This window comes from Podarcis melisellensis, assembly GCF_964234715.1.
Source record: "Podarcis melisellensis genome assembly, chromosome: 1".
NCBI lineage: Eukaryota > Metazoa > Chordata > Lepidosauria > Squamata > Lacertidae > Podarcis > Podarcis melisellensis.
In genome coordinates this window covers 107,384,987-107,506,882 of record NC_138528.1, presented here as the reverse complement: position 1 = coordinate 107,506,882, position 121,896 = coordinate 107,384,987, and the positions used below count along the sequence as shown (strand labels likewise).

The window sequence follows — 121,896 nt, the reverse complement described above, 5'->3', positions numbered from 1 at the left end:
TGGTAATTCAGATTTACTGAGATCGTGAATTGCTTTCTTCCTTTAAAAAAAAATATATAGCTTCTGTTCAGGAACATACTCTGGCACAACATGCAGATGTTTTGAATCAGGTTGATTATCAATAAAAATTGTGAATGAAATTGAAAAATAGCAAGCCACCGAATACTATAGAATTGCACAACAACAGCAGAATATTCTCATGGATACAGCTGGCAGATGGATAGCTGCAGCAGTGCCAACTTTAATAAAATATTGGGGGGCGAGTAAGTATTTTTTATTCCTTTTTAAAAAAATGTACTCCTTTAATATTTTTATCTTTCCTTTTCTGCTTTGTACTCGCTTTTGTTTTGCTTTGCTTTTTGTGTTTTTTAATCCTCTACACTGGGTTAAGGAGGGGTTTGCATACATATGAAGGTGACGGGATGGTTGGTGAAGGACCCTCTGCAAGAGGAGGGGAAGGGGAGATCTCTCAGGGTGGGGGGTGAGAAAAGGAAGGGAAGGGAAGCTCCCAGATGAGAGCTGGTATAGTTTATTTCTTTCTGTGTGGGGCAAATTAAGATCTACCTATGAGAGGACTTTGCATACTTCTCTCTCTGTGTGTTTAGATTAGTTTGTTTTTTAATTGTATCAAACTATGCAAGGTCTAGAAGGGACGCGGGTGGCGCTGTGGGTTAAACCACAGAGCCCAGGACTTGTCAATCAGAAGGTCGGCGGTTCGAATCCCCGCAACGGGGTGAGCTCCCGGTTCCTGCTCCTGCCAACCTAGCAGTTTGAAAGCACGTCAAAGTGCAAGTAGATAAATAGGTACCGCTCCGGCGGGAAGGTAAACGGCGTTTCTGTGTGCTGCTCTGGTTTGCCAGAAGTGGCTTAGTCATGCTGGCCACATGACGCGGAAGCTGTACGCCGGCTCCCTCGCCAATAAAGTGAGATGAGCGCCGCAACCCCAGAGTCGGTCACGACTGGACCGAATGGTCAAGGGTCCCTTTACCTTTACCTTTTATGTAAGGTCTTGATAAAATCTTTATTTAAAGATAGAGAATTGCACAACATGGCTGTGTAACAGGCTCTGCGCTGCATGGTAACACCCAATACAGTACATCCTCCAAAGGTGTCTTGCGAGGGAAGTAGCTGGGGGGGGGGGTGAGAGACTCTTGCATGAATGGATTGCTGCTCATCCTTCTCTGGATCCAGACATAATTCTCCCCCCCTCCCCACTATCTAGGAAGAGATACTTCTGTGCAGAAGCAGATGGTTGTGGTGGTCTTCTCACAAGCATCTGGTGGAACAGAGTGCTGGACCAGATGAGCCTTTGGCCGGATCCAGCAGTGCTCTTCTTATGGCTGTGCTCATATCCAGTGAGAGCAGAGATGCTCATGGGCCTCAACACTGCAATGCTCATTGGAGCCCTGCTGACCGGGCTGGATTCATGGCACAGAGACCTCCTGTGGGGCCACCACTTGCTACTCATTTACCTACAGCAGGCTTCCTCAACCTCGGCCCTCCAGATGTTTTGAGATTACAATTGCCATCATCCAACTACTGGTCCTGCTAGCTAGGGATCATGGGAGTTGTAGGCCAAAAACACCTGGAGGGCTGGGTTTGAGGAAGCCTGACCTACAGGATGACCAGGGATAGTCCTTTCAACATAATTGGGACTTCTGAGTAAGTATGGAGAGGCTGAGGCTCCATGAGCCAGACCCACCAATTTTCCAGTGACAGACCCAAATTTAAGGAAGCTGTCCCAGTTTCTGATTTGATCCAGGAATGTCCTGCTTTTCCTTAGAACATCCCTATTCTCATCAAAGAAATGTTGGAGAGTATGGAATTATGTGACCCCGGATCCAAGGAGATAACCTTTAGAAGACATCCATCTGAAGACAGCCCTGTATAGTTTTATTGTGTTTTTGCAGGTTTTGGTGTCCTCGGGTGTCTTCCCGTGTAAAAGTTGGGGTGTCTAGGCGACGTTTCGACGAGGTCTCACTCGTCATCTTCAGGCTGGTGCTTTCGGCTTCTTGTTACTGGAACAATATATATATTGGAAGCTGCCCATAGTGGCTGGGGCAACCCAGTCAGATAGACGGGATATAAATAATAAAATTTATTATTACTATTATTGAATAGCATGTCCCTATTTTCATTGGAGAAATGTCGGAAGGTATGCATGAGCAAAATTATATGCACCCTTATTTATGTAATTCATTACATGCCATCCTCTGGCACCCCCCCCCCAAAAAAAAAACAGATTATGGGCTGGCTTGCAGGATAAAAAAAATTAAATTAAAATGACAATGCGGTATTGTGCAACTGTACAAAATTGTGCAGCGTTAGATAAAAGATGAGGACAGATTATTAAAGGAACTAGTAAGCTTCACTGGAATCAATGGGATTCACTTCTCCGTAATAATTGGCAGCACAGGAGAGCAATTATGGGGTGAGGGGGGCGCATCCACCCTCATAGCATGTTTACTCGGAAGTAAGTCCTATTGTGGTCGGCGGCGTTACTCCCAGGTAAGTGTGCACTGGCTCTCTCAGCCTCCGCGATCTGGTTTCAAGTGCCAGTTAGAGAGGCGGTGAGTGGGAGAGGTCGCCTCCCGTGCCCCTCCGGCCCGCGGCAGCCCCTCCGGCCCCCCGATCTCTGGCTTTCCCCCCCCGCAGCCCCGCCCCGGACTTCCTCGCGGGGAATCACCTCTTCGCTGGCTTCTCGGGCGGCTCCTCCCCTTCTCGCTGAACGCCGCACGTGGGGCTTGGCCGAGAGCCGGGCGAAGGAAGGGAAGGTGTGCGCTGCTGCCGGGGCCGGTCTCTCCCGCGCTCGAGCAGCCGCCAGCGGGCACCTCCGGCCCCGGGATCCCGACCGGTCCAGGAGGGATGCTGATGTGCCTTTAGGAGCTGCAGCAGCGAAAGAGGCGGCGGCGGCAGCAGCAGCAGCAACCGGCGTGGGGGGGGGGGGTGATGGCCACCCCTGTGGCGGCAGGTTTGCGGAGCAGCGCGGGGAGGGTTGCGGTGGAGCGCCGCGGAGGGCTTTCCCCGAAGGGTGGCGGGGGTCGCCGCCTCGGAGAGCTCGCCTTCTCGCCTTGGCTCACGCCAGCGCCGCCCCTCCTCTCGGCTCGACTCAGGGAAGACAGGTAAACCTGGCCGCTTTGGGTGCGGGGGGGGAAGGGGGGAGGGGGGGTTCAAGTACAAAGGAGGGGCACCCTTTCAAGTTAAGGGATCCTAGGTAGGGAGCAAAGAGGACGGCTCAGAGACCCGGGAGAGCTACTGGAAGAAGCCTCCATGTGCAGGGGGAGTGTATCTTAATGATGGCAAGAGGGGAAGAGGACAGTTGCCGAGATGTCTGCTGGTTAACACTGGAGGCGTCGTGGATGGATGTCATGGATGCTTCAGTTGAGATTCCTGCATTGCAGGGGGGTTAGACTGGATGACCCTCGGGGTTCCTTCCTGCTCCACAATTCTATGATTCTATGCTGGGTCATAGGGACGGTGTGGGTTAAACCACAGAGCCTAGGACTTGCCGATCACAAGGTCGGCGGTTTGAATCCCCGCGATGGGTCCTGTTGCTCGGTCCCTGCTCCTGCCAACCTAGCAGTTTGAAAGCACGTCAAAGTGCAAGTAGATAAATAGGTACCGCTCCAGCGGGAAGGTAAACTGTGTTTCTGTGCGCTGCTCTGGTTCGCCAGAAGGGGCTTAGTCATGCTGGCCACATGACCCGGAAGCTGTACGCCGGCTCCCTCGGCCAGTAAACCGAGATGAGCTCCGCAATCCCAGAGTCGGCCATGACTGGACCTAATGGTCAGGGTCCCTTTACCTTTTATGCTGGGTTATTAGATGAGCAGGTAGATTCTCAAGAGAAGACTCTCTCTGGCGACCAGGGGGAAAGTTCATTTGTTTTAGAGCAGGGGTGGACAACATGGTGGACAACTTCCAGTTTGGGCTACAGCTCTCCTAATCTCTGGCTATTGGCCATCCTGGCTGGATCTGCTGGTAGTCATTCCGGCACCATCTGCAAGGCCACAGCCCCCCTCACCTTTTTTTTTAGGGCCTCCCTCATCCTTATTCACCCCCCCCCCCACGCCCAGCAAGAATCAGAGCTTGCAAGCCTTCCCTTCTGAACAGGTGATCTCCCCTTGGGCTTCTGTGGGCCAAAGAATCTCTGGCAGGGGCCCTGTCTGAACTAGGTGAAACTCAAGGCAAAGAACTTGGGTGCCTTTGAACAACTGGGGGAAGGTTGACATCAGCACAGAACTGCTAGAAATTTTTCAGAGGCTTGTGTAATTATATATTGGATTCGATTTTGGAAGTAAAATTGGGTTGAAGGTATGTGGTAGAAAATCCCATCAAACTGTCACTTTGCATGGATTTTTAAAAGTTACTATTTCAGTGGGTTTTGTGATTGGCATTCTTTTATGTTAATAACATTTTCCACACTCAAGGGTGGGGCACTCTATTGCTAAATCTTACCTGGGGAATAGAGAGTACTGGGTTCTGTTTACCATGACAAAAGAGCTTTCTGACAAGGAGCCAAGTGACAAGGATAATTTTCTGAAAGTGAATTGAGGCATCATTGTTTCATGTTCACTTTTGTCATGCTTAATGAGACTGGGGCTGCTTCCAGACCACCTGATTTGTTTGCACTGAACTTCTTGGGGAGATCAGGTGATAATTGCTACCTATGGAGCATTCATTCTGATATGTGTGTGGGGAGATTAGACGATATTCCATCAAGCAGCTTGTGTTATTCCACTTTACAGGGCTTTTCCCATATTGCAAAATAAGGCATTAGGCATTTCCTTATTGCAAAAAGTCTGACTTGTGTGTTGTGGAGGGAGAATGGTTGTGCGTGTTGTGCTGGTTCAGGGAGAAAACAATACTGTATATACCCCAGGCCTTCAAGCAAAACCTTGCTTTATTATAACATAACTAGACTGAGGGAAAAGCTCCACCCAGCAGCTAGAATGGGGCAAAAACTACAGGAGGCCAACTGGCCCCAAAAGACCAACCGAACCCATCAGTATACACAACAGTAGATGAGTTTCAAATTAATTTTAACTTTGCAACCTGAATTTATTGGTATGTGATTGGATCCCCCCTGAAAAAGTGGCAGTCTGAAAACACCCAGGTTCTTGAGATTTCTCGCAATCAAGCAGTATATAAATTCTATGTTTTTTTATTTATTGAGGCTGTATTGTAGTAAAGTAGTCAGATGGATTTATAATTGCGTACATGTAAAAAGGCAGAATAAATTATTCTGTTGAATTTTCACTGCCTGCTTATTTATGAAATTAATAAATGCAGAAACTTTCCTTATGGGCCATAAATCTTCCAGATGCCTAGCAGGTAAAGAGCAGCAGGAAAGTTAAAGAGTAACTTTAAAGCAGAATCGTCAGTATTTATGGTGCTGATGGTAATGGGTAATCAGCACAACTGCGTGTTTTTATTGTTCTAAAAGCTTTAATGGAAAAAGATCTTAAACAATGCATTTGAGATTACCTGAAATGTCACTCCTGATCCCTGCCAGGGACAGTTCAAGACATTTTGTGATGGGAAACATAACATTTGAATGGTGCCAAAATTTGCTGACCATCAATGGGAGTCCCTTGTATTATTTGCCTCCTGAACTAGCTCTCTTATACTGGTTCATACTAGGGCTAGCCCTGGATTGTGTTCATATTAATTTGAATTTAAATGGGATTTACCCAAAGTAAGTATGCAAGCCTAAAGTTGCCCTTTTATGCAGTCATATTTTGAGCCCCATTGAACATGGTGGATCTCACTTCAAGAGATCAAGCAGAATGTTTGTGATCCTCATAAGTTAACGATTAACTATGGTTGGTTTCACTTGAACTTTTTACAATATAATTCCTTGTAAGGATTAAGACTGTAACTTCAAGCTTAACCAAACCAGAAGACATCACTGGAAATTGTTCTGTGGTGCTTAAGATTTTTGTCTCACCCTTGAACCTGCATTATTTTGACTTTGAATTGGCTAAGTCATTAATGAGAAATGGTGGCCAACGATAGCCAATATTCTAGCACTGTTCTTGTCACAGAAGCAATTACTGTTTCCTTTATAGAAAGTTCTTTCCCAGAATCTATGAGATATTTTAGCGGATCAGGTTTTGGGAGTGACTGTGCAAGCTTGGAAAGTGCACAGAACTCTTCATCGGGCAGAACTGAGCAGCAACTGCCTAGTTAGGTTATTTGCTTACTTATTTAATTTCATTCCATTTATGAATAACTTCCCATGAAACATCTCAAAGTAATTAATAATTTAAAAATCATAAAATCATCAGCAGTAAAAACATGTAAAAACAAGTTTATATCCAATCTAGGATACACTTAAGATAGACTTAAAAGGATTGCTGGAAGAGAAAGGGTGTTCAGTAGCCCCTGAAAAGACAATAGAACTGGTGCTTATTGAATTCATAGATTCATAGAACTGTAGATTTGGAAGGGACCACGAGGGTCATCTAGTCCATCCCCCTGCAGTTCAGGAATCTTTTGTGCAACATGGGGCTCAGACCCATGACCTTGAGATTCAGAGTCTTGCTACCTTTAAAGTCTGCCTAATGAAATCTCTGCGTCTTTCAGCTTTACATTTTTCCCTTCACAAACATTTTTCATTTCTTGTATTTTTTGCATTTTAGCTTGGAATTAGAGAATTGTTTTGTATGAACTATATATTATTATCTCTCAACGTAGGGGGAAAAAGACAGAACTTGATGTACTAGAAATCCCATCCATACCAAATCCCTTCCCAGAGCTTTGCTGCTCTCCGTTTACTTCTGTTTTGTCAGCCAGCCTGTTGCCCAAGGCAAATCCCAGGATAAAACAGGTAAGCCTTACTCAATTCTGACAGTTAAAGTGCGAAAGAAAATGATGTTTCCCCCCTCAAATTGTTGAGAAAACTACTCCAGTACATAAAACTGAACACATTCAAAATATTGAATGATTTTGTTTTGCTTTTGCAGTTAGCACAGTAAATGTTTTCTTGTTTGTTCACTGCCGCAAGCTTCCAGTGTAGTAGTAGTACAGTGGTACCTTGGGTTTAGTACTTAATTTGTTCCGGAGGTCCGTACTTAACCTGAAACTGTTCTTAACCTGAAGCACCACTTTAGCTAATGGGGCCTCCTGCTGCCGCCGCGACGCTGGAGCACGATTTCTGTTCTCATCCTGAAGCAAAGTTCTTAACCTGAAGCACTATTTCTGGGTTAGTGGAGTCTGTAACCTGAAGCGTATTTAACCCGAGGTACCACTGTAGTAGTAATAATAATATCTATTCTGTTTGAATGGTGAGTTTCACTGAATTTGATGTTACTCATTTGCTTCCTTCTGCCTATACAAATCTCCCATGTCGTAGGCCAGGGTTGGGACTCTGTTATCTCTCCAGATGTTGTTGACTCCAGCTCCCATCAGCACAGCCAATGGCCATGGATGATGGGAGTTGTAGTCTGTAGCAACATGTAGAGGCCTGCTGGTTCCCCATCCCAAATATAGACTGTTAGATTCTGACACCTTCAACACTCTTCTTAATCATATCTTTATTCAGTAAAGCTTTGTGATCGCCCAGGGAAATGAGGAGGTGAGAAATAAGCTTGGGTGAACTGGGCTACTTTTATTAATTTAATGATAGCAGGAGATCTGAAGTAGGGAACCACCATCTGGGATACTGATTAGGGCTGTGCAATGCCTGGTTTTCAACATCACGCTATACCAATATATCATGATGTCTGAAATAAGGATGGAACTATGTACAGTGACACCTCAGGTTAAGTACTTAATTCGTTCCGTAGGTCCGTACCTAACCTGAAACTGTTCTTAACCTGAAGCACCACTTTAGCTAATGGGGCCTCCTGCTGCCGCTGTGCCGCCGGAGCATGATTTTTGTTCTTATCCTGAAGCAATGTTCTTAACCTGAAGCACTATTTCTGGGTTAGTGGAGTCTGTAACCTGAAGCGTATGTAACCTGAAGCGTACGTAACCTGAGGTACCACTGTAGAGGCGAACAGGGTGATGTCCTGGCGAGTGCCACTACTTAGGGGTAAAAAACACAAAAAAACACGGATCCATTTTCACTTACTTTTACCCTATTGTTACAACTGTTGTAACAGAGCAACAGGGGCAGCAGGAATCATGAGAGAAGCAATGACCAGTTTTTCCCACATCATGGTTTTGTACATAGCACACCCACACATTGTGATCTGCGATATATTTCCATGCTGAATATTATGAAACTGTTACCACGATGTCCTGCCCAGAGGCCAGGGAATCCAGGTGATCACAGAGCCAAGGGAGAGCAGGAAGCAGCAAGACGAGGCCAAGAACTACAGGCATTGTTATCAGCATCTGACTGCTGCTTGAAGCTCTGCTTCAGAAGACTGAAGCCAGCTGGTTCTCATCAGCACCTCCTCCACTGTGTCCTTAATGGCTGATCAGCTGCAGGTGGAGTCATTCTGCCTTCTCCCCCTTCAGGCTGCTGTTCAGCAGGCGAAGCTGACTCCTGACCCATGACAGGGAAGAACTATTGCCATAATTCAGGTTTAGGCAAACTCGACCCTCTAGAAGTTTTGGGACTACAACTCCTATCACTCCTAGCTAACAGGACCAGTGGTCAGGGATGATGGGAGTTGTAGTCCCAAAACATCTGGAGGGCTGAGTTTGCCTGTGCCTGACATAATTGTTGCTGTCACGGTAACAATGTAAGTTAGCCCTCAGTTCTGATTTTATTATAACTAAACAATTCTTAGGGGAAACTGGTATTTGAAACCCTATTGCAACAGCATGGCTCTTTCTTATTTGTCATCCTTTTTGTAAATTGATTTACCTTTTCCTCATAAGGAAGTTATCATAGCCCCTCAGTTATTTTAGTTTCCCCTTTTCCAACTTTTGGGGACAGGACAAGCAGAACTGTAAAGGAGATTCCAAATGTGGCTACATCATAGGTTTGTTTAACAAAAATATTATCTGCTATCTGGTTTACTGTCTCTCCACTAATAATCCTTAGCATGGAATTTGCTATTTTTGCAGCTGCTGCACATGGAATTACTTCTTTCCTGACTTAGCTACCACAGCCCCTTTCTGATTGCCTCAATTTGCATCCCTTTATACTTAATTAAACTGAACCTCATTTGCTATTTAATTGGCCATTCACCCATTTTGGAGAGAAGCTTTTGAATCTCTTTGCAACCCCCTTTTGCTTTTACCGCCCTGAGTTATTTGGTGTTACCAGCAAACGGCTCGCTCCTTCCAGGTCAATTAAGAACAAGTTAAAATGCACGGGTCCCAATGCAAAACCTTGGATCTGCTTCCCAAAGTTGGTTCTACTCTTTGCTTCCTGATCTTAAACCAGCAACTAGCCTACAGAAGACCTGTCCTCTTGTCCCATGACTGATAAAGTTAATTCAAGTTAATTGTGAAAAAACCATTGGAAGCCCAGGTATATAATGTTTACATCCACATGCTTGCTGACACTGCTGAGATAGAATGTGCTTTCAGCTACCCTCTCATTGACTTGGTAAGTACAGTTTTGTTTACAACAAAAAAGAACATACCACACATGCTTTGAAACAGTGGGTTGTGGAAACAGCCAGAGGGGACCCTGTCGCAAGCTGTGCCCTGGATCAGATTCGAGCTAGAAGTTCTGTTGAACTCACTGGGAACAGTGATGACTGTGAGATCAAATTCAATGTATACAAGTGGAAAGTTGCCTAGAAAGTCCAGCTTGGTTACATTTGATTGCGAAAGCAAAAACTTCTCAAAAATGAAGGGATTCGTTAAAAGCAGGTCAAATGCTTCCAGAGTCCTTGAAGGTGTAAAGTGTGACTTGGTGAGAGTTGGGAAAGTTTTCTTAAAACAAAATATCATACTGTTGGAAGGTATACAAAATGTGAAGGCTAGTGCACAGTTGTTGATGAAGTCTTTTGTGAGGGATCCCCATCTATCTTGCCTTTCTGTGGATTGTTTCTCAGTCTCTTCACTGAGGCTTACTCTCAGGTAAGGGAGGATTCTTTGCACATTTATTTAGAAGTAAATCCCATGGAATGAAGTAGAACTTCTTAGTAAGCGTGCCTAGAATTGCAGTACATAGGAATTAGTGAGTCTACATTAGAGTCTTAAGGGAGGATTGGCGGCGGGGGGGAGCGGGGAAGTGGAGAAGCGGGGAGAACATTCTCTTGAGCAAGCAGAAATCCTTTTCCTGACGGAACATTCCCGCGTTGGATAAAACTCTGTGGGCGAAGTCCAGACTTCTGGCAGGCAGCAGGAAGGCTTAAAAGAGCAGTGAAGCGACCACCATATTTAATAGCCTTAGGCCTGGGTAAAGAGAAATGTTTTTGCTTGGCGCCTAAAGACATGTAGTGATGGCACCAGGCAAGCCCCTCTGGGGAGAGCATTCCACAATCGGCATGGAGGACATAGAGAAGGTTCTCGGATGACAAGCGCAGGGTCCGGGTCAGTTTTAATGGGGAGAGGTGATTCTTAAGGTATTGTTGTGAGTTGGGCGGGGGGAGTTAAGTCTAGATATCATCTTTGGGATCTTGCCCATGATTTTATAACTCCAGGATCATATTCCCTCGGAAAAAAAGCTGCCAAAATGCTCAGACCTGTCAGCCAAGTATGCTGTGTTTGTTATGTTGAGTCAGAAACTTATGGAGATTTGGGGGACGGGACATGATGTCATAGGAGACTTTAATAACAATAGGGCTGGCGGTCAGTGTGGTATCTGGGATCTGGAAGAGATACAGACCCCTGGCTTGCTCTTTGTGCAGAAACCAAATCTATGGCTTGGAAAGGGGCTCTGAGGGAACAAGATCTGTGGGGAGTGTTAATGCTGTGAGCTGTTTATCACAAAGGCACCGCAGCCATGACCTTCCTTCCAGGGAGACCCAGCCCAAGGCCTGTGCCGAGACCCTTGGGAACTCTCACCGCTCGGGGATTGGGGCCTGCACAGCTGTATTTCAATATGCCTCTATTTTCAGCGGCACGTCGGTTGCTTTGGGACACAATGAATTAAAATAAATCAGCGGGCGTGGTGGTGGTGGTGAATAGAAGGTAAATGTGCAGCTGAAGGATGAATCCTGCTTTGGTCAAAGATAAGTTAGCTGTGACTTCCCCACAATAAACAGTTCAAGGCAAAGTGGGCTACCTTGGAACACGATTGCAAGTGCCAAAACAAAACTCAAGGGTATTTAAAGCCAGGAACATTTTCTTCTGCGGAAACATTTCTCTGCATGTTTATCTCACTCTTAGTTGTTCATAATTTGTAGATAATTTCATCGCAATAGACCAAATAAACCCCATGGTTTATTTTAGAAAAACTGTTGACTGAACCTCGGTGCTGACTAATGCTAGAATGTAGCCAAATACTGGGAACTTTGAAAGAATGTATGGTACAGGACATTTTTTTTATATACAGATTGTTGCTTTCTGCCCTCACCCACCCCAACCTTTCAGTGTGAAGTCTGGAACTCATGGCAAGTACAGTGGTACCTCAGGTTAAGTACTTAATTCGTTCCGGAGGTCCGTTCTTAACCTGAAATTGTTCTTAACCTGAAGCACCACTATAGCTAATGGGGCCTCCTGCTGCTGCCGCGCCGCTGGAGCACGATTTCTGTTCTCATCCTGAAGCAAAGTTCTTAACCCGGAGTACTATTTCTGGGTTAGCGGAGTCTGTAACCTGAAGCGTATGTAACCTGAAGCGTATGTAACCTGAGGCTCCACTGTATATTTGACTTGAGGTAAGAAGAACAGAAGGGATGCGGGTGGCGCTGTGGGTAAAACCTCAGTGCCTAGGACTTGCGTATGGTCGGTGGTTCGAATCCCCGCGGTGGGGTGAGCTCCCGTCATTCCGTCCCAGCTCCTGCCCACCTAGCAGTTCGAAAGCACTCTTAAGTGCAAGTAGATAAATAGGTACCGCTTTATAGCGGGAAGGTAAACAGTGTTTCCGTGTGCTGCACTGGTGCTGGCTCGCCAGCTGCAGCTTCGTCACGTTGGCCACGTGACCCGGAAGTGTCTTTGGACGGCGCCGGCCGATGGCCTCTAGAGCGAGATGAGCACGCAACCCCAGAGTTGGACACGACTGGCCCGTACGGGCAGGGGTATCTTTACCTTTACCTTTTTTAAAGAAGAACAGAATTGTCTCATGATTATCTTAGTCCTGGGTTGACAATGCTACCCATGTTTCTTTTGCATAATGGCAGGCAAGCCTCAAGAAGGATTTAAAACAACAACATGGGGGCAGGGACATGTAGGAGAGGGTTGCAACTCAACTGCGTTGCATGAAGTTTCTAAGTTTAATTTCCAGGTAGGACTAGCTCTGCTGTACATCGGGAAGGGCTGTGTGGAGAGAGTCTCTTCCTTTAAATTCCTAGGAGTTTATCTCAGTGAAGACCTTACTTGGAAAATCAATACAACCCAGGTGGTTAAGAAAGCCCAACAGAGACTCCATCTCCTCAGAGTATTGCAAAAGAACGATGTCAATCAACATTTGATGATCTCCTTCTACTGGTCCACAATAGAAAGTGTCCTTTCATACTGCATCACGGTGTGGTACGCTGGTTTGACATCAACTGATAGGAAGTGCCTACAGAGGGTGGTGAATACAGCACAAGATATTATGGGCTGTCCCGTGAATCCACTGGATGACATTGCGGAAGAACATTGCCCCAGCAGAGTGAGGAAAATTCTCAGGGATGATTCATACACTGGCAGGCACTTTCTTGATCTCCTGCCCTCAGGCAGAAGATATAGAAGCATGATTAGTTGCACCAACAGGGTAAAGAACAGCTTCTATCCGTGGGCTGTTAGGCTACTGAATGAAAAGATAACAACAGGGCAAGTGACTTTCAGGTTTGGTGTGTGTGTGTCAGTAAACGAGGGGAATTAAGACTAAGAGAGCTGAGTGGGGGGTGCTCGTGTAATCTCACTGTATACAAGTTGTACAAGTGACAATAAAGTATAAAAGACGGGGGGGGGGGGGAATCCTGCCTGAAACCCCCGGGAGCTGCTGCCAATCACTGTAGACAATACTAAGCTAGAAGAATCAATGGCATGGATCTGTAAAAGGTTCCTATGTGGGATTTTGGATCAGGTCATCTTTATGTGGGAACCACTATGGCATAGCTAGAATAGGTGGGTCCTGCAATAAAATGTTGCAGTGTGGAATGCTCCTGTTCAGGGTTCCGGCCATTCAGCCATGTGATCTCACTCAGCATTCTGAGCATGCTCAGTCCCCCATTGGGCTGTTCTTGGGTTCTTCCCCCCTTAGGTTTTCATAAAGTAGGGTGAGCAGGAATCACAAGTTAGGCTCATCGCATAGAGCTGCTGTTGTAAGGACAAGTTCCAAGGGACCTTGCATGCATTGGGTTGATTACAAAGATTGGCTGGAACTTCTGTGTAGCCTGCCATTATGTTTTGTATTTGCATGGGAATTGATAAAACTATAAGGGATGGTGGCTTGCAAAACTTAAATAGTCATAGAAGAGCATTGCTGCCTAATGTCTCTGCAAAAAACAACACAACAGATTTTTCTGAAAGGTTCCAGATCCTCTGGAGGTTTCTCATATTGATACATACATAGTCTCTCATTTCTCTCTCTCTCTTTTAATTGGAAAGCAAACATAACAAGATCCCAGAGTTCATTGTCCTAGCTAAACGGCTACTTTTCTAGTGAATATTTAAAAAAATATAAATGGCCTATGAACTTCAGATTTCTAGCAATTGCTCCTTACGTTAAGGGAGTTTGCCTTTCACACCTGATTCCCTCTCTTCACTGTTGCCTGAATAGGCTGTGACCATGAAGTGCATGAATATTTTCACATTCTTATAATGGAGAAAGTGCTTTGCTTAATTGTTCAGTCTTGCAAATACATTTGGTGAGCTTGAGCAGTTTAGATGATGAGAAATAAAAATAGAAAATGTGCCGAGAACTTATTGAAGTGTAGGTATGGTGCTGACAAAATTACTTGTTGGTTTTTATTTTTAAAATGGCGTACCGTGTAAGGAGCAGCAGGGGTGGGTAGCTTTTACCCGGCAGCAAGTTGGTAGCTTTGGGCAGCTGATTTTGGGCATCTTGACCCTTAGAGTCCTTTCCAACTCTATGATTCTATGAAAGGAAGGTGTCATGTTTCAGGTGCCAAAATAACTTGGCTGGTCTTGGATTCTTTACTCCTTGATCTGAGAGGGTGTTTTTACCTTTTGATTGGTTGGCATCCATCTGTCTCAAAAGACAATGGAATGCGCCTCCAGGGGTCAAGTCAAACTTCTGCATTAGCAGCACTGAAGTGACCAAGCCTGGGCAGTGTGTATGGAGGCCTTGGGCTGCCCAGATGACATGACCTCCCTCTTGGCCTTGCTGATGTGGTCCAAAGGAAAGCACTGGCTTGACTGCAGGAGTTGTGGGAAGGAGGCATTCAAGGTGCCAACCTCAGGGACTCCACTCTGGATTTGTGTAGGGTTTGCTCCTGAGCCTTTTCTTCTCCCAAAGATGTCCCACAAAGCCATTTATGTGCCATTCATTTACTTACTAAAGGTATTTATAACCTGCCCTTCTCCTAAATGTCACCGGGTGGAAATCTTCACAGTTCAAACAAAAAAATTAAACAATAAGATTAAACAACTGTGGAGCAAAATACAGACTTCAGCTACAAATATAATCATCAGCAGCAAAAAATTCAAATGCCCAATGCCCCTTGCTCCTCCCTGGAGGCCTAGGCAAGGAGTGCATCTTCTCTTGCCAGTGAAAAGACATGAATGTTGTAGTGAGGCACACCTCAGAAGAGAGATTGTTCAAAAGGCAAGGGAGGCACTTCAGAAAGAGCCTGGCTCTGCCTCACATATTGCATTAGGCATGGGGACCACCAGTAGATCTTAAACTTCACCTGCAGATCTTAAAACTCAGGCAGGTCACCTTAAATTTTAACATGTTAAATTAGGCCTGGAAGACAATAGGCAGCCAATGCAGTTGTTGGCACCAGGCAAATTTTTTGGGGGAGTGCATTGCGTATTTAGGGCACCCACTGTGATATTAGCTTTGTGGTGTGAGCTTCTATATTGTACCATTCTCTGCTATTTCTCATTGTTAAAACTGTTTGCTTTGGGTTTTTTTTAAAAAAAAACCTTCAGCATTGCTCCATTCCTGCTATACTCAAACCTCTGCCATTATTTAAAGCCACTGTTTTTGTCTCGGTGTTCTTCCATCCCCGTTTACTCAAACTTCTGCCGTTGTTTTGAGTATAGCAAGAAGGTAACTGAAATAAAGACACTGAAATAAATTTTAAAAATGGCTGTTTTAAACTTCTCCCACTTCCATTCCTCACCTCTCTTATGCGAAAAAGATAAAGGATACAGAACCCTCAACTATTCCATAGTACCGTCCCACAAAGCATTTCACTCATGGTACCATATGTGATGTCTTCAACATGAAGTTCCAGATTTAATGTAGTAATTTAGAAGAGATTCTTTTAATTAAGAAGCAAATAGCCATATACGTACAACATCCATCAACTGAACTTGTCACTGATATGTTGGTGTCAAGGTCTAGCGATAGAAAGTCAGCTACCATCTTAAAAAAAGAAAAAGAAAAATCTTGCAAGCCAAGGTGTATGGTGATCCCATGAGCTACAAATAGCCTGTTAAGATGCTGTGTTTATGAGAGCTCAGAGCTGTGAATAGCTGCAAGCCCGTGATAATGAGGATATAGAAATTCTAGCAAACATTAGAGAGACATTCCTAAAAACAACAACCCATGCCTCACTTTTCATATTTGCAAGCGCTTAAAGCAGGAAAGCCTTGAAGACGATTTGTTGTCTTAACAAAATGATGGGAAACCCGTGACTGTTAAGATATTATTGGACTACAAATTCCATTATTTCTGAGCTTAGCTTATGTTGTCTGGAGCTGATGCGAGTCCAGCAATGTCTGATGAGTCACTGGTTCACCCAGACACTGCAGTTCGACACATCTGGGAATTGTAGCTCCGCATGGAGAATAAGTGTCTCCCAAGAATTCTCAATACCCTTAAACTACAGTTCCCAGGATTCTTTAGGGGAAGCCAGGTCTGTTAACTTGAGCCTGGATAGCTCAGTTGGTTAGATTGTAGTGCTGATAATGCCAAGGTTGCAGGTTTGATCCTCATATGGGACAGCTGCATATTCCTGCATTGCAGGGGGTTGGACTGGATCAGTGTTTCCCAAACTTGTGTCTCTAGCTGTTTTTGGACTACAGTTTCCATCATCCCTGACTACTGCTCCTGCTAGCTAAGGATGATGGGAGTTGTAGTCCAAAAACAGCTGGAGACCCAAGTTTGGGAAACACTGAACTAGATGATCCTCAGGGTCCCTTCCAACTCTACAATTCTATGGTTCTATGATAATAATGCTGTAATTTTATGGTGGAGGTGGGACCCCAGTGTCAGCAGCTCGTCCTACACTCAAGTAGGTCCCTGGCAGAGACACATGCCCGACTGGCATGTTCCCTCCCTCCTGGTCAATCGTTTGGGAGCTTCAAAAGCTTTCTTCTGCCCGAACATCACAGCGACCGATGCCAACAGACACTGGCACACTTAGGGATCTGCAGAGTCTTCACAGTTCGCATGACAGACCTCAGCAACTCAGCATTTTGGCTAATCTACTTTATTTACATATAAACACACTCGGAGCACTGCAACACGACTGCCTCTCTCTCTAGCATCAGACAAGAAAGAATAAGGACAACAGACAATAGTCCCACTTCACGGAACACAGTAACACAAACATCATGTCTCCGTCACTTCCCACTGTGGAGATAGACAATGTGATAGACAAAAATCCCATGACTGCAATAATGGAGCAGGAATTCTAACACCCAGATCCACCTGCCCATCACAAGAGGTCTAGGGCAGCCATTAAGGAAGCAGCTTCCCGAGAGCACTGGGCTTGTTGCGTATTATATTATACAGAGCTGTATTCATCTGACAGTTCAGTGAGATGCTGAGCTCAGTTGGACTGAGCCCACAGAGAGCACTGGGACTTTCTTCTGACTCAGTTCCGTTAGCAATGATAGCTGAAATGATCCAATACTAAAGGCACTGGATTTCTAGTGTAGGGGAAGGGAACTTCATTCCACGAGCTGCAGCAGAGCAGAGGTTGTATTGTGGAAATTTCCAAAACAAAGCAGCCCCAGATTCTGTGCCTAAGCCTCAAGATAATAAAGCAAATGGGTATTTAGTCTAATGCTGAAAGTGATTATATTGTTACTATGGATTTGCTGCTGCTTGACTGTAGTGATATGAGCCAAGGTTGGAGCTGAGCATCTCTTTACTTTGGCAACAAACTGAGAATTGCTGTGCTGTATTTGGCTTTATGGCTTCTGATGTAAAGGTAATTTGACAAGGAGCAAATGTTTGACCCTCCAAGCCAGATTTTTTTTTTAATGACTTTGGCTGGGTCTGCAAGCAGTTCCCCATCTTTCACAATCAACGATGCTGTTGCATATAGACTATTTGCTCGAACATGCATGCTTTTTGAGGAACATTGATTTTCTTCCCTAGTTGCAATAAACCAGGGAAAGCTTTGAGAGAGCAGCACCCAGGGTCCTATATCTGACTATCCTTCTAAATTTTGGTCCCATTAAAAGCAGTACAGAACAATCATTAAACTGACTGGCTACTCAATAAACGTCTGAACAACCACTTAGTCCTATTGGAATAAAACAATGTCTTCAAGAGACACTTGAAAGTCTGAAGCAAGGATGCCTGCTGAATCTTTGCTGGAAGAGCATTCCACAGCGCGTAACCAGTGACACTAAACACCTGGTTGAGGCTAGACAAGCCTTTGTGACTTGGGGAGGAAACCAACAGTGGTTGTCTACATGAGCTTAGTGATCCAGTTGGGATTAGGACTCAGATGGTGCTGAAGGTATCCTGGACCCAAGTTGTTCAGGCTATTGTATAGCAACACAAGAGCATTGAACCTGGACAGGTAATATATGAGTAGCCAGTGCAAACATGTTACATGCTATCGGCCATCTGCATCCATTAGTAGCTTAGCCGCTGCATTTTGGACTAGTTGGGGCTTCCAGAAGCATCAAACTACCACAACAAGTATGTGGATTTGCTAGTATATTGATTTCCCGCAGGATCTTAAAGAGCAACTTCTAAAGTGTATGTGCTGTGTATTAACTACAAGTGAATGACTTCTCATTAGTCATTGGTTGAGCTGATGGGATGTCACAGAAGCCTGGAGACTAGAGTTGTCATAGCTCTGGTTTCAGTTTATTGATCTGACACATGGATGAGGCTGAGCCCAGGAGCTCCATACGCACTGTACAGGCTTGTGCACTGGGGAGGTCACTTCGGTGCTGCTAAGATAGCTGTTTGACTCCCCCCTGCAGAGGTGAACTCCATTGTCTCTCAAGACAGATGGAGGCCAACAACATGTAATGCCATAGAGTGTTCACAACGGGAAAAACAAACATTAACCAAAAAGTTCAACACAAGGGGCTTTTGATAATAAAGTCAGAAGAAAAATTAAATATCAGGAGTGAATGAAATGGATAAAATTATAAAGGGGGTATCAAAGCACAGCTTGAATTGTATAATGAAGGAAATAGGAAAAGAAGAAGGTCTTGCCTGTTTATAGATGCTGTCAAATAAGAACATATTTTAAAGATGTTTGCCACCCCCTGTGTGACTGCAGTGTCCTATTTTTTTAAATAAATAACCTCTAAATAGAGGTGAAATTGGAAGACTCAGTATCACTCCTAGCTGCTTGATTATTACATGTCAATTCTCCTAGATAGCTAATGAACATAACTTTTTAGAATCTGTTACCTAGCATATAGCATGAAAGGGACGCGGGTGGCGCTGTAGTCTAAACTCGGCTTGCCGATCAGAAGGTCGGCGGTTCGTCCGTTACTCGGTCCCAGCTCCTGCCAACCTAGCAGTTCGAAAGCACGTCAAAGTGCAAGTAGATAAATAGGTACCTCTCCGGTGGGAAGGAAAACGGCGTTTCCGTGCACTGCTCTGGTTTGCCAGAAGCGACTTAGTGATTCTGGCCACATGACCCGTAAGCTGTCTGCAGACAAACACCGGCTCCCTCGGCCAGTAAAGCGAGATGAGCGCCGCAACCCCAGAGTGGTCCATGACTGGACATAACGGTCAGGGGTCCCATGAAGCGTATTTCTAGCCCTGAGTGATTACTAGCTGAGCAGCTAGCAGAAGACATGCAATTCACATTATAAGATCACAAACATTTTAAATGCTTAAAATAAAAAATTCTCTTGCGGAGAATGTAAGAGACTGTGCTTGCGGTGGGAAATAATGTAGAAAGCTGAGAAGTGCTGAATCTCCAAATTTTCCTGTGCATTTGCCCAGCCTTCTGTTGACTGGCATTATGGAGCAAAAAATGATTCTATCACATTGCACCTTTCTTTGTTGCACAAGGCAAATCACTAGGGAATTAAGGCTATGGGGAAGGACTATAGTTCATTGGTAGAGCCTCTGTTATCCATGCTGCTGCTGCTGCTTTGGCGATCACTCGTAGCTGAGTAAGATTATCTTCCATGGTCTTAGAGGTGTGTCCGTAGGTGACTGTGGAGGCCAATTCTGGATCCAGACGTCCTTCCACAGTGGGGAGATGCAGGAGGTCCTGAGTTCAAGCCCTGGTGTGTCCAGGTAATGCTGTGAAAAGATACTATCTGAAACCTTGATTAGTTGCTTCAGGTCAGAGGAGGTAAGACTGAGCTTGATGCACCAATGGTCTGACTCAATAAAATGGAGCTGCCTGGTGATATAGATTTAGGGTAAAACCTAGAAATTAATAAATGCTAGGATTTTGGTTATTTGTGATATGAAGGGAGAATGCAACCTGCAAAGGAATTCCTGGGCTCGCTTATGCAAAGCAACCTGGCTGGGCTAGAACAGCTGAGGGACATTAACAATACAAGAAAACTCCTTTCCCCCTTGCCCCAGGTGTGAACAGAGATGGGAGATTTGGAAGGTTGCCAGGGTAACTGCCTGGGGGGGTGGGGCAAGGGTTGCTGGGAGGAAGAAGAGCTGAAACCCATCTTGGACAGGAAAAGGAGCTGAGATCCATCTTGGACAGGAAAAGGAGCTGAGATCCATCTTGGACAGGCTTGAGGCTGCCTGCGCTGCTGCCATGAAATGACCACATCTGGACTCCCTCCATGCAGACTGAAGGTGTAAATAAACCATATTTCTTAAAGCCACGACAGTCTCCGACGTGTCTTTAATTCTCCAAAGAAGCACGGATCCTGTGTGAGTGCCTAAGACCCCGTGGGCTCTTGCCGTCGCTTGGCAGAGAGAGGGGGAGACACCCAAGTTTTGTAACACTGTGTTCCTGTGTTGTGGTTTAAGGACTGCCAGATCATGATCACAGGTTACTGCTTTTGTCTGGTCCCCATCAAAATTTATAAACCTAATTCTGTGAATGGCTTACCGAGATAAAAAAAGGATAAGCTTCATAACGTTAGCTAGACATGCTCCAGCATGTTTGTGCGCCTGTATTTAAGAAATGAGTTATTGGATATATTGGCATGGTCTTTCCTCCCTTGTAACTGATTAAGACTTAATTCTTTAAAATTTCTAACTAATGAGACCTGGAGGTTGTTTTTTTGGTGTGTTTTTTAACCCTCTTGTCTATTGTCTGTCATTGGCTACATTCCAGCTATTTCAAGAAAACCCGACAAACCCGACAGCAGTTTTGGCAGGGATTACTAGTCCTGAGCGCTGAAGGAGCTATGAGCTATTTGGGGATGTGCTATAAAAATATGCTTGTATATTTTCCTGTAGTGTGCAATAGACGCTCCTCTTTTTAAGCAAAGGCCAGAGAAATATCCCATTGTCAAAGCTACTGCTTCAATTTAACTGTCTGCCCTTATTGGCACAAAAAGAAATTACCCTGGCTTGGCCATAAATGGGAGGTGGGGAATTTTGGGGCCTATTTTTGTGACCAGCTCAGTAAGTAAGTTAGTTAGCAACTGAGACACAGGAAGATAATTGACTCTCCTGGACCAAATCTATTACCAGTTTAGCAGTACAGTATGTAACTCCCTCCCTTTGTTGTTGGAATATATCCTTGTCTGATAAAAAAGCAGGTCCGGAATGTGCATGTTGCATATATTTTCAGCTCCAATCCATGCCATTTCTAAGGGTTGCATAACAGTTTGGAGGTAAGGAGTGTGTGTCTTTCATTTCAAACTGAAACAATTAATCTATCTGGGAGAGGAGTAAGATGCAACTCCCCGCTGCAGCGGCGAAGGCACTGTAGGCAGATGAGATTTTGAGTGATTTAAATGCTTGTTCAATCTGGGTCTCTAAACTTAAAAAGCAGAAGTATCGCAATGTGTTTCCAAGGACAGAGGAGGAGTCCTGCCCATGTATCCCGATTGGCCTACCATTGGCTAGTTCTGTCTGGGAGTCATCCTTAATTGGCTTTCCGAAGGAGTGGATTCACTGAAACAGCATGCCTTTTATTGCTTTGCTAGTCGTCTCTATGCACCGACTCTCATTAAGGTGTGGATGACTGGGAGCGGATCCACAGAGGGTTTTTTTTTTGGTCTTCTTAATTTTGCAAGTGGTCTGGACAAGAGTTTCTAAGCTAAATTACCTGTGACCGACAGAAATGAGCTTGTACGGAAGAAGGGCAACCTTTCCTGTGGTTACTCCAATAGTTCTGCAAAAACGGGTAGGTGACTTCGGAGGCTGAGGGGCAGGGGGAGGCATGTCTCTGTTTTGGAAGCAGAGGTTACCCAAAAGTAGAATATAAGTATTGCATCCAGTGTGAAAGGCATGCTGTGCATAAATTGCTGCCTTTCCTCTTAATTTAAATGTGGGATCTCCAGCCTTACTGAGGATTTAGCATGTGTGCTCCCTTGCAAAATTATGCAGTTCATCAGTTGCCCTGGGAACTTGGGCAGCAGGATGGAAATGACTGAAATAAATGGATAACTTAAAAAAACCCCGAACACATCTCTGAGCCTTTTTCTTGCTGCTGTTTCTGTTTTGATATGTAGATAAAGCTGCTTCTGTTGTTTTAAATGTACAGGTACTGACATTCTATAATATGGTCACTGTAAATGAAGTAGTGTGTAAGACCCAACAGAGTATTAGGTGGTGATGTTTTTTTTTAAAAAAAGAGGCCTGGCTTGTGGCAATCCCTTGTCTACGAAGTAGTTAGCAATCAGTCAGATGAGTGGCATATGAATAATAAAATTATTATTATTATGGGGCTTTAGTATTTTGATTAAGATTATGTAAGCAATGTTAGATTCTTTCCTCCCCTGTCTGTAAGTGTGGTGATTTCTGTTCTTGTAGCCACTCCAGTGAAATATATTGCTGCTATAATTCATTTCACAGTGAAAACTCAAGGCGTTTTAGATACATAAAAAATTTAAAAAGCCCTGTTTTATGTTTTGGTTGGTTTATTTCTGCACAACCTGGGGATCAAGTCATATTTTCCCCAAGCTGAACAGAAATAACCAGCCAAAACATTCAACAGGGCTTTTAAACGTTTTAAAGTGGCATGTGCTGAATTTCTGCCCGTCATTAACCTGTTACAGGCCAAGAGTTTATTTCAGGAGAAGGAAAAGCCCCAGAAGTTCAAAAACTCTTCATTCTACCTTTACTGAACTTGAAATCATGAATGTTCACAAAAGCTGAAGAGGGGTGGGGAATATCTGTAACGTGGGAATCAGTTTTCATTCATGATGAGATCTCTCAAATAAAAGTCGCACGAAATAACCCCGCTCCCAAAACATGATTCAAGTGCTTGTTAACCGATTCGAGGACATGTCTGGATACTTCACTTCCTATGCTGTGTTCCGCTGAAACGTCAAAACATGAATGATGGTAACAAGGTTGGCTCCAGAGGGTGGTGAGATGAGGTGAGACGTTTGCCAGACCCTGCAAACCAGCAGAAGGCTCTCCACCTGAACAGGCTTGCCCTTTCCACTTAGTACGCAGGTGGTGCTGTGGGTTAAACCACAGAGCCTAGGACTTGCCGATCAGAAGGTCGGTGGTTCGAATCCCAACAACGGGGTGAGCTCCCGTTTTTCGGTTCCTGCTCCTGCCAACCTAGCAGTTTGAAAGCACATCAAGTGCGGGAAGGTAAACTGCGTTTCCGTGCGCTGCTGTGGTTTGCCAGAAGCAGCCTTAGTCATGCTGGCCACATGACACGGAAGCTGTATGCCGGCTCCCTCAGCCAGTAAAGCGAGAGTAGTGCCGCAACCCCAGAGTCGGTCACAACTGGACCTAATGGTCAGGGGTCCCTTTACCTTTACGGGATATGCAAGATCAGATACAGCCTAAGACAATTCTCTGTTTCCATGGCTCACCTCTTAGAAGGCAAGGGAAGCTCACTGGGGATTGCTGTTATTGAGGGCCCCCAGAATCTTGGAGCTAGCACTGACTCGCACCATTGCACTTTGTTACACAAATTTATTAGCACCGATGTCTTTTCAAATAGTGTCTGGCTTGCAGTTGTACTAATGTGCCATTGTACAAATGCATCATGTTGCCCGACACTTTTCACAACTTAGAGTAGACTTGCCTACAACTCCCATTATCCTCTCTGTTAGCCCTGCTAGCTGGGGCTGGTGGGAGTTGCAGTCCTGCCATTTCTGGAAGGGACACATGCCCCCCATCCTTGCAATACTTTTACTGTGTTATGACTATTTACTAAAGCCCTCTTGAGTTTAATGGGGTTTTACTCCCAAGTAAGTGTGTACTGTGTAGGATTTCAGTTTTAATCTCCACAGGCCGTAGAACAATCCTGCAAGGTTGGTCGGTATATTTTGTAAGCTGTGCAAAATGTTGTAGGCGATCCAGTGCTTTGCCTGAGGCCTCCTAGTAGAATTGCTAGCTGACCGTAAAAAATAGTGTAGATTACTCCTGTGCCTTTAACATCCCTTTGATCTACAGAAACCAGCAGGCGAAGCTTCCCACCAGGTGGAGATCAATATTGCTTGCCAGCTGCTGCAAATTGGATCACAGTTAAAGGCACAGGGCTTGGTTCAAAAGTTGACAACCCTGCCAGCCAGAGTGGTTATGGGCAGTGGTGAGGTTTAGATCAGGGACTTGCTCATTCTGAACTCTGTTCCAGCCAGGATCAGCTATGTTTAAAACTTTGAAGATAAAAACTAGAATGTGTGTCACTGGAAATTGGAATAACACACCATTTTCTGTTTAAATGGGTTGTGGGTGCTGCCAATGTGTACTGTTATCCAGGGAGCTGTACTGAAACTAAAGCCATAGTTGGAAAGACCTCAAAGAGAGGCAGAATCCTGAAAAGAGAAATGAATGTGATGACAGCCTTTCCTAGTGAACTTCTGCTAGACCTAAACCACTGTTAAAATTAGGAAGATAGTATTTTAAGCAGTGGATTCGGACCTTTTAATATGCTTCTTGGGTGGCGGTGGTATTTGGTTCTCATGTTCTGGATTATGCTTCTGCAAATAACATGTAGCAGTTCATTCTGCTGTAGAGTCGGGGTTTGATTTACTCCTGACCTCCGTCCTCTCAAGTCTATAATACCTCACTCCTTTACTTCATTACACTTAGTGGCAGTGGTTTGCTCTGAGTATTTGTGTGTATATGCCCAAACTGAAAGCAATTTCAGACAGGATCCTTAGTTATTTGTCTCAGATTCCTATGCTGAGCTCAAATTAACCTCTTATACATTTGCATGATAGTTTGTAATATTGGACGTACCATGTTGTTTGATTTGTGAATGGAGGCCCTTCTTGTTATACCATCACCAAGAAAAGCCTTTCAGTTTAGGACTTGGGGAAAGGCCTTCTCTGTAGTGGCACCCCAGTTTTGGATCACCCTTTTTTCTTAGGTCAATCTGGTGCCAACACTGGGCCATCTTTCATTTCTAGCTGAAAACCCCTGTCTTAATTCAGGCCTTTTGTCTTAGGTCATTGGACCATGGAGTGGGGATAGAATAATTTATGTACTAAGTTGCTGTTGTTTGAAAAAAAGATTTTTTAATTTAAAAACATTGGTTTGAAGTGTTTTTTATTGTTGTGACGTCATTTTAATGATGAAGGATAGGATATAAATGCTGGAAATGAAACTTTTTAAATACTTTGTAAACCACTTAGAAGCCTGTTTTGGCATTAAGCAGGGTGCAAATAAACAAGAAGGAACACTGCACCCTTTTGCTGAAGTGCACACATTTTTTTATCCAAAGGTCAGCAGCGTGTGCTTTGATTCCTTTCCTTTTTCTTTTCTGATATCTTTCAGTGACCTTCATGGAGCTTTATGAGGTTTCGTTTTTTTAAAAGGAAAGCTGAGCTAACAGCTATATTGTATGGGAGCAATTGCACGGAAAAAGGCACAATCAGTGAAAATGTTTTAGATGCCCTTGAACAAGAACATGGTAATGAGCCAATGCCTAGCGCCTTCCTTGGCTTGATGAGCTTTCTACCTCTCCCTGTCGTCGTCCCCTCCTCCCCCACTTAGATTTTTTATTTCTCTTCCAACCCCTCTGCTCATTTCTTCCAAATACTTGAATATTCTTCATATAGTAACCAAGGAAATTGGCAAGGCTAGCAGCATCCAGCGCTCATAATCCTCTTTCCTTGGCAGAACTCCCTGCCTTGGAAAGGGGGAGAGGGAACAGATTTCTTGCTATTGAGGAAACCGGCGCTCCATGTCTTTGTCCTAGTCTTCTCTCAAATAAATTAGGCTTCCAGAAGGTCAGAATCTAACCTTCAGACTGTTAACTTGCCTTGGAAGTATATTGGGCGGCCTACCTAACAGTTATTTCTGCCAGCAGTAAATCTTGACTGAGTGGACATTTGGATTCTTTTGTGGATGCAGATTGAAGAGTATTGTAGCCTAGAAACTGCACATAAGGAATTGCTTACAGACCTTTGGTAGTAAAGACTTTTTTTTTTTTAACGCAGCACTGAAGCGACTTTGATGAATTATGTGTAAATGTGGGTTCTGAGTTTTTCTGTAATATCCCACAAACTAAACTTGATACACAGATGCCTGAGGTCTAGACAGCTTTTCTTCCTGCAAGTTGTGCCCTGCATTTGAATCTCCTCTACCATTTTGTGTGTGTGTGTGAGTGTTGTTAGATGCATGAGTTTTTAAAATTGCTTTAAAGATAGGATGGAACATGCTTGGGCTGCTGCTTTGAAGTGTTTTAAAGAGGTACACATGATGTGGCGTTCCTCAACGGAGGCAACACTTCTGTGTTTGCAAATGTTACATCGCATGGTGTCCTATCAGTGTGCTGAATCAGAGGGCAATGGGTGGAAACATGCATCATCATATCCCTTTGGAGGGCCCTTGCAGCAAAGGGCAGTGATCGACAACAAAAGTGTGAGCAGAACAACTTCCCCTCCTTCACCCTGCATGTGCTCTGTGCTATCCTCAAATGTGCTCCAAAGAGTTGGCAGGGGAACACCCAGTACAGATTTGGGGGACAGAGCGGGAGGAGAAATCCCCTTCTGCATCAGAGTTGTTCTGCTTTCACAAAGTCATGCATTGAATGCAATACCTTGTGTTCTCTTCTCGTACGCACCCTTTCGTAATAACAGGCATTTTTTGCTAATATAAAAACAAATCTCTTTCAAATCAGAACCGGTGAAGGCGGTGAAGGTCCTGTGTAAGTGCCTGGAGGCGGTTGGAGGATGGATGGCGGCTAACAGATTGAGGTTGAACCCTAACAAGGCAGAAGTACTGTTTTGGGGGGACAGGAGGCGGGCAGGTGTGGAGGATTCCCTGCTCCTGAATGGGGTAACTGTGCCCCTGAAGGACCAGGTGCGCAGCCTGGGAGTCATTTTGGACTCACAGCTGTCCATGGAGGCGCAGGTCAATTCTGTGTCCAGGGCAGCTGCTTACCAGCTCCATCTGGTATGCAGGCTGAGACCCTATCTGCCTGCGGACTGTCCTGCCAGAGTGGTGCGTGCTCTGGTTATCTCTCGCTTTGACTACTGCAATGCGCTCTACGTGGGGCTACCTTTGAAGGTGACCCAGAAACTACAACTAATCCAGAATGCGGCAGCCAGACTGGTGAATGGGAGTGGCTGCTGAGACCACATAACACCAGTCTTGAAAGACCTGCATTGGCTCCCAGTACGTTTCTGAGCACAATTGAAAGTGTTGGTGCTGACCTTTAAAGCCCTAAACAACCTCGGACCTACGGGACCGCCTCTCCTGGTATGCCCCACAGAGAAACTTACGGTCTTCAAATAAAAACATCTTGAAGGTCCCAGGCCACAGAGAAGTTAGGCTGGCCTCAACTAGAGCCAGGTCTTTTTCGGCTGTGGCTCCGATCTGGTGGAACGCTCTGTCACTAGAGACTAGGGCCCTGCGGGACTTGACATCTTTCCGCAGGGCCTGCAAGACAGAGCTGTTCCACCAGGCCTTTGGCCAGGGCACAGCCTGACTCCCTCCCTCGGCAATCTTCGTGGAGCTCTGGCACAATGGTTGCCAGTGGCTTGATTTGAATCAATTTTATAATGAATGATTTTAGAGTGTTGTTTGTACTGTGCTTTTGTACTGTTTTATTTTTGTTAGCCGCCCTGAGCCCGGCTTTGGCTGGGGAGGGCGGGATATAAATAAAATTTATTATTATTATTATTATTATTATTATACCTGAAGGAGCGTCACCACCCCTATCATTCTGCCCGGTCACTGAGGTCCAGTACCAAGGGCCTTCTGGCGGTTCCCTCCCTGCGAGATGCCAAGTTACAGAGAATCAGGCAGAGGGCCTTCTTGGTAGTGGCACATCTCAGGTGGGTGCTGATGCCATTACAAGCGAACAAGGGAGTTGTTCATGGTGAGTTCCGGCAACTCTTTTCTAGAAAAATAGCCCTGCCTATATTTATGTATCTGTTGGATTCCCCCCCCCCCTCCCAAGTTATATCTATAGATGGTTGTTAAACTGGAAGTAATTGTGTCAGATATTGCACACAGAGCAATTGTTGCAGAGGAAGGTTCTCCCCATGCTGCAAGCATAAAACAAAATCACCTGCTAATGAAACCAACATTTTCACATTTTACACGTCTGCATGTATCAGCTAATCTTCTTTTGCCTTTTTAACAGGTAATCAAAATATATAGTGAGGATGACTCTAGCAGAGCTTTGGAAGTACCAAGTGATATAACAGCCAGAGATCTGTGCCAGTTGCTCATACTAAAGAACCATTATGTGGATGATCACAGCTGGACTATGTTTGAACATCTCACTTCCTTAGGTTTAGGTAAGTACTGCTTGCTTCAGAAAGTGTGTCGTTTACAGATGTTGCTAGGGGGAGCTCCAGTTCTTTTGTGCTGGGCCTCGGATTGTCTGTTCTTCTTAATCTGCACTCTTAATATGCTCAGAGACCTAAGTTTGCATTTGTAGGTCACGGACCTGTGCCTGAAGTCTCTAGGAGTCTAGAGCCACTGTTTTGTATGTTTCGCTGGGCGTCACAAACACACAGAAACACTTGCAACCAATGCAGTACTAAGTAACTGTCCTACCAGTGCAAGGATTTACACTTGTGCAGTGGGAGCGCATGCCCCCAAATCTTTCATAGTGGGATGGGGGTGCAGGGAGAGGGCTGAAAGTCTTGCCATGCAAGTGCACTGTTAGGGCAGTTCATAGAACAGTAGAGTTGGAAGGGACCCTGAGGATCATCTAGCCCAACCCACTGCAATGCAGGAAAATGCAGTTGTCCCATAAGGGGATCAAACCTGCAACCTTGGCATTATCAGCACCATGCTCTAACCAAACTATCCAGTTGCTTAGCACTGCATTGGATAGAAGCCTGAATATCACCCTATCCGGTGTTTCTTTTTTTAAGGAAAAAAAAGGTGCCAGTATTCACCATGAAGTTACAATAAGTGCCACAATTTTAACCAGTGCTTTTCTTCAAGGAAAAAAAGGTTCCCATGCTACGTACCCTTGAGTACCCCCAGAAAAAAGGCACTGGGCATTGTCTTTCACAGTAGGATAAGAACGCACAACTCACCCAAATATTTCCAGAGGTTTTTTTGGGGGGAGGGGGATGTATTTTTTCAAATAAAAAAACCAACAGACTTCTAAATCTGTAAACTTGCATCCTTCATCACACATACATCAGCCCCGCTGCACAGAAAGCCAAAAATATTGCTGCAAGGACATTGTTGGCTGTGCTGCAGTTACAGTAGTGATAGCCTACTGCATATTTCAGTGTGGATAGTGAATGCCTTGTCTTCTAAATTACATTTTGTTCCACTGAAGGAGACTTGTCGGCATCCTCTTACAGGGCCATAAATTATCCTGCTGAGATTTGATTTAAAGTCCACTAAAGCAATCGTGGGGAATTCAGAACTGCGGCTGTTGAACTTCTGAAAGCCCAGATCAAACCGTGCTATGCCAGCAGCGTTTGAGCTGTGCGGTTCTGAAGCTGTGTTGAATTAAGTAATAAGCATGAAAGATGGAACTTTTACAGCTTGTGCTACATTAGCAATGCTTGCCCGGGCGTATTGGAGCCGCAGCTTGTCGTTAATATAATCGCTTATGAGCGGTAAGATAAGTACAGATTTTAGGTGCCCAGTAAGCCTCAGATCTAATGCTGGCTTTAAGCGCTTTCACGTATTGCATTCTTTAAAAACGCGCAAGGGGAACCTGCAGTAACAGACAGACAAAGCAGGAATAGCATTCACCCCAGAAGTAGAACGAAAGACCATGCCCATCATTTGAGGTCTGGTCAGGGCAGAGAAGCCTGGCTCATGGTCCTTTTTGGCTGTGATGTCAAATTGGCTAGGGCTCAGTTCTGTGTCTACAGAGGTGGATATAGGTACAACCAAGGAGAACGCCTTTTCAAACTCTGGAAAGCACTTGCCCAGCTCTGTGAAGGGGGCATGAGGGCTCTGCAAGAGTCCTAGAGACCTCCTTACTCCTTCCTAGAGCCGAGCAAGCGCTTACTGGGCTTTGGGACGGAGTTGGGAGGGCTCCAGCACCCTGGCGGAGACTTGTGCCTCCTTCCTAAAGCCTGCAGGCTTAAGGGCACCCCATTAAATGTTGGCCTCTCACAGAAGTTCTCCTATTCATAGAATTACAGTGGTACCTTGGTTTACGAACTTAATCCTTAAACCAAAGCGTTCTTAAACCAAGGCGTGCTTTCCCATAGTAGCGGCGGGCTCAATTTACAAATGGAACACGTGAGGCAAAGTTCACAAACCAAAACACCTACTTCCGGGTTTGCAGCGTTCTTAATCCAAGTTGTTCATAAACTAAGCTGTTCTTAAACCAAGGTACCACTGTATAGAGGGACGCGGGTGGCGCTGTGGGTTAAACCACAGAGCCTAGGACTTGCCGATCAGAAGGTCAGCGGTTTGAATACCTGCGATGGGGTGAGCTCCCGTTGCTCGGTCCCTGCTCCTGCCCACCTAGCAGTTCGAAAGCATGTCAAAGTGCAAGTAGATAAATAGGTACCACTCCAGCGGAAAGGTAAACGGTGTTTCCATACACTGCTCTGGTTCGCCAGAAGAGGCTTAATCATGCTGACCACATGACCCGGAAGCTGTATGCCTGCTCCCTCGGCCAATAAAGGGAGATGAGCGCCGCAACCCCAGAGTCGGCCACGCCTGGACCTAATGCCCCTTTACCTTTACCTTACCATTGTATAGATTTGTAGAGTTGGAAGGGACCCCCCCCCCTGCAATGCAGGAATCTCAGCTAAAGCATCCATGACAGATGGGGCCAGCGGGTGTTGTAGTTCAGCAGCATCTGGAAGGGCACTGTGTTGACTACCCCTGCATTACAGAAGTGAAATGTTTCTTTTCAGTAAGAGACAGCGAAAGACGTATTTGTGTTACTTACTAGTTCAGGAATAAATAATTCATGGTAGCTGTGCTCCAAACTCTCTTACGAACAGACCCAGCAGCTGTTCCAGTGGTTCATGAATAAAAGGCCCGAACCTATAAATCATCGCAAATTGAATACGGTGCTTCTATTTACTGCAATAATCACATGTCAGCTTTTGTAATGAGTGTGTGTGTTAAGTGTTTACACACCAGGCTAATTATTAGAACATCGCTCTTTCTGGGGTTTTGCAATGTGGTGCCAGCTGCTTTTAACACTCTAATTTGTGCAGCTGTAATATGGCCAACACGAGCCTTCTAAAATCATTTCCGTTGCTGATCATTTTTGGTCTAAATTATTCTCTCCCCCCCCCCCCGCTTTTTTTGTGTGTGTGTGTTTGTTTGGCAAAACATTCCCTTGTAAGTTTTCCAGGGCTTTTACTACATGGGTTTCTCTTAACTCGGAGCTCCAAAATTTCTAAGCACCGAAACCTGGCCCCTGAAACATAAATCGAATTCTGGGCAATTTTTCAGCATGCCAGGTAGCTTATTATAGTTTGCATGTTCAAAATCCAACATTTCGAGTATTCAGATTTGACAGATGTTTTGAATATTCGTAAGTTCTTTAATTCCCCCCTCCCCGCCCCGATAACTTTTCAATGTGATTGTCCACATGCTGTGCTGAATCAGAGGATCAGGCTAACTAACCCAGTGTTCCTGCTGCACTGCCTACATGTTTTCTACCCATTGAAGAAGAAATTGTGAAGCAGGCTCAGTTCAGGCTAGAGGTGGTGAAAGATGCCTAGATCTCTTCACTGGTGCCAGAGGAAGTGCATTTGCTATCACCAGGAATGGGGAACCTTGTGTTCCCTTCTCAGCAACCTTCCAAGGCCTGCATGCCAGTGGTGGCTAGGGGCCTGGTTCAAAAGTGAGCAGAACAATGAATATAAATGCTATCTTTGTGCAGCAGGCTAGATGCAGCTCTCTCTCTCTCTCTCTCTCTCTCTCTCTCTCTCTCTCTCTCTCTCTCTCACCTACCTACCCACGCACCCACTCCTCTCTATCCCCTATTCAAGCATGCAAGAGGCCTTATATGCCTTTAGGTACCAGGCGAAAACCTTCATCCATAAACAAATATCTGAAGGCAGCCCTGTATATGGACATTCTTAATGTTTGATGTTTTCTTGCGTTTTTAATATTCTATTGAGAGCTGCTCAGAGTGGCTGCAGCAACCCAGCCAGATGGGTAGCAAACTAATAATAATAATCATAATAACAACCAGGCCTTGGGCTGATTAAGATCTTATACCCCTTTTAAAATGAGTTTGTGGGAAGGGGGTTATTGGTTTGTTTGGTTTTTGTTGTTGTTGTTGTTTTTATAATGTGTTTTTGTGCTTTTGTATTGCATTTTTTTATGCAGTGAAATGCCCTGAGATCTGCGGGTGAAGGGTGGCATGCGAATTTAATGAAGAAAAGTAAAATAAAAAAATAAGTGTTATGAGAGTTCAAGGGCACATTGCAGACAGGGGGAAAGCACACAATGAAAGTCCCTAGCAGCAGTGGCGTAGCGTAGCATGGGTTGTCAGCACCCGGGGCAAGTAATTTGCGCCCCCTAACCCGTGGATATGCGCCCCCAGCCCGTGGATTTGCGCCCCCTAACCCTAACCCCCAGATGTTGCGCCCAGTGCGGCCGGCCCCCCTGCACCCCCCACGCTAGCAGGGTCAAGGAAGGGCTCCATCCTGGGGAGAGGGGATTGTGGCCCCGGGGAGAATTCGAAGGTTTTGGAATTTTGGCATTTGGCCCCTGAGTGTGGGGTTCCTCACCCCTGACTTGCACCACCTGTTTGGTCAGTGAAATATTATGCTACTTCAGGTTGGTGGTAGAGTAACCCCTGGGATTTCTGCACTAGCTTAACTTTGTGTTCTGCTGGTGGAAGGCGCTTTTGGTTCTGCTTCTCTTCTCCAGTTCTATGTACAGAAGCTGGTCAGATGGGCAGTTGAATCTTATTTTCACAGCAGCCTCTTCCACTGCAGCGCAGGCAACAGGCTAGCTTAGGGGGCTCAGGAGAAGAACCTGCAGAGCTCACAGCTGTGTCCTCCAGGGCCTTCCTGCCACCGCTGCTCCTTGTTGCCCAGAATCTGCTGCCTGAGGCAGCTTCCTCACTCTACCTAATGGCAGGGCCGGCAGTGGATGGGAGTTTCAGGACTGCTATAAATCTAAGCTGTTAAATTTGCACAGTACAGGAATGTTTCATTTTTATACTGTAACCCGCCTTGCGATCTTTGGATAAAGGGTGGCATATAAATAGATTAAATAAATAAAGGGAAGGAGGAAAATATTGACGGTGTTTTAAACAACATCACATCTGCCTGTGTGAAGGCTGAGAGAGAGAGAGAGAGAGAGAGAGAGAGAGAGAGAGAGAGAGGTTAATACTTTCTTTTGCATGTATGTGTGGAACATTGATATGCCCACTAGGTGTCGCTGTTGTTTATAACTTACAGATACTTTACTAACTTTTAGCAAGGGACTCAAGTGCAGAATTTCAGTAATTTGTGGTTTTTACTGGCATTGGTTGTTTTTTAGTTTTTTGAATTAGTTGAAGGCTGAAATGGTAAAACTGAAGTTAACCATGTGTTTCATACTGGTCCAGGAGTTTGGCCATCATAACTCCCTTTAATATAGTACAGGATTGTTGTTGTTGATGTTGATTAGTATATTGCCCTTCATCCGAAGGTTCACAGCATAAAAATGTGGAAGGAAAGAACTATGTATGCCATTTTGAGGTCCTTGGGGGAGGTGGTATATAAATTCAACAAACCAGACCACAAAGGAGCATTCATTCAAAATATCACACCAAATGAACACATTTGTAACCCCCACCTTTCTCGTTTTATTGCTGCTACGGGTCCCCCCCCCAAACCATAGCTTCTTCTCAATTGAGGTTCTCCCCAAACAGATGTGCGGAGAGTGTGGGGCTTATGTATTGGGAAGCAATATAACTACTCCCTGCCTAATTACATCGTTAATCTTCCCTAAACCTCGCCCACGGGAATCCCAAATGGGGAAAACGCCACTCCACGAGACCTTGTTCTTTTTAAAAACAAGACTATAACCATGCTTGACCAGAGCCATTGATGCAAGAAACAAAAATAAATGGATTTGATTCATGGCTGACTATGATTAGATATGAGTTGGGTATAAGAGAGAAGATGGAGGGAATAACTACAGACAGTGCTGTGCTGAAATCTGTCCTCCAGTTTCTCAAATGTCTTCTTCCCCTTCGAGAGAGGCTTCCATTATTCTGCATTCTCAGAGGGTACTTCAGAATTTCTTTAGAATTTCTGTGGGGGTGCATTTTCAGCTTTCCCAATTCTTTCAAGGTGGCCAAGAGGGGTATATGTGTTTTTTACTTTTGGGCAAATCTTTCCACAGCGCTCTGGCGGGTCTTCCTGGAAGCTTGTGGGCACCAGTCACAAAATGGCTGTCATGGGGGCATGACATAACACAAAATGGCTGCCACATCTAAAAGAGCAGGGAAGGAACCAGGACCACAAAATGGTGCAGGCATCCCTTTCCCTCACTTTCCCCTCAGTTGGGTAGGGATGGAAGACCACCAGCACACTTGCTCACAAAGAGAAGCCCTTTCCACATTTCCTCTGTTCAGAACAGAAGGGAGAGAAGATGTCTAGCCCTGGCTTCTAGTGAAATGTAGGGGGACTTGTTCTGTGTAGGAAAGATCAAGCCAGATCAGACAGGAACTGAGCAAGAAGAGCACAAGTCTCTTTGTGCATTGTGGGGATGTTTACTGAAACTTCTTGTGGGCCCCACAGAAGGGACTGGTGGGCACAGAGGAGCCCATGGAGCCCATTGCCAAGCAACAGTGCAGGTTATCCGAAGAGCTTCTAGAATTTTCTTTCAAGATGTGGCTTTCAAAAGAAGTACGGTTTGGCATCTCTTGGGCTTTGTTCCAGAGGCAGAATTTGATGGAACTAGCTTCGGTTGTGATAAACGCGATGAAACACTCCATTAGAAACATATGGCGTAGAATAGGCTTGCACAAAACTTGAGGCCGCGCAGTGAATGCAGCCTGCTAACTATGCATTGCGGGCTGCATTTCTCTGTTCTTCTTCCCTGCAGGCAGCAAAGAATGGGAGTTTTCATGAGTCCCTGGTAGACCACCATATACAGTACAGACCCCAAGCCATTAGATGTATAGACCTGGCTTGGGGTCTGTACCATGAATTCTTTCTTCTATCACTCTTCTATGTTCTATCACTCTTCTTTATTCTGGCAGTTTTGCTAATTGATTGAAAAGCATTTTGAAGTATTGGTTGACCAAGAATGCTGTCCTAATTTTGTAAATTTGATGTAGCTTTTGTTTTTGTAGGAAATGGAAAATTGCTCAAACCATGTTGTAGATATCAGCTCTGATTCCATGATGGTGATGATGACTGTTCATTTAAATAATCCGTAATGCAATCAGATAAAGGGTTAATATACTCTCTTGAATATATTCAACATTTTAAAAAAAAACACCCCAAAAACTTTCTGCACCTTCCAAACCTGCAAATGGTGGCATTTTCATAAATGTCACTTTGACATCCATGTAACCACACTTAAATGTCAGACCAGTTTGAAAGCTTTCTTTAAAGTCTTTAAAGAAGCATATTTTGAGACATGGCTCAGTCTTCAACGTGGTTTTTCAATCTCTCTGCTGCCATGAAAATTAAATGTATCTTTTGCAGCAAAGTGGCCTTCGTTATGTCAGGTTGATATCTACCAGTGTGGATTTATTTGAGCAAGTGTATGACAGGAGATGCGTGTGTTCTGCATAGCGACTGGCCTCGTTAACAAGACTATGGATTTGGTGCATCTCATTGTTAGATTTTCTCATTGTGGAAGGTTTGCTTGGTTTACTCAGTGAAGAAGTGGGGGGGGGGGGGTAAAAGTATTAAATGAGTAGTAGCTGGAGCCAGACTTGCCAATGGACAGTCTTCCATTACCAGTGTTGAAGAAAAAATCAACAGCCTGCCTGGTCAGCATCTGTATGTGGAATGGACCAGGGCTGCCATCTTGATTTTTGCCTCAGGCAACAAAATGGGGCAGCCCTGGTCATAGTTGGATGAATATAGTACATAGAGTGTCAGACATCTTTCACTGAGCCAAACTACGCACATTGTCATACCCTTAGGGACATATTCATGCCAGCCCAGATGCAGGACCCAGCCTGTTTGTCCCTGCTTTCATCTTCCTTCCTTCCTTCCTTCCTTCCTTCCTTCCTTCCTTCCTTCCTTCCTTCCTTTGTCATTCATTTCTTTCTTGCCTTTCACCCCTTTTCAAAAGTTTCACAACAGCTACTGTAGTATCATTATCTTGAGTGACTTATACAAATTCTTGCATTTTACCACTGGAGGTGAATTAATTTAGGAGAATTGCTAGGATTTATGTTTCTTTTATTACACAGAGAGAATAATTGAAGACCATGAAATGATGATTGAAATCCAGTCAAGATGGGGAATTGAAGAAGGCAATAGATTTTATTTTAGAAAAAATTATGCCAAATACGAGTTCTTCAAAAACCCTGAGGTAAGTCATGACTGTATATTGATTTGATTCAATTACTAATCCTTAATATTTAGGGTGGCTAGTCATCAGTTATGGCACCCAGTTAAAACCGGAATATTGCCAAGAAATGTAATTAACTGTACCATTGCATACACACATACACCCACACCCTGATAACATGGATATAATTCTAGGCTCTGAGGGTCAGATGAAACAAGTTTCTGCCAAATACCTAACAAGGCAACACAGCATTATTAGAATAAGTGGAAGAAGTGGCAGGGAGTTTGGGCTCTGTTGAGATCCTTTATCTTACTTATTGCTGCCGCTGCTCAAACAGAGTATAGCAGACTTGCAAATAGTTCTGCAAAGCTGTTCCCATTAGTACTAGCCCACGCCACTGCCTGGATGACCACATGAATGTTGCCCCACCCCCATATTCAGACATCTCCCCACTTACGTGGGGGCTGCGTTCCCAGGTACTACATGTATATGTGAAATTGTGTATTGTGGGGAACACACTCTTAAGAAGCCTGTAAACACCCCTTAAACCTCTGGAAAACCTTGAAGGTGTTGCAAAGGTTTCCGGGATTGCTAGCTGTTTTCCTGCTCTTTTTGTGCCATTTTTGCAGTTTCCCCACTCTTTTCAGTCCGTTTTGCGCCTTTTTTTCCAGTTTAAATTGATTTGTTAAATTATTTCCTGGTGCCACGCATAAACATGGTTGCAAGCATAAGTGGAGAGACACCTGTACATTCTACCTGAACGTGGCAGCTTTAGATATCTCTTTGAGAAGAAAACCCTGATTACATATGGCTCATCAAATCCACCCAAGTACTAATCCTCTTGATGTTCTGAATGCCGTGGAAGACCCTCTGTTTATTATCGGGAGTAAAGCATTAAGAACACCGGGTGTTGCCTTTAGTCAGATTATTTCTCTAGCTATCACTATTATCATTCATTTCATTTCTATAGCACTTTATAGATTTAAAATCTCAGAGCAGTTTAGAACACATTAAAATATCAAATAAAACAATCCAGATAAAAACATTACTGAAGAAACTCAAATATAAAGTGTAGCCCAGTTTTGTCTACTCTGCTTGTAACCACTGGTTCAGAGCCCAGGCAACTCTCTCTATTTGATCCTTTTAACTGGACCTGCCAGGAATGGAACCTGGGTCTTTCCGCATTCAAAGCATGTGATCTCCCACTGAGCTTTGGTTCTTCAGGGTATAAGCAGATGCTGTAATGCCTTGTTTTCAAGCAAGGGCAACTACTGTTGTTCTTTTTTTACAAGAGGGCTCATAAACAGGGTATAAAGGAAATGAAATCTAGGCCTTCTAACTAAATGTGGTGTGCATCTGTGAATGTTTCCTGAACCCTTCTAGTACTTTTGTTTTTTCTTTAACAGACTTTCTTCCCTGCACACCTGATATCCCTCTCAAATGAGATCAATGGAGCCATGAGCCACACGCAAATACTGCAGGTGAGATGTTGATGTTTTAAAAACGGGACCGCTCAGCTGAGCGTGTCTGAAAATCTCAAGCATTGCCTTTGATTGACAGAACAATAGGGCTGGCATGGCCCAGCACTGTTAAGAACGGCATGGTCCCTACCTATTCCCCAAATTTAAGTGCTTTATAAAACAAACCTCCTTCTTCACCTTTACATTCTGTTCTATGGGGAGTTCTGGTTTAAGGATAGCCAGTGATGGCTGGTGCTCATTAGAAATGTTAAGACAGAAATCTGGGTGATCATCAGTGAATGGTATCTTAGCCCATGACAGGCAGAGCCAACTAATTCTAACTTTCTCCTCATCCTCTTTCCTGCTATAAGGGGCAACACTGAAACTAAGGAGGAGGGGGGAGCTGACATGTAGTACCGGTGGCATCATGTGTGGGGGCACAAGGGCTGTTAGGGCGTGCAAGATTTCAACACCCAGTGCTGCCTCAATAGAGTTGCATGCTTGCATCGCTGGGCTCTGTTGAAAATGGCTTCTCCATGTGAACCAGAAAGTGACCTATTCAGACAATGGAACGACTCTTTCCTTATCTCTGTGGCTGCAATCTCTTCTTGGATGACATGGATGCCATTAGACAGTTGAGCGTGCATGCGTACTCCATCCATTTCCCTCCCACTCCCCTCTGCGCAGCTCTGGGCACTGGTAACCCACGCTATGCCACTGGGTAGTACCACCCTCAGGACTGGTCTAAGTAAGGAGGCAGGCAGGTGTGGGCAGGCTAAGGTTGGTGGGGCAATGCCCCATTCAGTCTTAACGGACCAGCCTCCACTGAATAGTTTTCACATTATTTCACCACTAGAAGTCATTTGAATAAGATAGCCTGTTCCATGTGCCTGGCAATTTGATTGTTCTCACAGGTGGGCTCCCAGACAGGAGTTATGAAACAGGTTATGAGATGCATACAGACTTGGTTCCTTAGAAAATATTTTTTTTAAAAAAGTTATTACTTCTGTTAGCATCAGTTATTTACATGCTAAAGAACAGGGGTGGGGGGCTCTGGAAAAAGATATACAGTGGTACCTTGGTTTTCGAACTTAATCCATTCCGGGAGTCCGTTCGACTTCCAAAACTGTTCAGAAACCAAAGCACAGCTTCCAATTGGCTGCAGTAACTTTCTGCACTCAAGTGGAAGCCACATTGGACATTCGGCTTCCGAAAAATGTCCACAAACCACAACACTCACTTCCGGGTTTTTGGCATTCAGGAGCTGATTTGGGAACCAAGATACCACTGTACTTTTTGCTGTGAAGTTTGGGTCTGCGTTTTTCCACAAAGGGGATATCAAAGGTAAGGTTGGCAAATGGTGGAGCTCAGTAAAATAATAACGATAGCAAAAGCCCTGCTCTGCTCTGCAGGATCAAAACAGAGGCCCAGGTAGTCCAGCATCGTATTCTCACAGTGGCCAACAAGAAGCCTCTGAGAAGTCCACAAGCAGGACCTTAGTCATGCTGGCCACATGACCTGGAAGGTGTACGCCGGCTCCCTCGGCCAATAAAGCGAGATGAGCGTCACAACCCCAGAGTCAGGGGTCCCTTTACCTTTACCATATCCTTAGTAACATTAGCAGCGTGCAAAGTGTTTTCAGAGTGTGTGGAAGCTCTGAGGTCCTTTAGCAAAAAGCTGAGCAATATAGGAAACCAAATTATGTGTTCCGTTTCAGTCAGATTAGCAGCTGAATTCCCACAGGCTTCTGAGAACTCACACTCCTCGCCTGTCGGTGCAGTCCGAAGCTCTTCCAGAGCTCCCAAATATGCACAGGAAGGAGTAGCTGGATAAAGGTCTGTTCCTGTGGGATTCAAAGTGGTATTTTTTCCCTTTCAGATGTTTTTAAGTTCCAGTACATATCCTGAAATTCACAGTTATTTACATGCTAAAGAGCAAGGGAAAAAAACCTTTAAAAGGATGTACTTTTTGCTGCGAAGATCGGGTCTGTATTTTTCCACTAAGGGGACGTCAAAGGTAAGGTTGGCAAATGGTAGAGCTCAGTATGCATCATATTCTCTCCACAGTAAGGGATAGTTTTGTCCTCCTTAAGTCCTGTTGAAAAAGCCAAGCTTCCCCCCCCCTCAGGTTTTGTTGATGATGCTGAAAAGAGAAGAAGACACTTTTGGTGCAGACAAGCATGGAATGGGCTGGGAGGTTTTGTTTGTTAATATTTGAATAAATGAAAGTGGGTTTTATAACTTGCAGAGTTAACTCGCAAAGTGAATTTTTAGCATGTCTCTTTTAAATAGGCTGCTAAACAACTGTAGGGCACTTAGTTGGCCAAGGCTGACATAGGCATTACTCTGGTTTTAAGGCTGTAAGTTGCTTTGAGTTGTCATTGGCAAAAGAAAGTGACTAATAAATTCACAAGGGATAATAATAAATGGGTGTTGATCGAAATTTCTTCACTACAGAAAAGTAAGTTGTTGCACCTTACATTGAAACACCTTTCTTTTATCGTTTAGATGCTGACTTGGGGAATTATATACTTTAAAGAACGGCCTCCCCCCCCCCTTTTGGTGTAAACAGTTTAAGATGTCTGTAATAGTTTTATATTGCTCTTCCTTTTAGGAGCCACGGCACCTGCAGCTTTTCAGTGAATTCAGCAGTAGTGACATATATGTGTCTTTGACAGGCAAAAAGATATCTGGAGTGCCAGTCAGCTATGGGTTCTGCTTTAAGGTAAATGCCTAACCGTTTTGATAATAAATAAAACATATTTTTTTGTGGGGAGGGGGAGGATTTATTTACTTCTGTTAAAAATTGGCACCAGGAAAAATAATCTTGAAATTAAATTAATTTTTTTAAAAAAATGAAATTTTGATTATGAAATGGGAGAATTAGTGGCCTTTATTTCAACAGGTATTGCCTTCAAGATATGAATTAATGCTAAAACAATATGCTGTGGCCTTCTAGCCTCAGAAAGCAGGAGGAGCCAGAGACCTGAAACAACTTTATGCAGAAAGTGAACAAAATAGGACCTGCTGGGTGACAGCAATTCGGTTGCTTAAGGTAAATGTCCTCTTCTCCTGTTAATTGCCTTCGCCAGTTATTTCTGTATACAAAATGCCTCATTCCTCTTTGACAGCCTCTGGGTAAAAATGGTATTTTCAATCTCCTTCAGCTCTGTGTTTTCTGTTTTTACATACATACTTTTATACCCCGTGCTTGCCATCATAAATTTTATGTTTCCAGGGCAGCTGGCAGTGTAGTAAGAAACAATAAAAATAGAAAATGATCAAGCCTATAAACTAAACAGCGACAACCCATGTGAATAGACAGTAAAATAAAAACTTCTGTAAGTTAAAAAGACTAACCTTATTTGTTCTTATACCTTATTAGCTGGAAAAATTGTTATTCCGCCCCCTTTTGTGGTTGTGTATGACTCTTAGTTACCCTTTAATGATTAAATCATACAGACACGACAAATAAAAAGTTTAGTAATGGTTATTATTAATAAAGGATCTTGAAAATAAGACCTTCTAACTTCAGTGGGGCTTGCTCCCTAGGAAATAATTTTAGGATTGCAGTCACTCAGGCTTACTTGCCAATACAGGTCAATTTTACAGTACTATTAAGAGGGAAGTTTAGAAATTATATCACACGCCATGCTAAACAGTCCCCTAATCCCCAGGGGAAATTTCCATGGGTTGCAGAGGAAATGGTGAATGTTCCAGGAAGGGGGGGAAAGGAACCAAACCTATATGGCTGGCTACTGTTGGAGGAGAATGCTTGCGTAGGTAGACAGTTTGGCCTAATCCAGCTTTTCTGTTCTTAAATATTTTTTAAAACTCCCTGCAAAGGAGTGCCAGCATCCTTATCTTGGAAACAGAAAAGTAGCTACCTACTAACTACTTCAAAGCTTCTTCTTTTTTTAAAGGGGGCGGGCAGATTGCGGGGAGAGGCAAAGTGTGGTGGAAATTACCCACTTTGTGGTTGGCACAATTCACCACTGAGTACTTTCTGATTGTTGATCTTGAAATCCACAGGACTGTAATAGCTCTTATCCTTATTCTTTGTTTGTAGTATGGGATGCAGCTTTACCAGAATTACATGCACCCCTATCAAGGTAGAAGTGGGTGCATTTCTCTGAGCACACCTGTGGTAAGTACTTCTCAGCTCATGTGAAGCAATACCGATCCACAAAACCTGGCCTGCTGCTTTCTCCCAGCCCCCATCCTGCCCCAGTTATCCACCAGGTTTTCCATAGTATTGCCAGAGTATTACATTATGCTGTAATTTGATCTCAGGGCATCCCATTACCTGCAAAGATTTATTTATTTAGTTCATACTATTTTAATTCATAGTGTTTCTGTCAAAGATGTTGAAACTAACCGTAGCTCCCTGCTCCCCTTAAATGAACCATGTACAGGATCCTATGGATGAACCTCAGTGAGATGCTTTCGTCCATTTTGATATGTGCCTGTATCTTAGCAGCTGCTGGAAAGAAATATTTGGGTTGCTTCTATATAGAGTGCACTGCAAGCTCAACAAAAGGGGGGGGACAGTTCCTATATCTCTGAGCTAGATAAGCTTTGGGGGGGGCCCAAGGCCCACATGTAGTGGTGGGTAAAGGGGGGTACAGTCACACACACACACACACACACACACACACACACAAAAAAAAAACCTCACACACACGTATAAACACGCACACACAAACTTTCCCACCTCTTGCACACACATACAGTGTTTAACCTGCCTCACAGTGCTCCTGATGCCACCAGAATAGTTGTCTGCAGTGATTTGTGCCACTGTATTCTGCTCTGGTCAGACCTCACCTGGAGTACTGTGTCCAGTTCTGGGCACCACAGTTCAAGAAGGACACTGACAAACTGGAACGTGTCCAGAGGAGGGCAACCAAAATGGTCAAAGGCCTGGAAACGATGCCTTATGAGGAACGGCTAAGGGAGCTGGGCATGTTTAGCCTGGAGAAGAGGAGGTTAAGGGGTGATATGATAGCCATGTTCAAATATATAAAAGGATGTCGCATAGAGAAGGGAGAAAGGTTGTTTTCTGCTGCTCCAGAGAAGTGGACACGGAGCAATGCATCCAAACTACAAGAAAGAAAATTCCACCTAAACATTAGGAAGAACTTCCTGACAGTAAGAGCTGTTCGACAGTGGAATTTGCTGCCAAGGAGTGTGGTGGAGTCTCCTTCTTTGGAGGTTTTTAAGCAGAGGCTTGACAACCATATGTCAGGAGTGCTCTAATGGTGTTTCCTGCTTGGCAGGGGGTTGGACTCGATGGCCCTTGTGGTCTCTTCCAACTCTATGATTCTATGATTCTATGATTTTGGCTATACAGTAGTACCTCGGGTTACAGACGCTTCAGGTTACAGACGCGTCAGGTTACAGACTCCACTAACCCAGAAATAATACCTCAGGTTAAGAACTTTGCTTCAGGATGAGAACAGAAATCGCGCAGCGGCGGTGGCAGCGGGAGGCCCCATTAGCTAAAGTGGTGCTTCAGGTTAAGAACAGTTTCAGGTTGAGAACAGACCTCCAGAACGAATTAAGTTCTTAACCCGAGGTACCACTGTATGGGGAGCACTGCTGTTGTCGGGTGAGATGTTTAATGTTTCCCAGTGGACAAAAGGCTACTCTCCCTGTGCCGAAGTCAGTGGTGCCAGCTGGCTGATGATACCCCACCTGAAGTGATGGGACCTAGAGTGACCGAGAGCTACATCTAGCCTATGTGTTGCCCACCTGTGCCCTTTGTGGACCATCTCTCTATTCACTTAGTTACAGGGCTCAGAATAAGCTCTTAGAATCCATCACGTTCCAGCAAGAGATAGGGCAAGACCACTTAGCTGCCGGACGTAGATAATTCTTTTTACCACTTTTGCCATCATCCTAATACCATTTAAATAGGTGGTCCTCCTCAGATAGGCGTTTATTTCTTCTTTTGCTTCCCACTGTTGCAGGGGCTGTCAGGAAGTTATCTCGCCCATTTTTATATTAACTACCGTAAAATCTTCCCCGTAGATGTACGAGTAGAATTGTTATGGTGTCGAATAAGCAGAGAGCAGAGTGTAAACCCTCTTATATATATGAAATATCTTTTTTTCAGATCTTGATAACTGGATAATCCCTCAGGACATATTTATTGCAATATATAGACAGAACACTTTTGCCGTATTCTTAATATAGTTTCCAACTGGCTAATCAATAGATGCAAAGATTATTATTGCTCTGAGAGTGGTTCAGGGAGAAGCCAAATGCTGTTTCTAAAACAGAACACTGAGGAGATATTGTGAAATGTTTCGGTCAGTAATGTTTTTAAATGGATTTTTTTTTCCTTTTCCTTTTTGCAGAGAAGTGTTTCAGAGAATTCTCTAGTGGCCATGGACTTCACAGGACATAAATCCAGAGTGATTGAAAACCCCACAGAAGCCCTTTCAGTTGCAGTGGAAGAAGGATTAGCATGGCGGGTAGAAAAAAGTTCATTACAATGTTTTTTTCTGTTGGTTTTTTTTTCTTTCTTTCTTCTGAAATATTTACGATTTTCTTTCTTTCTTCCCACGTAGAAAAAAGGGTGTCTGCGACTTGGTGCTCACAGTAGTCCCAATACTCTGCAGAATGTGTCATCGAATATAGGTATGTACCATTCCAGAAGGTCTCATGGAATGCAACACTCTCGTCATACACAAAAATGATCCTAGTAAGAATTTTCCCTCCCCTTTCTTCCTGACGCTTCAGCCATACACAGTTCACAACCGTGGTTTCACCATAAGATCTCTAGAGATGAGGCGCACCAACTAATTTTGCGACAAGGACTGGTAGATGGGTAAGAGTTCCAACCATCATCATCATCATCATTATTATTATTATTATTTTAAAACTGGACTGTTAACTGCTTGAGTAGTCAAATTGTTCCCATGGGTCGCAATGATAAAACGAAATCAGACATAACAGGCAGATGATACGCTAGTGGCTGCCTTGAAAGAATGTACAGGTGGTCTTAAATTTGGTGAGAGAGTTTGTGGCACCAGCTTGGATGTCACTACCTTTCTGGATACAGTCGTACCTTGGAAGTCGAATGGAATCCATTCCAGAAGTCTGTTTGACTTCCAAAATGTTTGGAAATCAAAGTGTGGCTTCCGATTGGCTGCAGGAAGCTCCTGCAGCCAATCGGAAGCCGTTCCGGATGTTCGGCTTCCGAAAATTGTTTGAAAACCAGCACACTCACATCCGGGTTTCGATTGCTCAGGAGCCAATTTGTTCGGGAGCCGAGGCATTTGAGATCCAAGGTACGACTGTATTTTGTGGTTTCCTAAATTTAGTGTCCTTGATCAGGACTCTATACTTCTGTTGATGCAGCCTAGAATAGCAACCCACCCTAACAGAACCACTGAGCCTCTCTTGACATGTTTGGCCCTGCCTCTGCGTTCCCATTATCTTGCTTGGCAAACGGTGGAATTGGGACCACAAAGTTGCTGAGATAACACATCGATCTTGGATAACAGGTGAATGTTTGGTTCGGGTTTCATTCTTTGGCCACTAGATGGAGTGCTGAAATACAGTGATCTTAAGAGAGGCTGAGAATGCATTTATTTATTGCTGTCACAGATTTGCCACTTAAGTAGGTAAAATAATATCTCTTTGCCATGAACAAGTAGTTATTTCTGCCCCTAAACTTTGATGCTTATTAGGAACGCTACAAAACTTTAACAGCAACTCACTGCTGCCAGGTTTTCAAAGTGCTTGATACTTGTTTCTTTTCCTTCACCTCCTAGTGTTTTCTTGGTACGGGATAGCCAGAGTAACCCCAAAACCTTTGTGCTGTCACTGAGCCATGGATTGAAAATAAAGCACTTTCAAATTGTACCCGTAAGTATAGCCAGCAAGTTTGTGGACCGGTAGTAAATTTTTTCTTCAATGGTTTTTAATACTACTGCCAAAACGGTGGCATGCCTCTTGGTAATTCATTCTGTTTCTAATGGCTAAAACCTGCTGCTTACAGTTTTCTGTGAAATAGTGATGGTTTGAGAATTAAAACCTCTCACACATGAAAATGGAATTCTAATGGAACTCCTTACGATAGTCTCTGCATTTTCTTAAATCCAAATGCAAGTGTGCGTATGTATGTACACAAACAAACAAACATTATTTTGAGTGTTATCTAGTTTTAAATTACGGTGTTTTGCACATTTTTATTAATTAATTAATGCAGTATTGTGAGTTTTGTGTGTGTGTGTGTGTGTGTGTGTGGAGAGAGAGAGAGAGAGAGAGAGAGAGAGAGAGAGAGAGAGAGAGAGAGAGAGAGAGAATATGAATGTATTGTATATATGCTCTCTTTCAGATTACAGGCCTGTCGTTCTAGTTTTATTTTTCTCCCCATATGTTTTGAGTGTCCTAGGACTTGGTAGAATCTGTTGAGAGTCAAAAGGCAAGGACAACTTCCTTATATTTTATCAGAAAACGGGGCAGCGTTAGTAAGCAAAAGAGGAATGTTTTAAAAACACAGTGAGTCAGAATGAACACTCAAAAAAGGCAGGTCTTTGCCACTATATTAACACAGCAATGCTATAATGCCTGCTTGGAAGTAAGTCCCATTGAAGGCAATGGAGCTTAATTCTAGGTTAAGTACTGTATTTTTCGCCCTATAGGTCGCACTTTCCCCCCTCCAAAAATGAAGGGGAAATCCATGTGCGTCCTATGGAGCGAATGCAGGCTTTCGCTGAAACTTGGAGAGTGCGCACCGACCCCTCTCGCTCTCCAGGCTTCAGGAAGCTATCAGCAAGCCTGAGCCCGCGGGAGTTCCTGCAGGACTCCCTAGGCTGCAGATAGCAGCCTGCTGCCTGGAGCACCGGGCGCGCTGAAGCCGCGGTTGGGGGGGGGAATAATTTTTTTCTTTATTCCCCCCCCAAAAAAACAACTAGGTGCATCCTATGGGCTGGTGCGTCCTATAGGGCGAAAAATATGGTAGGTATAGTTAAGCAGCCGAGTTCTGCATCATGAAAGGCTAGAATGGGCTACTGGAAAACATTTTTAAAGGGAAGGACACCCATATGCTTCATTTGCTTTGCCTGATGCTCCTGTTGGACATGGGGATGGGCGAAATGGAGCTATCCAAGGAACGCAGGGCCAATTTTGCAGATGCTGGAAGTCTGCCCTGTGGCTTTCGAGACTTTGCTCATCCCTCCTAATATATTTTCAGCAATATCAGATCTCTGGATAAGCTTCCCGCATCGTGCCATTCTTCTGCCTGGCATATGCAAGGGCTTCCAGAGTTAAAGCAAAGCGTATTCAAATCTATCTCTTTGTTTTCGGATTTATGGCTTACCTTCTTGCCTCAAGGTGAGAAAGGCAAATAATATTAACCAGTAGAACATCACAAAAACGAAGAAGCAAATCAGTGACAATGGGCAAAAACCTTCAAAGCAATATATATCCCCTTCTTTATTATTTGTCTTAGAACTGCAGCCTTTAAGTGATTAGCTCCCAGTGTTTGTTGAGAAGCTACGGCACATCACAGAAAAAGAGGGGCACATCTTCTTGTTGCCTTGGCAACACAAGGGTGTGCTTCCTTCCCCCTGCCCCCCCCCCCCGAATGGGCAAACGTTACTCAGTTTTGCAATGCCCCCTCCAAACTTTTTGCAACATGGGAGATCCAATCCAACATCACAGCCTGTAAATGAGGCTCCAAAATGATGGGAGCTGATCTTTAGGTGTTGGAGAATCTAAAGTCCCAATCTACACTTGGTCTTGATGTTCTTAGTGGCAAATGAGTATCCACCTAACCATCATCGCAGAGGCTGGATGAATGAAATAAGGATTGCAGAGCACAATGGAAATTATTGTTGATGTGGTGTTTCCTCTTCTTGCAGTTGGAAGAGGAAGGCAAGCTGTTTTATACGCTGGATGATGGCCACACCAGATTTTCTGATCTCATTCAACTAGTGGAGTTCTACCAGCTCAATAAAGGCATCTTACCTTGCAAGTTAAAACATTACTGTGCCCGAATTGCATTTTAACCAAAATGTTAACACCTCACCAAAGCCTCGTAGGATAGAAAGGCTGAATGTTCCTTTTGACAAAGAAGTTTTGTAAATGAAGGGAGTAAACAAAAAGCCAGTGAATGTAAATTTCAGCTTGCAAAGAAGGACTTGTATTTACCATAGCAAAACAAAATCCAGTACTTTCGTGTTAGAGTTGGCTAATCAACAGTTGATCTTCCACAAAATGAATCTGAAGCTGAAATTGTAACGCTGCAATCCTAGGGAGTATTTTTCAAATGCCAATAAATGTCTTTTTCACTAGTTTCCTTTATCCCTTTCAAGGTGTGTCTCATTTTAAGGCAAATCCTTTTTACACAATTATTGTAAACCATAAAAAAGTAAAATGATGGGAGTAAAGTGAAAAAAATTTGGGCAGTAGACTGGTGCACAGTTCTTTTTTTCATGGAGAGATCATGGGTGAACAGAAGCACGCATTTGTGGAAAGGGTGAGGAGTAATGACGTCGTCCAATGATGTTCTTTGTTGGGGCACCCACTGCTGCTGGTGTGAATAATAGTGTGACATGCTGGTACAGTGGTACCTCAGGTTACATACGCTTCAGGTTACATACGCTTCAGGTTACACACCCCACTAACCCAGAAATATTACCTTGGGTTAAGAAATTTGCTTCAGGATGAGAACAGAAATCGTGTTCCAGCGGCAGGGCAGCAGCAGGAGGCCCCATTAGCTAAAGTGGCGCTTCAGGTTAAGAACAGTTTCAGGTTAAGAATGGGCCTCCAGAATGAATTAAGTACTTAACCCGAGGCACCACTGTATATTGCTCAAAAAGCCACAGGTCCATAAAAAGTACTTCAGCGTGAAAAGAACGTTAGCAAATGGGACAGAAGTACTGGCATTATAATCAGGGAAACTTAATGCAATATTCCCCACTTCTTTTTTGTTTCTGAAACATCTGGAGGCATTCTCTCTTTTCTTTCAGCCCTGCGCTATCATTCCCTCTCTTTCCCCCTCCCTGGCCTAGCTCAACTCCTTGTTGCTGGAGATTTCTCTGAAGCCACCAAGACAGGACATAACAGATATATTTAAATACGCACGCAAGCTTTCAGAGGTTAAACTCTTGATGGTCTGTGCATAATCAATGTGTACGGTAGACCAATTATGATAGCTTTAATGAAATGCATGAATATTTAAAACTTAATGGATCTGACTTTGTAGTCGGCCTTACAGCCCTTTCTTAAGACATATGAACCAATGGTAAATGTTGGCCTCAGGAGGGCAGCAGCGTGCTGTGGAATTTGCAGAAGGCGCCATTGTTTTCCTGTCAGCTCCCAGAAACAGCTGTGGCTTCCTGGTCTCTGCGCACCTTCCGAAAACCCAGCGCTTTTTCTCCCTATAAATTATTCACTTGTTCTGTACCAATTAGTTCTACCAGTTGCAAGGTTTGTTATCAAGTTAAGCTTCAAGACAGAACCTGAATTCAATGAACGATTAAATATTTATTAACGCAGATGATTAAATATGCAGATACTCTGTGAAGCTTGTTCTTGGAACCATTCTATTACCTTTTTCAAAAAATACTAATGATTTGTATAATTAATTTTTTTATATACTAAGTGTGTGGGGGGGGAGCCTGAAAGATTTTATAGAAGCAGAACTGAGAGAGTTTTCAGGGGGTCAGAGGGTTGCAGGACATCAAAAGGAAGACTGTGAAATGCTACGAAGGTGGGGATCCTATTCAAGACTCCGAAGTTAATGGCATATATATATATACACACACACACACACACACACACATATATATATATATATATATGAATGATGGCTCTCAGATGAGCCCCTTGGGAAGCTTTCCCTATGATCGGTGCTAATTGTTCCACTGTTCAGCAATTTTTGAAGACGGCTCAGTTCATTCCATCGAAATTCATACTTCGGAGAGGCGAGAGAGAGAGAGAGAGATACACTTACATACGTAACAGTACCTACAACTCTAAATGTGTATCTTTTTTTCTGTCACCACCTTAGCTTTTACGAGTAGAAGAATAGTTCTGGGGGATACCAGTCGTAACGGGAGATCTTGGAGTGATACAATTTTTAAAAACATGTTAGGAATCCTGTAACGCTGCCATATTCTTCTGATCTGTCGCAGGTCTTACAAGTTCCATGCTTCGTCTGTCTTGGCAGCTACACCTTCTCATCTCAGAATAAGGTAGAACTATAAGTCTAGTCCTAAGAAAATATTTCTTATTAGATCTCAAGGGGAGGGGGAGCTCTATACTTTTTACGTTCACAACGGGGTCTGCCAAATTTCCTAGCCTTTATCCCGTCAAGTCACGTGTTGCCAAATGTCTCCTTTAAACCATAATTGCTTTTAACAGGAGCGGAAGAACTCCTATACCCTTTGAGAAGAGAGAGGGTGGGAAGATTATGGGATGGGGGAGGGAATGCCCTCTCTCAGGCACTTGCAATGTCTGTACTGCATTTCATGCTTTGGTTCGCTTCACCATCAACTTTTCGAGAGAATGCTTTGCAAACAGCTGCTAACAGGCGAGTGTCACTTACATATTTTGATTGATTGGTTTCCATTCCAAAGACTTTGGGATAGATCACAGTGCCAGCAACAGACTAGCCTCTCTGCCTTCAGGTTCCAGTGCCAGGAAGACACGAATAGGCTCTTTTCATCCGAGTTTCGTAATGCTACTGATGTAACAGTACTTGTACATTCAGATATGCATGGAAGCTATTCTGTTGGTAGCCGCCCAGAGTAGCCAGGGAAACCTAGCCAGATGGGTGGGGGAGAAATAATAAAATTATTATTATTTATGGTGACTAGCCCAATGACTATCTACTAGCTGAGGTTAAATAGGAAATAGCATATAGTTTTAAAAGCTGCTTTTATGAATTAGGAGGCAGCTTAAACAACAGGAATTGCAGGAGGAACAAACAGGCAGTTTTCACAATGGAGGAGAATAGAAAGTAGGCTCCCTCAAAGATATGTATTGGGACTGGTGCTATTTCACAAGCCTAATTTTGCGGATGACGCCAAATTACTCAGAGTGGCGTAAACCCAGATGGGTGGCGAAGAGCTCCCAAAGAAAGGATTTCTCCAAATGGGGTGAATGGGTAGCAAAACTTGCAAATGAGGTGGAATATCAGTAAGGTGATGGATGTTGTGACAAACCTAACTTCACAGATACATGGGTAATAGCAGTGACTAATTCAGATAGAGATTTTTGGTTTGTGACTAGCTCACTAAAAACATGAACTGGGGCAAGGGGGCAGGGCCGGATTAAGACTTTAGAGGCCCTAAGCACTTAAAAGATTTTGGTGCCCCCATATATATCCAATTCAAAATATAAATGCATGAACATCCGTGGACCAAGTGCCAGCTTACTAGTTACCAGATTCTATTTTGTTGTATTCCCAATATTAATGTATATCTATTATTACTATTTTATTATATATCTATTATATAGATATATAATAAAATAGTAAAGATATAATATATCTATTATTACTATTTTTTTATTATTGTGTGTGTGTAATTTTCTCATTTATTGTGGGTGCCTTTTCTTTCAGCTGCACCATATGGTCCATAATAAATCCAGCAATGGAAAATTTCTGTGGTGCCCGCCCCCTTCCCATGATGCCCTAAGTATGTGCTTATTTTGCTTAATGGTTAATCCAGCCCTGGCAAGGGGGATGATGATGACGACGACAATGACACATTACATTAAATGTATATGTTCAGAGATGACAAGCCACTAGGTGTCAGTTGCTGGGAAGCAACAGTGAGTCCTGCTTGCTGGAGTATTTGGGTTGGCCACTTTGGACAGCGTGATAGGTAGACCTTTTTGCTTGGACTCAAGCAATAGCCAAGTTGGAGGAGGATGAGCCAGTTGAGCCCAGGGCTTTTCCAATGCAAGCTGAGAAAACAACACCAGGTTCCTGATTCTTCACCCAAGGTGGATCCTAGGTGGGTACTTCAGCTAATGAGCCATACACCTTCCACTCCACAGTTCTTCCTCTCTGACTCAGGGAGTGTGCCAGGTGAGGAGCCAGAGAGAAGAAGGGCTTGCTTTCACGGCAGGTAGTCTAGCCTAGCATTTGAGTGGAGGAATTCATAAGGCAGCAGTCAACTTCCAGCTTCTGTTGGGCAACAACCATGCTTAGAGCTATCCAAGGTGCTGAAACAGCTGTCTTATCTCCCTGGCCTGGAGAAGCAGGTTCCTCTTAGCTAAGAAAGTGACTTAGGTCGTAACATAGATTTCTCAGAAGGCAAAGGCGCGGATATTTCTGCAATATCAGGCAGGGCAGGACGTTTCCCATACTGAAGTCTATTGACATGTACAGCATCTTAAGGGATGGAATATAAAATATTCTGATATCAAATTGCTCCTGGAGATCTTGAAAAGCTCAGAGGTGGTAGTAAGAGAAAAACAACAGCAGAGAACTAAGGTAACAAAACACATTGGGGAGGAAAATCCCTCTCTGTGCTTTCATAATACTTTCATAATCTCTCTGCTAACCGTCATCCCTTGGGGAAAACAAGCTGAGGACAGAATGGAAGCAAAAAGGGAAATAATTTCTGATATGCAAATAGGCTATTTCTTGCCCTTCCTGCCACCTGAACAATGTGATTTGCTACCAGATAACCCTTGGTAATAACTGTCAATTTTACTTCTCGGGCAAATGATACATTATTGCTACTTTTGTCACATAAACATCAGTTCTGGGTCTGCTCTTTATTTTTCACTTGAACCGAGGCTAACTCCTTATTTTATTTCAGAATGGTAATGTGAAGTGATGAAGCCCCTTGCGTTTCCCTTTGCTTGTCTACTAGTGATCGCAAAGTAGCAGTTTCTTTGCTGTTATGCTATCATTTTGTTTGTCCTTCAATGGCTTATCCGCACAGTAATTTTATAGCCCGGTTCTGCCATGTCGTGCAAACCAGTTGCGGCTCCTGTGCAATGGCCCAAAATATGATGGCATTTATGGCATTTATTTCAGGCGTGTTTCTGTTTTCTGCAGTCAGATATGCTGGTACAGGTCTGCAATGTCTTGGTGTGCTTTCAGTGCCAGTCAGGATGGTTGTGTGTCACCTCCAGAATTGGAGGTGGCACGCTTTTGAATGCCAGTTACTGGAGAATGTCTAATGTTACACGTTTTTCCTGTAACAACTTAATAATAATAATAATAATAATAATAATAATAATAATAATAATAAAAATAAATTTTTTATTTATACCCCGCCCTCCCCAGCCAAGGCCGGGCTCAGAGCGGCTTACAAGCAATAATAAAAAAAAGATGAATGATTACAACTTAAAAACAAAAATAAAATACAACATTAAAATAATGGAACATTAAAATATTAAAATGTAGCCTCATCGCAGGAGGAGAAGGAAAAGAAAGAAAAAAAAAAGAGAGGGAGGGAATCAAATTGGCTCCAAGCCAAAGGCCAGGCGGAACAACTCTGTCTTACAGGCCCTGCGGAAAGAAATCAGATCCTGCAGGGCCCTGGTCTCATGAGGCAGAGCGTTCCACCAGGCCGGAGCCAGAGTTGAAAAGGCCCTGGCTCTGGTTGAAGCCAGTCTAACTTCCTTAGGGCCTGGGACCACTAGGGTGTTATTATTTATGGACCTTGAGGCTCTCCGTGGGGCATACCAGGAGAGGCGGTCCCGTAGGTACGAGGGTCCTAGGCCGTGAAGGGCTTTAAAGGTCAAAAGCAGCACATTAAATCTGACCCTGTACTCCACCGGGAGCCAGTGCAGCTTGAAAAGCACTGGGTGAATATGCTCCCATGGCAGAGACCCCGTGAGGAGCCTCGCTGCAGCATTCTGTACCCGTTGGAGTTTCTGGGACAGCTTCAAGGGCAGCCCCGCATAGAGCAAATTACAGTAGTCAAGCCTGGAGATGACCGTCGCATGGATCACTGTGGCCAGGTTGGGGCGGGAAAGGTAAGGGACCAACTGCTTGATGCGGCGAAGGTGGAAAAATGTCGCCTTGGCTGTTGCTGTAACTTGCGCCTCCATGGAAAGGGAGGCGTCAAGGATTACACCCAAACTCTTAACGGAAGGCAATGGCACTAATTGGGCCCCCGCAAGAGAAGGGAGTTGGTCCCTCATCCCCATGCCATCCCGACCTAGCCATAGGACCTCTGTCTTCGAAGGATTTAGTTTCAATCGGCTCCCACGAAACCATCCAGCCACAGCTTCCAAGCATCTGGTCAGTGTGTTCGGGGCAGAGTCAGTGTGGCCATCCATCAGCAGATAGAGCTGAGTGTCATCAGCATATTGGTGACAGCCCAACCCAAAGCTCCGGATAATCTGGGCAAGGGAGCGCATAAAGATGTTAAAAAGCATCGGGGAGAGAATTGCGTCCTGCGGCACTCCACACACCAAGGAGTGGCGCGACGACATTTCCCTCCCTAGTGCCACCCTCTGTCCCCGACCAGAGATAAAAGAGCACAACCAGTTACGGGCTATGCCCTGTATCCCCACGTCTGCGAGGCGGTGGTCCAGAAGATCATGATCGATCATGTCAAAGGCTGCTGACAAATCTAAAAGGATCAGCAGTCCTGACCCGCCTCGATCCAGTTGTCTACGGAGATTATGTGTTAGGGCAACCAGAGCCGTCTCCGTCCCAAAACCAGGACAGAAACCGGACTGAAATGGATCTAATGCCGAGGTTTCCTCCAGAAACCTACCAAGCTGTTCAGCAACCGCTCTCTCAATTACCTTACCCAGGTATGGAAGATTTGAAACTGGGCGGTAATTGGATAGGTCTAAGGGATCTAATGAAGTTTTTTTAAGAGTGGACACACCACTGCTTCCTTCAGTTCCCCTGGAAATGTCCCCGTGTCAAGGGGGGTAGACCGTTGGGTACCGTGGAGGTCGTTTTCTTTTTCTTTCTTTCTTGGGTATTTATAATCTGTTCTTCGTTGGATATTTCAATCCCAGAGCAGGGAACAATGAAATAAAATGACATGAAAAATATACAGGAAAAAGATAACACAAAAATTGCAGCCTCCTTAAAAAAAACTTGTTCAGTAAATAACATGAACAAACCCACAACTCCATCATAAAACAAGCAATGCTATATGGCAGTGAGGACGACAATTAGAGTTTCCAATTTATAATCAAAATACGACATCCAACTCACTGAAGCAATTGAGTAGCTTAGCAAACAGATCCAACCCCCATTTCATTCATTCATTCATAATTTTATTTGTATCTCACTTTGCCAGGCACACACACACACACACACACACACACACACACACACGCTTGCAACAAAGAAAGAGAAATGTGTTTCAAAATCAAACAGTGCAAAAACACATTAAAACAACACAATAGCAAATATAACAGCATGCAAAGAAATAAAGAGAGCTTGATAGTTTCACCTTTGTCCTAGAAACACCTCTCCCATGACGTTGCTCATGATGTTGATCACAAAGAGGGCCCCACTCTGTGCTAACAGGCACTTACTTCATGGCTCATGAGCAACTAAACACTTTTCATCCCCACTCCCAGCCTCTTCAGGCTGGAGAAGCCCATGTATCACTGGCTCCTCTATTGCTGGACCTTCTGAGGAGGCAGAAACAGGAGGGCTGTTTCAAAAGTCTGCTCCTAGTCAGATATATCCGCTACGTCCTTGCCCAGTTCCCCTGAGAAACCTAGGCCTTGACACCAGGGTGGGAGAGGCATCTGCCTAGTGTTCCATTCACTAAGGTACTTTGACTGTTGGGGGGGGGGGGGATTATGCCAGAATTAAATGGTGAAATGAATCCTTTGCCTAACATATTTATAAGTTGAAGGGCTCTGTTTGAAAAGTCTTCTCATATACTAAAAGGCAGAGTAGACACAAAATCAGCAACAAAACTATGAAAGTATGCAGTAAAATTGCCTAGAGTTATCCTAATTATAGTCGTTGTCGTCTTCTTTGGCGATCACTCGTAGCCGAGCAGCCGGACTGATTTGAGGACTGGTTCCCAGAGTTTCCACACAGCTCTACTTGACAGGATTCAGGAGTGAATCATTGACTCGTGTGTACCTTACTCTCAAATATATACATATGTGCTCGGTCCCTGCTCCTGCCAACCTAGCAGTTCGAAAGCATGTCTTTTTTTTTAAAAGTAATATTTATTGAAATTTCAAAAAATTACAAAAATAAGAAAAAAATAAAACAAAAAATACAAAATACTGAAAAATAAAAACAATTAAAAACAAATCAATTTTTCCATAACTTATCTTTCATTTACTTGTTTCCTTGACCTCCTCACACCTCCCTTTTTTGTATTCTAGTTCAGTTAGTTAATTCAGCAAATCCTTTCCATCTTTGTTTTTATCTTAATCATTTATCTTAATATATTGTAACTTTACATTCTCACCTGTTAACAACCCATTTTTACATACTCCTTTATAACATTACTGCTAAAACCACATAACTTCATTCCAGCATCCTTCTAACATTCCTTAATTTTACAGTGTTTCTGTAGATAGTCTTTAAATTTCTTCCAACGTTCTTCTACCGATTCTTCTCCCTGGTCTCGGATTCTGCCAGTCATTTCCGCCAGCTCCATATAGTCCATCAACTTCATCTGCCATTCTTCCCGGGTGGGTAGATCTTGTGTCTTCCAATACTTTGCAATCAGTATTCTTGCTGCTGCTGTAGCATACATTAAAAAAGTTCTATCCTTCTTTAACACCGATTGGCCGACCATGCCCAGGAGAAAGGCCCACAGTTATAAAGCACGTCAAAGTGCAAGTAGATAAATAGGTACCGCTCCGGCGGGAAGGTAAACGGCGTTTCTGTGCGCTGCTCTGGTTCACCAGAAGCAGCTTAGTCATGATGGCCACATGACCCAGAAGCTGTACGCCGGCTCCCTCGGCCAATAAAGCAAGATGAGTGCCGCAACCCCAGAGTCATCCGCGACTGGACCTAATGGTCAGGGGTCCCTTTACCTATGTACGTATTTAAATAGATACAGCATTGTGTGCATGACTTGTGCATCAAATACCTGTCCTCAACCCCATGCTCATTTTGCCTGTGTATAGGTTGCTGGAAACCACAGAAGGAGAGAATGCTCTCGTGGTTGGATCCTGCTTCCATCTGGTTGGCTACTGTGAGAACAGGGTGTGGGACCATTGACCTGCTCCATCAGCTGCTTCTTACGTGCTTAGGATCTGTCTGCTCCAAAAGAGGGTAGATGGATCTCATCAATGGGGCACATGTGGGAGCACCCCACAATTGCTCTCCCCCCCCCCAGTTTTCCCACTGGCATCTTTACTAGATCCTATGCTCTTCAAACTGGCATTGGCCTCCAACAGACATTCATTTCTTTTTGTAATGTATTTTGAATGTGGTTCGTGAACAGTGGAAAAAAGTTAAGAGAATGAGTTCCGTTTCTGAATGCAGTACATTAGCTCAGTGTTTCCCAACCGGTGTTCCGCGGCACACCAGTGTGCCGTGAGACCTTGCCTGGTGTGCCGCGGGAGGGAGGCGGGAGAGGGAACTCCCCCCCCCGCGCGCAAGGCTTGCGGGCGGCAGCCTGCAGCGCGGAGCGCGGGGCGCCCTTTGGAAGACGCCCCGTGCTTCGCGCAGCTGTCCGCAAGCCTTGGGCGCCTGGGGGAACTCCCCCCCCCGCGCGCAAGGCTTGCGGGCGGCAGCCTGCAGCGCGGAGCGCGGGGCGCCCTTTGGAGGAGGCTCCGGAGGGTGGCGCGGAGCTACCTGGGCTCCAGGGCTTCTTGCAGCTCCGTGCCACCCCCCGGATCCCGGCGCGAAGCCGCGCGGGGCTGCGGAGGGTGGTGCGGAGCTGCCTGCGCTCCAGGGCTTCTTGCAGCTCCGCGCCACCCCCCGGATCCCGGCGCGAAGCCGCGCGGGGCTCCGGAGGGTGGCGCGGAGCTACCTGGGCTCCAGGGCTTCCTGCAGCTCTGCACCACCCTCTGGATCCTGGCGCGAAGCCGCGCGGGGCTCCGGAGGGTGGTGCGAAGCTGCCTGCGCTCCAGGGCTTCTTGCAGCTCCGCGCCACCCCCCGGATCCCGGCGCGAAGCCGCGCGGGGCTGCGGAGGGTGGTGCGGAGCTGCCTGCGCTCCAGGGCTTCTTGCAGCTCCACGCCACCCCCCGGATCCTGGCGCGAAGCCGCGCGGGGCTCCGGAGGGTGGTGCGAAGCTGCCTGCGCTCCAGGGCTTCTTGCAGCTCCGCACCACCCCCCGGATCCCAGCGCGAAGCCGCACGGGGCTCTGGAGGGTAGCGCAGAGCTGCCTGCATCCCGAAGCCTGGTGCGCGCTGAAGAGCGCCCCCGGGCTTCACGCACCTCTCCGCAAGCCTGGGGAGACCAGTGTGGCTCCCTAGGCTTGCGGATATCAGGCTGTTCTGGGGGCTGGGGTCGGGGGAAGCTTGGGCTTCCCCCGCGCCTGCCCCGTGCCTGGGGAGGGGAAATTTTTTTTTTCTTTATTCTCCCCCCCAAAAATTAGGTGCGTCTTATGGGGCGGTGCGTCCTATGGGGCGAAAAATATGGTAGTCAATATAGGCACAGAGTTAAATTTTTTAACATTTTCCAATGGTGGTGTGCCTCGAGATTTTTTTCATGAAACAAGTGTGCCTTTGCCCAAAAAAGGTTGGGAAACACTGCATTAGCTGGCATTAGTTATGCTGTTGTCCTAAGGCATTTCAATTTTCTCATGTATTAAATTATGATCCTTGTTTCTTATACATCTCTCAACCTGCGTAGCTTTACAGTAAGAAACCTATAATAAAGAAGAACAAGTATCCATGGCTGTATATAATTCCCCAGTTAGGTAATATCCAATCCTTAAGCAGTGTGGTGGTGATACAAGTCAAGAAGACTTATTGCAATGTATTTTACTTGTTCAAAGGTGAACAACACTGGAAACAGGCATATCTGGCTGGTGCTCCTTTGGCTGTAGCCAGCAGAGAGGGCCATTGAGACATGTTAATTGGCTGGGAATTCTAATTGCCTGGGAATTCTAAGAAGAAGCAGGGTGAGAAGTATATATTAGAGTGTAAAAATAACACAGAAAAATGGCAAAACAGCATTTTGCAATTTTCTGGCCTTAACAAGACACAGGAAACAAGTAGGCTTTAAAAAATAAAATAAGACGTTATTTCTAAAAGAATTCCCTAAAATAGGGGTGGAGACAACCAACACTATCTAGAAGGATGAGTAATATAGAAAATCCATAACTATGTTAAAATATAAAGAACTGGCATTTGCATTTTAAGAAGCCATCCTGTGCCAGGCTTATAGGTCTCCGGACCTCAGTTATGTTGGGTTCCATGCCTCTGATTGTGAGTCATGCACTATGCATACAATTGCATCTTCAATGCAGATGAGGAAAAAGAGATAAATATATGAAATTCTTATTCTCTCTCATATGCACACACAGGCATGTATACATGTAGATGTATTTAAGGGAACTGCAAAAAGAGCAGAGAAATTATCTCTTTATTGCAACTATCTGAATTGGAACCCCATTTCAATTTTGCTTGGTGAAGTAATCCATGTACTTTAAAAATTGAATAAACAAGGTTTAAAAATTCTTCCTACAAAATCTCCCAAGCTGCCACCTTGAATGAACAACAGAAATGTCATCCACTCCACTCCACTTCCCTCTGCCAGATTCATCTTAGATTGAATCCTGATGGATAGCATTACTTTGTCACATTGCAACACTTTATAAATAACAAAAAGTGGTGATATACAGTGCATCAACAACTGCAGTTTTAGAGCCTACGGAAACAGCAAAAAAGATCATTTCCCCTAATCTACATCATTTGCCATACCTGTTGAGTTTTCTCCAATTCTATCTATTCCATGATGATAGGAGTGATGTATATTTTTATTATGACATGTACAGACTGTAGGAAGTCTAATATAAGTTTCCACTTTAAATAACCTTGGACCACTAAGAGGAAAAGGAAAACACAGAAAATGGCAGACATGCAAAAGATATTTGCTACATAAATATTGGATGATACTGGAGAAACAGCAGTAAGGTTCCAATTGCTGTTGAACTGCAATTCCCATCAGTCCCAGCCAGCATGACCAATGGTCAGGGGCAATGGAAGCAGTAGCTCAGCTACGTTAGGGATGACACAGGTTAGACACTGCTGCATTGTTGAATAACATCTGTATCTTAGATTCTTGGAGAACTGTGCTATGAGGGAGGATCAAAGATTTGAGCCACAAATAATAGGAGGATGTGTGTTTTTTTTAATGGTGCACCACACCAAATCTGTTTACCATATATGCATCATAAGCTTGCAGTACAGTAGTATGCTTCCTTAAAAGTCACAACCATGGGCTCTTGCTCAGCCTAGAAGGGAGCCAAGAGACTATTTTTATGTGCCTGAATCCGGCAGTGCGTTTGGGTGACAGTGCTCAAACAATGTAGAATGTTTCTTGATACTGTAAAGGAGCTACATATCTTCCCAGTTAACTGTGACAACAGTAAATTCATGTTTAGAACCAGAGATGCTCTCGGGAGAATATTCATACAGGATTAGAAACACAGAAGGCAAGTTCGTCCCATTGCCTCTCTAAATGTTGCTTCTGTTCATGATTTGTGTCTAAGAGCTATGCGGAGAGTCTGTCGGTCAACGTAACTCATGTGACATTAATTTTAAGCCCCCTGTCATCAATCATTGCCACAACTGATCTCTGAATTTAGGATGCAATGTTGGTAAATTTATTTGAACAAAATGCATGAAGCCTAGTATAGTGGATCTAACCTAAAGAAGCTGAAGGTAACACAAACATTGGGGTTTTTTTTGGGGGGGGACAGACAACTAAGCTGATCCTATAAATACGTTTATGAAATGATTTATGCTTTGAGGGCCCTTTGTTACACTGAAAGATGCCTTGATCTTTTTGGAACCATGTAGGTACTTTAAAACTAAAATCTGAAGAGGTGTCTGATCCTGTTCCCTTGGAAGCCACTGGTGGTTATGACACTGACTTCCCTGGCAACTGGATCAAACCCAATCATCTTCTCTCTCTCGCTTTTTACAAGACACTGGAAAGGAAAACTTCAATGAACTTTGCTGTAGGTATGAAACTAATTGCTGCTACTTTAACTTCCAGGCTGGGTTTCGACTTTCTTCTTTTACAAATGAGCTGTTTAAAATAACCTCTCTTTTTTTGTTACTGTTAACCCTATTTATGAATCCCCACACCTAGCTTTTAGATTCTTATACTGGCAAGTGCCCTTCTCTTACATCATATTCTAGAAATATGTCAAAAAACCCACAGCCCATCCTATTTTTAAACATCAGAATCAGCCCTTCTTTATCCTGTATAAAGACAGTATTAGAGGGTTGGATTTCATTATCCCACCCCCACCCCCTACTTTTTCATGAGATTGTAAGAGCTTTGAAATTTGCTATATTGATTTAGAAAAAATAAGGTAAGTTAAATAGGATAGAATAAATTGTAGGGAGGGGGATGTTGTCACTGATTTTCCTGTTCCAATAGCTGATAAAGAGAACCCATATTTCAATAAACAGGTTGTTTTGCTGATTAATTAGTGCTCTTCTCTCATAAGTTAGTTTGATCATTAAGGAGATTTCCTACACAGTGATACCTCTGGTTACGTACTTAATTCATTCTGGAGGTCTGTTCTTAACCTGAAACTGTTCTTAACCTGAAGCACCACTTTAGCTAATGGGGCCTCCTGCTGCTGCTGCACTGCCGCTGCTGCGCGATTTCTGTTCTCATTCTGAAGCAAAGTTCTTAACCCAAGGTACTATTTCTGGGTTAGTGGAGTCTGTAACCTGAAGCGTATGTAACCTGAAGCCTATGTAACCCAAGGTACCACTGTATTTTCCTTATAATAATAATTTATATAATAATTATTATTTACACCCTGCTCATCTGGCTGGGTTTTCCCAGCCACTCTTAGCAAGGCATACTTGGAATTTTATTGGCTTTCGTTGAGCAATACAAATCTTTGTGCTTCTGAGCAAAGTTGTAGGTAGGTTTTTATTTTCAACCTCAAATTTTAATATATAGTTGACCCAGGTAGCCTGAGAATTGAGCATAAAGCCAAAATAGTGTAGAGTCAGAACAACCTCAGTACAGCCCCCAAGTGACCACTTCTATTTTTCCAGAAGCAGGCATGCCAAATTGATCTTACCACCCATGCAAGGTGGAGAGTTTTTAGCTCTCTGCTTCGCTTACCAAGCTCTGGGACACTCTCGTATGACCTTATTTGAATGTACATTCATTCATAATCAACACTTAGGGATGCCTGTATGCTAATGGCTGTAGTTCAGGGAATGTTCTTCAAACACGCCCCCCCAAAAGGAGTCAGTAATAAAGAGTCAATTCACTTGAAAGTAGCTAGTGACAATAGTAGATTTATGAAATGTTGTGCCATGTTTACTAGCCTTGCAACCTAGATGCTGTCATTGGCAAATGTTCCAGACGGAAGAATCCAGAGCTCCTGTTTTGTGGCAGAGATGTAGCACAATGAGGATGTGGACTTGGAGAGTTCTGTCCAACCACTTGTATTCTTGACCCTTCCCCAGTTTGACTTCTCCTTCAAGCCAAAGGGAATTGGCAGTAGATCCAGGAGATTAGATACCTATTTGGGAAAGGCAGTGATCCTGGTCACCCTGAAGGAGGTGAGATCCTTCCTGGACCCAGATGATTATAACAACTACTGCCCAGTCACAGGTGTCCTCTTTTGAGGTAAGAGAGAATGATGGCAGCCCAAGCACAGGTGCTGTTAATGTAACATGACCTATTTCAAACAACAAGCAAATGTGCCTTAAGGAACAATAATGCCCCAAGAAAAACAAGTTTTAAATGACATACCAACTGGCTAAACACCTTGTCAGAGTGAGAACATCTTCTGAAGACAATTTGTCTCTGCTGTAGTCACAAAGCTTCTGATCTGAGAACTTCCACTGATGAGCTGAAAAGGCCAGCCATTGTCAAGTTCTGAGCTTGAGTGGTTATGATATTTGCCTGCTATCAACAACTGCAGGTGTTCTTGGCTCACTGATGACCCACTCACTGGCTCAGAACCAAAGGCTGAAAACCCCTTGATTTCGCTCTCCAGATCACACCTGTGTTCAAGCAGATCCCAGCTAAGTAGGAGGAGCAGAAATAAACTCAGTTTCAGGTGTGCTTCTCCCAGTCATTTCCCCTTCGTCTCCAGTCCTTCCCATCAACCAAACACTCTGCTCTTCCCAGCAACAGGTTAGAACCCTTTCTATCTGCATTTACAATTATATTCTAGCTGGTTGGATAGTTTTGTTTCCCTTATTGTTGGTTGGTATTTTCTAATTCTGTGTGTGCATATCACCTTTAAATCCATTTTTGGAGGAAGGTGCAGCTTCTGATGTAAAATAACATCTCTCTCAAATCTCTACTGCTTTTCTCATTCTTTTATATATATTTTTTGAAAAATCACATTCTAGAATGTAGTTGTTCTCATTATCGTTTTTGCTTGTTACATATATTAGTTACTGGAGGGAAAGGCTAATATTGTCATCAGTTATACATGGCATACTTCCTCTGTCGCTGGTTACATAGTGCAGTGTGAAATTTGACTTTTCTGTTGGGGATTGTTAGGAAAGGAATTGAAAATGATGCCGTAATGCCTAATAGATTATTGTTCTGCTTGCCTCACCTCAAAGAGTATATGGCACAATTGGAAAAAGTGCAGAAAGGGATATTCAAAATGATCAGGGGTAACTCCTTTATGAGGAAAAGCTACAACATCCACAACTTTTAGGTTAGAAAAGAGTGAATAAGGGAGAACATGATACTGTGAGTACAGTGGATGTTTGGGTTGCGAACGTGATCCGTGCGGGATGCACGTTCGCAACCCGCATCTGCGCACGCACGGGTTGTGATTCAGCGCATGCGCAAAATGTGATTTAGTACTTCTGCGCATGCGCGACCACCGAAACCCGGAAATAACCCGTTCCGGTACTTCTGGGTTTCAGCGGTCCGTTACCCAAAAAAACGCAACCTGAAGCATCTGTTACCTGAGGTATGAGTGTAATTGCATTTGTCTTGGCTATGAGTCCTGGGAGACCTGCTCCTTCCTTGCAGGCCTTTTCCCACCTGGCCTGGGAATGCAAGGCCCAGACTGACTCCAGCTGCAAAAGCTGAGGCTGCTGAACAGACTCTTGGGTTGGGGCATTGTTTGGGGAGTTTTGTGGGGAGGTTGTTGCTGCTGCTCTTGATTTTATTTTTTTGTATCTTTATCTTACTTTGATTTATGTGGAAATTGTTCTATTTGGTTGTGCACTTTTTATGTTTTATTTGTGACTTTTGTTACGTTTGTAATTCTGTGTGGTGTTTTTTTCATGTTGTAAGCTGCCTTGAGCATGGCTTAAACTATGGAAAGGTGGCATGCAAACAAAATGATGCCTGTATGATAGAGTTGTATCAAGTTATTCATGTTATGAAGACAGTGGACAGGGAAAATATTTTTTCCCCTCCCACAATATTGGGGAGGTCCTGAGGTCATCCAATGAATCTGAATGGTGGGAGACTCAGGATGGACAAAAGTATTCACTTATTTACACAATGCTTAGTTAAACTATCTAATGGGCTACCACAATAAACAGTGAGACAGAGCAAGGGAGGGATGTAGTCCATGCACTTAAATTCTTTTAATTTTTGTTTTGCAAATTAAATTACTGTTACACCATCCTAAACAGAATGGGTGGTACAACCAAAAAAACAACAACCCCATGATCATTCGAATCAAATGAAGCTTGCTAAAACAGAAATTTTGCAGCTGCTACTATTGCTGCTGTGTCGTCGGATCATAGGGCTGGAAATTATTCGTAGGTCTGTCTCCTCTTCTCAGCACTCCTGCTCTTAGACAGAATTTCCTGCCCCAAACAGGGAAAAAGCAAGCAATTGAAGTTAAGCATTGAAAATGTCCACCTTGCTTTTAACAGAGAGCTGTTAACCGACTACATAATGAGTCACATTAAACTATGCCAATTAAACAAAGAAGGACATTACCAAGCAGATGGGAAGTAACACCGACATTTTTGCAGACATGTGTGAGTGTGTGTCACTTACTAAAACATTGTTGCATTCTAAGGTTTCTTTGAAAGTAGAAACAACAGATTAGAATGAATTTGTTTAAAGGTTTGTACCCTGGGGCACTCAGTTTCCCAAGTGCTTATCTTGATTTCTTTCGAAACAACTGGCGTCTCCTTCCTTCATCCCCTACTGAACTGATGACAGCTGATGGAGGATACAGGGCGCTTGAATCCCCAGGAGGATTATGGTGCTGTGAGAGGGGAGCTCCACAGTTTCAATAGCTGAAGCTCCATTGATTGACTGCAGGACCAAGTAGGAGGTTCCACAAGGAGAATTTTATCTTAATGGAGGGAGCAATCCATTCATGAAAGGAATCCTGTTTCCTGTGAGCAGCTTTCCTTTATTGGGTCTGAGTCATGATTCAGTTTCATCTTCTTTTTTGGCTATTGCACTGTAGGATGTGAACATCTGGTTTTTTCGCTTCTGAAATGAAGAACTGCATCACTGTTTGCTTATGCAATGTATGGCATTTTCAACAAAAGGTTGAAGTTTACCCTGAAAACTTTACTCTGCTTATGGTGTGTGTGTTTTTAACTGTACAAAATTGTTTGATGCTTGGAGCCAATATCCTCAATATTTTACAGCTAATGCAGTTACCTTTTCTCATCTGGGCACAGTTGTTGCAGGCGAAGGTGGATGCTTCCTTATACATTATGTATCAAGGCATACTCTGTTAAGGATCTGGGAATTCCCTCTATGGCATATTTAGAAAGTATTATTGGCATTCCGTCCCATGGTGTTACCAGTGAATGACATGTCAATGCCTTGATGCCTGATGTTAATTATTCACAATCTGCCATTTCCATTGTAGTGAGATTGCTTCTATCCATGCTGACACAAAAAGATTGAGCAAATAACATTACTAGGCTCTTGAGAGAGTAATGGAAAGATCCAACTTTTTGCTAAAGTTGAATAAGGGGAAGGGAAATGGTGGGGGACGTTCTCTCCCACGATCTGGCTAAGCCAGTTTCGCTCGTTGGCAGACAAAGAAAAACATCGTCGTCCAGTAATAGCTGTTGATTTTGACATGTTGCCATTTACTAACAGATGTTGTGCACACACTTTCCATTAATTAAAACAGTAAATTATGGCGTTTGGGGGCGGGCAGGGTATAGAGTAGCTTGGCAGATTCTGAATTTAATGGGGTAACATTTTAAGTGTGGATCCCCCAGGAAATGATAGCCTGGAGACAATATGAGAGCACAGTGAGTGGCATTAGCAGTGATGTTTGTTTTACCCTGACAGTAAGCGATACCTATATTAGGATTTGAATGAATGGCTGCCCCGTTTGGCAAGTAACAGCTCTGTAAATTGTGCCCTCGGTCTCCCAGTCTTCCAGAACGGATTTTCAGGGAGCATAAAGGGAGGCAGCAGCAGCAGGAGGAACAGGGTTAAGGTAAAAAAAAACACATACAGTGGAAGCATCCCCATGTGGCACTGCGCTTATGGAAATTCTGGATCCAACCATATATATATTCAGATAGAAGTAGAGAGCTAAGGTGCCTATAAATTTGCTAATGCCCCTAATCATGGAAATGTTAAATTAAGGCACCTTCTTCTGCGTTGTGTCAGCAATAAACATATTCCATAGTCTCCTACTGGGAGCCTTTTATGTGATGGCTCCTTGCTTTTGGAATGCCCTCCCAGAGGAGGCACACTTATCATTTACGTCCCAGGCAAAAAATCTTTATTTTCCCAGACCTTTAGAAGCTCCCAGAGTAGGCATTCAACTCAGCAGTTGCTGTTTCAGTTTGTTGACCTAATTTGCTGTTTTAGATTTTATATTTACTCATTCGTTTCTTTCTTAACAACAACAACGTTGTATTCTGCATCGCACTAAGGCTAAACACTGCCAGTGCAATCTTCTTCCCCTCTTCTCCCACTCCTTCCCTCCTCAAAATAATAATATAGTTTAGCTGCCCTGGGAACATAAATCTATGTTGAAGGATCAGGATCTAAATTACCGTATATACTTGTGTATAAGCTGACCTTTTAGCACAATTTTTTATGCTGAAAAAGCGCCCCCTTGGCTTATACTTGAGTGAGGGTCCCACTTACTGTTTGCTGCTGCTGCTCGTGCTGCCACCACTCTGCCAAGCGTGGCTCCTGTGCCTGCCCTTGCAAGCGGCAGAGGCTGTTGTTGACAGAGGAGGAGGCACGAGCAGCCCAAAAGGAGCCTTTTTGGGCTGTTCTTTCCTCCTCCTCTGCCTTTGCAGCTGTCAGCATTTCCCACCCTAGGCTTATACTCCAGTCAATAAGTATTCCCAGTATTTTGTGGTAAAATTAGGTGCCTCGGCTTATATTCGGGTTGGCTTATACTCGAGTATATACGGTAAGTAAGTAAATAAATTGTGACCACTTACACTTTAGTTTCCAAGCACTCAAACTTTCCTTTGCGCTTTCAGCTCATTTTTTCTGCAGGTCAACACTGAAGCATTGTGTGGCAATACTCAAGGCAACATCACAACTATTGATAAGGGCTCTGAAACAATATTAAATTAAATTAAATTTGTTGTTGTTTAGTCGTGTCTGCCTCTTCGTGACCCCAAGGACCAGAGCACGCCAGGCACTCCTGTCTTCCACTGCCTCCCGCAGTTTGGCCAAACTCATGCTGGTAGCTTCGAGAACACTGTCCAACCATCTCGTCCTCTGTCGTCCCCTTCTCCTTGTGCCCTCCATCTTTCCCAACATCAGGGTCTTTTCCAGGGAGTCTTCTCTTCTCATGAGGTGGCCAAAGTATTGGAGCCTCAGCTTCAGGATCTGTCCTTCCAGTGAGCACTCAGGGCTGATTTCCTTAAGAATTGATAAGTTTGATCTTCTTGCAGTCCATGGGACTCTCTAGAGTCTCCTCCAGCACCATAATTCAAAAGCATCAATTCTTCGGCAATCAGCCTTCTTTATGGTCCAGCTCTCACTTCCATACATCACTACTGGGAAAACCATAGCTTTTACTATACTGACTGACATTCCTACCCGTATCTGGAGATGATAGAGATTCAGCATGCAGAGTGGGTGCTGCCCCACTGAGCTATGGCCCTCCTTCCACACTCAATTCTTCCCTGAGTGAGGAAGTTTCTGATGGAATGCAAAATATGTTATTACAGTACAAGGAAATAGGATGTGCGCTTCTCAAATGAGAGTAGGCAACATTTGGGCCTGAGCAGTTTAATTAGCTTCTAAGGCTTTGTCACTTCTCTTATTATTTTATCTTTGTTCATTATTTTCTGCTCGGTCTCTGCGGATGTTCTGCATTTTTATCGCAAAATAACGTGCTGGTTATTTTTGTCAAACAGGGAAGCCAGCCCGAAACCATCAGGCTAGAGTGCTGAGCCTGTCTGCCCAGTCTGTCAACAGGATGAAAGCGAATCTCAAGCTTTTTTTAATTACAAGGATAACATGTTCACTCGTCTAATAATGAAGATGGTTAGCAATTTTAAATTTTAATAATCAATTACTGAAAGTAATTCTCCATTAAACCACAAGAGAGCCATTAAATCTCAAAAGATGGAACATGCTGTATGTAGCAGTGGCAAAATTTTCTATTTTAAAATATCATTAGGGAATATCTGATTGTTTCATTTCTCTGCATTTCTTTTACCTTTTTCCTCACGCCAGACTCTCTCCCTCCCTCTCTCTCTCTGTCTTTGCAGGAAGGCATCATATGATCTTATAAATAATAAAAGAAAACCCTTGCAAGACTTGATCCAATATGTGAAATATGTGCTAAGAATATAATTTGTTTCGGTCTAGCATATTTTGACTGAATAATCAGCCAAATGACTAATTAGTATTAAAATATGATCGACACTGTGAGGTGTGGGAATGAGGCTGTCTTTTATATCTCTTTTCCGCCTTAAAAGCCTTGGGTTCAAATCCTGTTGATATATTGGGCAGTGAGCTAAATTTGGTCCTCTCCACATTTCTTCTCAGTCTATTACTATCTCACTTAGCATTATATGAGTATGAGTAGTATTTTGAGTAACTGAGAGATATAAGGTTAGCTGGTGACATTTATTTCTGAGGAAATAACTCCAATAAGCTCTAGCAAATATGGCCAATGGCAAGGGATGATGGGAGTTGTAGTTCAGCAACATCTGGCGGGTCAAAGGTTCCCCATGCCTGCCTTAGGCAGAAAGAGGATCTATCCCTGAGTATGTAGATTATTATTATTATTATTATTAATTTCATTTCTTTACCGCTTTATATTTGTAAGGGGAAAATATCTCAGTCTGGTTTACAGCACATTAAAACATCAAATGAAACAATCCAGCGGAAAAAACATTGCTGAAGAAAGCTAAATATAAAAGTATACATTCAAAGAAATGTAATTAACAGGCAAATAAAATATTATCTTAAAAATTCCAAAACGAAACATTACAAAGGTCAACTACAGAATGCACATTTGTCGCAGCAAAGTTAACAATTCTTTTTTTAAAAAAAATATCCTAATCATTTCAAAAGAAAACATTGTTAAAGGAACTCAAATATAAAATGCACATTTAGGCAAATGTGTAAGAAATGGTTGACATTTTAAGGAGGGAAAATAGTGTTTATTTCCCACATGCCTGTTAAAACAAGGCAGAAAAGTAATTGCATAATAAAATATGACAGCCAAAAATGCATATGAAAATTTGATATGACCGTAGCCAAAGAATTAAATCAACTATTAAAACTACTATTTATTGCATATCTTGGTGAGAGGTGACAATAGTTAATAAATGTCAGGGACTGGTTGGGCACTGAGGAGTGGGGGCTGGATCTTGATAAGAAGGGGGGGTGTTGGAGACTGCCTTGGATGACGGGATCGGTGATCTGGGGGAACCTGTAACAGCCGGGAGATCAGACGCAGGAGAAGCTGCAGGGTTGGAGAATGATGAACAGGTGCAGGAGGGGAGAGAGATCCATCAGGCTGGTGCCGAGTCAAGGAGGAGCTCAGAGATGTAGGACATGCCTCTCCCTAACTTGCAGGTGTACTTTGGACAATAAAGAGTGGACTCCTCACTCTGGATGTTCTGTGCCTGACAATAAATTGTAGAAATTCAACTCCATTCTTCCAAAGCAAATGTTGCAGATTCTTGGCACGAATGAGCTTTCTAGCCTGCAAATGAGAATATACCTGTACACACGTTTCAGTTTCTGGGATGCCATGTGCAGGTGATACCTGCTCACTTATTGTGGTGGTGGGGAAGTAGGAAATAGATAAGAATAAATTGATTGAAAGAGTTGCATCAGACTCAAAGGGGTTGGGAACCTGTGGCTCTCCAGATGTGGGTGAGCTCCAGCTTCCATCAGCCACAGCCAGCGTGGCTCAATAGGGATGATGGGAGTCCAACATCTGGAAGGGCTGCAGGTCCCACACCTTTGCTTTAAATAGCTACCCCCCCCCCAATCAAGCAGTTGGTACTAGCATACTCATAATTCTATATCTTCAGTTCCGCTGCAAAGTCAGGAGTTCTTTTCCCCAGAATTCTTAGCTTCCGTAACATCAAAATCAGTTTAGGGAATGATGCATGACAGGCAAAAGACCCACCTTGCCACAACTTACAAGGGAAATGCAAATTCGGAGCAGATCTGTAGCCAGATATTTTTTTTGGGGGGGGGGCAAGTTACAGACTTTACTAATACACTGTACAGCTCATTCCTGACTCACAGCTGCCAGGAGTTGAGAGCAAATCATTGATGGTGGATGCCTCTTGGTTAGTGCCACTAAAAGAGGAAAGAGACATTTAGCTGAGTTAGTTAGATTATAATATTGAGCCATAACAGTGACATCAAGGAACATGATAGCATTTTATAAAAGGAGAGTCTCTGCCCCAAGGGGTTTGCAATCGACATTTCAACAGTTTAGACTAGCTTAGTTCCAGTTTGCATTTACCTTTAGTGCAGGCATGCCTAGTATAACACTAATGTAGCCCTAGCATTTACAGTTGCTGCATGAAGATGGCAATTGGCTTCCAGAATCGCTAGGAAAGTATTCAGGACCTCCGATTGCAGCAGGTTCCTGTACTAGTAGTTTCAGAGACAGATAATGGGAAAATGACTTGGCGCAGCCTTGCCCTAAGGGGAGAGAAATAAGGAAGGCAATGAGACTTTCATCACGAGGCTCGGAGAAATGTAGAAACTGCTGTCATTTCTATCCTTTAAACTGTTTTATATATTAATTACAGTGGGGATGAATATTCATAGCAAATGTTCAGTTTGATTAATTCTGCAGATCCATGTGAATCCCCCCCCCCCCGGTTTGCCACTGCCGCTTGATAAAAATGTCTTTGTGAATTGGCCACAAATCTCTACTTCACCGAACTTTGTACAGTCTGTACTGATAAGGGAACAGCCGTTGGCTCAGGGCTCGTTGCAAAAATCATCAGAGGAGTGGTAGATTGACCACCACTTTGGTTAGCAGGGAGGCCTGGATGCAGATGTCTCTGAAGTTGTGCTCCGTTCCATTCCCCCATTTGAATCTCAAATAATTTATTCTCACTGCCCAAATTCTGGGTGCAAATATATTTGCTTGTGGGCTCAGAGCTTCATATAACTTGAGTATGTTCCCCATATCCTTTTCAAGTTCCATGGTGCTAGTGGTGGTGTTGTTGTTAGGTAGTGTCATGTCTCAGCTGGAGGAATCCTCTTAAGAGGATAATAGATAATAATAATTTAATAATTTATTATTTATACCCTGTCCATCTGGCTGGGTTTCCCCAGCCAATCTGGGCAGCTCCCGACAGAATTAAAAGCACGATAGAACATCAAACATTAAAAACTTCCCCAAACAGGACTGCCTTCAGATGTCTCCTAAAAGTCAGATAGTTGTTTATTTTCTTGACATCTGATGGGAGGGCGTTCCACAGGGCGGGCACCACCACCAAGAAGGCTCTCTACCTGGTTCTCTGTAACCTCACTTCACGCAGGGAGGGAACTGCCAGAAGGCCCTCGGAGCTGGACCTCAGTGTCTGGGCTGAACGATGGGGGTGGGGAGGCTCCTTCAAGTATACTGGGCCAAGGCCATTTATGGCTTTAAAGGTCAGCACCAACACTTTGAATTGTGCTCAGAAATGTACTGAGAACCAATGTAGGTCTTTCAGGACCAGTGTTCTATGGTCTCAGCAGCCACTCCCAGCCACCAGTCTAGCTGACCTGGAGCTCCCCAATCCAAATGCCACAGAGGAGCAACCTGTGTTGAGGGACCTTGAGGCAGAACAGGGAGGCACACACATCCCAGTCCTTGTGGTAGAGATGGCAGGTCAACCCTTCTCTCTCGAAATGCAGATAACCTCTCTGAATGAGAGGCAGATGCCAAGTGGTCACCTTGTCCCAGGGAGCACAGGTGTCTAAAAGTGCTGGTTCAGTTAGCCTACAGGTGCAAAATTCCCCTCCCCCGAGGAATAAGCATGCTGTACAGGTAAAAGGATAACAGTACAGAAGATCTTGGAGCCATCATGGCTGTCTAGATTCAGATAGCAAAGGATGCAAGGGAGAAGTGTTCTTGTTCAATGGCAAGGGACACACTCTGTGTGCAGAAGGTGTCAGGTTCAGGCCCTGGAATTGCTTGTAAAAAGGATTTCAAGAAGCAGGCAATCGGGAAAGTCCTCTCTCTGTCTGAGACTCACCTTGGAGAGTTGTTGCCACTCAGAGTAGACCATACTGAGTAGTATGGACAAATAGTAGAAGATAGTTTCCAATAAGAGGGGGGATAAGAGGGTCTCTGGCCTTGCTGTCAGAAGGAATCTGGCTCCCTGTGTAGGCAGTCTCAAGTCTACCACAAAGTTAGAGGCTAAGTTTTTGTATTTTCTCAAACAAAGCACAGGAGCTTGAGGAGCAGACAGATGGGGAATAAAGGGGTTTAGGGGACTAGGACTTGATTCAGGCTCATCCCAGCTCTCTTCCTTTCTTATCTGTAAAATGGGAATAGCCCACTTCATAGGTAAACACAATAAAGACCGTAAAGCACTCTTAAAAATTACTAGAGAATTCCGAGTAAATAGGAGATGGGGGAAATAGCGGTATATCTTAAGATGAAGGTAATATCTGAATCTTCTGCTGTGGCTTCTGTATCTATCTGATGCTTCTGCAGCACTCTGTTCTTTCTTGAAATTAGTCCATCGTGGTCTGGGGCACCGGAACACCCGCCAATGCATATCATTATCCATTCCTTGCATGGAGCAGAAATCACAACGGCATATTAATAATGGAGCGCATTCATAATTATGGCATAGACTCAGCCTAGCAAAGTAGCTTTGTTGTAACCCTGCAATATCCTTTTTTTTTCTTAAAAGAAAAGAAATCCATTGCTTCATGTCCTATACTGACCTTTCCTTGCTAGCCAGATCCTTTTATTGTCTATAGGCTGACTAGTCACTGTGAAGATGAGTCATGCTCAGTTAAACATCCTTGTGGCTGTTGAGGAAGGAGGCGACTGGCAACCTCTGCTTCCTCCCTCCCTCGGCTTTCCTGCCGCTTGTAGATCTGAGTATAGAAATAAATTATCAGGAGCACGACCATCCGTCTTCCCCTTCTTTTCTCATCAGCGTATGCACCACTGACATGTTTTTGGCACATCCGCTCATGCCGTGTGCTTGCCCTCCAAATCTGGGGGATGAAAAATAGTTTAGGTTCCTGGAATTGGTGTATCTTAATTTCAGAGAAAGGAGTGATCTTTGCTGAGTGGCATCAAAAGCTATTGTCTGCATGTTTATTTTAATTAGGTTTTAACTTAGTCATTTCTCAGGGGCTCTCCAAAACTTGGATGCCCTGTGCTTGAGGAATCTGACCTCGGCTGGGGGGCTGCTCTTGTGTCTCTCTTCGGACTGACTCATAGATCATTTTCTGTTTGCTCTTAAGTCGTTCTCAACCCAAAGTTTAACTGGAAGAATTGCCCCATTAAGATGGCTTAATTTTGGGGGTGGGGGTTGGTGTGTGAGAGGGGAAGGGATACATAACAGTGTGGCCTACTTAAGCTCCTTCCGATGAGATGCAAATCAAGGTCTTGGCCATTTGTGGTCATTAATGTCTTAATGGGATTTTTTATTTTTTGCTGGAGTAGGAATGTTAATGCCAGTGACCTGGCCAAAGTCCAAGCTTTAGTAGTTTTATTCCGCCTACCTAAAATTCCTCTGCAGTTTCAGCTAGAAACACTTTTGATTCCCACACTAAAAGTTTGCGTTGGCCACCGCTGAATGCTGTTTCGCATTACCACAGCCTCATGACTGACACCAGTAGAAGTTGTGTGTGCGTAACCATACACTCGTGTGGCTGCAGTTGTGTCAACTCTGTTCACACAATGTTATGAGCTGCGCAAGGAAGGAAGCCGGAAGTGGCAGCCCTGAAGAGGCCACAGAGTAGCAACAAGATGCTCCTTTCCAGTTATAGCTTTTGCTTGGGACAAGTGCCGGCTCATCGTCCTGCCTGAGCTCAGTGGCTACAGCACCAGCAGGAGAAATAAGGACATTCTGGGATCAAACCAGAAGCCGGAATGGCTTTTGTAATTCTGGGACTGTCCCTGGAAAATCGGGACCCTTGGAGATTATGCGGGTGCAGAATGCTGCAGCGAGGCTCCTCACGGGGTCTCTGCCATGGGAGCATATTCACCCAGTGCTTTTCCAGCTGCACTGGCTCCCAGTGGAGTAAAGGGTCAGATTTAAGGTACTGGTTTTGACCTTTAAAGCCCTTCACCGCCTAGGACCCTCGTACCTACGGGACCGCCTCTCCTGGTATGCTCCACGGAGGACCTTAAAGTCCATAAATAGCAACACTCTAGAGGTCCCAGGCCCTAAGGAAGTTAGATTAGCCTCAACCAGAGCCAGGGCTTTTTCAACACTGGCTCCAGCCTGGTGGAACGCTCTGCCTCATGAGACCAGGGCCCTGCAGGATCTGATTTCTTTCCACAGGGCCTGTAAGACAGAGTTGTTCTGCCTGGCCTATGGCTTGGAATCAATTTCATTCCCTCCCACTCTTTCTTTTTTCCTTTCCTTTCTCCTCCTGTGATGAGGCTGCATTTTAATGTTTTAATCTTGTTTTTTAAGTTGTATTTCAATCAATTTGTTTTTATTATTGGTTGTTAACTGCCCTGAGCCCAGTCTTGACTGGGGAGGGCGGGGTATAAATAAAATAATAATAATAATAATAATAATAATAATAATAATAATAATAATAATAATAATAATGGTGTGAATGGAATGCTGGCCTTCAAAATAGCAACACACCTCTCTCGGTGGTGCTTATATTACTCAGAAGATCACTGTGATCCCTAATCAGACGTTTTCTGAATTTTTTCATTTTGTGGATTCCCCTCTAACCCAAAGAACTTCTGATACGGCTTAGATTCAAAATTTGGTGCTTAAGCAAAAAAAGCTTTTGTCTCTCTGCTCCTGCTTTCTAGCACCTACAAATCTGTTAGCATGCTTTAATTGTCTGCTGCTTCTAGAGAGCTTTGTGCAGTTGTGTTTTTAAAAAACAGCAGCAAAGGCTTCTTCACAGGCACAGCTTATCCTTTGAAGTGCAGAGGCTCCCTCTGCTGGTGGGGAGAATTTACTGCTTTCGTCTTGCAATTTCTTCCTGGCGTCTGCCGCTGTCCGTTTGTGTTTCCGTCCCCTCCCCTCCCCCTCCCCCACTGCACCCCAGGCCAGTAAACTTAACTTTCTCGTTCACATCCTTCACATTCTTTTTCTCTGGTTTGACCTCAGACAAAGGGGTGGGGGAAGGAGAGAAAGAATTAGCCAAAAATAGACTTTAAAGAGAGAGATGGGTTAGCCCTGCTAGGTTTTTAGAACATTTTTTTTTAACCTTTCAAAGGGAAGAAAGGTTTCAGAGCTCTCCTTGGTATATCTTGAAGTATAATATTCTGGCCAATAAAAGATTGCAATTAGCACACACATGAAAGGTTAGGCCTTGAAGCTCCTTAACTGTGCACCCCCCAAGCGCCCCATCTTTGGGGATTTCAAGAAAACAGTATAATTGATCATGACAGCCCTATCTGTGTCTCTAACAATTAAGGTTGGGAAAATATTGAATGAAATCGGTTCAATTAACCTGCTTTTCTTCCCCCTCTCCAATAAATCAAGATAATGACAAATGTATATTTGCTGCATTGGATAATTTTTTTTTTTTTAAGGATTAGAAATAATATTTGGATTGACTAAAAATAGTTCAACAAATAGTGAAATGCTTCTTCTTCTTCTTCTTCTTCTTCTTCTTCTTCTTCTTCTTCTTCTTCTTCTTCTTTTAAAGCACAGTTTCAATAGTATAGTTCCATTATCACCTAACCTGATCATAGGTTCATATACCTCAATATACTCTTAATTTCCATGTTAAATGGTTGTGTTGTGCGGCTGCATTTACATAGAATGCTTCAAACAATTGGTCCCCCTCAAAATAAAACAACGATGCAATCAACAGAAATAAAACACACATGAATAGTTTAGCAATACAGTGGTGCCTCGCAAGAAATTAATCCGTTCCGTGAGGCTCTTCGTATAGCGTTTTTTTCGTCTTGCGAAGCAAGCCCATTGACAGCTTATTGGATTAGTGCTATTAGCGGTTTAGCGGCTTTTAGTGATCAGCTGTTAAGCGGCTTATCAGCGGATCAGCTGATAAGCGGCTTAGCGGCTTAGGAAAAGGGGGAAAAGGGGGGGGAACCGCAGGAACTCGCAAGACATTTTCGTCTTGCGAAGCAAGCCCATAGGGAAATTCATTTTGCAAAGCGCCTCCAAAACGGAAAACCCTTTCATCTAGCGGGTTTTCCATCTTGCGAGGCATTTGTCTTGCGGGGCACCACTGTAAAGCAGCAGATCCCAGAATAGAATTTAAAGCTTCAAAGAAAGCCCCAAAGATTTTTTTAATATAAAAAAACACTTCATAGAACCATAGAATTGTAGAGCTGGAAGGGTTATCTAGTTCAGCCCCCTACAATGAAATAATTGCAACTAAAGCATCCATGACAGATGGCCATTCAACCTCTGCTTAGACACCTCCAAGGAGGAGAGTCCACCAACGACCAAGGGAGTCCGCTCCACTGTTGAAGAGCTCTTACTGCCAGAAAGTTCATCCTGATATTTAGATTGAATTTCCTTTTTTGTGACTTGAATCCCCCTCTGCACATGCTCCAATATCCTACTTAAACTGTGGCACCCAGAGCAGGACACAGTTCTCCAGGTGTGGTCTGACCAAGGCAGAAGAGAGCAATGCTTCTCGTGGTAATGAAAAGAAAACAAAGTGAGCGCTGGGCGAATCCCTTTAGAGAGTGACGTCCATAAATAAGGTACCACTACTGAGAAGGCTCTGTCTCTGGCCACCACCTCCTTCACCTCAGACTGTGGGGTGGTAACCTCAACCTCGCTCTCCCCAGGACCACTTGAAAATTGCTAATGGTTTTGGTGGACCACTTAATGGTTTTTCTGCTTGTTGTGGTAATTGTAATGTGCTGTACTAGATACTGTGTGATTTTAATTGTATTTTAATTCCTTACTTTATTATATATTGTATTCCATACACCTCAAGTGGCAGTACCACAAAATAAAATATAAGAAATAAAAGAAGCAGCTGAAATACAGTTGAAAATAAAATATTTAATATGATGGATGTAGCAGCTCCCATCTTCAAACTCAAATCTAGGCCATGGACCACCTGAATGAAGCTCATGGACCTTTGGTGGTCTGCAGACCACAAATTGAGAACCCCTAGTCTAGGGTCCAGGGCGCAGTTCCATGCCATAGCCTAGGGTCTAGGTGAATGACACAGCAGCATTACTTGAAGTGAAGCAGGTCTGAGTCTAGTCAATGAAAGGATGGGAGTCACCTGGAAAATCCATGTTCAGTCCTTGAGCAACTTATTCCCCCATCTTTCTCATACCCCTGTTGGTTTCTGTGTTTTGCCAGTGTGCAGTGCTTGGAGTCACAAGACTGGTTTGCATTCCAGAGATTCCAGGCTGTTGGAAGTGTCACGGAAGATGGGAGATGGATGTGACATTACTGGTTTCCTGTTCCTTTGTGTTCCGGTTGCTCTCTGCTTTCACAGAGAGAGCACGTATATTTCTTTTCTGTCTGCGTAGTTAGAAATAAAACCTAGCAATGTTGCTCAAATTTCTCGTCCTTCCCTGCTGCTGGATACTCTGCATAATGAGGGAATGTGCCTGGAGCCTTATCAGAGGCTCAGGTCGTTAATCACCGTTGGAGGCGATTCCGAAGGACTCGACCGGAGGAGTAGCTCAGTCATAGCGGAGGCTCCGACAACCCCTGTCCCAACATTTTCTGAATTTCACACCCACCAAATCCTTTTCTCTCATGGAGTAACAAGAAGCTGAAAAGTCATTCAAGAGTGGCTGGGGCATCCCAGCCAGATGGGCGAAGAATAAATTATAATAATTATTACAGTCAAACCTTGGTTGTCAAACGTAATCTGTTCCAGAAGCCTGTTTGGCTTCCAAAATTGACAACTGAGGCACAGCTTCCGATTGGTTGCAAGAGCTTCCTGCACTCAAGCAGAAGCTGCATTGGATATTTGGCTTCCAGAAATTGTTTGAAAACTGGAGCATTTACCGGTAGTTCCGGTTTTTTGACATTCAGGAGACGAAACGTTCCAAAACGGAGGTGTTCGGGATCTGAGGTTTAACTGTATTAAAATTGTATGGCAGCTCCTATGTGAACACACAATTATTGTACAACATGTCTGCCTTTCCTACATGGGACACAAAGCAAAGTGAAGCTGAGAAATGTGAAAAGGTTTTCTTTTGCATGGCTCAACCCTCAAAGAAGGATATGGGGAAGTTGTCTTAGATGTCTGCCATCTTGAGCATACTTTCCCCTTGCTGGCGATGGGTGACTTTATGTCGGAGCTGGGAGCTTTATGTTTAATCCGAAAAATAGACACCATACCTAATAAAACCAGGCATGGCTGGGCAAAGCAATTTCCTCCTGCATTAATCTTAAACACTAAGAGTTAACAGTTATCAGAGTTATACTTCAGTGGGTATAGTTTGAATGGCTGGCTTTAACAGAATATATCTGTCACGGGTCTTCACATGTTCTCAAACTGGAGGCCTTGACGGTTTAGGACAGGCAGCACCAGAAGAATTCTCTATATTAGAAGCAAATTGTTCTGGAATCCTAAGCTTCAATCAGCAATAAGTTTTTGGTTTTTTAAAAAAATTATTCTGGAGTCAGGCTTCAATCCTATGCACCAGCCTTCCCTGATTTGATACCTATAATCCATTAGATTCCCAGTTTCAATCATCCCTAACCATTGACCATATAGTCCGAGGCTAATAGCAGTTGTATAGTTTCAGTACAGAGTCAATTGTTCATTTCTAGAGTGGTACCTCTGGTTGCGAACGGGATCCGTTCCGGAGGCCCGTTCACAACATAAAAAGCCTGCAACCTGAAGCGCCATATCTGCGCAGGTGCGCAGTGCAATTTGGCTCTTGTGCGCATGTGCGAAGCACGATTTAGCGCTTCTGCACATGCGTGAGTGGTGAAACCCGGAAGTAACCCTTTCCAGCACTTGCGGGACGCAATCTGAAAAAATGTATCATGAAGCAAATGTAACATGAGGTATGACTGTTTTGTTTTATCACTCTAGGGTTTGCCACTCTGGGTTTATTTGGGAGGAAGGGTGGGGTATAAATTTTATAAATGAATGAACAACTTACATTTTACTGCTGGGATCAATGCTTTAGCTTAGCCCTGACCTACCCTTAAAATTTCCATTATCCCCAAGGATTTGCTGTGCTGGCTGCAGGCTTGTGGGAGTTGACAGAGAGAAGTTCTCCCTCTCTGGGTCCTCTGACAAAGCTGAATGCCGGACGATGTTGTATAGACTAAAGGAAATTCTACTAGTTAACCTGCGGAAATCACTTCCTCAGGAGCTAGTGATAGCCACTGATTTGGATGGCTTCAGAAGGGGTTTAGACATATTCATGGTGGATATGACTATTCGTGACTACAAGCCGTGGTAGCTGTGTAGCAAGTCCCTCCAGTGCAAGAGGCAGCGTGTTTCTGAATAAAACTCACTGAGAATCATAAGTGGGGAGAGTACTTTTGGCACGATCCAGCTCTTCTTATGCACTTTTGAGGTGACCTCCACAACCTCTGGAAGATGCTGCATTGGCTCTTAAGAATTAAGAGGTGGTGGTGTGGGCTGTGCCACTTCAGACTGCAGGTAAAAGGTAAAGGTAAAGGTACCCCTGCCCGTACGGGCCAGTCGTGTCCGACTCTAGGGTTGTGCGCCCATCTCACTTAAGAGGCCGGGGGCCAGCACTGTCCGGAGACACTTCCGGGTCACGTGGCCAGCGTGACGAAGCTGCTCTGGCGAGCCAGCGCAGCACACGGAAACGCCGTTTACCTTCCCGCTAGAAAGCTGTACCTATTTATCTACTTGCACTTAAGGGTGCTTTCGAACTGCTAGGTGGGCAGGAGCTGGGACCGAAAGACGGGAGCTCACCCCGCCGCGGGGATTCGAACCGCTGACCATGCGATTGGCAAGTCCTAGGCGCTGAGGTTTTACCCACAGTGCCACCCGCGTCCCACTCAGACTGCAGGTATTGGGGTGCTTATTTTTTAAAAAAATTCCCACACTAAAACAAACTAAAACAGTAAAACAAAACAAAGAACAGGAACCACATGACGCATGAAGACTCTAGTGCAGCCTGTTCCCTTGCGTTTTCTCTCAGAACTCTGGGGAACATTCACATTGTGAATGTCTGTAGTGCTACAGTCCATTCTACAAGCTCACAGCTCGACCACCTCCCCATTTCCTTACGCAGAATAAGTAGCCTTAATATATAACAGCTGTGTGATATGTGTGCATGTCATCATCATTATTTGTTTGCTTTGAAAACGGACACAGATAATATGGATATGGGTAACATAATGGTTTTGAAAGAGTTTGTTTTTTTAAAAAAGGTATTTCTACTGTTAATTTGCACTGCTCGGCTGCTGGTGTGTAGCCTATGACAAAGCCTGTGATAATTATAAATATATGCTGAGCTTGGCACATTCAGCCATTATTATATAACTCCTGATCAATGCTGTTTTCCATAAAATGTGAAGGGCTGTGCGTTTAAAGCTAAGGTTGTGAAACCAAGTTATGGGAAATGAATAGTTTAGTAGATTCCCTATAAAACAGCGAGCTGGTTTTGTTCCTCCCATTTTTGTCCTATATCTTTGTGATATATGTTCCTCTCACCCCATAAAATGGAACCCGTGGGGCTATACTACGTGTACCTGCAGTTCTTCCTGCAGGGCGTACTCATACATTGAAGCTAACAATCCCAAATAGAAAACAGACAAATTCAGGCAGAGGATCTGGTGCTATGGCTCATTTCTATGTGCAGCTGTACACTTTTCAGCACAGCACAGGTTGGGTATATTGGATGTGTACAGGAGATGCACTACTGGGAAACGAGGATTCCTCTTAATGCCTGAATTTGCTACCATTGAGAAAGAGAAGGAGAGACCCTGATGTCTAGCAGCACTAGGGAGCAAGCGTCCCTCTCAAAGGCTAAATGGATCAGTCGTCTGACCCAGTGGAAAGCAGCCTGCCATCTTCCCGTGAATGTGCTGCTGTAATTGATAGTGCACCTTTTTAATGCATCATGGGATCACTTGATAGTAAATACAGAGATAAAGGCTTCTTAGTGCTGTGCAGGGATCTCTCTCTCCCCCCTCATCCTCATCTTTATTCCCCACTTTTAGGTTCCTATGAAGCACATATCCAAGGTAGTTTTTCTCTAGAAAAGAGCAGAGCTCCAGATGGGTCTGGCCCTACCAATAGGCACAATGGACAAATTGTCTCAGGCAACAGATAGGAAGGATGGTGGAACAAGCATCTCCAGCAGCTGCAGACACGTTTCTTGAGATCTACACACACACCCAGCAAGAAGCTCCACCTGTAATGCAGCTGTCTTAGCACCTCTGAACTATTGTTCTTTATGAATTTATATACTACATAACTCCAAAACAGGCTGCTTAGTGGTTTGCAAAGTGTAAAAAGAAGAAGTTGTACAAACATCCATAATTAAAACAGATAATAAAATGAAATGTGGGGAACATTAGTACCAGTAGCAGCCTCGACTTTGTCACCCCACCCTCTCTGACTGTTTGCTGTATCACCTGTTGTCATTTTGTCACTTTGCAGCAAAAGTCAAAATGATACCCCCCCACCCCGCAACACACATAAACATACACAAGATCATTTGGGAATGAGCAAAAGTTAGCACTCCGCTTCCAAAGATGAGTAGCATGAAGGCTGGAGTCGGATGGAACCAGGCTGCCAGTTTATAGTAGTACAGCAGTGACAAGGTGGAGGACTTCCTCTTAAACACACACACACACACACACACACACACACACACACCCTAGAGTTGGAGGGAAAGACATTCACAATGCATATGACTTTGTGACCTCCTTCATGTGGAAAGGAGTCTTCCGCACAAGGGCTCCCTACTGTCAATATGCCTTTCAGGATATTCCTACATTTCTTGTATCTCAATTTTATTCTTTGACTTGTGGACAAGTCTCCTCCCTGCTACTCACTACTTACCAAGGAGGTTACATCAAGGTTTCTCTGAAGGCAGTGACCAGGTGGCTTCTCTCTCTCACCTTTCCTTTCCATCGCTGGCTGCAGGCACGGCAGGTGCAGGTGTGCAGAGAAAACAGCAGGGGTGTGAATTGCCTGCGCCGCTGCTCATCATCTGGGGGAAGCAAAATGCCGGCGTCTGCTAGAAAGCTTGAATGCTCCCCACCCACAGGTCCTTATGATTAATCTGGGGGTGAATGGCAAACACTACGTAAAATGGCAAATCCCATCTTTAAAACCCCATGCGGGGTTTGGTAACAAGAATAAAAATGGCAAATCTCATAATTTCCCTCTGGGTTTTAAAAGATCATAAAGCTTGGTGATGAATTTTAGACTTGAGAGTACACCTTTTCACCCTCAGTTGCCTTCCTGTTTCTAATTTTTAAAAGGTAAACAATGTGGGTGATTTCTTTTTCTGGAAAACTTCCATAGAGTCTAGCTAGAATCTCCTGATGAAGCATGAATCTTGTGGTTAGAGAAGCATTTGGTGGTGGTGTGTTGTTTTTTTAAAAGTCTTTTAATGCAACACTCCCAATGAACTCTTTAAATTCCTTTGGGTGTTAACTATTAGTCATCTCTGCCCACTTGACTGGAGGGTTTGTGAATTGCACCAAGGTTTTTAGACAGGTTTGGTAAATTGTTTTTAAAGCCGGTGTGCTTTACTCAACGAACCTGAGCAGTGCCTTTCCGGAAGCTTGAGAGATTGCTATGAATATGTGTTTACACAAGTGTCCTAAAATCTGATTTTTTTGTGTGTGGGAAAAAAAGGACCCTCTTTGTTACCACAGTTCAGTCTCTTGAAGCTTTGGTCTCTATACTGTTGCACATTACCCCAATCTCTGAGCGACACGCAATTTCAGGGTTCATGTTCCCTTTTGGAAATGAGGCATAGTGGAGATTCTGACTCTCTCTTTCTCCAGCTTGCTACTTTCTTTCTAGGTCACATCACTGCCCACTTTCGACTAAAACTCAGGCTTTGTCCTTCTAACTATCCCTGTTAGCCCCACCCATTTGGCACAGAGACCCTTTCCTTTGTTTTCTTAATAGCCAGGTGATCACCTCAACACAGGAAGCTAGCCTGGCTCATGTTTTAACACTTCCTGCATCCAGAGGTTAGAAGGGTCTCACATACCTACCTCCAAAAAACCCTTCACAACACTACATTAAAACCTCAATAGCAGCCACCACTCCATACATAAAGGGAGCTGCAGTGTTTTTGAAGGCGAATGGCAACATTTTAGATATGCTACCCTTTTCTATGGCATGCAGCACTTGAATGAAGCATTTTTTTTGTACCATAGGCAAAACAGTAAACTGACATTCCCCATGTTTATAGGGACTGTCATGCCTTATGGTGGGTTCTCTCTCTCTCTCTCTCTCTCTCTCTCTCACTCACACACACACACACACACACACACACACACACACACATCCCTCTTTGTGTGTGTCAAGCCAAGGCATCAATCTTCTCCACCTCCAACCTCAGTCCCCACAAGTCTGCCAATCACTCTCCAGCTGGGCTCCCTGGTGTCCCCTCAGAATTTCAATACCAGAATGTCTTTCGGCTGAAAATCTTTCCTGCAGTGCCACCTGGTTCAGAAAGTACTTGCCTTGATTTTTCCTTTTCCTTTTTGTACGTGAAGAGTTAAGCTGTAGCATGTAAGATGGCTGTCAACTGACCGAAGCTAGGAACAGTCCTGAAAGCAAGGTCTCATGAATGCAACTTCTTAAATGGCTAAAAATCCACAAGGTAGTTAAACGTTTGGTATGGTAGAGTGAGTGAGTGTTCCTTCTGGAATTTATGGGCCAGGATCCAGAGACTCACCAAACTAATTCTGTGAGCTCGAGGGGGCCATAGAACCAGTTCTCCTCAAACAGTAGCTCTCTGCAGTATGGCAAACTGCAACTGAAGAGGTGGTGCTTGAAGCAAGGATTCTGGGTTATGCAAGCATTTCTGCCTGAACTGCTTTGAGCAGGATCAAAATTAAAGTCCAGAAGGCCCCTTGATTCTGCTCATATGCAGAATCCTCAACCTGCTTCCCTTTCCCCCAGGGACTCACGTTGTGTAAGGGGTGGTGGTGGAAAAAGGCTCCAGAAGACCATAGAAGATGCCTCCCTAGCAGTGGGAAATTGCGTCATAGGAATCTGCATTATACTAAACCAGAGCATTGGAGCATCAGTTTTGGTAAACTTCTTTTCTACTAAGGGTCACTCAATCCCTTGGGTGTAATTTACTGGGGACTGCATGCCAGCAGTGTGTGGGGTGGAACCAAAATGTCTATCTCTTTAGGCCATCCCCATTCCTTTTGAAACTCTTTCTTTCTCCATCTGCAACTTCCTCTCTTTGCCCACTGAGGACAGGAGGATCTGAACTGATTGCTTGTGGAGGACTCTTTGATGCCAGCAGCATGCCTTAATACATGAATGTTGCTGATGTTATGATGGGAAGGTAGCTCATCCAGGAGAAGGAAAACTCTGATCTTAAACCTCCACTGCCTTGCATCTGTACTCGTTCATGAGAAATGCTTCAGGAGGAAAACCCTGAGGAAAAATTCATACCCACTGCATTGCAGGACATATTCGGGAGAAGAAAAGGCTAAGGAGTAAATCCTAAGACAGTTGAATGGCGTCTTGTATGCCTCCTGCCAGCAACTCCTGCAACTATGCCGGTGCCAAACATACTGCTCTGCTTTTCTTTGGACCACATGAGCAAGGCTGGGGGGGGGGATTCCTTGTCATCTGGGGAGCCCAGGACCTCCATGCACACTGGCCAGGCTTGTGCACCCGAGAGGTCACTTTGGTGCTGCTAATGCAGCAAAAACTGGTTACAGTGGTACCTCGGGTTACATTCGCTTCAGGTTACAGACTCCGCTAACCCAGAAATAGTACCTCGGGTTAAGAACTTTGCTTCAGGATGAGAACAGAAATCGTGCTCTGGTGGCGCGGCGGCAGCAGGAGGCCCCATTAGCTAAAGTGGTGCTTCAGGTTAAGAACAATTTCAGGTTAAGAACGGACCTCCGGAATGAATTAAGTTCTTAGCCCGAGGTACCACTGTACTGGTCTCTGCAGCCACAGCAGGCGCTGTGATTCTCCTGCAGTTTGACTTTACCTCTGCAGCTGCACTCCATAGTCTCTTGAGACAGATGAATGCTGGCAATGTTATGATTCATATACATGGTAGAAATCAGTGTTCTGCTTTGTATTTTAAAAAGACCAATGACAGTAAATGTATGCTGTGTAATATTTGGGCTTTGTTTTGTTTGCAAATGAATTTCTGGAGTAATATGTATACATTCTGTTTTATTTTAAAACTACTTTTAAAGGTGACATACAGCAGATTGAATACCAGCCAGGGGCAATATGCCACACACTCAAAATACAGTGGTATCTCAGGTTATAAACTTAATTCATTCTGGAGGTCTGTTCTTAGCCCGAAACTGTTCTGAACCCGAGGCGCGCTTTCACTAATGGGGCCTCCCACTGCCACCACGTTGCCACCATGCAATTTCTGTTCTCATCCTGGGGCAAAGTTCTCAACCCGAGGTACTACTTCCAGCTTAGCGGAGTTTGTAATCCGAAGTGTTTGTAACCTGAAGTGTTTGTAACCCAAGGTACCACTGTAGTGCAACAGTGTTGTGAACAAAGTCAGGCTGCCCTATCTCTTACAGATGGGCATTTTATTAAATTTATTTATACAGTGGTACCTCACAAGACGAAATTAATTCATTCTGCGAGTTTTTCGTCTTGCGAATTTTTCATCTTGCGAAGCACGGATTCCCATAGTCTTAACGGTTTTAAGAAAAAGGAAACAAACCTGCAAGACGTTTTCATCTTGCGAAGCAAGCCCATAGGGAAATTCGTCTTGTGAAGCAACTCAAAAAACGAAAAACTCTTTCGTCTTGTGAGTTTTTCATCTTACGAGGCATTCGTCTTGCGAGGTACCACTGTATTCCACATTTCTGTCATCATGCTACCCAGAATGGCGCACGTGTGTTTTCCAGGTGATCATTCATCCAGGCCCTGACCAGACCCCGACTTCTTTAATGAGATGGGGACCCTCATGTGCCTTCAAGGCCCCCTGCTGAATTAGTTTAGATCAGGGATGGGGAACCATTGGCCTTCCAGATGTTGCTGAACTGGAACGCCCACGGTTCCTGACTATGGACCATGCAGGTGGAGCTGATAGGAGCTGGACTCCAGCTACATCTGGAAAGGCAATGATTTGTGAATATTTTCTGAGCGCTGTAACTGAAGATTTGCATAGACACGTTACGGCATGCACAACACTTGCCTTAAATCTAAACAAATGCTCACTTTTAATCCTCCTCCTCTGGCCTCTTTTAGGAATACTTAAAGACTACCTTCTTGCATCTGTGTTGGTTGATTAACAGTCTGCCTGTTATAACTGATTTAAAGACATTGGGGGTGGAGAGAGAGATAGGCTTTCACCTTATATCCCTATGTTGTCATCTTGGTGATAGCTTAATTTTTGGTGAGAATAAACTACTCACCCACCCACCCACACCTGTTCAGTAGATGAACATCATAATAATAATAATAATAATAATAATAATAATAATAATAATAATTCCTGCAGGTAGCAAGTGATGCAGAAAAACAAAACAAGTACAAAAATAATCACATTGGCCCCAATGCACATCTCTCTCCAGCAAGGAATTCTGCTGATTTTTTAGAATTTTATTTTATGTGGCTGTCTACAGAATTCACTTTCCATTTACTCCCAAAGAATACACTTAAACACTCAATCAATGAATAACCTACAGCAGTTTGTTGTAGATTCAATAATGGAGAATGGCGCATTGTACCGGGATAGTCAGATATACCCATAGGGAGTGTCAGTGGTCAAAATGCTTCCATTGCCAGAAGGTAGTCTGAAAATGGTCTAGAAATTCAATACAGCATTGACCCTGTGTTGTATACATGATCCGCAGTCAGTTTCTCAAGCTTACTTGAAGTTTTTAAAACAGCCATTTTCGTCCTAGAAATTGGTGGTGGAGGAGGGGGTGGTGATGTTGTGGTGAGGGATCCCAAATGAAAATTGCTTCTCTTTCAGAGGGATTTCCATCCCTTTTCTCTCTAGTTGCCTTGTGGATAAGCACAGTACAATATATGTGTAACATTAAAACAGTGCACACACTTCATGCGATACTTTGTGGAAATGCTGTTGATGAGAAATGCTTGTTTTCACCATAGTGTTCAGCTGCCTTCCTGGAATATTAATTGAGAGGCAGGTTTTAAAAGAAAACACGGCGTTTCACTGCCACATTTCCCTTTGGGAAAATCAAGTGGGAGATTGACATAATTACTGTCTGACTTTGAGAATCTGTGAGTCTGGCCCAAGTCCCTCAAGATCTCCCCTTGCATGAGCCCATCAGAGTGAACGAGAGTAGCTCAACAGCATTGTCATGCAGTTGTGTTGCTCCCATTTTGGTTCAATGTCCTGCCTGGTGGATTGTGGCCTTTAATTTTAATGTATCACTGTGTGATCAGGAGTACTGTGTCCAGTTCTGGGCACCGCAGTTCAAGAAGGACACTGACAAACTGGAACGTGTCCAGAGGAGGGCAACCAAAATGGTCAAAGGCCTGGAAACGATGCCGTATGAGGAACGGCTAAGGGAGCTGGGCATGTTTAGCCTGGAGAAGAGGAGGTTAAGGGGTGATATGATAGCCATGTTCAAATATATAAAAGGATGTCACATAGAGGAGGGAGAAAGGTTGTTTTCTGCTGCTCCAGAGAAGCGGACACGGAGCAATGGATCCAAACTACAAGAAAGAAGATTCCACCTAAACATTAGGAAGAACTTCCTGACAGTAAGAGCTGTTCGACAGTGGAATTTGCTGCCAAGGAGTGTGGTGGAATCTCCTTCTTTGGAGGTCTTTAAGCAGAGGCTTGACAGCCATATGTCAGGAGTGCTCTGATGGTGTTTCCTGCTTGGCAGGGGGTTGGACTCGATGGCCCTTGTGGAAGAGTCTCTTCCAACTCTATGATTCTATGATTCTATTCTATGATTCTATGAAACCTTGAGTGGGAATTTACATCCACTCCCTTCTTTCTGAAGTGGTCTGCTGTGCCTGCAGGCTACTTTCCAGTGGCTTATCGCTGCTGATAAAAATAAATAAATACTGGGAAACAAGAGGAATGATACAGTTCAAGAACACATTACATTCAAGCAAAAGAGCCCAAGGAAGGAGTGGAGAAGGGCTGCTGAGGGTTTCTGTGGCTTCCTAGAGGGTATTTGGCCTGGGAAGCACCAAAGGGGCATTTGGCCTCGAAGCCTGAGATCCCCCCCGCTTTGGTTGGCAAACTGGCAAGGGACATTTTTTAATGGATGAAGGTGAATTTCAATTACTAGAGCTGAGAGCTATTTTGTTTTTGGTGCACTGGTTTAAAAGAGCAGAAGAGAAGCAAATATTAAATAACGAATGGAATCTTCTCATTCTAATTATGTTGTACTTCGTTCATTTGCTCAGAATTTTTTTGGGGGGTGGGTTGTGGGGGTGGTCCCAGGTACTGACAGTGTCTGTGTGTATACTGACAGTGTCGTATATGTTTTTTATGTGTTTTGAAAACTTTTTGAGATGTTCCATAGGAAGGTATTCATGAATGAAATAAACAACCACCACCATCAGTAATAAAACAAACAGCAGTCGGCACCTCTAAACATATAAAACTCTAGAACAAAGAAAGAGCCCAACAGTCAAGGTGGTTTATTCTCTTTTTTGGCATGGAGTCTGTAATATAGAAGATAATCACCATAATAATACTCATCAGAGAGGACTCAAGGCATCATTCATCCACATGAATTGATGATCATTCCCCGGTGTAATATATTCATAAGCCCGTATCTTCCATCTCATGTTGCACTCAATATTATAACCTGAGGTTGTATCAAACCTGAATTTTGCAGGTACAGGCTGTGTAATGCAACTGTATATTCAAAATCTGAAACAGGAGTAGGATTGTACAGTGGTACCTCTGGTTAAGAACTTAATTTGTTCCGGAGGTCCGTTCTTAACCTGAAACTGTTCTTAACCTGAGGTACCACTTTAGCTAATGGGGCCTCCCACTGTTCTCATCCTGAAGCAAAGTTCTTAACCTGAGGTACTATTTCTGGGTTAGTGGAGTTTGTAACCTGAAGCGTCTGTAACCGAAGGTACCACTGTACTGGCAATTGTCAGTGCTGAAGTTGTGACACCAAATTTTCTTTGGCCTTTGGTTAAAGGAGAGAATATAAGTTGTATATGGACATTTACGAAAAGAGACAGGAGTGATTAAAATAATATGAACAACCCGTTAATTTTTTCCCCCTGACAGTCTAAAAAGTGTTGCTGTTTGTCACTTGTTTAGTAAAGTTATGTGGCTAAAAGGACAGAAGTCTGACTCCCTCCCCTCCCCCTGCCCTGTCTTGGATATCTTTGAAAAATTGTTTTATAAGGAGTCATACATCATGTAGCTAAGACATCTGGGAATAGTTAAAGATTAAGGTAAACAGACAAATTGAGCTGCTTTAAATCATTTTTCCCATTTCTGTTTTATGAAAGAGTTTATGGACAAATGCTGACATTAGGCCACCGTAGTGGAGGATTCCATATATATATATAAGCAGAAGTAAAGACTTTAGTGTCAGAAAGTGTTGCATCATTTATGCTTTTATCAATTTGATTGGGGTCCACATTTCAAAAAAACCTTACTTTGTCAAGCCGTAACCTTTGCTGAATCTTTCATTTGTCATTGTTTTGCTGATGATATAAATATAATATTTAACATCATTTGTGTCAATAAACATGTATCATTGTTCCCTTTACTTTTATTTTGTCAGTTGTCTTTATAAATTGAATTATAACTTTCCTTTTGCTATTCATGTCGACTCGTTAGAGGCTTCGGCAATAAAACTTTGATTCCAAAGCATCAAAACTTAGTCACTTCACCCAAACCAATGAATTTGTATAAAGTATCATGCACACATTTTGACTAGCAGAAGCTATCTTAATATTCATGCATCCATCACCTTTCACTTATTTAATATTATGTATTATCATGCATATGTTGTACAGCAGATGATTTGCAATAATGCTGCAGATCATTTCAAATGTGGCTGGTGCACCAGAAAGCAGCGAATGAGGGGAGAGAATTAAAACTCCAGCAGCTTTGATCCAAATAGATACAGTGGTACCTTGGTTTACAACCATAATCCCTTCTGGAGGTCTGGTTGTAAACCAAAACAGGTGGTAACCCAAGGCGCGCTTTTACCAATGTGGCCTCCCTGCAAAAAATGGCTGTCATTCAAAAAAAATGGGTTGTAATCCAAAAAAAGGGGGATACACTTCCGGGTTTGACGTGGTTGTAATCCAAAGCGGCTGTAATCCAAAGCGGTAGCAAACCAAGGTACCACTATACTTTTTACATGATGCTAGCATAATAAAGTACAGTGGTACCTCGGGCTAAGAACTTAATTTGATCTGGAGGTCTGTTCTTAACCTGAAACTGTTCTTAACCTGAAGCTTTAGCTTTAGCTAATGGGGCCTCCCACTGCTGCCACGCCGCCAGAGCACAATTTCTGTTCTCATCCTGAAGCAAAGTTCTTAACCCGAGGTACTATTTCTGGATTAGCGGAGTCTGTAACCTGAAGCGTATGTAACCTGAAACATATGTAACCCGAGGTACCATTGTTCAGATATTCAGTGCAGAGAAAACCATGATCACAATATGTTGCTTGTGTATTTTCCATGGCAAGCTGGTGCATAATGCTTCATATAGAGTTATCACAAGTGAGGTGGGGTCTGCAACAAAATGTTGCAGTGTGGAGTTCTTCTGTTCAGAGTTTTGGCCACTCCATACACATACATACACACCCACCCACCAGTCTACACTTTGTTCCCATAGATCACCTCTGTTCTCACTGGGCTGTTCTGATTTCTTCTGTCTCTGTTTTTTTGGAGGGGGTGTGTGAGAGAGAGAACACTTGGCTGCCCAGTTCCATCTATGTTAAAATCTTGTATTTGTGGGTTTCTATATGCCAGTCTCAGTTTTGACCTTTGGGATATTTACAAATAGCATCTTAGTGTGAACCAGGAAATGAACTATCCAGAAAACAAGATGGTTCTCTCCACACCTCCACATCTCCTTCTTCATCTCACTTTCCCATACACTCTGTTTCTCTTTCTCACACACAAATGTTTCTCTCTGTAAGTTCTCCCTCCCCAAAAAGATGCTTCATATTCCTGCAAACCTCAAGGTTACCCAGAATCAGTTGTGTTTGTGGCTGGTGCCATTTTGTCTACATCTGTATGATCACAGGAATACTTTAATCAGAAACAGCATGCTGTTGGTTACTTTTATGTGAAATGTTAAAATGTTAAATTGTTGTATTTTTTTAATCACATAATGATTTCATTGGCAACATGTGCAATGTGTTTTATTTGCCTTTTGCAAATATTGGATACAAATGTGATTTTGAATAGAGCTAAGAGAACTGAGCACTACAGCAGAAAAGGATACTTGCAGATATGGGTCCATTGACATGTTCAACCTTCAATGTCATATCTTTATTGCAGAGAGCCTTTCAGGAATGATTCACAAATATATGCCTCGTAGCAACAGAGGCTATTTTTGTCAAATGCCAACTTCCAATGGCTGATTAAAGTGAAAATTTGGAGTCAGTGGCACCAAAATATATCAGATGAGTTGAGTCATGTAAATTGAGACCTTTGGTGACCCTCTTCTACAGTAAGACTTCTCCAGACTATGGGATGTGCTTGTATTATTCTAGACAACCAGCCACATTTTAACTACAGATTGATGAAACCTGGTATTTCTATTCTGTGTTCACATATGTTTGCTAAAAAGCTCATTCTGTTTCTGCATTTATCTGTAATTAAACACACACACACATACACAAAATCTGTGTTTTAAGAACTATTTAAAAATGTATTTTCCTTGAAAAAGCATATTTCTAAATATACTTACCATCCAAATACAGTGGTGCCTCGCAAGACGAAATTAATTCGCTCCGCAAGTCTTTTCGTCTTGCGAGTTTTTCGTCTTGCGAAGCACGGTTTCCCATAGGAATGCATTGAAAATCAATCAATGCGTTCCTATGGAAACCGCCTTCAGACCAGGTCCGGGGACAGTCTGTCCCCCAACCTCTTCTGAAGGCTGGCGGGGGGGGGGCGAAAGTCTTTGCTTCCCCCCCCCCGCCTGCCTTCCCGGGACGACGGAGACTTCTCCGCTGTCCCGGGCGATCTTAAAATGCTGGCGGGCGGCAGCGAAGCCTCGCTGCCGCCCGCCAGCATTTTAAAAACCCCGGGACAGCGGAGGAATTCTCCACTGTCCCGGGGCGATTTAAAAGCCCCCGGGAAGGCAGGCAGGGGGGACAAAGACTTTTGCCCCCTGCCAGCCTTCAGAAGAGATCCTGGACCTCTTCTGAAGGCCGGCGGGGGGCAAAAGTCTTTGCTCCCCCCTGCCTGCCTTCAAAAGCCGTCCGGGATAGCGGGAAGCGCTTCCCTGCTATCCCGGACTGCTTTTAAAATGCTGGCGGTGGGGAGCAAAGCCTTTCGGCCCCCGCCGGCCTTCCTGGACCTCTTCTGAAGGCCGGAGGGGGGGGGGAAGGCTTTGCTCCCCACCGCCAGCATTTAAAAGAGGTCCCCGGAGATTTCCCTATGGGCTTTCTTCTTGCGAAGCAAGCCCATAGGGAAATTCGTTTTGCGAAGCACCTCCAAAACAGAAAACCCTTTCGTCTAGCGGGTTTTTCGTCTTGCGAGGCGTTCGTCTTGCAGGGCACCACTGTATGCAATTTAAAGCACATACACACACATCTCAATTTGAGCCAGAAAGTGTTAGGAAGGAGAGCTGGTGGATAACTAAATTATAATCTACACATTACTCCAGAGGAGCTGCTTGGGTAAGTTCATACTGGAATTCCCATTGGTCAAATTTCCTTAAGAAGTCCTTTTTTGTTTTGTTTTGTTTTGTTTTAATGCTGGGTCCACAATCACTATGGTTTTACTCAGTGTTATTGTGATGCTCAGTTTTTAAAGCCACATGCAATGGGGCATTGCAGCCTTTTTATCCTTAAACTATTACTCTGCTTTCTGGTCTGTGCGGCTTTACAGAACAAAGGTTGCAGGACTGACCACTGTGGAAACTGCAGTGGCCTGACTAGAGTTCACCACAGGTATTTTCCTGCGTTTTTTGTGCTTCGTTGGTTCCTTTGTCCAAAGCTGTATTTATTCGCCTTTCTGCAAAGGTGAAATGTGGCTGCTTTATTTGCCCCCATCTTCTCTCTTCTCTATTTGAATTGCACAACACCATTCATCCATCCCCATGGTCTGTTGCTATATAGCCATGGTCTGTCTGTGTCTGTTTCTTGATGCAACAGAAATGTCTGCATCTAAACCAAAAAAACCTTGCAAATGAAGCAATGAACTTAATTATTATTTTTTGCTTAAGTTATGTTCTACTTCAGCTAGAAACAACAATTAATTTTTTACTAAAAGGCAAAAAGAAAAGTCACCGCAATAGCAGCAGATGATCACTCTGGTTTCTCTTCATATCGTATAAATCCAGCTAAAGACATGTGATCACTTTCAGTTTTATTTCTTAGCCTCTCCTTTGCACTCTCTGATCCCTAAGTATAGTGGTACCTTGGGTTAAGTACTTAATTCGTTCCTGAGGTCCGTTCTTAACCTGAAACTGTTCTTAACCTGAAGCACCACTTTAGCTAATGGGGCCTTTTGCTGCCGCCGCACCACCGGAGCACGATTTCTGTTCTCATCCTGAAGCAAAGTTCTTAACCTGAAGAACTATTTCTGGGTTAACGGAGTGTGTAACCTGAAGCATATGTAACCTGAAGCGTATGTAACCTAAGGTACCACTGTAATCTTTTTGCCCCTTTTCTTTCAGAAAACACCCCTTTTGGCAGAGTTTATGTCCCTGCCTATCTGCAGCTGTTGGGGACAACTGTGTATATACATATAGTCAGTGCTTTTTTCTGGGGGTACGCATACCCCTAAGCATTACGTGAATCTTTGTACTTTTGTCCATTTATTGTATTTATTTTTCCCAATTTGAACTATAAAATGGTGGTTTTCTTGAGTCAAAATGAGTACAGTGGATGCTCGGGTTGCGAACGTGATCCGTGTGGGATGCACGTTTGCAACCCGCAGCATCCACAACCCACAGCGGCATGTCTGCACACGCACAGGTTGTGATTTGGTCTTCTGCGAATGCGCAAAGTGTGATTTAGTGCTTCTGCACATGCGCGACTGCCAAAACCGGAAGTAACCCGTTCCAGTACTTCCGGGTTTCGGTGGTCCGCAACCCAAAAAAATGCAACCTGAAGCGTCTTTAACCCAAGGTATGATTGTACCCCTAAACATTTTTTTTTAGAAATAAAGCACTGCATATAGTGTACACACACACTACAAAAACACAAAAACATGTAATAACAAACAAACAAACAAACAAACAAACCAATAACCCCCCATTTCATTTACATAAATGCACATGAATGAAATATATCTCTGAATGAAATGGGGCGGGAAGGGTTATGGGTCTGTTTATTATTATGCTATGTGTTTTTTTGTGTTTTTATACTATAAATCACCCTGTGATCCTTGGATGAAGGGTGTTATTTTATTTTATTATTTTATATATCTATACAATTCTAAAGCACTGGATGAAAACCTTTGCAAGTCAAGACTCAGCTTTTATACACCTATATTAATATATTTTATACACCTATATTAATCATAGCAAAAGTTTCACGTTTTACATGCCTAAGCCTGGACAACTTGTTGAGGAGAATGCAAGTCGACACCGCTGTGTGTTACAGGCCATCTCATACCTGGCGACCCACTCCACTTATTTCTGAAAGGCCTGAGAAGATTTGACATCCAGAGGTTTTAGCGTTCCCCTCCATGAGCTTCCATATTTATTTTATTGATTGTATTTATATCCTCTCTCCTCCCCACCCCCGGGAGGTATATATTCATCTCCACCTTTTAATCCTGTGAGGCAGAATGAGAGGAAGTGATTGTTTGGCTGAAGACCATCCATGGGTTTCATGGTTAAGTCGGGATTTGAACCTGGGTCTCCCTTGTCCCCCTCCAACACTCTGACAGCTGTCCCTCTGCACATGTGCTCTGCATTTAGCTTATGTGCATTCACTAGTTGCCCAGGCCTGCACATGGCCATGACTGCACTTGACTAATGCTAGGTCTGAACTAGATGTAATGGTGATTTGGGCTAAGCGAGGCATGGCTTGTTTAAAACTAGCTCTGGCCCAAGACACATTAAGTTGTGGGTGAGGGGGAAAAGACAAGATTTGGGGAAATTATGCCCACCCACTGCCCACAATGGGATGCGGGTGGCGCTGTGGTCTAAACCACAGAGCCTAGGGTTTGCCGATCAGAAGGTTGGCAGTTCGAATCCTCGCAACGGGGTGAGCTCCCGTTGCTCGGTCCCTGCTCCTGCCAACCTAGCAGTTCGAAAGCACCTCAAAGTGCAAGTAGATAAATAGGTACCGCTCTGGCGGGAAGGTAAATGGTGTTTCCGTGGGCTGCTGTGGTTCGCCAGAAGTGGCTTAGTCATGCTGGCCACATGACTCGGAAGCTGTACGCCAGCTCCCTCAGCCAATAAAGCGAGATGAGCACCGCAACCCCAGAGTCGTCTGAGACTGGACCTAACGGTCAGGCGACCCTTTAATGCCCACAACGGTTCTCTCTGCAGTCTGTGCCCCCTTCTCAGGGCATTTTTTAAGCTGAGCTACTGAGGCGAGACAGGAGCTTACCTAGGAGAAAAGTTTGGCAAGGGGTAGGGGAGAGACAATAAATGGGTACAGGAGGGGTTCAATCTTGCACCTTTTTCCTCAAAAAAAATCACCTCCCCCTGCATTTTAAAAATAAATAGGGCAGAAAATTCCCCATAATCCCCTCTAGTAATCCTAGGCTCTGATTATACCTTCTCATTTTGAAAGTTCCATAATAAGCAGCTATAAAGAGAACTTGAAAGTTCTGCATAACAGCAGCGTGTTTCGTTTCACGCAGAGGAAAGAAAAATCTCTGCAGGCATTCAGCCACAAGAGGGTGGTGTTGGAACTAAAACGCTAATAGATGACACTATTTTTATATACTGCGCCTCCCTTTAATCAATACTGTTGCGCTGTAAATATTTAATGAAAGACATTAATGATTATTAGTCTCCATCCCCACACCCAGTGACTATCAGTGGTGCAGATTTGCAGAGGAAATGACAAAAACAATAATTAACCCAAATAACTCTATTCATGGACTGCAACATTTGCGGGGGGCCTTTAAGGGAGCCCAGGCAGCCTTGTCCCAACTTTAACATTGGTGACAAGGGATGCTTATACTTCCTTTAAAAAGAAAAATAAGTTAAAGGCAGGAAATTCACACAATAAAGTGATTTTTCAAGCTGTTGCTGTGCCTATCTTTGCTGGTCATGAAAGCTGTTTTGCAAAATATTTATATTAAAGTTTTCTGTTGACTCTGGCAGAAAGCTTGTCAGGCATAACCACATGTAAAGAGTGGAGAATTGGGTGTCTGTTCAGAAGAAAATGGACAAATTATCTCTCCCCCCCCCCCACTTTGGTTATACACAAAGACGTTATTGTCACTTGTCTGTCTCAGCCCTTCCCTGCAGGCATGATAAGCAGACGGCTATTTTCTTTTAATTTTCTTCAACAACACAGAAATGCTTATGATTATTGTGGAGTCAGGAAAAGTTTAGTTCCACCAAGTGCCGCATAGTGTTGCGTTTAGTTATTTAGTATATATCTCTCTGCCGTATCTATCTATCTTTTCTTCTCCACCACTCATGCCATGAATGCCTACTAGCACTTGTCAGATGCAGCTAAATATTACCTTCTTATATTAAACAGAAGGGTAAAAACTCTTTACAGAAAGCGCAGCTGACAGCTCTCAACATGAGCTGAATGATCACTCCCAATTGTAATCGATTCTGTAAGTACTGAACACAAACCCCCAGGCAATTGAAGAAAATAGGATGATGAAGGACTGCAAACTAATACGTTACACATCTTCATTGATTAACCATTGATTAACCATTATTTTCCTGAATGACAAACAGCCAGTGGTAAAGTAAGTGAAGCTGATGATTTATTTACATGTTAGACGGAAGATGACTTCTTTATTCAGCTGATTGTGAGCTAATGCTGAGGCAGGAGACTGCAACAGTTTAGGAATAAGGGGCCGGCTTCTAATCTTTGCTGGCATCGTGCCTGGATTTTTCAGCATGTTTTTATTAGAGAGGAATTTAGCTTGACTGGAAAACAATCAGCTAAATTCAAACAGAGATGATACGGCACGGCACCTGCAGTATAACTACATTTAAGGAGGAGATCGTTTTATAGACTCGGTATTTACAAGAATATTGATCTGTGTTTATTGAACTTTTAATTTAATTCTCTGTTTTGCTCAGCGCCTTATTGGCAATTAAGCACAATTGCATAAATGGCAGAATAGAAGTTTTTAAATACACTTTGCATGTACATTGTTGAGAGAGAGTGAGTGAGTTTGGAACTGTAGCAAAGCCATGGTTTGGGGTTTGTTTGTTTGTTTCCCAGATCTTCAAACCCATCAATCTATTTGAAGATTTTAGCATAAATCAAGCATCTAATTATAATCAGTCTCCCATTAATACAGTAATAAGTAAAACTGATTGCAGTGGCATAAAGCATTACCAGTCATATCAACTTATGTGCAGTCCAGCTGACCCCTTTGCATTTAGACGCTTGAATCCAACAAAAACCGCCTTATAGATACATAATTGATTCCCACGCTTGTACCACATGGTGTGTGTATGTGTGTGTGTGTGTTAGAGATGTAATATTAAGGCCATTTCATCTGTTTAAAGATCTGTGGACAACATCTGTCACTAATTAGTGATAAATCATTGCGATTCTTCACTTTTCTTTGTCACAACATTAATCAGAGAGAGCTCTTTGGTGAGCTCTTTGGGGTTTAATGTCTATATAATACGTGCTACTTCCTAGGAATTCTGCTGTAAAGTAGTGTTAATTAATATCCACTTAATAGAGTGAGCTGAGATATACATCATGGTTAGCACTCAGAATGGGTTTCTGTGGAAAATGTACATGCTTTCAGTGTACATAGTTTAAGACAATCTGTTTCAAACAAAGAGAAATGGCCTTTATTGAATTGATGAAGTTAATTCTAGTTTCACCTGAATTCTCATTCTCTCTCTCTCTCTCTCTCTCTCTCTCTCTCTCTCTCTCTCTCTCTCTCTCTCTCACACACACACACACACACACACACACAGAGAGAGAGAGAGAGAGAGAGAGAGAGAGAGAGAGAGAGAGAGAAATTTGGACCCAGTGCCATCCTGAGTAATTATTGAGACATCAAGAACACAAATTATGCATTTACATAGTTTCTTAGTAACTCCACTAGATTTCTAGATTTGTGAGTTAATAATCGAGCACTGTCCCTACCACTTTTGCCACTCCTTCCCAGATCAAAGTTATGTTCCTTTAACGTTGTGTAAGAGTGAAAGTTCTCCCAGATATTGTCTTTTCCCTATGTGTATTCTTTTTTTAAAAGGAAAAAAAATTGATTGTTACATTTCTATTAACAGATTTCCCAAACTGGGCTTGCTGTCTTACATTAAGATAAAAAGAAACCAATCCAAATAAAAACAAATACAGAGAAAGAAGGAGAAAAGGAAACACAGAGTCCTCTTTCAAAGGTAGCTCTTAACCCTTGTCAACCACAGAAAATGGCGGACCCTACAAGCTCTCACCTGGGAGTTTTCTTCTCTCTCACCCTGAGAGATCTTCACTTCCTTGTTGATTTTCTTTTTTGAGACTGTGTGCTTCTATAGTCTGTCAAACATGTACACATACTAAAAACCTGTTGAAGTAGGTGTTATAAAGTGCACGTGGAAATAGCAGTTTCACATAAGTAAGCAGATATAGTGGTTAGAAACCTAACTATTCAAAAGCATTTACCCTTTAAAGAGTATATTCTTCTTTAAGGAGTTTATGGTTTGAGGGTTTGAGCTCAATGGGAGTGAAGGAGATAATTTCATAACAGCTCCGCGGTAAAAAAAAGAAAAAGATTTTGGACTAATGCCTTCCCTTTTATAAGTAAACCAGAATCAATAGTACCATTTAGCTTTGAACATCTAGGCCCTGGATATTTGGCTTAAGGCAAGGAAAATCTCTCCCCACGCTGGAACCTGCTCTCTGGAAGGGGTATGTATGTCCATTTGGCAAAATTCATTTATCTCACCTGCTAATCAGCACAATATTCTGTTGCCACTAGTCCAGTTATGTATCATAATAGTATTTTTTAAATGGAGACTAAAAAATACACTCCAGAACAATCACTCTTGCACTTTTGTATCAAACGTCACATGGGGAAAAGCGGGACAAGTCACACAAAACTGTATATTTATATCTAGGATTAGACAAATCTGTCAGTTTCAGTTTCATACTTTCCTCTTCATGAAAATTTTCACTTCATGAAAATTTGTCATTATTATTATTATTATTATTTATCATCATCATCATTATTATTTCAATTTATATACCACCTTTTATCAGAAGATCCCAGGGTGGTATACAACATTAAAAACACATTACAGAACATCAATGACAAAAACACAATCAAAACATAATAATCTACATACAGTTTTTATGTGAAAATTGGCTTTATACGCATTTATGCATGCAACCTTGCCTAATATAACAATGCACGTGTTGTATGTTGTTTTTCAGCAGTGTATGCATTCTTGTGCACACTTTCTCCTAATAAGCATTTTTGTTCACATCATTTGGCTGAATGCAAAATTCAAACAAGTGCAAATTGTGCTTACGACAACTGCTTTTCAGTTTGCATATTCTTTCAGGAATTGTGAATTAGGTAGGTTTGGATTAAAATCTGAACTGACCCATTTCCCCCCCTTATCCTTAGTTCTATCCTTCTTTGGCACTCTGAATCTTACAGAGGAACAGGAAAAGCATCTGTGGAGTATGGTTTCCTTAAGCAAAATGAAAACTAGAAATGAAATCTTATGATTTATGATGAGATTTATTTTTTTTAATGCTACTCACATGAATTATTCCACCAATGAGATTTTAATGGAACTACTGAAAAGGAGAAAAAATGCCTTGCTTCATGTATGTGACCCCCCCCCCCCGATTTTTTTTGCATTGGAATAACAAGAAGTATTTTGGATTTTAACCTTTCCTCATTAAGTGTCAAAAATATACTTTGAACTCATGTGTAGCAGACTTTCCCTTTCAGCCTCTGCAGGTATATTTAATATCTTTACATTTTTAATGAAAATGTAGCTGTCAGTTTAAAACTAATTTGGATGGACAGCAATAAAATGCAAACCTCACTTCAAATTAGAATTTTCAGTGCGGATTTCCAATAGAAAGTAATTGCTGACAATAGGAAATGACAAATTACTAATTACTTAGTTCAATTAGACTTTTGTGCCTTTGGTCCTAAGTGGCAAGCATACAGCAAATCTTGCACTTTTATAACAATTAATGACACTAAAACTATTTAAACTGCCAACAGATGTGAGTAAGAAGACATGAATTGAAACTTACTTAATTTACATACTACCCTGATTTTATTTCGAGTAAATGGTGTTTAATTTTTATGTTACAATTAAATATCACTAGCATAGTGTGATTTCTGCAGGATGTTTTTGGAACAAAATGCTGGTGCTGACGTTTGTTCCTCTCCTTATTGCAGCAATATTTACAGTAAAGAGATTGCATAACGTAAAGAGAGAATAGAATATAATTTTTTATCTAGAGAGTTAACTTGCGGGACTTACAAAATGGAAGCTCTTTGTCATATTAATTATAACACGAGGCTGTTATGGTTGAAATTCATGTCGCTGAACAAGAATTGGTTCAGCTTCTAATAGCACAGGGCTGTCAAACCCTTTCCCTCCTTTCCCTATTAAGACAGAATTTCCATTTTTCATCCTCCCCACAACCCCTTCTCCCGTGCTGCTCTGCTGTAACTTACAAGAGCAAACCCTTTCAGTGGTTTATCTACAACTTCAGCAACCATTTATTTAAACTTGAGGGCTACAGCAAGTAGACTTTCCGCATATCCCTCCCCTCATATCTTTAGGCGGGAAGGTAACAGCTTCAACTATTCCGAGCCCAGAAAGGCCGCAACAGAAAATGGGGTACTTGTGACTTTTTTGCCTGTCATCATGCAACTTTTGAAGGTACTGGAGTCTTGCGGGAGGGGAAGTGTCAAACTTAGAAGCAAATACAGTCAAAACTAGGCAGGAAGCAGAAGTTCTGTAGAAAGTCTTAGGACCACACCACAGCGGTTCCACTGTCTGATACACAAAGCTGCTTTAAGGGGGAGAGGAAGGAGAGGAGAGGTCTATAAGCAACAGTATTTATACGACTGAGAGGATCCAAATTGGGGCTGGGCGATCTATGGCTTAGAACATTTTGTTCCAAAGGCTATTGGCAAAGTGTGCCTTTATGGTACCCGGTGTGTGAAGGGTGACTTGAGGAGGGTGCAGCAGGGCAGGTGTGTGCCCTTCCAATCTGTCTGATTGGACTGATTGGAAAGATAAATGCCTGTTTCATCCTCCTCACACCACCCTGCCAGCAACCCCTCCCCCAATTGTGTGCAGGGCCATTGCCCCGGCAGCCCCTCACGCTCCTCCCCGGAGCCCCAGCCAACCTGGACAACCGGTTTTCGCCCCAGGTCTAAATCCTTCCGCCTCCTGAGGATTGACCGTGTTGCCTTGCAACTCTTCCACCTTCAAGCTGCAGAAGGGGAGGCTTGGTTTTTTACATCAGGGCCTCCCACTCCTGTGGTTTGGACAGTTCTGCGCTTAAATGTCTTGAACTGTCGCAAAGCCTCTAGCTTGACTCACAGTTGGTGACTTTTGTCTTGCTTCCTCTGACATACTCAGTAAGACGCCTTTTGGCTTCAGGTCTCTGGCAACCTTACTGAGCTCTGTCACTATCTACAGGGCTCTTGCTTTGTGGTCATAATACACATACCATTTGTTCTGCAGGCTCCAGAGGAAGTGAAATAGATAGGTGTGGGGAAAGATATTTGTTCCCTGAATTGAGGCTCACAGAGATGTCACCATCAGTTAAGCACCAGTGATAATTTCTGAGAGGAGGAGGTTTAGCCTAGTATGCTTATCATGCAGAAATAATAACATATAAATAGCTAAAGCTATAAAACAGCACATCAACACCTTCTAGTCATCCAGCCATGGAGCCATCTAGTCAGACAGATAGTGACGATTTTGTTTGCAGCAGATGGAGAAGAAGTCTTTTCTGTGATGGCCTCCCACCCTCTTGAATGCTAGCACCTGTTTTAGATGCTTTACGTTGTTTTATTTGCTCTGGCATTTCAGTATAATGTTACGGATTACCAGCTTGGTCATCTTCACTTCCATGCCAAGTTTACCTAATCCAAAGGTTGTCTTAGCATCTGAGCTGGGACTCATGGTTAAGCCAAGATTTGTTCTGCCTGATTTAACCCTAGTGGTTTAATAAATAAACAAATAAAGCCATCATTGGAATTTTATTGAAAGGCAAAATACATAATCACTAGAATAAATGAATCCTTAAAATAAAACAATATTATTTATATGCAGTTGGAATGACTACATCTTCATCAGCACAGAAGGGTCACTGGGTCCAAAATGAGCAACATTGGTTTCGGACAACTCTGATGTTTTATTTAATCATTCCATATTTCTCTTTTTCGTCGTCGTCCTCCTCCTCTCTATTCTCCATGGCCTCCAACAACCCAACTTTAGGAATCTGAGATATAGCTGAGTCCAAACCCTTTAAAACAGTAGAGAAAGGAAAAGCTTAGGTATGGGTAGGAAGTCTGATGAAGGATGAAAGAAAGAAAGACTTTCACAGCTGTAGGACGGTACCTGGAGGAAGGATGGAGAAAGAGGCCTAATTAGAAGAAACATGAGGAAGGCAGATGGTGGAGAAAGCAAAGAAAGGGTCAAAGATACCAGACTGACTATATATATATAGTCATAAAGGAATATATAAGACTATAGGAATGGTCTCATGAATCATGAGAGGAGAATGTTTAGAATGATTAATGATTTAATCATGCAGAAGAAGACAATGAGAGAGAATATAATTCCCTTCCCATTTCCATCATATTTATTGAGTTTCCAGCAACAGGGGAAATGTGTTGTTCTTGGGCATTTCACCTATTCTACAATACAGTGAACGAGAGTGCCTAAGCGGTGAAATATTAACCCAGGCAAACAGAGAGATGTTAGAGAAATATATCTGATATTCAGGGGTATAAAAGTAACCAATTTTTAATGTGTGAAGCATCAAAATTCTCATTTTCACTTATTTTATCTTATGCCTCCGTTCTTATTTGTAGGCAGGGGTGGGGAGCCTGTGGCCCTCCAAACATTGCTGGCCTAAGAGCAACAGCCAGCATGCCAAACATTCGGGAATGGTGGGAGTTTGGAGGGTTGCAAGTTCACCATCCCTGCTGTGGAGCAAACCAGGGCAACATGGCAGCTGCTGCACTTAAGGGGTAATGAGTGTGAGTGATGAGCTGCGAAGCGCCCAGGTAAAATCTCACCTTGGCAATGAACTCACCAGGTAGCCTTGAATAAGGCACTATTTCTCAGCTTCCCCGTGTGGAATGAACAATATTGATCCTGTTTATGTTAGTCATGGGGCTCCACAAATTTTGGCTTGACTTCATAACCAAGCCAAAGCCTGTTACTGTCTCCCGACCTAGTGGTTTGCTGGTTTGGTGTTCTAGGTGCTCCCGCCATGCATTTCTCAAGGATATAATCCCTCTGTTGCTGGTGTGAAGGTGTGGGAACAAATGCTGCCTTTCATCTCTGACCTCAGTGCTGTGGTGTTTAGCCCTCAGATTGGAGATGAAAGAACCCTCTGACCGCTCTTTAGAGATTTTCTCTACAGGGTTGCTAGAAGGATCTTTTATCTCCTAATCAGAGGGATGATCTCTGGTTGGTGGGGACACTTACCATGGCTTGTTGGGTTGGATCCAGCCCATGGACTGTTAGCCACCCCTGGCATAAATACTAAGTGTTACTAAAAGCATAAATACCTTTACAGCAGTACATGTATTTTAATAAAAAGATGTCCAAGAACAAAGATACATAGTGGTTATAATTGAGCTTCAGGGTGATCAGAATGTTAGGAATGCACAGCTGACCACATCTATGTCCAAGAAACCATGGTTAATGGCTTCCAAACAAGCCAAGCTATGGCACCCATTGCTTTCTATTTTTGCTTTTTTGAAAGTCATTAACCATGATTTCCCAGTTCAGACGTAAGGAAGCTATGGTTAGCTGCTGCTTCCTGGCTTTCTTCCCCACTCACAGAAAAGAAAGCGTAGAGTAAGAGCAAAGGACTTGTGTTCAAATGCCTAAAGCTTATGTATGCCCTGGCTTATTAAGCCAGGAGCTGATCATATGCACCAGATACATGTATTTGAAGCAGTATATGGAAAAGAAGAAACAAAACTGAAAGAGGAGAAAGGCTGAACCATCTCTTAAAAACCCTTCAAAAATTAAAATGGAAACGGGGGGTAAATGAGACAAAGTCGGGGAAGCTAATATAATACCCACCAAGTGTCCCAGAAAAAAAAGCGACACCCCATTTTATTGCATGAGATCAAGGCAGCCATTTTGTTGTAATCTTGCCTTGAAAAAGAAATATGAAACTCTTGGGCGAGATCATGGCACAGGTCATGTGACTCACCCCGGGAGTACATTCCGGAAGACCTGCATCCAGGTTTTTGATGTGGAAATGTTGGATGGTATGTAATATATATAAGCCCAAGAGGACTGAGGAGAGGGAGGAAAGTCTGAGGTAAGAGTTAGAGGGAAATGTCAAATGCAGGGACCTACAAATACTCTTCTGTATCTGGCTACTTGGAAGGAAGATCCACTGGATTCCATAGGGCCCGCTCCCAGGTGCATGGCTATAGGACTGCAGCCTCAGACTTCTTTTTACAGTGGTACCTCGGGTTACATACGCTTCAGGTTACATACGCTTCAGGTTACAGACTCCGCTAACCCAGAAATAGTGCTTCAGGTTAAGAACTCTGCTTCAGGATAAGAACAGAAATCGTGCTCCGGTGGCGCGGCAGCAGCAGGAGGCCCCATTAGCTAAAGTGGTGCTTCAGGTTAAGAACAGTTTCAGGTTAAGAACGGACCTCCGGAACGAATTAAGTATTTAAGCTGAGGTACCACTGTATTTGGAAGTGAGGGTCATCACCCAGATAGGCCAATGGCCTCACCCTATGGGCTGCTGCACTGAGACTGTATCACACAGAGATAATTCAGGCCTCTGTTCTCATGGAGCCTTAGCTTTCTGCAAGTAACGCCCCTCCGTAGGCAACGCATTCCCACTGACTGACCCCACTTGTCTGCATCTTCCCAAATCTGCCCTTCCAACCTCTATGCGCCTTTACAGGCCCAGCCACGTTGCTCCCTCTTTAGCCTCATATTAGCATTGCCGCTTCCCTTCCTTTTTTATATATTTCACCAGCTGTGTTGCTTCTATCACTTTACTTCTCACTCTTCCTTCGCCAGCTGTTGAAAGAAATATGGTACACAAGTCCCATTACTATAGTGCAATTTTTAAATGCGAGGTGTTCTGAGGCAGTTGAAGTAATTATCTATGAAATATGGAAGCATGCATAGGACAACTTGCTGTCTTGAGTATGGCTTCCCTCTTTTCAATTGCTGCTCTATGGCCATCATAACTTTAATTCTGCACAGACCCTTCCCTCCCCCCCCCCCTTTCTAGCGGACTGGTTTGTTTCACGACTTGCCATCTCTCTCCAGTGTTACTGTAAAAAGGTTTTCAATTTCCACACCGGTTGACTGAAAGGCTGTTCGCTGAATATATAAGGGCCTAACCAGAGCTCAGTATAGGGATCTGAGGAGGATTACTAAGGATTCTAGGGCATTTTGATTCTGTCCAAAATTACTTTCAGGCATACGTATCAGATGGCTTGGCTGCGTCTGATGGATCAAGGGGACAGTGTGAGAGTAAGAAAGAGAAGGTGAAAAGGATAAAGGAGGGATCGAGGACAAAAGGAAGATCATACAGCAGTAGGGAAAGAGAAGGGAAGCCGAGAGCAATATCTTACTTTTATTGTGAACTTTTATTTCTGCAGTTTAGACAAAAAAAATAAAATGTGAGAAATACCCAATTCAGTATACTACAAAGAGGTAGATAAACCCAATCCACCTAAGACAGGAAAAAAGGTGGGGCAGGAGACTCATTTTTAACCATCGTAACATGAAGTTGGGTATTTTAAAATGCTTGCGGAATGTTGCATCGCTTCTGTTAAACAGAAAAATGATCCAAACTAGAATGCCCAGACCAGATTGTTGCAGCTACAATTCTCAAAACTAGTCTTATTTAAAACAACCAACCAACCAACCAACCAACCAACCAACCCTGTTTGGTTATGCAGGACCAGTGATGGATCTGCTTTTTTTTCTTAAGGAACACGAATGTTTAAGGGCTGCCTTAAGCACATCTTGTTTCCCACATGGATTGCACTTCTGTTTAGGAAAGAGCATATGTAATTCACACATCGATTGCCACTTGTAGCAACCGCACACACTTCTGTTTTGCTGGGAAGCTGTGATTGGCCTTGGCTTCTGAGTGCATGCAACACAAAATTGATGCAAGTGTGTAAGCCATGTCTGGTGGTCTGTGAGGGTCTGCTTTTCCTCTTCCACAGGTAAAAGTATGCCCTATGTTGTAGATTTGTAATTTTTAAAGTGCCCACCCCCCCCAAAAAAAAACCGAGAGGGGGAAACTTCTTTGTGATAAAGTCCTGTTACAGTTTAAATCCCTTCAGAGTTTTTCCCCCCTTTAAAGATTTCCCAGATGTTTCTTTTTTTGCTGAAGTCTGCATTTTAGAAAGACATAAGTACGCTGCTGAGTCTATGGCTGTAACCTCTCTGGGACAGGGGACTTGCCTAGCTGTCTTTTCAGTTATTTGTTAGTGCTAGCTGCTAGACAATTGAGCCCTGACCCTTGATTGGGAACACTGTGCCCACAGTAGGAATAATAAATAGCAATAACAATGACTAAATATATAAATGACAGTTAAATGTTCCATTCCGTGAGCACTTAACAGCCATTTTCAAACCATGGTGCAAGGCGTGTACAATCATATACTTGAAGAAAAGAGGGTCTTTCCTATAAATATAAAAATAATTTAATATTAAAAAGTGAATATAGCGCAGCAAGCCTAGTAAACGTCGCAGTAGCTGGAAGCCTGGAATACAAACAGAGGTAAAACTTTAATGAGCATTGATTAGTATCCAGTGGATATAGATCCTAATCGCATGCATTTTTACTTAGTAAGTAAATCCACTGATTTCAGTTGAACTTACTGCTAGGAAACCCATAGTCAAAGTTTACAACCATAGCCAAAGTTCATGCATCTATTGGATATATTTAAAACTCTGTAATATAAATAAATCCTCCCCTCCACACCATTTTCATTCATCTGTATTCAGAGCCCCACAGTCCATAGTGCATGTCCGACTGCACTCAGCTTCCTCTTACCCATGAAACCCTAGAGGACCCGATCACTTCTTCCCAAGGTTCCCAATACTTCCTTCTCATTGATCAGTTGCTCCCTGTTGGTGAGGACCAGGTCCAAGATAGATGGTCCTATTGCTGCTTCACTGCTTTTACCCCATTGCACCACATAGTTTCCATTGTATCTGAGGGGCTGTAATGTGTGCATATTATGTGGAAACTAAGCATTACAAGGGTCTGACTACATGCTAAATGAGTGGCTTGATTTGCAATCACTTTGAGTTTTTAAACCAGTTGGGTTGGGGTGGGAGATTGTAATCAGGTTTCTGCTTCCCAACATGGTTGTGACCTTGGTAACAAACAAACAAACCCCACACAATGTACAGCATTAGGAAAAGCTATATTGGTGAGGCGTATTTTTACTGAGATCGTAGCTAGAGAGAAAATCTTAAACCTTGCCTCCCCATGTAGCACTGATGACAACTCCCTCCCCATACCTGGTATTTATTTATTTAAAAACCTTTATATGATGGTTAATCAAGCCATTAACAGTACATAAAGCTAGGCCCTGAATCAATAAGAGTTCTATTTGGCATGAAGGAATTATGAAATTTGATGACATCACTCATTGTGATGGTATGTGGGGGAGTGTGGGGTGTGAAAATAGCTCTTTGTTGGCTATAGATATATATCCCAGCTCTCATTAATATGAAAGCTGCCAATTAGGCCACAGTAATGGTACGAGCCAGGCTGTGACTGTTCCTACAGGAGCATCCCAGTAAAGTAGGTTACTTACGGTAATTTCAGGTGAAATTTGAGTGTTGAATGTGATTTTTGACTGTGGGACAATCATGCCTTAAAAATGGACTAAGGACTCAACATGCCCTTTTGTGTTTGGTTCTGCAGTCTCTAAAGGCACCAGAGCCCGCCTTCGAACATGCCATGGCCCAGCACTTTAGCCTGAGTAACTGGAGAGACCAGATTCCATAAAAGGGGGTTAAAAGTTTTGGGAGACACCTGGATGAAATAGCCTGTCTGGCAAGCATTTTCTGGACCAGAACAAGCTGGTTCAGGCACTTAAAAAATTTAAGATCTACAGGGAATTACAACCAAAGGTGGTTGATTCCACTGATTAGAACTGAGTTGCATCTAGTCTACATAAAGGTACCCTGCCCATCAGGGCCAGTCGTGTCCGACTCTAGGGTTGCACGCTCATCTCGCTCAAGAGGCCGGGAGCCGGCGCTGTCCGAAGACACTTCCGGGTCATGTGGCCAGCGTGACTAAGCTGCATCTGGTGAGCCAGCACCAGCGCCGCACACGGAAACACCGTTTACCTTCCCACTAGAAAGCGGTCCCTATTTATCTCCTTGCACTTTGGGGTGCTTTCGAACTGCTAGGTAGGCAGGAGCTGGGACCGAATGACGGGAGCTCACCCTGCCGCGGGGATTCGAACCACCAACTTTTCGATCAGCAGGTCCTAGGCTCTGCGGTTTAACCCACAGCGCCACCCGCGTCCCCTAGTCTACATATAAGTACTCAAATCACTTGCCAAATCCTATTACTGATCCATAACTTCATCATCAGGGGGAAATAAAGGACATTACTAAAGCCATTACCCAGAGTCTTGTTTTGTTTTAGTTTTTAAACTATTTTTTTCCAGCTTATTGTGATTCCCCCCCCCAGCTTTGTGATTTTTTTTCCAGCTTATTGTGATTTTCTTTCCTGCTGCAAGTGAAATATTTTACATACCTTATACTGTTGCTTCTTTATATGCAGGAGTGGTGTATTTAGTCATATTCTGTTGCATTATATGAGACAAGCGCCAATACAATTTTTGAAACAAGGTATGGTATGTGTTTACCTCTTTAAAATTCATCCTTCTCTCCCCCTACCACTTGGCCAAACTGCAGTTTTATTGCTGGATAATATGGTGAAAAGATTCATTGAAAGCGTTACCTAACAACATTGGTGGTGTTGATGAATAGTTGCAATTAATACATTCCCTTAATTAGTCTGATACCCAGAAGATGCACCTGGCAGGTCATTTAAATACTGCAATTGATTTATAGCTGCTAGAAATGATTTTACCAGCTATCTTCAGAGAGTGCAATTAGAGAGGATTTCAATTTTTTTCATGCATTTTCTGTGAGGAATAAACATAAAAAGGTCTATGTGTAATTCAGAACAAAGCAGCCATAACAGTACTAATGGTTTATGGATTTTATTAATATCCCTCTATCATTAGAAACAATTTAGAGAAGGTGCATATTGTTTCATGTCTGAAGTATTCACATTATTTTCCAGTATGAATGCTTTGTTTAAAATGGATAGGCAGCACTCCACAATGCTGTAAGTGGTTTTGCTGCTGTTTGTAAAACTCAGTAGTGAAAAATCTTAAGCCGTTCGAGAATAACAGTTGTATGCAGTTATACACAACCTTTATGTGTATGTGAATGTAATCAATTGATAGATGGATACATTACAAATTAAAAAAAGGCTGGCATCCTATTGACCCAGTGGGATTTTAGCTACTTAATTGGGCACAAGATTTCAGCCATGGCTATATGTATACCATACTCTATATTTATGCCAGTGTTTATGATTTATTTTGACTTTTATCATGGACATATGATGGCTATGAAAATAAATGCCTACTGTTTTACCATTTGTGTGTGATCTGTCACAAAAGGTTCGGCTGTTCTGTTAATGTTTTATCTGTTTTGAAATGGACTCAGTTCACTGTCGTTTAGATTTTTCCCGTGCCCTTGCATTTTGCCCTATTTCCCATGTTGAAGCAGACAGCATCCCTTCCTTTTGTTAACTCTCCTCTTTCTGCAACGACACCATCGTTCCTATCAGTTGGAAGAGTGCTCAGCTATATAGAAAAAGCATCTGTCGGACAAGAGGGTTCTTTCTTGGCTCTCAGCCACTGCTTGTTTAACTTTGGTGTAATCAGAAAAAAGCCTAATATATGCCAGGGTCCTATATTACTCTCTCACACACATGGGCATATTGGAGAATGTGACATTTGTGTAGAATAGAGGTCTATATGCGAAAGAGAAATATGCAAAGCAATGAGGCATAGGGTGCCCAGATGCAGGGCAGGGCAGTGCCTACTGTCCAACATTTCTCCATTTCTCTTATGAAAATAAAGGTAAAGGTAAAGGGACCCCTGACCATTAGGTCCAGTCATGACCAACTGGGGTTGCGGTGCTCATCTCGCTTTATTGGCCGAGGGAGCCGGTGTACAGCTTCCGGGTCATGTGGCCAGCATGACTAAGCCGCTTCTTGCGAACCAGAGCAGCGCACGGAAACGCCATTTACCTTCCCACCAGAGCAGTACCTATTTATCTACTTGCACTTTGATGTGCTTTTGAACTGCTAGGTTGGCAGGAGCTGGGACTGAGCAATGGGAGCTCACCCCGTCACGGGGATTCAAACCGCCGACCTTCTGATCGGCAAGTCCTAGGCTCTGTGATTTAACCCACAGCGCCACCCACGTCCCTCTCTTACGAAAATAGGGATGTCTTATTCTATTATTATTATTATTATTATTATTATTATTATTATTATTTTATTTTACTAATCATACCCCACTCTGGGTAGCTTCCAAAATATATACAAACATAATAAAGCATTAAATGTTAAAATAACTTCCATATACAGGGCTGCTCAGGGGTCAGATAACTCCACACCCTCCAACATTTCTCTGATGAAAATAGGGATATCTCACCATACCTTCCAACACTTCTCCAAAGAAAATAAGGACATTCTAAGGAAAAGCGGGACATTCTGGGATCAAATCAGAAACTGGGACAGCTTCGGTAAATCTGGGACTATCCCTTGAAAATAGGGACACTTGAAGGGTCTGGCAATGCTCCTGAACGCTGGGTATTTTGTAGAAGGGGGAATTTCAGCAACTGCAGCCAGGGCCAACCCTGCCCTTGAGGCAGAGTGAGGCAGCCACCTCACACGGCAGATGCTGAGGGATGGGGAGCAGACTCTTGTAAAGGACCGTTACCACACTGCACAGCTTTCATTCATTTCAGTGGGGCTTGTGCCAGAGAAATAAACCCCTTGTGGGCAGTGATTTTGCTGTTGTTGCGAGTGGGTGGGTGTGCAAAACAAGAATCTGTACGTTTGATGCACACTGGAAAGCTGAATGGCTTGATTATGTCAAGATGGCAGATAACATTTTATTGACCACCGGCTGACAGAGAAGTATGTCAGGGCTAATCTTTCTGTTTCTGTAATTAATGCATGGTGCTGCTGCTAAAGCAGTTGAAGAACGTTCACCAAGTGGCTACGCACAGCTGATTGCTGCATCTCCACTTTCTTTGATGCTCAGTAGCCAAACTTAAATATGCAGCCTGAGCGACCAGCAAATTAATACTGGGCTGTTGTGCATATAATATAGAGATTCTCACAACCTTTGAGTCTTGATGTGCTTGACCTGGCATTGGAAGCCAAAGTCTGTTTTTAAAAATAAGTATGCCAGCAAAATGCCTATTAACCTTGCAGTATAAATGTGTATAGAAAATAATCATAGTTCCTTATTTATGAGGAGGGAGCAGATGCTGCATCCTTCCCTTAGTTATTATTTTTATATCCAACAAGTGTGCTGGACACATCTTAGCAGAAATGGGGAAGCATGGCCTCTGGCCTCGAGGTGCCTGCAATTTAATTTTGCACATGGCATGTGAAAAGGAGAGAAGGAGGCTGTTTGGGAGTGTCCAGGCCATGAAATCCTTCTGTATGATATTCTCATGGCTGTCTCTGAGGGGTCCCATCCATTGGCTTGCCTGGGAACGCCCTGCCATTTGGCTCTTTCCTTCCCATTCTACCTGGTGATGATGTCACTACATTATGTAATGGTATGAAATAATTGGAACACAAGTTCATTTGCTTCCTCTTTCCTCGTTCCTTTTCCCCTTTTGTAGCATGTCTCTTTAGTTAAAAGTACAAGACAAGCTGTGCTGGATCAGGCCAATGGCCCATCTAGTCCAACATCCTGTGCTCACAGTGGCCAACCAGATGTCTGTTTCCCATCCTTTCTAACGCCTGCTCTTAAATAACTTTATAGCTATTATGGGTTTATGGGTTTGGGGTTTTCCTGATGATTCCGACGATAGAGGTGAAATGTTCTTCAGTAAGATTGTGGATTATATATTTTTGAGGATTGCATAAAAATGTGAGATGAAGAGATCTCCTGTCAAAATGTGTCCTACTATCACCTGCAGGGCCGTCTTACCCATAGGCGCTAGGGGTGCAGTGCACCCGGGTGCCGGGCTCTCAGGGGCACCAGGCCGAGAGTCCAGGGAAGAGCCCGCCCATCGGTCAGAGTGCCACGGCAGGCTCTTCTGCTGTGGGTGGCTCTGTGTCGCGAGTTTGGGGGTGACCAAGCTAGTGAGACACTGAGACAGCCGGCCGGCCTGCTCCTTCCTGCGCGCCTGGGACTGGGCAATCCTGGGGGGGGGGGTGCCGGGCGGATCTTTGCACCCTGGCGCCGCATATGCTTAAGACAGCCCTGATCACCTGAAAGTAACAGAATTTTAGCTCACTGGAATTCATGGTTCTTGCCACAATAAGAAGGCATGTCACTGTGTGAGAAGCAGATTTTTTTATTTTATTCCCTCACAGAAGAAATCTCTTTTGGATAAAGTTTGAATACAAAAGGAAGTTTGGCCGTCTTGTTCAGCAGGGAAGGTCTTATGCAGAATGAGTTGAGTGGAAAGGAGAGATCAATGTATGAGCACAGGTTGAAAAGGCCATTAAGGCTCATATTACTTATTGAACAAGATGAGAAGGAGGGACTGACGAACAAAAATAAGCAAAAGGTTCTTGCAAGTTATTGGTTTGCTCTTGCAACCTTTCTATAGCAATGGTTTCCAGCTGGTCCTGAAAGGCACAGGGTGCAACAATTGGTTGTGTTGTTTCTTGCATGAATGTTGACATCTATGACATGCTACTTTGCACTCAAGTTGGACTTGGCATGATCCCTTGCCTGGATGGGGGATAATAAGATATTAGGGAGTCTGGAGTAGGAACTTGAAACATCATGTAGAGTTGGCTCCAGTTTTAGGGGGCTCCATCCAATGTGCTCTCTTTGTGCCCCCTATGACATTCTGCCCCCAACTGCAATTTCTCAACTGTCCACTGCTCCTGCTTGGTAAGTCCAAGCCCAGAATAGATCAAGTGGGAGGACCAAAAACAGGTGCCATTAGATACCTGCCCATGTCAGCTCCATAGACTGGTGTTTGCTTAGTCCCAAGAGCCTTCCTCAGATAAGGAAGGGAATAGTGATATGCCAGTTGAGCCAGCTGATTCTAGTTTTGTTCTTATCCTCCTCTCTGCTGAAGTCTACAAAGGCACTGAGGCTGAGGAGGAAGCCAGTAGCTAGATAGGGTTGCCATATGTCCGGAATTTTCTGGACATACCCGGAACACTGCAGTTGGAAGCAGTTTCTGGGCGGAAATCGGGAAAATCTGGCCATATGGCAATCCATGTCAGCAGTGTCGTTTTTGCCGATTTTCCTTAAAAACAGCTCAACAACTTTTGTGTTTGGATTTTCACTTCATGAAATATGGCAACCCTAAGCCAGCACCACCCCCTGGGCTGATTGCAAGTATGAAAGCAGGTGGGGCAGGGGAACTGACTAGGGACAGAATGAATCTGGTAGGGCAGTGTCCCAATCTCCCTTAAGCCTCCAGTGCTTCAGCCCCTGTCCAGAGTCACACCTCCTTCATGCTATATCATATTTCAGGCTCTCTGTTTCAATCTCAAGATCCCAGTTCCAGCCACTGATTTCAGAACAATAAAACCGAGAGCATAATTTCCAGCTCTTGAGTTGGGAATGACATCCCATAGCCCAGGCATGGTTTGATGGGAACGCAACCTGACAATTAGATAGTGACAACTTTCAGACAAGCTTTACTGTTGTGTAGCTTGTTTGTCGCCAAAGAAATGTCAGGTGGAAATAGCCCAGGTGAATGGATGATTGTCAACACCTAAATGATGCTATATGCCACGATTCAAAAGTAGGCTTCACTTTATTTCACCGATTTTTGGTAGTGTTCAAAGGAAAGCAAATTTTGTGTGTGTGTGTGTGTGTGTGTGTGTGTGTTCATGCATGTTACAGGGAGATAAGTAGCAGGAATGTACTTCATCCATTACAGTTTCATAGAATGTTATTTGGCTATAAAGAGACGAACTCCAGTCCAAGGAAGGCTGGCATGATCAACCAGTTTTAGCTGAGGCTGGAGGTTCATCTTTTGTGATTCTTTTTCAAGTTCTCATAAAAATTCATCTGCATTTTGGTGCAAATTTCTCTTGGCATACACAGTTTTGCCTGCAATGTTACCTATTGAAAATAAGTTTTTGCGAAGGGATTTCCTCTGATATAATGCATTTTGTATGTTATTTTTACTTGCATATGCACACTTTATCCTACTGTATGAATTTCTGTATACAGTGGTATCTCAGGTTAAGTACTTAATTCGTTTTGGAGGTCCGTTCTTAACCTGAAACTGTTCTTAACCTGAGGTACCACTTTAGCTAATGGGGCCTCCTGCCGCCACCGTGCAATTTCTGTTCTCATCCTGAAGCAAAGTTCTTAACCTGGGGTACTATTTCTGGGTTAGCGGAGTCTGTAACCTGAAGCATCTGTAACCCGAGGCACCACTGTACATTTCTTGGCTGGAGAACTGCATTGCAAACAATTGGAGAAGTGTGGATTTTGAAGGTTTTGGTTCATGTGCTGTTTTGAAAAATGCGAATTATGAAAGTTCACCTGTAAATGCAAACTGAACCACGTTTGTCCCCAATCTCCACTTACCACTGTCCCATGAAAACCTGCTTCAGGAGATTAGGGGCCCCTCCAAGATAGCATGGAAAATAGTGTTGGGAGCTGATGAGGAATGACAAACAAGTGAAAATGACCCCCTTGTTTCAACAGGGAGGCCTTATCAGATCCTGGTCCCCAATGCAAACGGAAAGGGGAATCTCTAGATCCAACCCACTGATTTTATTTTATTGTCCAGTTCTTTGGCTGCAGGCATCTTGAGATGCTTCTCCCCTCCCCCACCCCTGCCCATCTCATTGCATACAATTGCATTTAAAAACATTATCCAGGCAGGCAGGCAAGCAGTCATAACTCCAAGTTCTCTCATCTTTTAAAAAGTTTATTCCAAAAACTTTTTTCTTTCTTCATCTTTTATATTCAATCCAGTAATTTCAGATTTATTTTTGTTACACGTGCAACCAGGCACTTCACTATATTGCCCTATTAACCTCAATATCTCTCTCGAGGATGTTACCAGCTTCCTAAAATAGTATCTTTTTGATGAACGCAGGTGCCATTATTAATAGATTGCCCAGCCCCTTGACCTTTCTTACTGACCCATGTTTGTGTAATTACTACTTCTACTTTACTGAACAAAATCATGGAATATATTCTATCTCTGAAGAATATATACAATTCTAGCATGTGTGCCGTTGAAACCGATGGTGGGTTACAGGGATAGGAAAGAAACAGATCTCTCCACCAATAATCAGTTGCAGTGCAAACCCAGAAATCAGCACGGATAACATTTCCACCTTGGTGTGAAGCCTTTGCTGGTAGGAATTTGTTCCTTAATTTCATTCCCGCACATCCACTCCTCAAGATCATAGCCAATATGCTACAAAACCAGCATAATGCAGTAGCTGAATATTCTAAGGCTAGTGAAAGTTCAGCAAACATTTGTAAAACAATAACATAACAAAACAAAAAGGAAAAAGAGTGCAATAAAGATTTGCTACCATTCTAAGCAAGCAAGCTTTGAAAAGTTTGCTTTTTTAGCATAAGAGAACGACAAATTTCCAACAGCCTGGTTAACTTGGAAGGTTTTCTCTTTCTCAAAGAATTTAGTGTAGATTTACAATTATCATAAGACCGACTGTAGTTTGTTTGCTCCTCACAAAAGCAGGGATGATTTTTATTGACCAATCTTTGATCCGAGAGATTAAAGAAAGTACTGCATGAGCAGTGAAAAGGATAACACTGAGGGGGTCAATAGGCTTTACTGCTACTTGGAAATGAAAGTGAACCATTCCATTGGGAGAAGGGGTAATTTAGCATTCTTACTGGGAACTCGGGAGGTTTTTCCTTTTCTCCTCTCTCTCTCTCTTTTTTAAGGAAAAAAAAATATTCATCTTACTTACAGGTTTCTCCATGACTTAATGCTGTGGCTCTAATATGAGGTCGTTTGGAGGGCACTAGATTCACCAACATAATTCTGCACAGTGCTTTTTTGCCCAAATGGCTTGGCTGTCTCACACTCGCACTCTTGATTGAAATGTTTCTAGGAGACTTTTGGAATGCAGTCTGAAGGCTTAGCGACTCAATATTTTCAACATGAATACGCTTCCAATCTCATTGAAAGTTTCTGTGAATTGCAGCAGAAGTTTTATGGGCTTTCTGCTCTTTTTTCCTCGGAACCTTATGAACTCCTGCACAATCGCACGCTTGCTTGCCTGAGAGGACCTGGCCTACCTCTTGGGGGTAGGATAGGTTCATGTAAAGATGATCAAAGGTCTGTGCCATTATTCTCCATTCAAGAATTGCAATGAGGAAGAGAACAAAGAGTCTTGTGGCACCTTAAAAACTACCAGATTGATTGTGGCATCAGATTTCAGCCCACTTCACTAGATGGCGGGTCTGCTGCTGTGGCCGGTCCCTTCATCACTTTTAACTGGGATCTGTATGTAACAAGAAGTGGTGGGCATTTTCTATTGTCTGTCTATCCTACAGTAGATTATTCCTCAGTTCCAGTCTAGTCTTGTTAATATGTCCCCCACTTCTTTGGACAGGTGTTGTCAGTTGAGGATTGTGGCAATTCCATGCTTGTCTTGAGTTAGAAATGGGATGAGTATTCATCCACATTTTTGTTTAAGTCCTCACAATTAATGACTTTTCTTTTATATTGACATTTCCTTTAGATTGGAATGAATGTAAGTTATGTAAGTTACACAAATCGTTTTGCATAACATACATTATGAGAGAGATTAATAATGTAGCATTTGGTGGTAAGCGAACTGCAGTGGAATGGAAGCAATGCTGTTTGCGTTGAATGCAGGTCAGAAATCTTACAACCCTACTTATCTGAAGAAGTGTGCATGCACATGAAAGCTCATACCAGTAACAAACTTAGTTGGTCTCTAAGGTGCTACTGGAAGGATTTTTGTTTGTTTGTTTGTTTCAACCCTACTTAAAATGGTGATGTTCTTTTTTTTTTTGCTAAAGGAAGCTGAAATGTTAAAGGTACCCCAGAAATTTATTTCAGCTGAAGAAGGATATGCATTGAATAATAATTCTGGACATTTTTTTTCTATAGGCTAAAAATAAGTGAAGAGTAATTTAACTGTGCACCAAAAGTTCCATGGGTCAACATTTTTTTAAAAAAAGAAACAACACTGGATATATTTTTTTTCCTGGGACAATGCAGTTAAAATGTGGGTAACATCAGGCGCTCCCTCCATTTTGGGGTTGAACTGGTGTCACTATTTTGGCAAACACTCTAAGGGGAAAAAGACAGATAAAGAATGTTGTGGTTTTGGCATTATTGCCCAACCAAGTTACATCACAGTGAATGAGAAGAATGAGCACCATAATGCAAAACAAACCAACCCACTTAATATTCTTCCTCCTGGGTTCATTTATTTTACTTCCCAAGAGGATGTGTTTTGACTTCTCTTTTACACCAGGGAAGATGCTTGGGGGGGCAGGTGGCTTGACTTTGAATGGGTATGTGGTGAACTGCTGCTGTTTACAAAACACACATAAAGACTCGCAAGGCTTGGCAGAAGATTCATGTCATGGTTTCTTCATCGCCACGCTATTATTATTATTATTATTATTATTATTATTATTATTATTATTACCAGAGATGTCTTGTTGAAACTGACCAGTTGTAGTTCTGCTACTGTTTGCCAATGACAGATCTGAGACTTAGGATGTTTTTAAAACACTTCCTCCAGGGCGATGTGATGTCTGAAAGAAAACAAAGCAAAAGCACAAGAAGGAAGAGGGGAAAGTTTCTTATGGGCAAAGCAACTTAAGGACACATGCTCTGCTTGCTGAAATAAACAACACTCAAGTCACAAGATACAGTGGTACCTTGGTTCTCAAACTTAATCCGTTCCGGAAATCCATTCCAAAACCAAAGTGTTCCAAAACCAAGGCACGCTTTCCCATAGAAAGTAATGTAAAATGGATTAATCTGTTCCAGACTTTTCAGGACAACCCCTAAAACAGCAATTTAACATGAATTTTACTATCTAACGAGACCCTTGAGCCATAAAATGAAAGCAATAAACAATGTACTGCAGTCACACAATCAATCAGTAGATGAACTGGGTTCCACATAGTCACAAAAAACAAAAACAAAAAAGCCACAAAAACACAAAATAAATAGCCAAAACAGACAGACCTCATCTCAAAATGGAAGTGTGGCACTCAAAACGGAGCATGTTCGGCTTCCAAAAAAAGTTCGCAAACTGGAACACTTACATCTGGGTTTGCAGTGTTTGGGTTCCAAATTGGTTGAGTACTAAGGCGTTTGAAAACCAAGGTACCACTGTATAAGCTGCACAGCTGGAATGCCCATCCAGAGAGGCCCGTGGCCCTCCAGGTGTTGTTGGATTATAACTCCTGTCATCCTTGACCAATGGCTGTGCTAGCTGGGGCAGATGGATGGTGGAGTTCAGCAACATATGGAAAGCCACAGCTGCATGAACCATGCTATAGCTGAAAGAGATTGTCTCTTCCAGTGAGCCAAGTAGCACCACTGCTTCTTTCTCTATTCATGTGTGCTGCGCTTAATACAGCTTATTCTGGTGGCATTAGACACTAGATTCTAGTCAACATTGGGGCAAAAATTTCCATAGACTTAGATGCTTAGCTCTCCAGTATATCAAGGAGCTGACTGGGCTCAGTAGAAGAGGATGCTTGAGAGCAACCATATCAACCATCTGGGTCATCCCTACATTCCACAAAGTGACCAGGGCATTAACAAGAACCACCTGCCCAGCTGACTGGAACTTCCTAAGGACCTTCTGCAATCCAAATGGATCCCATAAGCTTTCAGAGATTGGCCACCCCAATGAGTTCCTCCCCCTTGCAGCAGGGACCAGCCGCTGCAAGTCTAAACCTTGACCAATTTAGCATCATGAAAATTTATACGGTCTTGAGTTTTTCATATTCTATACCTAGAATCCCTGAAAGTAGAACAAACCACTGTAGGCAGCTCCCTGCTTAGATGAGGGGAATCAGAGGCGGAAGTATATCTAAAGGGTGGGATTTAACGTGGCACAAAGTGTGGTGTGTGTGTGTGATACGAGGTCCACTGTGTAAAGGGACTTCCCCCTCCCCTCCTCCCAATCTGCCAGAACAAATTTAGGGGGCATGGGGGGCAGGGTGAGGAAGAAAGTCCCATTGCATGAGTGGACCTCATTCGGTGCATGCAACAGCTTAGTTGAATCTCATCCATAGTTACGGTATGTGTTTTTTAAGCTGTCCAGCTAAATATTCCATTTCCCAAATGTCCATACTATCAGTCTGCACTTTCTTGCATATGACTGTGCTCCGGCAGGCTTAAATCCATTACTTGTATGTTGCTCATGTACAACTGCATATAAACATCCTTATTTTGGGGGACCAGCATGATACCTTTGTGTTGACAGAAATCTACCTCCCCCTGACCCTGAAGCTTTTGGTTCTGGCCTTGCCTTTTTTATAGTGAAAAGGCTCACATGTTTCTGAAGCTGGAACTTTTGAGTACTCTGAATATTAAATGGCCAATGGCAGTTTGAGTGCCACCACCCTAAAAGTCTAGTTCCTACCTCCCAGCTCACTGAGTCCTCAATCATTTTAGAAAACCAAGACTCCTTGACATTTCCCTTCCCCAAGACACACCGTTCAGTGCTATCTACATCTGTGTTCTTCAGACTTCTCTAGGCTTCCAATTTAACCTTGTAGCCTCCTGTAGCCAGTCTCCTGCAGATCTCCCCCTGCTCCATCCCTCCACAAGACTTCATATTTCTGCTTTGTTCTTTTTTGGGATACCATTATGTTCAGAAATCTGTGCTTGCTGGTGTTAGTTTGACATAGCTTCTATAACTGTCCATCACCAGGCTATGCATTTTTCATTGGTCTTTAAATGATCAATTTCTTTCTTTCTTTCTTTCTTTCTTTCTTTCTTTCTTTCTTTCTTTCTTTCTTTCTTTCTTTCTTTCTTTCTTTCTTTCTTTCTCTCCTATAGCTGTCCTGTATGCAGAGGTAGGAATAATAACATCTTGTTTTATTATTTCTTTATTTTATTTAAGAATCGCCTTCCACATGCGTCTGAAGGCAATTCACCTAAAAATAACTAAAAATAGCTTTGAAACCAGTGCAAAAGGACAAGATAGGTATAAAAACAATATGGAAGAAATGCTTAAGGCAGAAAGACCTTTTCACATGCCAACTGCTCAAGTGGCGCATAACTGGAGAAAAGCTCTTTGCGATCTCCTTTACACTTCTAACCGCAGGTGTCTCCTTCCAACATGGGCACAGCTTGGGCTCCTTTGAACACCAGGTCCCCTATGTCAGAAACTCTATGCTGGGGTGGTGGGTCTCTGGCTCCCAGGCCTGATTTGGCCCACCATGCCTCCCTAATTTTGGGCATCCCATACCCAACTGATGTCATATATGATATCACATGTGAGGCCGGTAAAAAGGGGGTTTGCAGGCACCTATACACTAACCTGTGCAAAGCACTAGGC

At 43.4% G+C, this 121,896-nt stretch overlaps 2 protein-coding genes across 4 annotated transcripts; one reads left to right on the top strand and one right to left on the bottom strand.

The window, feature by feature from the left end:
* The first annotated feature begins 201 nt into the window (after positions 1-201).
* On the top strand, positions 202-48,109 carry GRB14 (growth factor receptor bound protein 14). Of its 3 annotated transcripts, none has more exons than XM_081923502.1 (14): positions 202-263; positions 6,697-6,829; positions 28,053-28,209; positions 36,243-36,364; positions 37,750-37,824; positions 39,682-39,819; positions 40,417-40,527; positions 40,762-40,857; positions 41,872-41,949; positions 44,162-44,278; positions 44,375-44,444; positions 44,547-44,634; positions 45,584-45,677; positions 47,678-48,109. In XM_081923502.1, the coding sequence occupies exons 1-14, from the start codon at positions 217-219 to the stop codon at positions 47,822-47,824; spliced, it is 1,473 nt and encodes a 490-aa protein (XP_081779628.1). In that variant the 5' UTR covers positions 202-216; the 3' UTR covers positions 47,825-48,109. The 3 variants fall into 3 exon arrangements, with proteins under 3 accessions (XP_081779628.1, XP_081779627.1, XP_081779629.1); XM_081923501.1 differs by lacking the exon at positions 202-263 and adding an exon at positions 2,766-3,122; XM_081923503.1 differs by lacking the exons at positions 202-263; positions 6,697-6,829 and adding an exon at positions 21,329-21,674.
* A 4,966-nt stretch (positions 48,110-53,075) lies between these two features.
* LOC309367734 (uncharacterized protein) lies at positions 53,076-54,375 on the bottom strand. Its single transcript, XM_081907346.1, has 2 exons — positions 53,862-54,375; positions 53,076-53,831 (listed from the first exon to the last, which is right to left on the bottom strand). Exons 1-2 carry the CDS (start codon positions 54,342-54,344, stop codon positions 53,241-53,243), a joined length of 1,074 nt encoding a protein of 357 aa, XP_081763472.1. The 5' UTR covers positions 54,345-54,375; the 3' UTR covers positions 53,076-53,240.
* Between the last annotated feature and the right edge of the window lie 67,521 nt (positions 54,376-121,896).

Excerpts from the sequence above, each read along its gene's own strand:
- GRB14 (XM_081923501.1), top strand. The coding sequence starts at position 2,950 with ATGGCCACCCCTGTGGCGGCAGGTTTGCGGAGCAGCGCGGGGAGGGTT. Across the intron at positions 6,830-28,052 it reads CAAATCCCAGGATAAAACAG|GTAATCAAAATATATAGTGA; the intron begins GTAAGCCTTACT and ends CCTTTTTAACAG. Across the intron at positions 40,858-41,871 it reads CAGCAATTCGGTTGCTTAAG|TATGGGATGCAGCTTTACCA; the intron begins GTAAATGTCCTC and ends CTTTGTTTGTAG.
- LOC309367734 (XM_081907346.1), bottom strand. The coding sequence starts at position 54,344 with ATGATCGATCATGATCTTCTGGACCACCGCCTCGCAGACGTGGGGATA. Across the intron at positions 53,832-53,861 it reads CTTCCGTTAAGAGTTTGGGT|GCGCAAGTTACAGCAACAGC; the intron begins GTAATCCTTGAC and ends CTTTCCATGGAG.